General features: G+C 46.7%; 1 protein-coding gene and 1 non-coding gene across 6 annotated transcripts; both read right to left on the bottom strand.

Annotated features, from left to right (window-relative positions):
• Window positions 1-20,730: 20,730 nt before the first annotated feature.
• Window positions 20,731-100,122, bottom strand: ZBTB40 (zinc finger and BTB domain containing 40). Of its 5 annotated transcripts, XR_006549053.1 has the most exons (21): window positions 99,955-100,122; window positions 73,539-73,630; window positions 70,563-70,613; window positions 59,198-59,958; window positions 58,608-58,741; window positions 49,506-49,695; window positions 48,743-48,900; window positions 44,577-44,769; window positions 42,134-42,270; window positions 41,521-41,722; window positions 41,023-41,156; window positions 39,244-39,412; window positions 38,477-38,935; window positions 37,206-37,412; window positions 33,542-33,706; window positions 30,287-30,501; window positions 28,818-28,980; window positions 28,025-28,111; window positions 26,725-26,942; window positions 26,404-26,620; window positions 24,853-24,982 (listed from the first exon to the last, which is right to left on the bottom strand). XR_006549053.1 is itself a non-coding variant. In XM_006063780.4 (20 exons), exons 4-20 carry the CDS (start codon window positions 59,883-59,885, stop codon window positions 24,788-24,790), a joined length of 3,714 nt encoding a protein of 1,237 aa, XP_006063842.3. In that variant the 5' UTR covers window positions 59,886-59,958; window positions 70,563-70,613; window positions 73,539-73,630; window positions 99,955-100,122; the 3' UTR covers window positions 20,731-24,787. The 5 variants fall into 5 exon arrangements, 4 of the variants coding, with proteins under 4 accessions (XP_006063842.3, XP_044794071.1, XP_044794072.1 ...); XM_006063780.4 differs by lacking the exon at window positions 26,404-26,620 and having other exon boundaries at window positions 20,731-24,982; XM_044938138.1 differs by having other exon boundaries at window positions 24,839-26,620.
• On the bottom strand, window positions 50,021-50,092 carry TRNAC-GCA. Its single transcript has one exon. It is a non-coding gene; the product is annotated as a tRNA-Cys (tRNA).
• Window positions 100,123-144,179: the final 44,057 nt, after the last annotated feature.

A 144,179-nucleotide genomic window follows, 5' to 3' on the forward strand; every position in this document is an offset into this window, starting at 1 on the left:
GCCCTCAGCCTGGGCTTCAGGCTTGTTCTGCCAGCCTGTTCCCCCACCAGAGCTTTGAACCCCACCTCCTCTCCGCACCACCGCCGAGGGGCTGGGGGGGCTGGGGATGATGAAGTCGTCTCCGAAGGAGGAAGCTAAAGATGTAAACGAGCCCGTGAAATCTCCGATGACAGCCGTGACCACAGTGGCTCCAGCCATTAAACACGGAGCTTTAACGGCCCCCGAAATACACCTGGGGCACTTGTCAGCAGCTCCTGCTTGTCACACGTGCACATGTGAACCGAGCACACACGTGCACGCACACAGGCGCAGCGAGCAGCACAGAAGGGGAGAATAGGAAACCCTGGCAGATGGTTTCGGCAATTCCCCTGGCCTCGGGGTTGGAAGGGTGGGGTCCAGGGTGGGGGGTCCAGGGTGGGGGGTCCAGGCATCCTTTCATAGTCTGCATCCCTCGTGGCCTCTTCCCCTCTCAGATCACACTTTATCTTTGCACAGCACTCACTTGTCTCCTGTATGCTTCTGAAAGGGCCTTGGTGTGGTTCAGACGCTGTCTGATCCCTGCCCCTCCCCGTCCACAGCACAGCCTCCAAACGTGCAGCACAGTGCCCAGCACACAGCTGGCAGAAGGAGATGTGTGTAGGCTGAATGCGTTAGGTTTCAGCAGCATCAGAAATTCCTAACCGAGACCCTCATGCTTTGAGGCTCACTTGATCGCGTTGAAAGTGCTGGATAAGGGCTCTGAGTTCTGGCCTTGACACTAACTCGGGTGTGACCTTGGTTTCTTGTGTGACCGAGGTGTCCTCCTCTGTAGTATCAGCTTCCTTACCTGAAAGGTCCTCGGGCTGCCCTGGTCGCCAGAGCATCTGTGATGGTCGCCTGAATCACGTGGTGAATGTTGGTTGGCCTGCGGTCCCTGCAGCCTGACCAGGGATGATGGCCTGGCCGCTGTGGACACTCAGAGCCTGTAGGACCAAGGAGGCTCTGTTAGGAGTGTTCCTATGTCGACAGTCATTTTTGTTCACATAGCACTTAGAGCACATAGTAGGTACTCAGGGTAGTCTGGCTAGTCTGAACTCAGCCATCAAATCCTGGAACAGTGAATTTTCAGGCAGCATTTGGAAAACACTTCTTCTGTATCAATTCCCCACCTAGAGAGTTCTGCATCCTGACTCTTGATTACCTCTTCAGTCACGGGTCTCACCACACCTCCTTCCCCATGCTAAGCAATAACCACTCTGAGCTTCAGTGTCCCCAGGCTGCTGCAGTCTCCCCGGCTCCCCTCTGCCAGTCCCTCAGTGGGTACACTCCTCTTCCCCTAGTCCCACCCCTTTGCCTGGTGAACTCAGCTTTAAGCAACTCCAACTTCAGGTGTCCAGAAAGCCTTCCTTGGCTCCCTGCGCCTGGGTTGGGTGCATCCTCAGATTCACAGCATCCTGAACCTCTGCCATCACTCATCACGGTGACGTGTCCACGCGAGCACCTTCTCCAGCCGCCTAGGACTTGGGAGAGCCGGCTGGTGTTCCCTTCAAGGGAAACTCAGGGTTGGTGGGTTCTGGCTGCCCTCCCACCCTCTCACTGGTTCCCACCTCATGATTTGAGCATCCACCTGGTTCTTCAGCACCTACCAAACATGGCTATTTCTGGGGCCAAGGCCCCTGCCCGGGCTGCCTGCCCAGAGGGCTCCAACCCTGTGCCATAGGCAAGCCTAACTGAGGGCCATCCTACAGCACCAGGCACGGGGCTGGTGCACAAAAGCCAGCCATGCCCTCATGAGTATGCCTTTTCCAAACACAGTGGGCCCCCTCTCTCATGCTCCCAAGGTCTTCGGGGCTCCGTCTCCCCATCTCAGCCTCATAACTTTTGCCCTTTCCGGGAGGCATCTTTCAGTGATAACCAGAAGCAGAGTCCAAGGACTTTGAAAGTTCCTGAGCAGAAAACTGCCTGTCCTTGCTTGTGACAAGACCAGATGCAAAGGATTATCTGCAGTGGGAAAGGTCAGATGGGTGGGGGGACAGTAATGGTGGGAAAGCGGGCATACCCAGAGCAGGGAGGGGAGGCCAGGCCGGAGGAGAGAAGGGTGACGGGCCCTCGTCTGCGCAGACATCTGGTCACAGGGGTGGGCCAAAGGCTGCTGGGAAACTAAGCTCTGACCGTGGGTGAAGGGCAGGCTCAAGACCGAGTGCTAGGCCCTGGGGCGGGGACACTGTGGGGCCAGCAGCGGTGGGTGGGGGAGAGCCCTGCGGAGGAGCCTGAGCGAGCTGCTGTGCTCCTCTGGAACGTGGAGGTGATCCCTGCAGCTCTTCCCAGGGTAGTTCTGAGTCCACAGAGGTCCAGGTCTGAGAGGCAGGCCTGGCATATATGTGTTTGCTGTGATCGAGATGCTGCTTGGCTACCCACGTTTTTGCTCTTGCTGTTATCGTGGTGGTGGTTCTTTATCGAGCCGTGAGCTGGCCCTAGTCATGTGATGGCTCATTTAATCCTTGCCACACCGTGTGCGTAAATACTCTCACCCCACCTGGGGGGCCAAAGGAGCAGGGAGTTGGGGAGGAGATGAGGGACCTGGAGGTGGAGTCTGTGCAGAGTCGAGGTCACACCCCCACATTCCCTTGCCTCCGGCTCTCCGTCATCCTCCCTGCACCATGGCGTGGGTGATCAACTGGGGAGGGGTGGGGAGCCTGTGGGGCAGTGGGATCTCAGCCAGCGGAGCCTGGCGGCTGACCCCAGGAGTGTCCGGGGGTCGGGGGGGGACCCATGTGGCAGGGCAGGTCTGGGGTGGCCTGGCTCAAACCCTCCACCCACCCCTTGGTTTCCAACAGAGATTCATTTAAGAGCAATGGCCAGCTTGCTCGGGGACTTCAAAGATAGTATTTGATGAGTTTTAGCAGCTTCAGCAAAACTCTAATTTGAATTTCAGGCACTGGTGTGTGATTTCCTCGGTGACAGCTCCGAGGGAGGCTGGGGCTCGGCTGTCATCTGCTGGGGCCCTCTCGCTGGCTGCCCACCTTCCCAGGGAGGAGGGACAGGAGGAGCCGGGAGCCCGGGCTCCACTGAAGCTCAGGGAGGAGGAGAATAAACAAGTGACAGGGAGAGAGGGGGCTGGGGGGTGATGAGAACAGACACCAAGGAACAGAGAGAGAGGATGGAGAGGCTTGAGGGGCTGAGGGTGAGGTTAGGGACCCCCGGAGGACACCCCAGACATGCGGGGAAAGATGGGGAGGCCCAGAGGAAAAAAGGTGAGCGAAGGGAGAGAGAAAGAGACAGAGAGAGACGGGAAGGAACAGAGAGACAAGCCAAGAGCCAGGCTCAGGGAGTGAGCGAGAGAAAGAGCAGGGAGGTGGAGACTGAACTGCCAGGAGGAGGGCCGAAGAGGGAGCGGGGAGGATGGACAGACAGACAAGAATTACGGGCAGACGCTCTTTCACTGAGCATGTGCAGGGCCAGGCCCGGGGGCCCTGGGGTCCCAGAGATGGAGACAGGGGAAATTGGGGTTGGGGGTGAGACTTGGCTCAGGGCGCTGGGTGCAGCAGGAGAAGAAAGTTCTGTCTCCCATCCTCCCTTCCCCAGCATCCCCCCGCCCCCACCTTAGCTGAGGGTCTTAGGTCCTGTGTCTCTGGGTCCCAGAGTCCAGCTCTGAACCCAACCTCTCTCCACTGTCCTGACCCCCAGCCATGGGGCAGCTCGCGAGCAGGATGATAACGCCTGGTGCCAAGGCTGTGTGTGGGTCCCGTGTGCATTGTAGCCAACCCACCCTCCCCACCGCCCCACGTACCCACACACAGACACGAACAATGGGTGAGAAGGAGCCAGAAAGGGACAGGCAGAATGAAAGAGGAATCGAGGTGCAAGGGAAAGAGTCCCTTCTTCTCTCTGAGCCTCAGTTTCCTCCTCTGGGAAAAACCAGGATCCAAATTCCCACCTCTCACTGGGCTCTTGCCAGGGTAAGTGAGATGAGTCGTGTAATGGGTTTAGCACCTGGCTCAATTGAATCTGAGCTGAAGGGGACCCATGCCCTTGGAAAGAGACCCGGGGTTCTGAGATCTGTCTTCCTTGTGATGTCTCCCCTTCTGGGGGAGAGGAAGGCAGTGCCCCTCTCCCCTGGGTGAACTTCAAGGCCACAAGGACCATCCCCCAGCCTCAGAGCAGAGCTCTGGGTGTCACAGGCCCTGTGTGGCTGTCATCCAACTGGGCTCTGGGGAGTCAGTGAGAGCAGAGGCTGGGGGCAGGATGAGATGAGAACTCCAGCCCAGCATGGGTCGCACAGGCAGCCACTAGCCCCGTGTGGCTACAGAGCCCGTGAAAAGCAGGTAGTTTGAACTGAGATGATTTAGCATGAAGAAAATGTCAACTATTTCGTTAGTATTTTTATATTGATTACACGTTAAAATGAGAATAATTTCGATGTTCTGGGTGAAATAAAATATATGGTTAAATTGAGACTTCCCTGGTGGTCCAGTGGTAAAGAATCTGCCTGCCAATGCAGGGAACATGGGTTTGATCCCTGGCCCAGGAAGATTCCACACGCGACTAAGCCCATGTGTGTGCAGCTACTGAGGATCTTGAGGCTGGAGCTCATCTCTGCAAGAAGAAAAGCCACTGCAGAGGGAGCCCTGCACGCCGCAACTGGAGAGCAGCCCCCAGTCGCCGTAACTAGAGGAGCCAATGCACAGCAATGAAAACTCAGCACATACTCCCCCCACCCCAAAAAATATATATTTTGGAGCTGGGGCTTGCTCCAGGTCATACAGGCTAAAAGGAGTATCCAGAACTCACCAAGGATGGGGGCAGGCCAGTGAATTAAGGACACCATAGCCGCTGAAGGATGTGCTCATTTAAAAAGGAGAAAAAGGCAAAGCTGAACTCTGGACTCAGCCTTCAGTGGTGAAGGCTACAGGCCTTACACGCTTCATAAAAGGCAGAGCAGAAGTATTACAAATAGGCCCAGGTCTGGGCCTCAGGACCTCAGAGACCCACCAGCGGGCTGTGCAGAGGACAAAGGCGAAGCTGGCTGGGGGGTGAGGCCAGTGAGTCAGCCTCTCTGGTGCCCGCTTCCCTGTTAGTGGCCTAGTGTCTAATGGGTCAGTGGTAAAGAGCCTGTCTCTCAGTGTAGGAGACGTGATTTGATCCCTGGTCCAGGATGATCTCCTGGAGAAGGAAATGGCAACCCGCTACAGTATTCCTGCCTGGAGAACCCCATGGAGCCTGGCAGGCTACAGTCCGTGGGGTCGCAGAGTTGGACACGACTTAGCAGCTGAACGACAACAGCAAGTCCGAGAGGGTAGGCTTTGGAACCCAGTGGGCCTGACCCCTGGCTGGCTCTGTCACCTATCAGAGGCCCTGAGCAAATCACTTGACAACTCTGAGGGCCCCCTTCCTCTTTGAAAAAACCTCCTACGTCCAAGGACGGCTGGGAGGGTGGGTGAGTGAGAGATGTGAAGGGCTCGGGCCCTGTGGGCACACAGGCATGGGAAGTGTTCATTCGTTCAGCACCTGCCCTGTCTTAGGTGCCGGGAACCCAACAGTGAACCAGGAAGGCCAGGTGCCCACCCCCCCACGGTGCTTCCCGTGTAGGTGGGGAGACAGACCAGTGAGGAGAGGCTGTATAAACATGTAGATGGTGACAGGTGTGGTGAAGACAGCTGACTTGAGGGTGAAGGGACAGACAGTGACATGGGCACATTGTTTTAGGCCATGTGGACGGGTGGTTCGCTGCACAGTGATACTCAGCTGCTGTGGATATTATTACAATCCGAGAGCCCTGGTGTTGGAAAGCTCTACAAAGGCTCTACAGCTCCGGCCCTCCGCCTCCCCGGGGGCCACTCCTCCTGCAAGGCTGAGACGACAGCTTTGACGTTGGACTTCCGGGTTTCAATCCCAGTTCCACCTCCTAGTAGCCATGTGACCTTGGCTGAGTTCCTATTCTGTCGTCTCTGCCATGAGGATGATAACACAGGACAAGGTTGTGCTGGCCTCCCGGGATGGCCGGTGGGGGGCTTGGTCCACCTGCAGATGACAAGCCCAGGCTTGTCTGGCAAGGCTGACCCCAAGACAGTGGACCCTGGGGTCAGGGCAAGGCAAGGGTGCAACGGAGGCGTGAAGGAGGGTTTCCTGAAAAAGCCAACATCCCGGTCACAGCTCGGAATGCCTTCCAGCGGAAGCAGGAGTCGGGCAGGAAGAAGGGAAGGCCAGGCACCCTGGCCTTTGTGACCATGAGCAGAGGCGCAGGGAGCCATGCTCCCTTCTTGCTGTAGGAGCAGGACAGGCACAGCATTTAGGGGGCTGCTGGCAGTCTGGTAGCCTGGAGAGGGAGGTTGGAGGCCGGGACTTGTGAGTGATGAGTCGTGGAGCGCCCTGTCTGTCGGCTGAGCCGCCAGGACTTCATCTCGGCCACTCTGCGGGTCTGGAGCCAGGGCACAATGTGACCCCATCCCCGTCGTAAGCAGATCCTGCTGACGGTTGAAGGGCTGGGAAGACAGCTCTAGGGCCCCGGGGGGCCTTCCCTTTTCTAGCCTGGGCTCTCCAGCTGCATCCGAGGCCATCTCTTCAGCATGTGCCCTGCTTGCAAACGGGGCCCAGGGGAGTGAGGGAGCGTGGCTCTTAGACGGACAGCTCAGAGCACCCGGTGCGTCTGGCTCCCTAAACCCACCCTGTCTGTGTCTTCTCACCACACGCGTGCCTGCTTTCAGCCAGTGGGTTCAAATCCTGGCTCCCTCACTTACTCTCCGTGTGGACTTGAGCAGGTGACTAGCTTCTCTGTGCCTCGGTCTTCTCATCTGTACAGTGGGGAGGAATCTCCTCCTCAGAGCAGTGGGGGCGTGTGAGTAGAAGAGTTCATGTGTCTGGGGAGTGTGACTCATGGCTCCTGTGTGCCTCCCTTATCCAACACCCTGTGAAGTAGGTGCGGGGAGAGACTGTACTTACCTCCCGTGTTAGAGACAAGGAAGCTGAGACCGAGAGGGAGATGGCCTGTCCAAGGATACTGACTCCATGTACACCAGGGGCACTGCTGGGACCAGGAGTCAGGTATTTTGGTATCTGGTCTGGAATGCTTTCCAGTACCATCAAGAGTAATATTTCAAGTTGCCCTGATGGAGCTCTAATGGGAGGAGTCTGGGCATCTCCCAATGATGTTATTTTTGAGCGGAGGCTCTGAAAGCAGGAAATTCTCAGCCTGCACCTCCATTTCCCCAGAGGAATCAGTCTATGTGGGCATCTGCCCTCTCTGCCACCCGGGACTGGGAGCTGGGGTCAGTAGGCTGCCCCTGCCCAGAGCTGCCTGGTCTCCCATCCAGCCCTGCCTGCTTGGCAACGTCCCTGGAGCCTTCCTGGTGCTAGCCCCACCCCCACCCCTACCCCAGCCCCAGCACAGCGCTTGTCATTGTGTATAACGATTGTCTAGTTTCCTGCCTGTCCCTCACTAGATTGTAGCTGCAGGGAAGAGTCTCTGAGCTTGGTCACCTCTGTCCCCAGCATGAGGACTGAGCCCTATTATTGTTTGCTCCAAACTCTGACCCTCCCTCCCTCTCTTAACCTGGTGCTTCTCACTCCTTCTTCCAGGATTGCTCCCCAAGGAGCCTTTTAAGACATCTTCTCCCCTAATTCTCCATGCTCATGAAATTTTCATACTATAGATACACTGTATATTTGTGTATGTGCTCTATCTATGCACTTTATACATAACAAGAGTAAGATTTTTTTCAGCCTCCAATTGCCAAATATCATCCCCCTTAATTGGGCTTTTCTGTTGTCTCAGCAGTAAAAAAATCTGCCTGCAATATAGGAGATGCAGGAGATGTGGGTTTGATCCCTGGGTTGGGAAGATCCCTTGGAGAAGGAAATGGCAACCCACTCCGATGTTATTGCTGGGAAAATCCTAAGGAAGGAGGAACTTAGCAGGCTACAGTCCATAGGGTCACAAAGAGTCAGACATGACTTAGTGACTGAGCACATCCCCCTTAACCTTAACCCACGTCACTTGTGAGTCCCGTGGCCTGCAAACCACACTTGCTCGATTGACTTAATTGCTTCACCAAGAGTTAATCACTTCTCGGTGGAAGATGAACATGGCAAAACCGAGGTTAGGGCAATTTTGCTAGGTCAGGTGGGTGTAATGGGAGCAGGAAGGCAACATGGACCCCGGCCTTGATCCATCCACCCCAGCTGGGGGGCCCAGCTCAGAGGAGGGCGAGGGCAAGTTGGCCTCATGGGGTTATGGGAGATCTGAGTTGGCAGAGCCCTTCAAGATTGTCTGGCCCAAACTCATTTTACTAATGGAGAGATTGAGGCCAAGGGAAGAGTGGAAGGCCTAGAGAATTTGTAACAAGACTGTGAGCCTGTTGAGGGGAAGACATGTCTTCCTAATTTCTGTATTCCCAGCACCTGACACCATGTCTGACACAGGTTAGATGTACAGGGCATGGTGGATCAACAGATGAACAGATGGATGGGTGGATGAGTGGATGGACAGATGGATGGGCAGATGGATGGATGAGTGGGTGGATGAATGGATGAATGAATGAATGGATGAATGGATGAATGGATGGATGGATGAGTGAGTGGATGGATGAATGAATAGATGGATGAGTGGGTGGATGAATGGATGGATGAGTGGATGGATGAATGGATGGATGGATGGATGGATGAGTGAGTGGATGGATGGATGAATGGATGGATGAGAGGTGGATGAATGGGTGGGTGGATGGATGAGTGGGTGGATGAAGGGATGGATGAGTGGATGGATGAATGGATGGATGGATGGATGGATGAGTGAGTGGATGGATGGATGAATGGATGGATGAATGAATGGATGGATGAGTGGTGGATGAATGGGTGGATGAATGGATGGGTGAATGGATGGATGGATGGATGAGTGAGTGGATGGATGAATGAATGGATGGATGAGTGGGTGGATGAATGGATGAATGAATGAATGGATGAATGGATGGATGGATGAGTGGGTGGATGAATGGATGGGTGAATGGATGGATGAATGAGTGAGTGGATGGATGGATGAATGGATGGATGAATGAATGGATGGATGAGTGGTGGATGAATGGGTGGGTGGATGGATGAGTGGGTGGATGAATGGATGGATGAGCAGATGGATGAATGGATGGATGGATGGATGAGTGGGTGGATGAATGGATGGATGGATGAGTGGTGGATGAATGGATGAATGGATGGATGGATGAGTGGGTGGATGAATGGATGGGTGAATGGATGAATGGATGAATGGATGGATGAGTGGGTGGATGAATGGATGGATGGATGAGTGGGTGGATGAATGGATGGATGGATGAGTGGGTGGATGAATGGATGGATGGATGGATGAGTGGGTGGATGAATGGATGGGTGAATGGATGGATGGATGGATGAGTGAGTGGATGGCTGGATGAATGAATGGATGGATGAGTGGGTGGATGAATGGATGGGTGGATGGATGAGTGGGTGGATGAATGGATGGATGGATGAGTGGGTGGATGAATGGATGGGTGAATGGATGGATGGATGGATGGAAGGATGGATGAGTGGGTGGATGAATGGATGGATGGATGAGTGGGTGGATGAATGGATGGATGAGTGGATGGATGAATGGATGGAAGGATGGATGAGTGGGTGGATGAATGGATGGATGGATGGATGAGTGGGTGGATGAATGGATGGATGGATGGATGAGTGGGTGGATGAATGTATGGATAGATGGACGGGCAGATGGACAGATGTGCAAAGGATGGCAGATTGTGACACCTGGGTTTCTAGAAAGCTCTCTTGATGCCAGGTACCAGCTGGGCCTCAGAAAACAAAATAGGAACGCTGGGCAGGGTGATCATAAGGTCCCTGACTCCAGACTCATGTTTCAGGTGCCTCTTGGGTGTTTAACTGAAACCTCAAGCTTAACACGCCCCCAGCTGTGTTCCTTCTCTTTCCTCCAAAACCTGCCCTCACTCTGCTCCCCTCCCCAGCCTATGGCGACTTCATGCTCCTACTTTCAGACCAAGCTTGGGAATCATTCTCGAGTCTCCTCTTTTTTCCCAGATCCCACATCTAATCCATCAGCAAACCCTGTCTGTCCCGCTGTCAGCATCTGACCGCCCCCCACCAGCGCCCTGGTCCAGGCCCTCACCATTTCCCTGCTCGGCTAACAAATGAGCCACTCAGAAACTTATTTAGGTTGCAGCCTCATTTTAATTTTTAATCTTTATGAAATTCTTCTGTGATGAGATACTGCAATAACCCCTAAGTAATCTCCCAGCACCCACTCTCTCTCCCTATATTTATTCTCTACACAGCAACCGCAGCACTCACTCAAAACCCGCCACTGGCCAAACCCTTACAAGGCCGTGGAAGGTCCTAGGTAATCTGGCCTGACTACTTTTCTTTCTTTTAATAGTTATTTTTATTTTTTATAGGGCTGCGAGGGTCTTAGCTGTGGCACAGGGCATCTTCGATCTTCACTGGGGCACGTGGGATCTAGTTCCCTGACCGGGGATTGAGCCAGGGCCCCCTGCACTGGGAGCGTGGAGTCTCAGACACTGGGCCACCAGGGAGGTCCCCCTGACTACTTCTCTAACTGGATCTCCTCCTAGGCTCTCCCTGGCCCACCCTACTCCAGCCACACTGGCCTCCTCCGTACTCCTCGCACCAGCCACATGCACACGCCTCGGGGTTCTTGCACAAGCTGTTCCCACTGCTGGGGAAGCTCTTCTGTAGACACTGACATTCACATAGCCAGGCCGTGGAAGTCATCAGGTCTTTGCTGGAGTCACTTAATAAGTGAGGCTTTTCCCAGCCTCCTATCCACACCTCTGCAGGCCCCTCTGTCGCCTGTCGATATAATCGTTCTCTCTTTTTTAAAAAATTTTATTTTGTTAATTGTTCTCTCGGACACTCAACATTATCCAGCAGACTATTGACTCATGTATAGTCTCTTCTATTAAAATATAAGCTCCATGAGAGCAGGGATTTTGTTCTGTTCTGTTCACTGCGGTGTCTATAGCACCTAGAACCCTGCCTTGGCCACACTGAGTTTTATAGATGCCCGTCGTTGAATGAATGGATTCTAGGTACGTGGTGTGAGGGGGCGTGGCAGGGGACCAGGCCTGTCTTGGGAGCCTTAGGCATCATCACCTTTGTTCTTTTGCTCCTTCACTTGCCCCTCTTCCCCAGTCACTCAGTAGAGGCACAGGGCTCCATGGAGGGTTAAGCCGTGAACACAGATGCTACATAATTTCACTAATTCCACTTCCAGTTGGTGATGGAGAGGGAAGCCTGGCGTGCTGCAGTCCATGGGGTCATCAAGAGTTTGAACATGACGGAGCGACTGAACTGATGATAAACCTAGACTCGCCAGTCAGAGACAGGGAGTGGAATGGTGGTGTCTAGGAGGAGGGGGACCAAGGGCTGATGCTCACAGGAATGGGGCCGCCTTCAACGGTGATGGAAACATTCAGTGGGAACAGAGTTTCAGTATGAAGAGGCAAGAAAGTTCTGGAGATGGACAGCGGTGATGGCTTTGCAGCAGTGTGAGTACAGCGGTTGTTGCTGCTGAGCTTTCACAAACAGCCACAAGGGTAAATGTTATATTTATTTTGCCACCAAAAAAAAAAAAAAAAAAAAAGTAAAAAGAGACAGCGTGAACACATATTATCAAGTGCTTTAATATTGTGGGTCATATAAGGGATCAGAGAAGGCCAGAGGCCAACACTTTTGGTTGGGGTGACTGGTGGAGACTTTCTAGAGTGGGAGTCACTCAGGCTGGTCCTTGAAGGATGGGGAGAAGCCAAGTGGAAAAGGCCGGCAGAGGACATGGGTGGACCATGGGGCCAGCTTGGGCCTGGAGGTGAGTTTGGCCCAGAGTATCTGTGCTTGGCTGGGGTCCATGGGCCCCATGCTGGGAGCCTTGAGGTCCCCTCTCAGGGCCTGGGCGTGAGCCCCCAAGATGGCCTGTGGGGAAGCCTCTGACCAGGAGACGGGGGCAGTCTGTGGGAGCCAGCGATCCTCTCCTCAGGCTGCCTGATAGCTGGTGTAAGGAAGCCCGTTATAAACCTGGGGTTCTGGTCTCCACTGCCCAGCCCATCAGGCCTCTCCCTATCACTGCAAAAGCCGCAGACTAACCAAGGTCGGGGGTGGAACTCCTAGCAGGCACCTCCTCTGCTCTTACCCTGTGGGCCTCAGAGTCCCGGCTGTGAATCACAGCCTCATCCTGCAACAGCTGACCTTTCGCGGGGTAAGGGGCCAGGGAAGCTAATAACCACTCACTGAGTCCCTGCTCTGCAGGGTATGTCAGGGCCTTCATGGGGGTTATTTTATAATCCTAAGAGGCAGGCAAGGGCTATTATCCTCCCCATTTCATGTGCGGGGAAGTGAAGTGAAGTGAAGTGAAAGTCGCTCAGTTATGTCTGACTCTTTGAGACCCCATGGACTATACAGTCCCTGGAATACTCTAGGCCACAATATTGGAATGGGTAGCCTTCCCTTCTCCAGGGAATCTTCCCAATCCAGGGATTGAACACAGGTCTCCCGCACTGCAGGCAGATTCTTTACCAGCTGAGCCACAAGGGAAGCCCAAGAATACTGGAGTGGGTAGCCTGTCCCTTCTCCAGCAGATCTTCCTGACCCAGGAATCAAACCAGGGTCTCTTGCTTTGCAGGTGGATTCTTTACCAACTGAGCTATCAGGGAAGCCCCCATTTCATAGATGAAGAGAATAAGGCCCAAGAGATTATGTGGTTTGCCCAGAGCCAGAGAACTGGGCAGTGGCAGGGCTGACCTTTGACCACGTGACCCCATAGCCCTGACCACTCAGCCCTGGGGCGACCCCCGGCCCGGGGTTTTCATCAGACCCTGGCTTGCAGGGCTGCTGTGCTAAAATCCCCTCCCCTCCAGGGCAGCTCCTCCCCACAAGCTCCAGGAAGGCCTGCAGGCTGTTGTCACTTGTCCTGCCAGCTCCTCCCAGCTGTGCAGGCGGTGGGTGTGGCCCCCACTGGGGAGGGGGTGGGCGTGGCTGGACCGGATGGAAGGCGCCTTGGGAGGCTCTCTTTGGCACAGCTCTGAGCACCTGTGGCAGCATCTTGGCCAGAAGGGGACCCATTCCCCTCCCCTCTGAGGACTGGGAGTTCCTCCATTGTCTCTTCCTCGAGAGTGGGGCGATGAGGTACTGTTGGGCTTTGTGTGAGCCCCCCGAAGCCCAGCAGCAGCACCCTGGCCCCCTCGCCATGTGGCAGCCCTGTGCCTGGCCCAGGCCTCCGCTCTGCGGGGGCAGCACCAGCCCAGGTGAGGAGCCGGAGGCTCAGAGACAAGTCACACGATGTGGAAGTAGCAGAGTCGGGCCCCGAATCCTGATTTCTCCACCACCTGTGCTCTAAGAGGAGTCACAGAATGTTGGAGAAGGGCCCTTAGCGGTCATCTAACCCGCTCGCTGGGGTGGGGTGGAGGAGACCTGTCCAAGGTCACGCGGCTCGTGAGTGACAATGAGTTTAGTTTTCCCACGACTCTCATTATAAATGTGCTGGCCTGCTGCCACAAATCCTGCCAGTTCCAAGATAAACAAAACTCGCATTTGAGAGGTGGTAGGCTTTAAAAAAAAACACGTGTTTGAGGCAAGTGGCTTCTACTGCAATAGGAGACATGCAAAGGGTATGCACACTGAAGCCCCTGCCGCCCTCTCCGGGGCACAGTGGCTGGTGCCCAGGCGGCAAGCTCAGTGCCATGGTTTCAAGACGGGAAGGGTAGGGGGCTTCTTGGCTGCCTCTGTGGCACCCTCTAAGTTCAGTTCAGCTTTGGTGTGGAGCTGGAGAGAAACAGGAGCAAGAGTTGGGCATTGTGTATTCATACCAGCGTGACTCTTCCAGCAAGAGATCACCCAGCTTGGACGAGTTTCTCCACCCTTTGGAGCATCCACGTACTTGCTGCTGCTGCTGCTGCTAAGTCGCTTCAGTCGTGTCCGACTCTGTGTGACCCCATACATGGCAGCCCACCAGGCTCCCCTGTCCCTGGGATTCTCCAGGCAAGAACACTGGAGTGGGTTGCCATTTCCTTCTCCAATGCATGAAAGTGAAAAGTGAAAGTGAAGTCGCTCAGTCATGTCCGACTCCTAGCTACCCCATGGACTGCAGCCCACCAGGCTCCTCTGTCCATGGGATTTTCCAGGCAAGAGGACTGGAGTGGGGTGCCATTGCCTTCTCCATCCATGTACTTACTCGTCGGTAAAATGGGATGGCAGGACCGTCACTGTAGAGGATGCATCAGGGTCAGTCTGCAGGGAGGTAGAGCCCCTGGTACAAAGGGTGCCGACTAGGATGAGGATGAAGACGGGGCGGGCCCAGAGCAGGGGAGACACCGAGCGTGTAAGCATGAAGGCTGCAGGGAACGAGGTGTTCCGAACCTCGAGGCCAATGCTCACCACTCTCTTACTGCACATCCCTCCTGACAGGAGGGGAAAGGTGGTGGGTTTTGGAGCCTGACGGACCTGGGTTTGAATACAGGCTCAGCCACTTCCTGTGCAGTGATCACCTCTGAGCCTCCACCCCTTTCTCTGCCATCTAGACGACAGCCACTAGCCACACACGACCATTTAAAATTTAAAATCTGGCTTCTTGGCCACGCTGGCCACGTTTCAAGTGCTGAAAGCCGTATCTGACGGTGGCCCCACATGGGGCGGTGCAGGATAGACCACCTTTGTCATCAGAGAGAGTCCTGTTGGAGGGGGCTCCCTGTGACCGGCACCGGGTGGGGGGCGCACACCTGGCCCGGCCAGGGCAGAGGGCGGTAACAGACGCTCAGCCTGTCCCTCCTGCGGGCCTCCGGCTGAGCCCCGAGTCCCCGCCCTCACCTGGGCTCAGGTGTGCTCTTCCTGACAAAGTGAAGGTAATGCCGGGTCCAGCTGCTCTGACCGCACCTCTGCTACTGACTTCCCACGGGACCGAGTGATGTCACCTCCTGGAACCTCAGTTTCTTCATCTGCAAAATAACCATTCAAGCCCTTCCAGCCTCAGGGCGATGCTGCCCAGAGTCAAGCAAGCAAATGACTCCAAGTCATGATGTCACTGGGGGGACCAGAGCGTCACAGGGCAGTGTGGCGAGGTGGGGAAAGACTCCATCTGGTATCCAAACCATCTCACTAGCTGAGGACCCTTAGGTCCTCAGAGGAGGCTGCATCTGAATTCCTTCACTGGAAAAGGGTAACCGTGAAGATACTAACTCTACACTTTGACGTTACCGTGAGGATGGGTGATGCAAATGGAAGTGATCTGAGAACAGCAGAGTGCTCCTCAAGTGTAAGGCGTTACGGACCCGCTGCTCCTGCACAATACGAGGGCGGCCCAGTCTCTGGGCCAAGGACCTGCCACCTCCTCTCCTTTCTGTGCTCCATGCCCCCTCCCCTCTACCCACGTCCCCACCCCAGGGCTCTCCTGCTCCAAGCCGAGAGACCAGGTTGGCACAGAAATGGGTCGAGACGACTTATTCTGCTGATGCCAGGACCAGACAGCGAGCCCACTGGGGCCTCAGGGCCAGGTTCTATCCAGGAAGTCTGCTTGCCCCTGTGACCTGTCCCTTGGGCTGTAGGATCTCGCTCCAGGTGGCCCCAAGGTGCAGCAAGGAGGAGCATCAGGAGTGCGGTTCCAGGCATCCAGACCCCAGCCCTGGGCTTGCTGCTCTCCAGTCTTACATAAGGTGCTCCCTGGATGCCAGACATCAAGGAAACGGGGGACGGAGAGATGCCAAGGCCGGGCCCTGACCTCCAGGGACTCTGTCCGGCTGGCCCTCTTTTTCACCTTCCACTCCCCTACAGAAGTCTACCCTGCTTGAGCTTTGGAAGCACCCCCGTGGGCTCTCTGCACTGGGACAAGGACTGCCCGAGGCTTTGGGTCCCTTGATGAATGGTATCACTTTTATGGAGCTCTTCCTACATACCGTGACCTATGCGTGCACGCAGAGCTGCTCCAGTCGTATCTGCCTCTTCTCGACCATGTGGAATGGAGCCCACCAGGCTCCTCTGTCCATGGGATTCTCCAGGCAAGAATACTGGAGTGGATTGCCACACCCTCCTCCAGGGGATCTTATCAAACGCAGGGATAGAACCGGTGTCTCTTGGGTCTCCTGCATTGGCGGGCAGGTTCTTTACCACTAGTGACGCCCGGATGACCTATACCAGAATCTCAAAGGTGTTCCTTTTAATCTCCACGATTACCTTGAGATTTTCATTACTTCCAGTTTACAGAGAAGAAAAACAATCAGGAAAAGACATGCAAACATGCCCAAAGCACACACCTATCAAGGGACACAGCAGGGATCTGAACTCAGATTTGAGTAACTCTACAACAGGCTCTGAACCACTGCATTCTCTATTGTCTCCTGATCCTGAGTTCTCCAAAAAAATGATTGCTGTTCTAGGAAACACTGCTTCCTTCAGGAGCCCAGGATAAGAGGAGAGATGGGGAAGGCAGAGAGGCTGTGATACTTCCCTGAGCTGTCTGGGGGGGAAGCACCCTCACACACTCGTGCCCGACCCCAGGCTGGGCTCAGCGGGAGCTCACACAGGGCCTGAATGGTCCTCTGATTTGAAGGAAGAGCCCCGGCTGAGCCATCAAGGGTCCACTGAGGACTGGTGACTCTGTGAGAGGCAGCAGGGGCCCCTCAAAGTGACAGCTCCTAGACCACAAACGATCTAGTCCCCACACAAGGCAAAGGGCGTGACTCCTGTTGCTACTGGACACATTTCCAGCTGATAAAAGCAGAGTTTCCGGCCTGGTTGTCTGTCTCAGGCAGGAGAGATGGAGGTGGAGGTCAAGGAGAAAGCAGATCAGGGGATGCGGTAGGTCTATGACCGTCCAGGTGGCCCTGACCAGTGGCCCAAGGACTCAGAAGTTGGTGGCTCAGGTATCTTCTGCTAAGTGGGTATCAAGCAAGAAATGCCCGGATGTAGCCTGGTGTTTAAGAGTGAACTCTGGGCGGCCTGGGTGGGAGCAGGGTTTGGGGGAGAATGGACACGTGTGTATGCATGGCTGAGTCCGTTGGCTCTTCACCTGGACCGTCACAACACTGTTAATCGGCTATACCCCAGTACAAAATAAAAAGATAAAAAAAAGATCGAGCTCTGGAGTCAGGTGGCCTGGATCATGTCCCAGCTGAGCTGCTCGCTGGCCATGTACCCGTCAGGTGGCCTTCCTGGTGTAGGTGTCCTTGCCTGAAATGTGGGGCAACAACAGCCCCTACATCATGGTGCTGGGGAGGTAAAAATTACATAAAGCTCTCCATCCAGTGTCCATCACGTGCTAACCACTTACTAACACCAATTATTAATTATGACAGCATTTCTGGAAAATATTAATCCCCCCGCCACCAGTAAAAAAGACAAAACTAAAAAAAAAAAAAGACAAAGGAACATAGCATTTATAGGCATTTAGGTTGCGCATCCGGAGAAGGCAATGGCACCCCACTCCAGTACTCTTGCCTGGAAAATCCCATGGACAGAGGAGCCTGGTGGGCTGCAGTCCATGCGGTTGCTAGAAGTCGGACACGACTGAGCGACGTCACTTTCACTTTTCACTTTCATGCACTGGAGAAGGAAACGGCAACCCACTCCAGTGTTCCTGCCTGGAGAATCCCAGGGACGGGGGAGCCTGGTGGGCTGTCGTCTACGGGGTTGCACAGAGTCGGACACGACTGAAGCGACTCAGCAGCAGCAGGTTGCGCATCTGCACTGGCTTGCTGTTGTTCATACTTGTTTCTCATACGCAGCCCTTGCTGACCAGGTTAGCAGTCCCATTGGAGCAGGCATCGCACACTGTCTTAGCCTGTTGTTGCTGTTGTCCAGTTGTGTTGACTAAGTCATGCCTGACTCTTTGCGACCCCAAGGGCTGCAGCACACCAGGCTCCCCTGTCCTTCACTACCCCTGGAGTTTGCTCAAACTCAAGGTCCACTGAGTCAGTGATGTTATTTAACCATCTCATCCTCTGCCACCCTCCTTTTCCTCCTGCCCTCAATCTTTCCCAGCATCGAGGTCTGGGTCCTGGTTCTTCACATCAGGTGGCCAAAGTATTGGAGCTTCAGCTTCAGCATCAGTCTTTCCAATGAATATTCAGGGTTAATTTCCTTTAGGATGGACTGGTTTGATCTCCTTGCTGTATTAGCCTGATCCATCCTCAACCTCCACAGCGTCGGGCATGGGACCGTGTACACAGTAGGACCCCACGGGCTCCAGAACCTCAGCTCGAAAGGACTCCTGCTGTGCCAGCCTGTGTGTGTGAACAAAAAGGATAAAGCAGTTCTTGCCCTTGAAAGGGTCACAGTTTAGCAAGGGAGGATCTCAAGTCATCCTGTGACAATCTAACCGTCCCACGCTCCCAAGCCCACGCGCTCCTACCTGACATCTCTCTCACCCCCACAGTCCTGTGTGCACACACACGTCCCCTTGGCTCCCTGGGCTCACAGGCAGCTCTGGCCCTGGCCTGTCTGGAAATGTGGGCTTTGGCCTGAACTCTGCGTGGAGCACAGAGGTTTCAAAATGGAGTGAGCAGCTCTTTGGTCCTGGGCCGGCCCCGTGGGTCTGCTTCCCCACCCCCTGTCCGTTTTTATCAGACCCTCCTGATGGCAGGTCTGTGAAATCTCTCCTGGAGGGGGACTGTGGGTCCCTGGACTGACCTTGTCCTGATGTGTTTGATCAGCTGTTTCCGGCCTGCGCTGGGGGAACCGGTGCACGCAGAGCCGGCAGGAGTGGTGTTTGATCAGAGCAGCTGGGGAGCTCTGGGCTGGGCGAGCTGCTGTCAGCCTTCTGCCCAGCTCTTCTCGGAGGACAGAGAGAGGAGGATGTCCTGATGGACCCGCCCATAGGTAACTGGGTGGGGGCCCAGTCGCTGGCGGTGGGGAGAGGCGGAAGGTGGGTCCTGCCTGAGGGTGTGAGGCCAACTGGAGGAGCTCTGCGTGTCCCTGGCTGGGCAGGAGGGGCACCCGCCAAACTCCCAAAGCTTGCTGTCTGGTGCCAGGCGTGTGGGAAATACAAGTGTCCAGTGGACGTGGGACCAACGCTCTGGTAGCACCGGGTGGCAGAGCAGAAGGCAAGACAGACGCACAAGAAAGGCCTGGCGAGCATTCACAGGAAGCTGGGCTCGCCCCCCGCACCAACCCCCCCAACCGTGTCCTAGATCCTCTCTTCTCAGTAAAACCATGAGTCCTGGAGTGCTTCCCAACAAAGGTCTAGGACAAAGCACGTGGAGCTGTAAGTTCTTTCTTTTTTACCCAAACACGTGCCTGAGTACCAGCTCGTGCAAGGGAAGATGAACAATGACTCGGAGAGCTCCAGAGGCAAGGCGGGACGGCCGGACACCATCGCATCCTCGGTGTTTCCGCTTCCTGCCCTCTCACTGGACGCGTGACCACCAGAGCTCCAATCTGTGCCCTTCCTCGGATGGGACCCCTAGGCTGCGGGGCCAAGGAGCTCCGAGAATCCCGGTTCCTTCCTGGGAGCTCCTGTCCCCCCCTTATCGCTGTCCACCCTGGCCTGAGACAGAGGCTCTGGATTGTTGTATATAGTGTGGCCTGGGGAGCTCCATGGGGTCTTCTGGGTCTGGGTCTGGGGTCTGGGTCCAGATCGGGGTCGGGGTCTGGGTCTGGGGTCTGGGGGGTCTGGGTCCGGGTCCGGGTCTGGGGTCTCGGGTCTGGGTCTGGGTCTGGATCTGGGGTCTCGGGTCTGGATCTGGATCTGGGGTCTCGGGTCTGGGGACTGGGGTCTGGGGTCTCGGGGTCTGGATCCAGGTCTGGGGTCTGGGGTCTGGGTCTCGGGTCTGGGGTCTGGTTCTGGGTCTCCCCTGCTCTCTGCTCCAGGCCCTCCATCTTAGGGCATTTCCTGCCCTTCTCTGCCTTCTTCCCTCAGGTTCAAGTACTAGAATCAGGAACAGACATCATCTATGAAGCATCTGTACCATTTGGGCATTTTACAGGTGTTGACTCTCCTCCTCACAGCCGTCAGGAATGACTCACCCAAGGTCACGGTCAGTTGGGAGCTGGGGATGGGAAGCTGCACCATGGCTCTGCCTCCAGCAGCCGACCCCCTGGCCCAGACTGAAGGTAACACCACCTCCGGGGAATCGCTGGGCCCCTCTCCTACCTCTGCTCAGCCACTCCTGATCCAGAGCAGCACTTCATCTCTGTACAGACCTCCACAGCCAGAGCCCAGCTCCCAGGGACACCCCAGGACCTCAGCTCCAGATACGACTGATGACTCCAGCCCCTCTCCCCAAACACACCACTCAGGCAGAAGGGCCTACGTCCTAGAGGCCTCGTGGGCTCTGGGCAAGGGTCAGGACTGCCCCAGACTTGAGCACAGCCACCCCCACCCCTGCCTTGGGGCAGACCTGAGCTTAGGTGGGTACAGGGTACGACGCCCCCGCCTTCCCCGCAGGACTCTCACTGCAGAAATTATGAACATCCTGTCCGCGTGTCTACCTCTCGTTCCCACGTTGGCTGCCAGCAACATGACATCTTCAGCTGTTCACCACGAAAGGTTTCTGCTTATTTCACAGTTATCTGCTCAGCACTTCGCGCTTTGGGGGCAGTTGAGGTTCAAGAGATAAATGGAAAGTGGTGGGTGTTCTCAAGATCTCCAAGGGTGCAGAGAGAGAGAGGGAGAGGTGAGACGGCAGGAATGAACGCTCTCCCCAGTGCTGGAAAATGTAGGGAATGGCTGACCTGTATGTGAAGGACTTATTAATAACAACTACAATTTTCGACACCAAATTCATTAAATCCAGGCTTTTAATTAGAACTACAATTCTGTGGGGTGAATACAATAATTTCCTCTATTTGTGAATGAGCACTGGGAGGAGGGAGCTTAGAAGAGGACAAGGATCTCACCAAGGTCACAGTCAGAGCAAGCGCCGGGATGCACCGAGGCGAGGCTGGTCTCTGAAAGCAACACCACGCCTGCTCCCTGGGAGCGAGGGCTCAGGAAAAGCAGGCTCCACCCGACAGGCGAGCTCCTGGCCACCCCTAGGCCGTGCTCATACGTCCGCGGGTTCAAGAGCCCCTAGGAAAGCAGGCCTGTCCAGCCTGGTCCCATCTGACAGCTGCCCAAAACCACAGAGAACACGGGTCTATTATCACAGTCCATTTGAAACTCACACAGCATAATTCTTTCCAAAGTACGTATTTTATTTATATAGAGTAGTGCAAGTTGAATGCGAATTAATGGTCTGTAATCCAGTTTCAACAGCATCCTGTGCTGGCTAGCTGCCCTCACCACGGGTGGTAGCCGGTGTGGCTGGCCTTTGTAAGGGACATGATCAAACATATCCCTGATTGGGAAGAAATCTAAATTAGCCCAGGGGATAATTTTTTTTTTTTTTTTTTCTTTTTTCCAACAATGTCATCTCCAAAGCACAACGTCTTCTCCTTTCCTCCCAGGCCGAGTCAGAGGGGAGCAACTTTCCGACTTCTTTCTGGCTGTGCTGCTGAGCTTTGGGCCCAAGTCCTACCAGCCCCCATGTTTCCCATGGCCACAAGACACTCCCTTCGACCCTAGATCTCATTCTTTCATGCCCACTTTCTCCCTGACTCCTCAGAACCCTGGAACACGCTGGGCCCAGTGGAGCTGGGCAGAGGCTGCTCAAGCCTTTCTGTGATGAAAGCACCCCAGGATTTTCTCCACTGCTGCCCAACTATCTACCCCAATTTCACAGAGATACCACTTGTCCCCTGGAACCATTCTGTGTAAGGCTGGCAGTTCCTCCAACCCTTGGTCCATCTGTAGATCTCCCACCCACACTAATATCCAGTTAGCCTACGGCATGGTGGCTGCAGCATCGCCTGGGATAGAGAAGCTCTGGGCCCGTGCTTCCTCCTTGGTGCTCGTTATACCACGGGCAGAGGACGGGCTCCTGGCCTCCCTGTGCCCTTGTTTGACTGGGTCTCCTTCACCCTCGACCCGCGGCCCTCAGGGCTCTTCCGCGGGGGATGAAGCTGAAAGAACACACCGTGGTTGGGCCGGCGGGGCAGGGAGAGTCAGACAGCTTCCTCAGAGAGGACTTGAACCTCCAGGGGAATCTGCTTTCACACCGTACATTGTGGTACTTTCTGAGCTCAGAGTTTCCCAAACATCCAGCTTCTGAGACGGAAGAGACCGGCTTTATCAAATAAACAAGTATAGACCATTGTCTGTGCTTCACTCCCTTTCAGGCTCTGTTCACACACTTGCCTGGGCCCATCTTCCCAGGGCGGGCCTCGCTCCTGAGCGTCTCTTGCTTTCTGCCTCACTCGCCTGTGATGAGCAAATGCCTTTCCATCACGGATCCCCCACTGTTCCCATGGAGTCAGACTCCAGTCTGGAATCTGCCTGCCCTTTCTTCCTCACCAGGTGTTTCACGAGCTCTGGGATTAGAGAAGGGGCGGTGGGGGGTCTCATGAATAAATCCAAGTGTTCCAAGAAAGCCCACAGACTCCTGCGTATCATAGCCAGTGCCCCAAGGTTCAGCCCCGAGACTGTCCGGGCAGCAACCCAGCAGCAAAGGCCACATGAGAGCCAGTGACGTGGACAAAGGAACCCGGGTAACAGCGTCCTTTCTGGCAGCAATCCAGAGAGTCTCTTGGGCAGACAGAACTAGGAAAGTCTTCCTACAATGAAATCCATGCTTGGGGGTCTCCAGGGAGCAACGGTGTAAAAATCACTGTTGATGCAGCATCTCCCAGAGATCCACTCGGAGCAGAAATGAGACTCTGGCTGCACCTTCCCCTCACGCTGACCAGAACCAGCACAGGCCTGGTGCTCCCGCTGGCCGGCCGTGCCGGGGCTCAGAGTGCGGCTGGCGGCAAGGTCCACTTCCCTGCCTGCTCTCGGCACAGCGAGCTGCCGGTCCAGTGATTCTGAGGCGAAGGAGCGTCCTGCCTCCACCCAGGTCTCCATCCGAAACCTGAGAAAAGGCTGTCTCGGTACTCGAAAAGGATCGGAAAGTTGGGTTGAAAGTTTACAGCTTTCTTTATTCAGAGGACTTTTTTAAAAAGAAAAAAATCACTTTCCCCTACAGGTCCCCGGTCATTAATTTTTAAATTTTTTCTTTTTTTGGCTGAAGAAGTTTTGATGATGCTGCGATTCCCAAGTACCCGTGCCTTCTTATCTGCCAGGCTCGGCCTCCATGCCCTGCGGGTTGGGCAGCTCCGTAATCTCAGTGGGGTTTTATCTGGTGCCAAGCAGAGGTTCGGTGTCATCTCGTCACTTGCTGATCAAGAGCAGTCCTGGTCTGACAGCTCACGGGGCTGAGCAACCTTAAGAAGACAGAGACAGCCCTGGCGGAAGCAGTGAGGGCCTCACAGGGAGGCCAAGTCTTAAAGGTTTGAGCACCATCTTCTGGTCAGTCATTGGCCTTTGAAAACTTCATTTACTTCATAACGGGAAGATCCCTGAACTGACAAGCTCAAGCGATTTGCACAGAAAATGAGCACGGGGCTGGAGGGGGGAGCGAGCTGCTGAGCTGCCTGCAGAGAGCGGGCCGGTGGCAAGGGCCAAACCGCGGCCCTTCCGGCAAAGTGTGATGGCGAATAAAGGACTGACCATGGCCCGAATCGACCCCCTCCCCTGCTGGTGCCTGGTGCTGTAAAATGTGCTGAGAGAGAAGGGGTGGCCTTGTCTCTGGGCGGCCTGTACCGTGAGGGTGAGGGATCAGACAGGGGGTCAGCCGCACAAGCTGGCAGGGAGCCGTGCTGGGCGTGGACACGCTGCCCTCGCAGACATCAACCTTCTGGCATCAAGGAAAGGAAGATAAATGCTAGCCATTCCCTCTGAACGGCGGGAACCTATATCCATCTAATTGCACTTCATAATGGATTCCATAAACCATTAATTATCGGATTATATTTTGGGAACTGAAGACAAAAAAAAGCTCTGTGAAATTCAGACTCCAGAGTCCCGCTGGCCAGCACTCCCCGTGGCGGCCGGGAAGGGCACTGCCAGTGGGGCTACACACAGGGCAGGGGAGACCGGGGCAGCAGGAGGAGTCGGGGGCCACGGGCACCAGGGGGAGGGGCCAAGGCCTCCAGGCTGGGTGGAAGCGTGAGGCTTTGATTAAGGACAGGGGATAAGGACACCACGGAAACACTGTGGGAACCAGCCTCCAGTGCAGAACACCATGAGGAGTTTCCGGGAGGGCAGGTGTGGTTTGCAGCTACGTGGCCTCACACCAGACACCCGCACGGCTATGGGAAGGGCCGATGGAGCCGACAGGGTGGGCCTTGGCCTGGAAACGAGGGCTTCCTGATGGGCACGCTGCTACCAGGCCTACCGCTGCCATGCAGGGGGCTGGGAGGATGCCAGACACGAGGAAAGGGATCCTGCACGGCCTGACGGTGTGGTTCTCTTGCTTTTCAATGGCCAGAAGGCCCTGGCAGCATGTGCTGGCCCACTCCGCGGGCCACAGTCCCGCCTAGAACTGCCCCTCCGCATACTGAGGGCTGCCAGCTCGTCACATCTGTCCCTCTGATCACCGGCCCTTGCCCCACTGCTCCTTCAGCCTCTGTTTCAGAAGCCACACTCCGCTTGCGGATGGACAGGGTCAGAGGCCGCCGCAGGAGGCCTGTGGGAAACAGGCCTGCCGGCCACGGGGGGCGGTCGTGATGGCTGCCAATGACTCAGAAGCTGGTTTTATGAGAACAGCCATGCTTCTGCCCCTTCCCAAGGGAGACCATTTAGGTTGGTGTGAAGCTAAGATGCTCAATACTGTGCCAGGGAGGAGGGGCAACAGGCAAGTGTGGAGCTTTTCCTCCACTGCACACGCAGGATCCCCCTCCCCCAGCCATGAGCAGCCACTCATTTGGCCTCCCCACAGATTAGGGTCACGGTCCCGTCCAGCAAGTCCTCCACGGTTACGGCCACGAGCTCAGAGCTGGTCTGGGCTGTCTGTGAATCCGGCAACGTCACGAACACCTGTGAGCCAGTAAGCTGGGTCTCCTCCAGCGTGACTACCTGCTCCGTCGGGGCCACCGGCTCTGGGGTCTGGATCACCTGCAAGGGAAAGACCGCGAGGCAGGGCTGGGCAGTGTCCACAGCTGGCTCCCCAGAACTTACATGGTTTTCCTCTCACGCTGTAATGATGGTATTTATGTTTTCACCTGAGGAGAGCAATTACATGTGCCTAATGGGAAGAGGCAAGTCTAACACACCCGTGATGCAAAAGAGAAGGCAGGCAAACAATTTAAATAACTCTGTGTGCTAAATTGCTATAATTTAGCTCAGTACGCCATCTCAGGGCGCCCGGACTCTATGATTACACACCAGCGAACGTGGGCTCAGTTTCTCGCACTGGTTTTCCTGTCTCAAGGATTACACCACAGAGCTAAGTGCCATGTGAAAGATGCTACGGAATGAAGGTGGTTCGTGTCATGCTTGGACCAGGGAAACGGGGATGGCTGACCAGAAGCCTCAGCTTGCCGTAGGCGGCGTGTCTGGGCCTTGATCAGGCGGAGGGCCTCACTTGGGAGGCTGGGTGGCTACAGGAGGAAGAACAGGCGGGCAAAATGTGGCTTCTGTAGCTCCCCCGCGCAGCTCACCCGGCTGAGGCACAGGCTTCTACAGGCCACACGCACCCCTTTCAAATGGGCATCAGCTCTTAGAGATGACGCCCCCATCACCGGGAGAACCAGTCTGCTTAAGAACACCTGCTTCCTGCCTGAACCTCAACCTTCTGAGCTATAGAGCTCGGAATAGCTGACGCTGTCAATGCGGAGCGCCCGCAGAGGGCTCAGCCATCCTGATTGCTGAGGGGTGGCCGAGAGCGGAGAGTGTCCTCCTCTAGACAGGAGTGGAGAGACAGGGACGCCAAGCTCCGCCACGTCTCTGCTGTGAGAGGGGAGAGGCTGACTGTGACGTTCAATAAAAAATCATCTAGGACAGCAGCTTTCAAACTGCCATTTTCTTTTAGCAACGGACTCTTTTCTGTTTCCCCCTGCAAAGGACATCTTACCAAGAATCCTAATACGTATATATATTAAAAAACAAATAAAAGCAGAGCCGTTCTTGAAATGGCAGCAGGAGCAGCACCTGGAGGCCTGGCACCTACCTGCCTTGCCCTCTGCTCTGCACAGGGGCCTGCAGGAACTCGGAAAAAGGGACTGCTCAACAGGACAGGACGGGGCGCAGCCCGGCCAGCTCACAGTCCCTCTCTGGTCCATCTGCAATTTACTGTCAATTAACAGAATGGAGCTTCATTTCCTCTTCTGCCCACCCTCTCTGGAGAAGATGGGACGAGCAGTAAGAGTTCCAGAGACACAAAGAGGGGCGGGAGCAAACACAGCCTTGAGACCTGAGAAGAGGCGGGGCTTCCCCCAGAAAAGCCCAGACATTCAAACATGCTCTGAGCCCAGCTCACAGGGGCTATCAAGCTTAGGGCTTTCAACCGAAGGTGGTCCCAACAAAGAGCTCCCCACCTCCTCCGAGGGTTCCTGCAACCCTGACCACACCCCATGGTGGTCGCAGAGGGTGAGCGAGGGTGTGAATGGGAAGGAGAGGCCCAGGTCATTCTGCTTTTAGAATTCTTTTTCCAGCTTCTCTAGACCCAGGGGCTGTTTCACAGGTAGCCACCAGGTGGTCGAGAGAGACTTCCGCAAGATCCTCCTGGCCATGAAGTCATCACTCACGGGGCCCCTTGAGAGTCCCAGGGAGAAAGGTTAGTTGTCTGAAGGGGCTGCCTCCGGAGAAGCCTCAAGACCCCTGGGTCCGCAACCCCGAATCCAAGGCCCCACAATCACCTGCACCATCTGCGACTGGGTTTCAGCGCCTAGAACCTTCGGGTGTTCAGACTCCAGGTGACAGTCCAGCTGGGCCTGGGAGGTGAAGAGCTCCCCGCAGAGCTCACAGGGGAAGGTGCTCTCCGACTGCTTGAAGTGCTCGGTGGTGACGTGGTGCTGAAGGGCCCCCGGGAAGCGGAAGGTGGCCGCACAGTACAGGCAGCGGAAGGGCTGTGACCCTGCGGGAGGGGGATGGAGGTGTGGTTGGGGCAGCCAGAGTGGGGCGGGGCCGGGAAGGGGCGGGGCAGCCAGAGGCAGCTCTTCAGCTTGTGTGGGGCCTGGAGCTTGAACAACTTGGGGAGCCCTCTTTAGGAAAATGAGTACAAATTTACACACACAGGATTGGGGGCAGAACTTTGGAAAAGTCCCGCCAGCGAGAGGCCCCAAGTCCAGCTTCATTAGCATCCGATTCAGGCTAAATCTGCCTCTGCCAAAGCCCATTATTCATTGATTCAATGGTAAGGACGCTACTTGTCACTTTTGACACCTCTCAAACGGGATCAACAACAGCTGCGCTGCTGCAAGCCGTGGAGGTCGGGTGTGTCAACCGGTGCCGTGCGCGCAGGCCTAAAGGGGTAGCATGGAGACCCGCGGGATGCTTGTCCACTGCCTCCAAGGAAAGCCCTGAGACGGGAGCGGTGCGCGTTTCTAACTCTCAGGAACCAAATGTGAGTTACATGAGAGGTCAGGGTTGGACGGTCAGCTGCATTCCCAAAGAGGAATCAGAAGAGACTAGCTCTACGTTAATGCTCAGGAGACCAAAACCGCAGGCGTTACCACACGCCCCCTGACCGGCGCCCTTGATGGCAGAGGACAACCCCGTGTGGAATAACACGCATGTCAACAATCTCACCTGAGCACTACTCTGGGAAGCTGAGTTCTTATGTTAATCAACTTACTTAATGGCAGATGAGAGTACATAAACATCTACGTCAAATTGAGCCCAGAGCAGGACTTAGGATAACAAGTTTTTCTAATGGTTCATTAAAAATGGTGCCTCTTAAATAACTGGCATTTAGGTTTGATGGGACATAGCAGGAACAAGGCTAATCACAGGTGATGCGTGAGATGCCTCCCTGCGCGGGGCCTGCACTAGCGTGTTTGGCTCTCACAGTTACCCTGTGAGGTAGGCAGTAGTCGGCCCCGTGTTGTGGATGAGGCACAACTCGGCTGTCACTTGGCCTGGGCTGCGCAGCTGTGAGGGGACGGGGAGGGGAACACCCCGGGCCGCCCTGCCCTGGGGCGCCTCGCGGGCACCGACCTGAATGCTGGCACTTGATGTGCACCTGCAGCAGCGCTGGCGTGGGGAAGAGCTCCTTGCACTGGTCACACTCGTGGAACTTCACATCTGCGTGGCGCACGAGCAGAGGCATGGCGGAAAGAACGAAAGGAAGACTCTCGCAGTCGGGAGTAATGGGGCTGGGGCGAGGGCGCACAGCAGCAGGCGTCTGCCAACTGCTAGGAGCCCGACACCTATGCTAGGGGCTGGCCCAAAAGTTTGTTCAGTTTTTCTGCCCAATGTTGGCTGCTGGCCAACCCAAAACACCAGCGAAATGTGTGGTAAAGAGCGCCAGAATGCCTGGATGTAAAGGGGATTACTGCAGAATCAAAGGAGGAAACACCGGTGCTTGGCGACACGCCATGTGCTCAGGAAACCCTCCCTGAGTGCGAGCTGCTGTCATTCTGCCCCCATTTACCAGCCACACAGGTGTGAATAATCGACCTTCTGAAGAGCAGGAAACGGGTTCAGAGCGAGGGGTCACTTTCCAAGGTCATACACCAGAGTCAGGATTCCTACCCCAGCCTGTGTGCCACCCGGGGACGGCGGGACTCACGCTGCTCGAGGTTCCACAACCTCTGCCACTCAAGCCAGTGTCATGGGTGGACTGACTGACGTGGCGCCCGTGGGTATGCCGGGGCACGACGGGGAGTCACCGAAGCACCCCGCGCTCCAGCACAGGGAGGAGCGATTCGGGGCTGGAGCCCAGGGCGCTAAGCCACAAGCCCCTCCCACTCGCCAGCCCCCACTCCCCGCCCGGGCACCGCAGCTCCACCTGCATGCTCCGTTTTGATGTGCTTCTTGTGTTCCAGCGTGGTGGAGAAGGTTTTGTCACAGGAGCTGCACTGGAGGGACGAGAACTTGGAAGATCGATGGTTCTGAGCAGCGAATACATCCGGGTGGTGGGTCCGATTGTGGTACCACAAGCCCGACAGTTGCTGAAAGGAATGTGGCAAGCGTCAGGTCTTAAACGTTCCGGCAAGCCGGAGGGTTCACAAGACTCGGGAGAGACAAGTGCTCCCAGGCAAGCTTATGATCTGGAGTCCCACTCTTTTTTTTAAGGCGTCTACCTGAGCAAAAATTGATTTGAATAAGGCAGCAGCCAATCTTAGCAGACAGAAAGGAGCTCCGAGGAGTGGGGAGCTCAGTTAGTCGACCTGGAGTCTCACTCTTACCCATCACCGTGAGCGCTGACAGGCGAGGGAAGGCTTGTTCATGGGAACAAGGCGCCCGTGTATGTACTGAGGCCACTACAGGGCAGGGCTGGGCCCTTCAGAAACGCAGCCTCAGAGTAAGCCTAGGAGGGAGGTGCTAGGCTCTCTGCAGTGCCCAAGGTCACACGATGAGCAAACAGAAACACCAGGAGTCACACCCTGGCCTGCCGACTGGAGAAACTGTCCTTCACCATCCACCTGTCTCTCAGAGGCCCAGGGGGCAGCAGGGAAGCCTTATGGAGAGAGGCTGCTGTGCCAGCTCCGAAAGCCGGTGCCCTCTTCCCGGTGCCGGAGCGGCACTGTGCCACTCTCCCCACAGCTCCAGGCTTTCCTAGAGACAGCCCAGGTCTCACCCGGCTCTGCAAACCCAACGTCTCAGCACAAGGCTCACAACAAAGCTAGCTGTCCATTTCAGTTGAGCTGAAATGAGCTGCTGGGCATCTCTCTGTACCCAAATGTTACAGACGCCAGCAAGGGCCATCCTCTGCTCTGTGGTCTCAGAGAGCTTTTCATAGATGTCGTTTCTTTTTAGATCCATATGGGGTTTCACTTAATTACACAGCGAACTCTAAGGTAAAAAAAAAACTAAAAAAAACAAAAAAAAAACAGAGCTCTTCCCTAGGAGTTAAGGAAAAAAAAAAAGAAACCCACAAAACACCAGTAATTCTGCTAAACAAGATAATCCAGCTATTGTCATCCTCACATCCCATGACACATGGATCAATAGGTTCCAAAGAATGTTGAGTATCCAGGGGAAAAGCAGCATTCAGTTCAGGACAAGGCTGAACTCTAAGAGGAGGGCAAGGACTCTTGGCTCCAATTAAGCTCCCCGCCAACCCCACTCTGACCAGTCACGGCAGAGGAGCTGAGTAAGCTATGAGCTGCATGCTTTGTGAGAACCAGCTGCCCGGTCATATCCTGGAGACAAGGGGTGTCCCACAAGCCTCCATCCCTGGGGGGCCGAGGGAGACCAGAGGGAGGGCCGGGATGGGGGGCGGGCTGGGCAGGCTCCCGTGGGGGCCAGGCTCACCTGGTAGGCCTTGTTGCAGATCCCGCAGCTGAAGGGCTTCCCCCCGACGTGGGTCACCATGTGCCGCTCCAGCATGGATGGGGCGCTGAAGATCTTGCCGCACGTCGGGCAGGGGTGGTACTCCTTGGAGTGCACCTCGTGGATGTGCTTGCGGTGGTCTTGCAGGGTGGGGAAGCTCATCCTGCACTTCTTGCAGTCGTATGGGTCTTCGATGTCTGGTGGGCGGGGGAGACACCACAGGCAACAGTCAGTGAGAAGCGGCTGACTGTGTGCAGTTCCAGAGGCAAGACTGCTCAGAGGTCACGCGGGGCCACAGATCCAAGGGCCGGGAATCACTGCATCTACCACCCAACCACCTTCCACCTTCGTCCCAGGGTCGGGAGTGAGGCTCCTCTGAGGCTTCTGGATTAAGCACCATTTAAAGACTGAGCATTTAAGGACTGGTGCTGAAGCTGAAGCTCCAATACTCTGGGCACCTGATGCGAAGAACTGACTCATCTGAAAAGACCCTGATGCTGGGAAAGATTGAAGGCGGGAGGAGTAGGGGACAACAGAGGATGAGATGGTTGGATGGCATCACTGACCAATGCACACGAGTTTGAGTAACCTCCGGGAGTTGGTGATGGACAAGGAGGCCTGGCGTGTTGCAGTCCATGGGGTCGCAAAGACTTGGACACCACTGAGCGACTGAACTGAACGGAGCATTAAGCCGTTTAACCTCGATTCCTCACTTCGCATCTTACAAGTCAAACTTCGTTTTACTATTTTCCAGAAAGTATGGCTCTTCCCTTCCCCTGACGGTGGCGGGTGTTGTGAAGTTTTCTAATTCTCTACAGAGACTACCCGCACATCACTCCTGAAGTATCACTACTTCCTTTGCGGTCAGTAGGACGACTCAAGAGGAGGAATGCGTCTTTGATCCCCACTTTAGATTCAACGACAGAAACATTTTCCTAAGCCATGTCTGCTAAGTGCCAAATGACGGGCGAGTTTTAAGTGCCCTCCATGCCCTCATTCACTCAACCCTTCCAGTAACCCTATGTGCAGATGCTATGACCAGTCCTACTTTACTGATTAGGAAAATCGAGCTTTAGAGAATGGTGTGAGTAGGGTGCCGCGGAGCTGGCTAACAAGGCCACCCTCTGCACTGCATGCTTAACTGGACAAGGCAACTCCTCGGGGGAACCTCAAGAATAAGAACTGGCACTGACGAAGGCTACATTTGCCAGCCCTGTGGCAGGAGACTTCAGTCCACTCTCTGAATAGAAAGTAAGATATTTTAACAATAAAATCCTTTGCCCACAAGAAAGGCCCAGCCCACAAGCCAATCTCCTGTGTGCGCTGCTGATTCAGATTAGCTTGGGAATTCCGACATGCAGCAGCACTCAGGATCGTTAACTAGTTTCCCTGCGGACAGGAGCTCGTGAGATCTCAGATTCACACTGTCTTCTAAGACACCTGATGGAATGCTCCAGAAGCAGCGAGGAGACCATGAAACAGGCAAGAACAGTCGATGAGAGAGGGGCCTGGATGCTGGACCGGCTGCAGGTGACGCACGCCAAGTCATGGCAGAGTGTTCAGGGTCTGCTCTATTCTGGAAATTGATGAAGTCTGCCCCTCTCCTGACCCCACGTAACGCTGCTGGGACACTGTGACTGAAGCAGAATGCCACTGAGAGAGGCTGAGAGGACTTCCAAGTTGCGGCACTGGCTCCAAGCCAGATCTCACCCATCTGCAAGTCTACGGTAACTGGATCTGCTGGGCAACCTTGTAAACTCCTTGGGGGGAATGGGGGGTTGGGGCAGGAGGCACTTTACGTTTTCCTGCACTGCCCAGTGTCCAGCCACATGCTGGGTACATGCAGGCTCTGGCCAAGTGCCTTGCTGGCCGGCTGACAACAGGCCTGAACGTGTTGACAGAAAGCACATGTTTGTGAGATACTGTATTTGCCAACAGCTAGACACTGGTGAGTGGGGACCACAGGCAGGGAGGGGAGAAGGGAAGAGGGAACGCAAGGTGCAGGGCGTGAGAAAGGAGACGGCTCTGACGGTGACAGGCGGCACCGGAGGCGGCTGCTCCGTCACCAGCGCGTCCTGGCGTTCACTGCGCGCTTCCTGTGTGGCAGGCGTGCAGCGTCACGCTTTGTGTGTGAGACCTCTTCTGCTCTCACAGCAACCCGGCGTGGCAGCATGACCATTTCCTCCAACTTACAGACGGGGCAGAGCTTAGCGAGATAAGGAAATCTGTTTAAGGCCTCGAGGAAGTAAATGGCAGAGTAGTCAAGATTCAAAGTGTGATTTGAGACCTGGGCTCTTAAGCCCCTGCCAGACTGTGCTGATCATGCGCCTGCTACAACTAGAGCAGCTGGAGACGGGGTGACCGCGGGTGTGTCCTGATGGTTTCTTGACGATGCGTGCGTGCCTGCTCAGTTGCTTCAGTTACGTCCGACTCTTGGTGACCCCATGGGCTGTAGCCCGCCAGGCTCTCTGTCCATGGGATTCTCCAGGTAAGAGTACTGGAGTGGGTTGCCCTGCCCATCTGCAGGGGATCTTCCCAACCTGGGGACTGAACCTGCATCTCCTGTGTCTCCTGCATTGCAGGCAGATTCTTTACCCACTGAGCACAGGGGAAGCAGCCCTTTCTTGATGATGGGGGATCACAAAATCTCCCCCTCCCTGCCGCGTGTGTAGAACGGACGTGCGTCTCCACCTGTAGCAGTTCTAGTCAAAGGGGACAAAGACGGGGCAGACCCCACTAACTGAGCGAAGAGCATGCTGGGCAGCAGGCTTTTAGGGAGCACAGCGAGGGGCCACACGTTACACAGTACTTCACAAAGTGTCTGGGCTGCTCCTGGGGGAAAGGCAGGTTATGAACAGGAGGAGAGTGGGAGAGGCGGGGTGGGAGGAGAAGAAAGCAGCTCAGTGGACAAATGGGAAATATTCTGAGGCCCTGTGAGCCTGTCTGTCATAGAGGCTCTTTCCTTCAAACATAATTGGCCTCTGTCAGCCAAGCAGAGCCAGGTGGGCTAAACCAGAAGACGAGGAAATAGCCTGGACAGGGAAATGAGGCATCACACAGAGACACGTTAAAATGGGATTCTTCTGGAAATAGCAAAGAGGGACTCCAGCTTTTTGCAGGAGGACAGGGGAGGGGAAGCGCTGAGCGGGGGCCCAGGAGGGTGGAGAGACAGGCGCTGTGAGGACCGCTGCGTGCCTTCCCAGGGCCTGGCCTGACATCCGCAGCCTCAGTACGTACTGTGAAAGGTGTGCAGGTGGATGGAAAGGCCGTTGGCCTGCCGGAAGCCCTTGCCGCAGTCTCTGCAGACATACGGCTTGTCGCCGGTGTGGGTCCTCACGTGGCGGGACAGCTCGATGGACTGGGCGAACACAGCATCACAGTACTGGCAGGCGTACATCTTCCCTGGAAACACACGGGGTCCATCAGAGCCAACAGTGGACGTGCAGGCATTCATAAAACACGATCACGCTCTAAGGCACACGGCGGGGAAAGACAGCCTGGGAGGTGACAGGGAAACACCAGGGATGCGTAAGGCACTGGGCGCGAGGTCTGGGCCATCCGATCAGATGGCACCTCACCAACGCAGCTGATTGCAGAGAGGGCAGCAGTGTGGTCTCCCTGCCCTGAGGGGAAGGACAGAGTTCTCCCCACACAACTAGCCGTCTGTTAATCGGGCCACCGCAAGTGTGGAAGAGCTTATTCCATTCCCAGGAAACGGATACATTCTTGAGCCCAGGGAACGCCTGGACCCCTTCGCAAACACGTAGGGCAGAAACGCATATAGAAATGACAGACACGGAAAGATTCTCCTGTCTTCTCTATTTTCTCATGCATGGGATGAAAATACAATGACCAGACTAGACTGCCAAAGAGTATTAGAAAACACTGGTAAAGAGCGTGTCTGGAAACCTGGTACTTGTTAAAAAAAAAAAAACAAAGCTAGAACAACGGTACCTCCAATCTCCCTCAGGGGCCAACAGCAAAGGGGGAAAACCTGTAAGGTTAGGGTCCAGACCCCCCAGATCATAGGGTCGACCTTAACTAGGGGGATCAACCTCATTTTCATTTTTTGTATGTTTACCCTTTGGAATAAAATTTTGTTAGGGAAAAAAAGGGTTTCTAGAACCAAGAGCTGAAATAATTGAGAAGCCCAGGACTCAGCCTTTGGCCTTCTTCTCCACCTCCACCTTCTGGATGATCTCATCTCAGAGCCTTGCATTCCATCTGTATACTCACAGCTCCCACATTTAGAGCATCAGCTCCAGACTTACAGTCACTGCCTACCAGTCTCCTTCTCCACTTGGAGGTCTAAGAGGTATCTCAAATTATCATGTACCAAGACAGAGCTCCAGATTCTCTACCACACACACACACACACACACTCTCTCTCTCTCTCTCTCTCTCCCTCTCTCTCCAGTTTCCCCCATTTCCTTAAAGGGCAGCATCACTTGCCTGGTTGCTCCTGTCCAAACCCCTAACCATCCTTAATGCCTCTCGTTCCCTCACATCCCACATCTAATCCATTCTCCATGCTGTCGCTTCCACTTTCAACAATACAGCTCCCAACTTGAACTTTTTTTACACCTCCCCCAACACAGCTCTCATCAAAAAGCCCATCACCTCCACAATGGACTAACCATCTCTTTAAAGCCCAGCACCTCCACAACGGATTAACTGTCTCTTTGTTTATACTATACGCCTGCCTTGTTAAGCCTTATTGTCCAGAGTGGTCAGAGTTAACCTGAAAAACTGTGCGTCAGATCCTATCCCTCCTTGTGGTGGACAGAACAAAGGTCCCAAAGAGGTCCACACCCTCGCCCCTAAGGCTTGTGCACATCACCTTACAAGGCAAAAGGGACTCGGTAGATGCGACTAAGGATCTTGAGATGAGGGCACCCTGGGTTACCCCAGTAGGCCCAGCTGGAATCTCAAAGGTCCTTCGAAGAGGCAGGGAGGACAGGCAAGGTGGGGCACAATGACGCGGCAGAGACTGCAGCTACGGAAGCCCCTCCGGCAGCTGTGAGAAGCAGGAACAAACTCCCCGAGATCCTCCAGGAGGAACGCACTCCGCTGAAACTTTGGTGCTAAGCTTCCTAAGGCCCGTTTTGGATTTTTAACCTTCAAAATGGTAAAAGATAATACACTGATGCTGTTTCAAGCCACTGTTTCTGGAAATTTTTTACAGCAGCAATAGAAACTAACACTCCTCACATTAAAAGCCAAGTCCTCACCTTGGCTCCTAAGATCCTGTAAGAGCCGGCCTTTGGTGACCTCTCTGACCTTATTTCTCAACACTGGACCCTCGTGGACTGTGCTTCAGCCCCTTCTAGTTCTCTCGGGCCCCTCTTTCACGCCCGTGTGGGATGTGGGGGGTGTGGTCCGCATCGTGATGTTCTCCCAGATCTTCCACTGGTTCCATCTTCACTGCATTCAGGTTTCTACTCAGATCTCATCTGCCCTCACTGTTGACACAAACACACAGGCCCCACCCCCACCGCTACTGCTTGCTTGGCTTTGTTTTCCCTCACTGCAATGGCTACTATCTGACTTTATATTATGCATTGATATACAGTCGGTTTTACCCACTGGAAGGTAAGTTCCACGAGGGTGTGTATAGTTGAACTATCTCTAGTGCCTGGAATGATGCTCAAGAAACTCATTCACTCTGTAAATGTTTATTGAGGGCCTCCTCTAGCTGAGCACTATTCTAAGTTCCACAGATACAGCGGAAGGAGGGGAAAAAAAAGACTGAGTGCTCTACCCTCATGCAGCTTGCATTCTAACACGGGGAAAATCAACTATAAACAAAATAAATTAAGACGGGAGATGACAGACTGACCCTATGGTAAGCTCGATGGAGAAAACCAACGCAGGGGGGCTGGAGTGCTGAGATTTCACACGGGGGGGCAGGAAAGGCCTCACAGGAAAGGCGAGGCATGCATGAGGAGCTGCAGGTGGGGACGAAGTGAAGCCTGGAGGCGTCTGAAGGGAAGGCCTTCCAAGCAGAGGAACAGCCAGAGCACAGGTCAGCAGGAGGTGCCCCGCCGGTCAGAAGCCTCGGAGGGAGGCTGCAACAGGTGGAACAGGGCGAGCCAGGGAGAGCAGTGAGGGATAAGGTCGGAGGGGCATCAGGGGGCTTGATCAGGAGACTAGCAGGCTACCTTCAGAGTTCACACTAACTGAGGTGATAAACCTTTGTGGGGCTTTGAGCAGAGAAGTGACCTGCTACAGTTTAGCTTTCAGAGGCTCACTTGAGCCTGCGCGTTGAGCACGCTGCCCAGAGAAAGGGGGCAAGAGGCGGAGACCAGTTAGGACGCAACAACAGCGATCCAGGGGAGATGATGGCGGCATCCGTGCTCACATGTATCTGCTCCAAAAGATGCGCAGCCTCCTCCGGGAAGCCTTTCCTGACCACACACCTCCTCCCCTCCCACTGGGCTAGAAACCCTTACGCCCACCTTCCGTGTGTCCCTGTAATGGTTTTATTCCACCTCACACCTCTGAGGTCTCTGTCGCTAGAGACACTCAAGACCATCAGCTCCGTGCTCACAGGGATTCCAGGTAAGACACGTAGCACCTGCCACTGCCTGATCCACAGTGCATGCTCAACCACGGTTTTCTTATGCTTGACCTCCCCCTCGAAGCCCATGGGATTCCTGGCTTATGTAAATTCTGTAACCGTAAGTCACCATATTATGTCAGCTGGCCACTCTTTAGAGACTCTCACCATAGCAGCTTACATGTCTGTGCTCAAAGGTTTTCCCATCATCTGTGGGCCTGGAGACTCTGTTTCTGCTTTTGATCTACCTGAGACTTTTTATCACGCCTAATGTCCAGTGGGTTTCCAGGCAGCTCACACTTAACGCTTGCAGGAAGAATGAAGATGCCCTCCACGCCTTACCTTCTGAGTGCTTCTTCTTGGTGTGGTAGGCCAGGGCAGAGGCCTGGGTGAAGGTCATCAGGCAGTGCTTGCACATGAACGGCCGGTCCCCCGTGTGAAGGCGAAGGTGGTTCTTCAGGGTGGAATTGGCCGCAAACTTTGCCCCACACTCTTCACAGGAGAATGGCTTCTCGTCAAAATGCTCTGTCAGTTTGTGGTACTGCATGCCTAGGGAAGCCGTGCCAGGGACCGGAGATACAAGTGATCAGAGCTATGAATCCAGCAGGAAGACACACCTGAGCACTGCCAGGCCAGGCCTCGAGAGAGAGCATGGCGTGAACTCACTTTTCTGTTTCATTAGGTCTCAGGCAAGGGAAAACAATCTACTTCTGCTGGTTTCTAGGACACTTGTTTACTCTCCAGAAACCAGCGATACTTGGAAACCAGAGTATCAGGTAAGAAAGAGCTGGCTATCGTTATGAATAACAGCCACAGTTTACTGAGCACTAACTCTGCTGAAGGCACTGCACCAGGTGTCTCAGCTACACTGTCTCAAATCTTCATGAAAGTGAAATGTCGCTCAGTCATGTCTGACTCTTTGCGACCCCATGGACTCTACAGTCCATGGGATTCTCCAGGCCAGAATACTGGAGTTGGGAGCCTTTCCCTTTTCCAGGGGATCTTCCCAACGCAGGGAACAAACCCAGGTCTCCCGCATTGCAGGCGGATTCTTTACCAGCTGAGCCACCAGGGAAGCCCTAAATCTTCATAACGTCCAAAACAGTGGGTGTTAATCAGGGTACCTATTTGACAGAGGGGGAAATGAAAGCTCAGGATGCCGATTCCCAAGCTCCTGCTCTTCTCAAAACAGTCCCCTGCCTCTGCTTTATTTTCTAAGCACTTACATAGTCCTTCTCGTATCCTGGAGGCAAGGCCTGGAATCCAAACTACAACACAGTAAGTGCCTTACATACGAATATTTGGGTTGTGAACTTTCAAAGATGCGAACGTGCCCCTGTATGCCAGCTGCTGAACTGGACCACTGTATTTTTCAAGGTACTATACTGTAAGATTTAAAATGTTTTCTGTGTTTGTTTTTTATGTACTGTTTGTGTGAAAAGTATTATAAACCCATTATAATACAGTACTACACAGCTGAGCCTGTTAGTGGGGCACCTAGGCTAACTGTGCTGGACTTCATGCACACGCTCTCAGAACGGGAGTCGTTCGTATGTAGGGGACTCACTGTGTTTGAAGTATCACCCTCCGTGACCACGCCTTCCTGAACGTACCTGAGGCATGAGCAAATTCCCGTCCGCAGAGGTCACAGGTCACCGGGAGCCTCTTCTTCTTCTTCTTGGGGACGCTGGGCTCTCCACCCGCGCCATGGGCCTCCAGCTGATGCTTCTCCAGCTCCTCCTTGGAGTCCTTGGTCTCGTTACACTCCTTACACTGCGCCTGCCTGCTCTTGGCCGCGCGGCAGCGCTTCACGTGCACCTTGAGGCGGCAGTAGAAGTGGAAGCTCTTGTCGCAGGCCTCGCAGACGAAGCTCTTCTGGGCCGAGTCTGGGGAGGCGGACGCGTCTTTCTCCCGTCGTTCGGGCAAGGCAGCCATCTCGCCTTGACCAGCCTGGTTTCCAGGCTGGCAGTCTTCTCCAGCTGGCGTTTCACCTGCTTTGTCCTTGCCTTCAGACTGAAATTTACCACTCACTGTCCACCTTTCCTTCTCTCCCTTTTCCTGAGCAAGGAAACCTGTGCAGGAGAGAGAGATCGCATGGCTCTGGGAATTCTCCTGGCTTCTACTTTGCTTTCTAACTTTCCTTCTTTGGGGAAGACTGGAAACTACTTAGGACCCTCATCAAACTCTAATGAAATATCATTGTCATCTCTTCTCTCTGACAAACACAAATCACATCTGTGGTCTATGACATCTCTAAGTATTCGCGAGCACACAAAATAAATAAGGTAGTGATGGATGAACTCTTCTATGAACTGCTGCCTCTTCTGTCCAACAAGGAGACAAGCTGGGGCCTAACAGGACCCCACCTGCCGTTTCTTACCAGCGCACGCTAACTCCCGTATGACGGGCTGCAGGCCTGGGGAGGATCTGTGGATGCTGCACAGAAGCTGACATATTTCAGTGGCTGAGATGGATTTTTCCGCGGCTCTGCTCAGCAGTGCTCCCAGGGAAGCTTCGGGGCTGGCTGTCTCAGAGGAGCTGCTCAGAATCTAAATGAATACCACGAGACCAAGGTTTGTGGTTAACATCAGCAGATTTTTTTCTATGGTTTTCAACTTAGAAAACAAAGCTAATTTCAGAGATGCATTGCCCTATCTATAATAAATAACACATTTCTCACTATACATATAGCAGAGAGTCCCCCCTTTTCTCCAAGCACAGGGAAATTCACAAAATTTAAACGAGGAGACACATATGAAGACCACTGTGCAAATACAAAGGTGCAAGCAAAGAATCGTTGAGGATTTTCTATGAGAAATATCTTCTCAGAAACCAGGAGTCTCCTAAAGAACTTTTCTAGATCTCAGTATCAAATGCTTGGGGAGAGCTATAGGACGTGGCTGTTGGCATTTCTGTCTCGAAGACTGAGATAATTTTTCATTGTCTATAACGGTCTCAGTGTCGGGAAGCAATTCTGCATGATCAGTGCAGGCTTCACATTTTTAGATACTTAGATGTACCCTTTTAAACATCATTTTCTTTCATAAAGAAACTCAGCTTTTTAAAGAAGGTTCAAATAGGGGCTTTAAAGAGGCCAAGAATATTATTTCAAAGCCACCCTCTCAGAACGTTAGAGCTATCAGCAGAAAGAATCAGTATGCTGAGAAATAAAACTAAACCATCCGCAGATGGCCAAATGGAATTTTCATTTTGGGGGATATTTTATTTCTGCTCTTTTCAAGTCTATCTAAATAAACCTGATGTCCCTGGAGGCAGGCATGAGACCAATTAGTGAGGCTAAAACTGATCAACGGCAGAAGCCCCATCTCTGAAGTGCGAGGCATGCTGGAGAGAGTCTAGCAGATGCATCTCTCCTCTGAAGCCCCACAGAAACATGTGCCATCTTCTGCCCATCTGAGAGCCAGACTGAGGTGGGGCTGTCACCTGTGTGCAGGGTTAGAAACCGCCCTTCTACACACCACAGCCACACCCATCTGGATCAGAAAGCACCATAGGTGAATCTGTAGCTAAATTTCATGTTCCTTTATGATTCTTTTGCACTCAAGATGCACATGATCCTGAGATGAACATCCCTGAATTCCCCCCACCATCCCCACCTGGTTCTTCTGGGATGCTGGCCACATTGCGAGAAGCCTTACAGAAAATGAGTTGGCACTATTTGCTACCCCATATGGGCAAAAGCTTTGTTCTTTCTATGTTTATTTTGGCTCTTTCTAGAAGCCAGAATAGAGCGTGTAATAAGACCAATTTTACTTTTCTTCCTCTGAAAAAAGTTGCTTCTTAGAACATGTGACAGGACAGTATCATGGTTCCCTCTGAGTTTTCCTAGGTTCAGACAAACAGACTCTGCATCTGAGTCACTTGAACCCGCGTTCCAATCCTCGCTGCTTCTCTGACCGGCTGGCACATCCTCAATCTGCCACTGACCCCTCGGAGCCCCAGGTCCCTTATCTGTAAAATGCCGGTGACAGCACCCACCGTGCAGAGTGGGGAGGATTAAAAGAGCGAAAGCGTGACAAATGCCGTTTGGCCCTGGGCCCGCCCACAGCAGTCGCTGAACAGGAGCTGGTTCCTCCCCTAGGAGAGGACACGCCGCTGTAGAGCTCCCCCAGACGCCGCATTGTCATCCCCAGCGCACCTCTTTCACGGTCTCTGCCAGCTGCTCCTCCTCTGAGGCCAGGCACTTGAGTTGAGCCGTTTGCTGGATGGCCTCTAGGATCGACCTGTGATGCCTCAGGATGGTCTCGAAGGCAGCACTTTCTGGGGTCATCACTGAACAAAGAAGGATTGAAAACTCATGAACAGAACTCTGAGCTCCATTTTTCCCTTTCACCTTTTCTCAACTCAATTCTTCAGCATGAGAATCTATTTTATCTGGCTCCCACCTTGGCGGGGGCCGGGGGGGAATGCCAAACAGCACTGAAGTTGGAGAAATAATATTATTAATAGAAGTGTAGAATAACTGCCCATATTTTACTTTCAAAGGTTTACAAACTCCCATTTCCTTGAACAAAACTGCCGGTCCTTACTTCTATGGGTTGGGATGCGGAAGAGTGAAAGAGAGCTCTATTTTCTGGCAAGACTGACAATAACCTCTGGAGGGGGCAAAGCAAGCACAGAGTCCCTGGCACCGTACCTGCCCGGAAGAAAGCATGAGCACCGGGCTCCCTTCGTATCTCCTCCATGAGCAGACTCAATGGGCAGGGCTTCGTCTCCTGAGCCAACAGGAGCAGTTGCCAGATGGCCGCTGCAGACACCGTGTGCTTCTCTAGAACTGCTGACATCAGAGCATGGGCACCACCAGAACCAGCGCCACGTCTCACAAGCTTCTCCATGACCTTCAGGACGCAGCACAAACACACATGTAAGGCTCTTTCTAGCCGGCAGTCCCGCTACAGAACTGCGAGTCTGGGCGTTGCGTCACAGTGAACGTATTTCTGGGGAGTTTTTCAACATCCTTCACCTCCTTCAACCTGAGAGATGATGATGCATGAGAAGGGTTTCCATTCCTCCTTTGGAAAGCCCTTCCTTACATCATTGCAGACATTACAACTACCCTACTTCTCACTCTGCCTTAGAAATGGAATCGCCTTCTATTTCTCCTTCTCTGCTGATTTCCTAGCCTATCATTTCTCAACATGGCTGTGGTGCTTATATAGAATATATATTAAACAAAAAAAAATATATATATATATGTTCATCTTTTCCCTTCTCTCTCATTATGCCCACCCTTCCTCCTTCTCTCTTACCTCTTTTTCTCCAGGGACTATACTCTTCACGTGTGGGATCATTCTTAGTAACACCTGGTTGTCTGTGAAAATCTCAGAGAGGTTCTCATGATACCGTCTCAATAGTTCAATCCCATAATCATCAGGGTTTGCTTGGGCTGTAAAGATATTAGCAAAACAACAACGTTTGATGCGACAAAGCCTCCTTAAGGGCTTCTTCCAGGTGACGTGAGGGGAGTTACAAATGCGGGTGGAGGAGCAGATCGGTGTGGGAGCCTGGTCTCCTTTGGAGCACAACTGCAGCTCCTGGCATGGGGCCTCACACACATGTGCTCATGTCTCCTCTGGGCTACACTTAATCACTCACTGCTGCAGGGCCACAAAACCCACCAGCACTTTGAAAGTTAGCGCCCAGTGGGAGAAGCTAGTGATTGCTCAACAGGGGGGTAATTAGAAGGCTGCACTTGTAAGAGATTCAGATGTACAGATTCAAGGGATATTATCCATCAAGCCCGAGGTAAAGCATCCACGTGGTGATCCCAAGTACAGGCAGGCACGAGTCGCGAGTGCAGTAGCGAAGCTGACCCATCCTTCTGTTTAGATGCCCTCGGAGCCAATCTGTTAGCGGCTCTCTTTCAAGAGGTCATACTTATTTGAAAGCAAAGAAAAATCAAAACTATCAGGCATTCCCTTTAGCTCTGCAGATATTTAAAAATTTATTCTCCTCTCTGGCCCAGTAACTCCACTTCTGGGAATCTAGCCTTAAGAAATGATCTGAAGGCAAAAAAAAAAAAAATCTGTGTACAAAGATTTCTGCCACTATGTATACCTATGGCTGATTCACGTTGATGTATGGCAAAAACCAGGACAACACTGTAAAGCAACTACCTTCCAATTAAAAAAAAGATATTTGCCACTAAGAAACTTGAGATGATGATGATGAAGAAGATAACTAACACTAACTGAGTGCCTATCATGTGTATAGTGAAGCCTATGGTTTTTCCAGTAGCCATGTACAGATATGAGAACTGGACCATAAAGAAGGTAGAGCACTGATGAATTGACGCTTTCAAACTGTGGTGTTGGAGAAGACTCTTGAGAGTCCTTTGGAAAGCAAGGAGATCCAATCAGTCAACCTTAAAGGAAATCAACCCTGAATACTCTTTGGAAGGATTGATGCTGAAGCTGAAGCTCCAATACTTTGGCCACCTGATAGCAAACAGCTAACTCATTGGAAAAGACCCTGATGCTGGCAGGAGAAGAGGGCAACAGAGGATGAGATGGTTGGATGGCATCACCGACTCAATGGACATGAACTTGGGCAAACTCCGGGACATGGTGAGGGACAGGGAAGCCTGGCAAGCTGCAGTCCACAGGGTTGCAAAGAGTCTCACATGACTTGGTGACTAGACAAGGACAAAATCATGTGCTGAGCTCTGTGCTCAATGTTTACATACTATCTCATAGTGGCCATGAAAACGAAGGAGCAGGTACCATTCTTACCCCTGTCTCATGGAGGAAAGAATGAGGTTCAGAAGGGTTAAGTCACTCAGGGTCACACAGCTATCAAAGAAAGCAGGATGCAAACCCTGGGAATCTTGAGAGACTTCACTGTTAGGTTACACGTGCCCCTGGATACGGGCACAAGTAAAACAGCCTATGTATCCTGATGGTGGAAACCATACAGCCTTAAAAAAAAAAAATCTAGAACTCTAGGGAGTGTTCTGAAATCTGGAGAATGTTTAGGTTACACTGTTAAGTGGGGGAAATGATAAAATGTAGTAGAGTATCTCAACACTGTAAAACTAATGTGACAGAATGTGTTAATACTGACATAATCAAGTGGGATTTGAGGTTCTTGCCTTTATTTTTTGAACAGTTCAGGTTTGTAGAAGGATATGTTATTTCTATCAGCTAGTAAAAAAGTTGTCTCACTTCCCAAATACCTTTTTCTGAAACCCACCTCAGTCTCAAATGGTCTGGGATGGGGTGGGGGATGGGGGGGGGTGGGAGTGGGATTGGCTAGAGCTGGGCTGTTTTTCTAAGGGATGGGATGTGGACCCATTAACCCAAACTGGCTGGACACGAGGGGTGGTCCACTCTGGGCACTGCTGGAAGCAGACGGCACTCCAGTAGGCGTAAGGGTGTCGGGAAGTGAGCTCCTGCTGCTCATGTTTGTGAGCCCATCTGCTCCACAGGCATTCAGCCCCGGGAAAGCCGTACTTTCGTAAACCCTGAACCAGGGGAACATCACAGGGGAGTTTAATGGAGGAGAAATTCTCGGATTTCCAATCCTAACTCCAGAAACGCTGAGAATCACTGATGGGAGACAGCAAGTTTCTGTTTCACAGTGGCCTTTCCTAACACTGTCTTATCTGCCCAGTGAGAAGCCAAATGGGGAGTTTTTAGCTATGGCTTTCTGTAACAGTGATCCCAGCCCAGAGAGTCAATAATTAACTTATACCTGTGGTGCTCGGCAAAGCGGCTAATTTCTGCAAATTCTCCAGCAGAAGGCCCAAGCCTGGGAACGCCGCCTTCACAGCCTGCAGCAGTTTTAGCAGACTCTCAGCACTCAGGGTCTCCTCTTCAGACGTCCTGTGCAACAACTTTTCTATCGTCTCCTTGGGCGTGCTGCCCTCACAGCAACTCAGCATCACCTGCAGTGGCGAGCAACCGACCCACAGCAGTTACCGGCGATTCCGAGCGTGCCTGACACACCCCTGGGAAGCCCAGCAAGACCGCATTACCGGCTGCCCCGTCTCCAAGGCCGCTCCGGCTCACCTCCAGAGCTAGCTGTCACAGTCTCTTCCTTATTCTGTTTCAATAAAACCCAAAGCATTCTCCAAACAAACAGCTCTATGAAAATCTTTCTCTTTCAACTGCAGGTCTGTGCATATTCTTTACCTCAGTGCATTTTGCAAAAATATTCTTACGCTAGGCCTATGTGACAGAGCGAGCCGTTTACATCAAAGCTTTAGATTGAGTCTGTTCAGACACTAAGATTGAGAAATCGACTAGCAATTAATAAATACGGTTACAGTGTTTTCCCATTTTATCCAATAAAGTGGCCAGAAGTTGCAAGTTCAGAGCAATGCTATTCTTTTCTTTCCTTTATTGATACAGCAATTTGAATATACAGATACTTCATTTGTCTGTGGTCTCCAAAACAGATAGATTCAAAGTGCACTTTCGGATTATTTTCCTTGTGGGTTCCTCATTACCCCTCTCCTCCCCAGTGGCCACAGATACCAGTTCCAGGTATCAGCCCACGGTTCTACCCACTGGTTCTTCCCTGCATGCTAGAGGGTTCTCTGAGTCAACAGGGCACAGGGCTCCAGCAAAAGGTTGAAAAGTCAAATCCCTGACAGTTAGTTACTTTATAGCTATTTTCCTATTACAGTAGAACTAATTCTTCATGGGCTGCAACTCACTCTATATAACTTGGTTCTTGTGGATGACTTTGGGGATTATTTCAGTACATGCAGTCTACAGGTTCACTGTAACTGAATCCTGAGGCTTCCCTTGGGAAAAAGCCAGCTCTCAGGGGAAAGAGTTAGGCAGATCAGTCATTGTTGCATGTCAGAGGATGCCACTATCAAATTACTCCCATTTAAAAAATAATAAATTCAGGTATAAAACCAAATTGGTTTTATATATGTAAAAGGAGTATTATATCTATTAAAGGCATGTATATATATTAATAAATTAAGTGGTCATATTTCTTGTCCGTACAGAACACAGTCATTCTCTTTAAGGTCTCATACATATCAGATTTCTATCTATTAAATGAGACATAATTTAAAATAAGGGCTTGTACCTAAAAGCTATTCTGATTTCCATGTTACCTCTTAGATCCTAACTGATAACCTGATCCAAAATGAGGCAGGTGGATACTGTTAAGAGTGAGAAGGAACTGCTAAGCCAGACAGGCCTAGTTTGAAACCAAGTTCTAAAATGTATGGCCTCTGTGACCTTGGGCAAGTTATTTAAGTCTTTAAACCTTAATTTCCTCATCTGCAAAGGAAAATAACAATACCAACTCTTGCACAGTTGTTATGCGGATTCTCTAACATGAAGTTCCCATTTGTAGAGCCAAGCCAAAGTCCTAGGACAAACGATTGCTAGTAAATGACACTGGTTACCAATATTAATAGGAACCAAGATGCACAGGGGTTGAGATGTGCTTTGTTCACTTATTCATTAAAAGATCTTTTTTTTAAATGTGGACCATTTTTAAAGTCTTTATTGAATTTGCTACAATCTTGTTTCTGTTTTATGTTTTGGTTTCTTGGCCACGGGGCATGTAGGATCTTAGCTCCCCAAGCAGGTATCGAACCAGCACCCCTTCACTGGAAGGTGAAATGCTAACCCCTGGACCTCCAGGGAAGTCCCAGATGTGCTTTGTTTAGAAGTCTGGGTTCCAGTGCTGGCCCAGGCAACCGTGCCTTTGGGTGCACTGCTCACACTTCTAAAGCTTCTGTTTCTTCATCTTTAAATTAGGGTAAGAGAGGAAATGGCACCCCACTCCAGTTCTCTCGCCTGGAAAATCCTATGGATGGAGGAGCCTGGTAGGCTATAGTCCCATGGGGTCGCAAAGAGTCGGACACAACTGAGCAACTTCACTTTCACTTTTTCCCCCCCATAAAGTTACTACAAGGGTAGAATTTAGTAAGGCTTAAAAGGTCCTCAGCACACTGCTTGGCACACAGAAAACAATAAATAAGTGGCAGCTATAGTAATTACTGTTTCTGTATCTGTTTCCAATCCTGAAGTAAAGAAATGCCTATTTACCACTTCTTATAGCACCCAAGGTATGTTTACAGACTGTGGTACTTGTGATTAGCATCATTCCAGAGGAGAGAAAGTTCCGAAGGCCCAAGATGGCACACTCCAGATGGTACGAAAACACCGTGCCTATGTGGTCGACATCCCTCTCTGCACTCCTGCCTTATTATGCTCCTCCAATTTTCGCGAGAAACAGTAGCTTAATGAAGCTCTGGCGGAACCCCAGTCCTAAGAAGTGCTTTTGTGATTTACAACTAATTTAAGTTCTTCTGCTTCAGCCCTTTCTGTCAAGCAAACCGAAAGTGACAGAGGAAAATGACGGTGGGGTCTGCCGGGCTGCGGGGAACGAGGCTGAGTCTGGGCTCTTCCTATAAGGGCTATTTTACCAAGATAATGAAGCAGTTCAGAGGACACATTCAACCTAGCTAACAAGGAAAAGGTCTGAATGAGTAATTGAATGAAATCACTAAACAAGGACGGGGTACCTCTAGAGCTAGAAGCAACTCACTTAAACTGCGTGCCTAAAATTACACTTAATCTCAAGTCTAAGGAGAAAATAGGGGTTTAATCTTATCCTGTGAGTATATCATCTTTCTCAAGAAGTTCAAAGGAGTTAAATTTTTAAAAATATAATTTTCAAAATACAATTTTGAGATGAAAAGTTTTCCCATTTTATATGAAAAAAAATGGCAACACAATATCATCGAGAATAAGAAAATCTAGGATCCATTCTCTCACTGTGAATCCAATACTCAGCCATCACACCCATGGTTCGTAAACATTTTCTCTCCTGAACAGTTAAACCACTTCCCACAGTTTGATGGCACGAAAGTTCTATCTCCGTATTTCTTCCTTCCCAATATCAAAATATTTTTAGCACAAAGTTGAAATCGATAACACCAACAAATACAGTTATCTAGTTGGCTTGAGAAGTCATGCTAGCAGTTTTATGAGGACTTTAGCAGCTGGCTGGAGGGAGAGTAAATTGGTACAACCTTCCTGAAGGGCAATTTGGCAATATATATCAAACACTTGAAAAACTTGACATTCTCTCTTCCAAATTCTTACTTCTTAGAAATTCCTCTGAGAAAATAACCTGAGATGTATGCAAAGATCTATGTGCAAAATGATCCCTACAGCATCATTTATGATAGCAAAATACTGGAATAAGCAAAAAATAAGAAAAGAATGCCCAATAGGCAAGCATTAAAGAATCATGGTACAGCCATTAGAACAGAATACAGCTACCATAATCCATACTGCAGGTATGGAAATACATTCACAATATATTCAATTAAAAAATAAACTCACAAAACTATATGATACTCCCGTCCCAGGGTGATTTAGACGAGGAAAGTGGGAGCACAGGCTCCAAAATGTTAGCAGTGACGATCTCTGAGTGCTGAGATGCTGGGAGGTTTAGATTTTTTCCTTTCTGCTTACTTTCCCAATTGTGACTTCTTTACTTTAGTACTTACTTACTTACTTTAGGAAGTGACTACTTACTTCCTAAGTGACTTCATCACTAAAGATGAACAGTGTTATCATTTCTATAAAAAGTGTCATAATAATTAGAAATGTGCCTAAACACACACACACCTAACTCTTTTGGGGGCAAGAGTTACAGAGTCAGAATCTTACAGAGTCAGAGCAGGGAGAGCCATCCGTCCGTGCATCTAAGGACGCAGGGGATACAGGAGGCATGAAGTAAGAACCGAGCTTCAGGGCGCTTTCCGTGTAGCATGTGAAGAAACACTGCGAGGGGACAGGTGCTCTGAGCCACAAGAGGCTTAAAAGTAAGTGTCGCCTGAGTTCAGGAGGGAGCAAGAGACACTGGACAGTTACCCTTTTCTCAGAGCCAGGCAGGAATTCCTCCTCCACTGTTTCCAGGAACTCCAAAATGGGTCTCAGCTGTGTTACACACCGGATCAGGTCCTCTTTGTGTTCCAGTAACAGAACAGACAAGGTCTTTCCCTCCTCTGTGCTCCCTGGGGGAGAAAGAGCTGGAGACGGACAAGAGAAGCTAGTCAATTTGAAGAAAATGACAGTGTGGTTTGTCAAGAGAGATCTAACAGAATAGTAAAGTGATTCTCAGCCTATTCTGAGCACCCGAACGCAGAATCTCTTTTTGGAGAGGAAAATACTTTATTATTCCGTTTAAACTCTTCTATGAAAGGGAAAATGTTTCATTTATCTGTCGAAACACAAAGCGGCAGAGCCAGCCAGAGGTTAGCGTCCGGTTGGCAAGGCCACCGCTTTGCACGTAACCCAAACGAGAGGAGCCTCAGCCTTTACGTGCTGTCAGCAAGCAGTGCACCCCGGGCGCGCCAAACGCTGATCTGGACGTGTGGCTTTTGAAGGGCAGGAGAACACGGATGATATTCTGCAACTTCAAGGTGTCAGATTTAGCTAACTAGGGGGCAGAAATGAAGACTCAAATTCAGTTTGTATATGTTAACACGCAGCCTCTGGAACTACAGGTAGAAATTTATGTGCCAATCACTTAATAATAACTAGGCCACTGAAAAAAATGGGATCACTTGAGCAAGCTTTGTAGCATCTTCCCAGAACAAAACGCAGTCACTCAGGTGGATGGGGTTGCTCCTACCTTTCGGCTGCACTGCTTCTACAGCCTCCGGCTTCCTGCCCGCCAGTGCTGTCCTCACTGCAGGACTGGAATCCTGGTACAGCCGCAACAGGGACACAACGGTCTGAACATCCAGGCTCTCACTTCTTACTTTATCCAGGATTCTCTGAAATGCTGATTGTCCTTCACCCTCAAGGCATCCCATTATGGTCTGCGGAACACAAGTGCCCAGAAAGAGATGAGTCAGGAATCCTATGCTCCCTGGATTGGGCAAGCAGGCTCTCAACAGTATGGTCCCCGCTGATGTGACCTTTCTACGACACTTGATGGTACTATCGCTTCTGCAACACAATTCTCTGACTTCCTGACACGGAAGTGTTTTGGTAAGAACTTGCCTTTCTGAACTGAAGTGAAGTCACTCAGTTGTGTCCGACTCTTTGCGACCCCGTGGACTGTAGCCTACCAGGTTCCTCTGTCCATGGGGTTTTCCAGGCAAGAATACCGGAATGGGTTGCCATTTCCTTCTCCAGAGGATTTTCCCAACCCAGGGATCGAACCCGGGTCTCCTGCATTGCAGGCAGACGCTTTACCATCTGAGCCACCAGGGAAGTCCAAAGTCCAGTGCCTTTCTGCCACTCTTTCTCTGCCTTCCTCGATGGCTCTTCTTTCAAATCGGTAACCAAAAGCAGTACCTGAGACTGGTCTCAACTCTGTTTTTTCTCCCTTATACACTCTCCTTTTGAAAAGCTCTCACACACGTCTCTTTATGAAGACAACCCTGAAAACCAGCGTGCTCATCCTGAACTCTGTTTCAGTCAAGAGTCACAGTGTCTGTGGGATGTACCTGATCCTCCAGGGGTCTCAGCACCACATGCCTAACACCCAACTCACCTCCATGACTGTTTAAACCTAGAGCACTAAAATGCCAACAACTCCAGGGGTAAGATAAACAATGTTAGCACTCAACTGGGCGTCTCATGCAGATGGGAGGAAGGCCAACCGGAAGGCAGAATTAATATTTCTGTCTCAGCAGTAATGAAAAATCTGGTAATCAAAACTTAATTTCATGTGGATAGCATTATGTATAATCTTTACATTCCTACTTGGCAAAACTACAACCTACCTCTGATGCTTTTTAGTATTGATACTACAAAAGAAAATAGTTTTCTAAGGAGAGTCTTTAGAGAACAAAAATCTAAGGTTTTCTAGACACACACACACACTCACAGCAATATACACAACACAAAAGGATCTCATGAATATGTACACTGGCAAAGTTCACCCAGTTATTACATATTCTGACAGTAATTACATGTTTAAAATTATTGTTTAGAGAGACTTGATCTCCTTGCCTCCCAAATAAACAGGATTATAAATGAGTCAGACTCTGTGTTTCTTGAGTTTGCTCGAGCTTGTTTCCTGATCAGAAAGGACTGTATAAAGCTAACTTAAAAAAAAAAAAAAAAAAAAGGTTCCTATGTTTTTCGGCCATCTCCAAAAGTAAACAGAGATAAAATACATAATCCACACTAAGCTTTTACTGGAATAAGTAACTTTCATGAACAAAAGATAAATCGTTTTGTCTCTATTTTAAAAATAATAAATAAGATAAAGATACCAGTTGAATGCCTAATTCTCTTTGGTCTCATTTATTCGGGCTTTCTGGCTTTCAGCAGTTGGCCTATAGTCTCCTTAGAATGCCTCTTCTTTGACAGCAGTAGGGACCTGCGGCAGGCAGCCTCTGAAACGGCTCCTAGCATGCCCGCCTCCAGGTTTTCACACCCTTGGGCTGAGCCTCGTGACTCGCTTCTAAGAAAAAGAATAGGGGACAGGTAGCGGGCCGGCAAGTGTGAGGCTGGGTCACCGTGGCTGCCATCTCACCCCTGTGTGGACGCTCTCAGCATCTTTGCTCTAGGGGATGCAAGCTGCCATGCTAGGAGGTGCTCAAGAGAGAGGCCCTCGTGGCAAGGAAGTCAGTCCCTGGCCAACAAACAGATGAGTGAGCTTAGGAAGAGACGGCCCCAGCTGAGCCTCGGCGTGTCTGCAGCCCAGGCTCACAGCCTGAGTGCAGCTCCGTGAGGGACACTGAGCCAGGGACTCAGCTGAGCTGTGCCTGGATTTCTGACCCCCAGAAACCGTGAGGGCATAGATGCCTGTTCTTTAAAGCTGCTAAAATTTAAGAGAAATCCGTTCAACGTAGGACCATGGGAATAGGTATCTCCTAAAGACCCATGATTGCTCATACCCTTAGTTTTAAACCTGCTTCTTCCTCTTTATTTTCCATTTCCTCCCTCCCTCCCTCCGACCGTCTTGTGCACTTAGTTGATAACAGCCTAGCTATCTCATTGTATCCTAGGCCACTTTTCGTTCACCGAAGCTCTCCGGATATCCCAGGTCCGCCTCTCTCAGTATCCAATTTGTCTGCATTATCATTTGAGCCGGTGGGGAGGGGGAGCTTTCATCAACGGTGGGATCTGACGTGCTGCTCATTATCCTCACCGCTGTCTCCTCCTCTGCCGAACTGCTCAGCAGTGAAATTAAAACATTTGTTAACTTCATTGCTCAGCAGTGACACCAGGGTGGCCATCTGGGAAGAGAAGCGGGGCTGGGCTGATGAAAGGGCCGGGAGTGGGAAGTCAGCTGCCGGGACGGCCCTGCGCCCTGCTCTTTCTTCCAGAACCTCCTGCGGACCTGCATCAGAGCCAGTGCAGTTGACTGTCAGCTCCATCAGCGCCCTAGGCCGCCTGGGGCTCCACAGCGGAGTAAGCGCTTTTCTGGAAATAGGGAATCTGCCTAAACAGAAGGGTGTCACATATTGCAACAGGCTGGAACTCCCTGATTGCTATCACGGAACAGAACTCTAGGAAAATGAACCAAAACAGACTTTTATTCTTCAACCAGACATTTAGAACCCCTTTGATTCTTAGAGTTAAAAGTACTTCAATAAATTCGTACCAATTCATGGTCACACAAGTACTCAAAGTACTTTTATCTATGAGTGAAATACGGGTCAATATATTTCAAGACGGAACAGTTTTCTTTCCCTCTGTTGTCTGTGAAAAAAATGACTCAATCTTCCCCTTACACTCAGATATTTTAATGGCATTTACTTGTTTCCCCACTGCCTGCCTACGGCCTCTGGACTTGTCTGGGTCACACCATACTCTTGTTTGCTCATGCCTTCCCTGGATGCTGAGGGCCAGACAAGGGTAACAACGAGACAGACCATGACAGCTCAGCGCCACCCCAGATGCTGTGCAATACGTGCCACCTATTCACTCCCCACGCCAGATCCTGCAGGCGCTACCACGACTACCTAAAGGAGAGTCAGAGAGGCGCAGTAACTGGCCCAAGGATGCATGGCTGGTGAGCAGAACACCAGGATGAAACGCCAGCTCACTCCACTGACCTGGCACCTCTTTCGCGAGGTTCATCTTCCAGACTTTGAGTGTAACCAAATCCATTTCACTGGATTTTATTGGACTTCTTAGAATCAACATCAGATGGAACACTGGTTAGCCTCCAGACAATCTATACCATGCCTCCTGATCGCAATGATTAGTGCGGAGACCGGTATACAATAGGTGCTTAATAAATGTTTGTTCAACTGAATGAAATTCCCTTCCCATAAGACCACCAGCCCTTTGAGCTATAGCTGCATATCTTAGACTTGATAATTAGAAGAGACTTGAAAAACCAACTTGTTTCTCTCTCATAGATCTGTAAAGTGAATCCTACCCCGTCACTTCTCAAGAAAGTTACCCTACTTTGTCAGTGAGCACAGCCCACCAAACACAGACCTGCACTTCTTAACAAACCCTTGAGGTCATGACACAGTTGAAAACATCAGGTTCACATAAGAGCCTTCAATGTTATTTGCCTTTGAAACAAAGGTGAAGGAAAAAAGGATGCTACCAGGCCTTTGGTTTGGGAAGTCTTTCTAGAACTTTAGGTGAAAAGTAGATCAAACAGCAAGGAAATCAATAGTGGAAAGAGATATCTCCTTATTCTAGTCAGACTCACTTTGCTATATACACAATGATTTAAAAAGCAGGGCCATGGCTAGGAATAAATTAAAAGTTTTAGCATAAAAGCTGAAAAAAAGTATAAGTTTCTGGTGGTTCCAGGCGGTAAAGAATCTGTCTGCCTTGCAGGAGACGGAGGTTTGATCCCTTGTTTGGGAAGATCCCCTGGAGAAGGAAATGGCTACCCACTCCAATATTCTTGCCTGGGAAATCCCATAGACAGAGGAGCCTGGGGGGCTACAGTCCCTGAGGTCACAAAGCATCAGACACAACTGAGCAACTAACAGTTTCACACTTTTCTTTTACCCAGTTCAGCCAGAAAGCCCTTTAGGTCAGTACCTGCTTTTTCTAATGGGTCAGAGATACTACACTGAGATGAAGACAAGCGGAAGACACTGTCCCATCCCAACACCCTAGAGATTTCTCCTTAATCAGTTCTGGCTTTGGTTTCACACAATTCAAGCCGCCCAGCCTCTTCTCATGTTGCTGCAATCGCTGCTCAGGCGATGGCTTTGCCACCTTTCGTCACTCATCTTAGGAAATAAAACAGTCAGGACACTGGCTCATGTGTCCTCCTTAACTCAATCCAGGCCAACTGCCTATCTCATATCTGTTTTTTAGGGGAAAAAAAAGGAACCGACTGGTCCATCTCAATCAGAATAGCACTATAAGCCTTAAGAGGCCTCAAAATTACACATCTAAGTGTAAATTATTTTTAACACTGAGCTATCTCTTTTTACATAATTTTATTAATTTATTTTTGGCTGTGTCGGCTCTTTGTTGCTGAGAGGGCTTTTCTCTAGTTGCGACGAGCAGGGGCCACTCTCCAGCTGTGGTGCGTGGGCTTCTCATTACAGTGGCTTCTCTTGTGGAACATGGGCTCTAGGGTGCACAGGCTTCAGGAGTTGCAACTCCTGGGCTCTGGAGCACACACTACCGAGTGTGCAGCGAACGGGGTTACATGCTCTGCAGCATGTGGGATCTTCCCGGACCAAGGATCGAACCTGTGTCCCCCGAACTGGCAGGCCAGATTCTTTACCACTGAGCCACCAGGGAAGCCCAAGCTAATTTTTTTTTTTAATGTGATGATGATTAACCAAATAACCACCACCACCACTACCAAAAACAGTCAAAGCTATCTGGGAGCTAGAAATGTATAAACAAAACACCACCACCAAACAAACTCCCCAAACAACGTTTAAAACTGTAGATGAAATGTAGAGTGCCTATGTGCCAGGGTTTCTTTGCTGTCAAGACATTCTATAAGGATAGGGATCCAGCCTTATTTATGTTTTTTTTTTTTTTTTTTTTCCCAGCAACCAGCTCAATGCCTGGCACACACCAGTTGCTCAGTAAACATTTGCTGAATCAAGAGGAAAGCAAAGAATAACACTTGGGAAAATGGGCATTCAGCAACTCCTCAAAACACTGACAGCTGTCAGCATAGATGCGGTGACATCTGCCAGCACACATTAAGAATTTTGTAGGCCGTTCACTTCTCCAGCAATGCTTCTCAAAATGTAGTCTAGAGGTACCAAAAAAGCCATCCACGGGGAACTCGTTCAAGATGGAGATTCCCAAGCCCTACCAGAATGTAAGATTCAGACTCTGGAAATGTGGTCTGGAGGCGTACATTTTAACAAGAGCATTTTTATATACACCGAGTTGTCACTCTAGAGACTGATGGCTTCGTGTGAGACGCTGCACTGGCGGTTCAGAAAACTACTTTCAAGGGTAATGGCGCCCATTTGAAAGCACGACTTGCAAATTAAGCTTACACATCAACAGGAAACCATCTCGTGTCAAAGGAAGTGACCACAGTACTAGGATATTATAAGACATTAAGTGAAAAAGGAGTTTCAAGGCTGACTGAGTCCAAAAACACCGAGTTAATGTATCAGCAAACAGCAGCCGTCATCTCCTGTTGGGCTCCTTCTATATGCCTGGCATCTTGGTATGAGTTTTACATAAATCTTAATTAATTCACAATGACCCTATGATGTAGGTGATAACACTCCCAAATTTTACAAATTAGGAAATTAAGACTTACAGAAATTAAGCCGATGAAGGGCACAAGGCTAGTAAATGGGGGGGGGGGGGGGGCGGTGTGTGCGCGTGCTCAGTCACTCAGTCCTGTCTGACTCTTTGCGGCCCCACGGACTATAGTCCCACCAGGCTCCTCTGCCCACGGAAATTTCCAGCCAAGAATACTGGAGTGGGGTGCCATTTTCTACTCCAGAGCTAGTAAATAGTAGAGCTGGATAAATAAATGGTATACACATACAATGGAACGCTGCTCAGCAATAAAAAGGAGTGAATATGCAACAATCTGGGTGAACCTCAAAATAGTTATGCTGAATGCAAGAAGCCAGACCAGAAGGAACACAGACTGTAGGACTCCATCTATGTAATACTCGAGAAGATGCACATTCATCGAGGCAGAAAGCAGACCAGCGTCACCTGGGGAAGGGCGAGTGGAAAGGGGGAGGATGGATGGATTGCCAAGGGATGTGAAAATATTTTTAGGGGGGGGTGGACATGGTCACTATCTTGACTGTGATGATGATTTCAGGTTTTGAAACTTAGCAAACTGCAACCTTTAAATATGTGTAGTTTGCTATATGTCAATCATACCTCAAGCTGTCTAAAAGAAAGTGAGAGCGTGAGACAAAGTGAGAGAAAGAAGTATACAGGGCCTATGCACAAAGCAGGGACTCCTAACTCTCTCCTGCTTGCTCGCTCTACATATATACACATATTTTTTTGGCCCTGCCAAATGGTTTGCCAGATCTTAGCTCCCCAACCAAGGACTGAACCTGGGACCCCTGCAGTGGAAGCGGCAAGTCCACCAAGGAATTCCTCCTCCAACTCTATGTTTAATTTAATCTTATGTTCTTACAGTATTTTTGCCTTTTTCTTTCTGTAGCTGAACAATTTATTATAGAATAAAACAGAATCAGTGTTAAATGTAGCCACCAAGTGCTTTGTAGAGCTCTTACTCTGACCTCTAAAACCGAGGAAGAAATAACATAATCCTATAAAGATCACCCATGGAGAATCAGTGTTATTGCAAAGTACTCTTAATGTTGTTGCCATCAAAGGATTAGGGCAAGGAGAAGGGGGGAAATACTGAATGAATCCTTATACAGCAAATATTTTTTGAGCACCTGTTATGTGCCAGACACTTTTAGGTACTGGTGTTAAGAAAAGAAAAATGCATAAGACACAGTTTGAGTGAGCGCACAGGTGACACTGATCGTGTGAGGACTGCTGGTCCAAGGAGTGCCGATGCCCCTGCAACCCAAGTTAAGTGGGCAGGAAGTCATGAGAGAGAAAGCGAAGAGCTGTGCCTGTAAGCTATCGAGGTAACAAACTAGTGACAAAAATGATGGACTGGACCGTTAAGAGAACATCCAAGTGCAAAAATATAAACCATCATGTCCTTCTGCATAATCAGTGCAAAGAGTACCAGGATTTACAGCCTGAAACCTCCCCTAAGAGAGTCATCAGGGTCCACGCAGTCTTGTAAACAGTTTATCTCTCAAGAAAACAATTTACAGCCAATTGTCAGTAAACTATGGTTGCGGTGAACACTTGACCTTGAATTTGTTTTTTCAAAAAAGTAACTTGTTGTGGGGCAGAGCGAGAGAGGCTCAAGATGAAGGGGATACACACACACACACACACACACACACTTACGGCCGATTTGGGTTCTTCAGTAGAAATCAACGCAACACTGTAAAGCAACTATCCTCCAATTAAAAATTAAACAATAAAATAAAAAGTAACTTGCTATGAATTAGGGAACTATTTAAATAGTAGAAGGCATGCATTCCTTGGATGAATAGTAACTGGTGATTTAGTCACTAAGTCCTGTTCGACTCTTGTGACCTCATGGACTGTAGCCCACCAAGTTCCTCTGTCCATGGGATTTTCCAGGCAAGAATACTGGGGTGGGTTGCCATTTCCTTCTCCAGGGGATCCTCCCGATCCAGGGATCGAAGCGGGGTCTCCTGCACGGCAGGCGGATTCTTTGCCAACTCAGTCACCAGCAGTAAGTAACGGCCACTAAACTGCCTACGGCACCAGAGGAGGCCTCCCCACCGGACCCGCCAGATGAGCAAGCCTGCAGGCAGCCCCGCTCACTCTGCCAGCAGCCCTAGAATAAGAGGCGAGGCCACGAGAAAGGGGAAGCGAGGGAGCCCTAGAGTGGCCGTGTGGTCAGCCCTGCACCATCAGGCGTGAGAAGCTGGGTAGTGAGGGAGTCCACTGTGGGGACGCATCTCACTGAGATGACGAAAAAACAGAAAACATCAACCGAGTAACAGAGATGATAAGCATTTGCCAGTTTTATGTAGACAACACTCAACAGTTATACACATGTGACATACACGTATCATTTTTACCCCGTTGGGAGGCAATAACTCAGTGCAAGAGAAGAGCCCTAACATCAGAACGCTCAGGTTTGACTTCTTGCTCAGAGTTTAGTTTCATGACCTCTGCAACCTTGGCCAAGCTAAATCACTTCTTTGAGATACTTCTTCTCATCCGTAAAACAGGGATATATAATAATAAAATAGTATCCACTTCAATGATTTTTGTGAGGATTAAATGAGATAACTAACATATGTACCAAGCATAGCACAGGTAAAGTATTTAATACAAGTTCCCCATTATTGTCTGAAATAGCAACTGTATTCCAAAAAACTGGATGCAATTTACTATGTAAGTTTATATTAAATCCTTTTTGTATCATATTTTCAGTATTTATGGTTATTTTGTTTTTTGTTTCTATTATTTGATCTATGATTTGGGGTTATCTGTGACTGCCTTCTGCCTCATTTTATTCCTGATTAATCAGGAGGAAATGGTAACCTCAGTTAAGTATCCTGGTTCAAAACTGGGGATTCACCTAGCGATCAAAACGTGTTTTTGTTTTGAAAATACCTTGCCTAGCACTTTTGCAAGATTGTCCTTTTAGGGGGTAAATGTCCCCCCACCCAAAAAAAGCTTAAGGTTTGAAAAAAATTGAGACCCTGATACCTGATCTATCCTGAGAACATGAAACCAGCAAACAAATAAAACTCATGGTACCTACCTGCTTCTGCACATCTTTAATTTCTGAACACTCTTCTAGTCTTTTTAAAACATCCTGGGTAATCAAGAGTGCGTCTGAAAAGATTTTTTCATTTTCTAGAAGAAAATTCAGCTGGTAATGTTTCCCCTCATACTCTGAATGTAAAACAAAACAAAATTTAAAAAATCAGTGGCTGATTACTTGAAATGATTTTTACAAGTGTAAGCTGAGAACTTTTAGGTCATGCACTGCATTTATAAATGGTATCTAACATATCAATTATGAGCAGCAGAAACACCATTTCTCACAGCTTCCTCCTTTGTGTCATCTTCATCCTTGTTAAGATAATGGGTAAAAATAAAAAACGGTACATGGTTATTTCAATACAATACTGCTTTTCTGCTTTGTGGTTCACTTTCAGGCTTCCAACACTTAAAACCACAGACGTGCTTAAAAGACGAATGCCCTAGTACGATTACTGCATTGGATCTTGGTTTCCAATCTAACAGTGGTCTTTGACAAGTTTATCAATGAAACAAAAAAACTCATAAAGGTCACTGAGTCCAGTAATAGAAGGATAGGTTACAAAACAACGATTAAGTGAATATTACCTTGTTCTGTGCTTGCTTCCTTGGCCTCCCTAAAGGTTTGTACAACAGGGGAGGAGGGACAAACTTCAGCTGAATGAGACACCGGGGTGTCTGTGTTCCCCTGAACCTCCTGGGCAGCAGGAGGATCCACTCTCATCTCTTGCACTGCCGTATGGACCCCGTGCTTCACCTCCGCTTTCACGGGGCCCCCTGGAGGAGTGGAGACCTCCGGGGAAGTGTGATGCTCTCCAGCACCCTCGGAGGAAAGGATTTCCGTTTCAGGCTTCTCCGACTCCTTCCTGGACGGTTCTGATGGTGTGGAAACATCCCTCACCAGCTGACCCTGCACAGAGCAGTTTACGAGGCTGGCCAGAAGGCTTCTACAACTGACGGCCACGTCGAGCATCTGAAGGCTGTCGGCTAAGGAGATGATTTTGGAGAAGTTGTGCTTGCCCACAGGCAGTTTGCCTGTGTACATCATTTCCAACAAGAGGGCAAACTCCTCGGGGCTCACGACAGACGCGTCGATGGAGATGGTGTCTGTGTTGTCCAGCAGGGTTTTGAACAGGAGGCTGGCAGCAGCCAGGACCAGCTTGTGGGCCCTGAAGTAAATGGTCCCGATGGAGATGGTGCAGTCACAGAACTGCTGCTCCTTGCACAGCCTGTAGAGCTGCTGCAGCAGCTGCCGGCTGTAGTTGGGGAGCTCCATCACTTCAGCTCTGCCCGAGGACTCCCCTTCCTCTCTTCTTCCAGAAACGCTTGGTGAGGGTCAGCACGCGATCCTGGAGGAAGCCCCAGAAATGCCACGTTAACGCTTCACAAGCACACAGGGAAATGCCCTGAATGAAATATTAAAATGAACATGCAATTCACTGGTTCATTCAGCAAATGCTGCTGAATAGCAAGGGCTGGGTGCACTGAATTAATCATGAAGATAACTGGCATGGGTCTGACTGCATGAAAGGGAGTCTGCTTGGTGTGCCATCTGGTCGATCTCATTTGATCCTTATGAGATACTCTAACCTTCCCATTTCACAGATGAGACTGAAGCTCAGAGACTGAGAGAACCAGCCTAAGGAAAAATAGCCATTAAATGGCATGCCCATTTCTCACTGATTTCAAAGCTGTAAGTAACAACACTGCTAAATGTGTCTGCTCCCGAGTTCTCAGCCAACTGAAGGAGACAAACACATATGAACAGGTCTACAATACAACCTTGACCTGCCTGGGGCACTGGACCCAGGTCATCATTCCCCGCCCTCTAAGATGCATTTCTCGCTTGCACCTGCACTCTCTGGTTCCTCTGCAGGGTCCTCTGCACCACTTTGGCCTCCAAAGTTTTCTTTGCTCCAAGACTGTCATCTCACATCTTATCTTCTCTCTCATCTGATTCCACACCTTTGAAACATCTAAATGCTCAGAGCTTTCAGATTTATATCTTTTGCTCAGACCCTTCCTCTGAACTCCAGATGCACACTTGGAACTACCTACTGAACACCTCCAACTGGAGGCCCAATCAGCTTCTTAAACTTAAATCCGAACTCCCCTGCCACCTTCCCCTCACTTCACAGCAACGCTGTCCCTTCTTGTTGTTCAGATACAAAACCTGGAAATCATTCTGGACTCCTGCTTTTCTCATGTCCCTTATCCAAGGCTTTATAAATCCTGTTGGCTCTATCTTCAAAATACATCCAACTCCAATCACTAATCACCACTTCCCCTGACTCTACTTCGGTCAGCCCACGCCATCATCACCTTTTATCCGGGTTACTGCAACGATGTCCTAACTGGTCTCCATGCCTCCGCCCCTTCCAAGCCCTACCTCTCTCTACCCTACTCTCTCTATCTTCAACCCAGGAGTCAGAGTCATCTTTTAGCACACAGACAGGTACCGTCCCTTTGCACAAAAGAATCCGTGGTTCCTGGTCTCAGAGTAAAAGCCAAATGCCAGAATTTGACTCTGGCTGTCATTAGCTCTCGAACTCATCTTCCGCCCCGCTCCCCCTCACCCATGTGCTGAAAGCCCCAGGCCTTACGGGCTGCTCATGGAACACACGAAGCACACTCGTGCACAGGTTTCTTCACATGTGTGTGTGGCTCACTCCCGCTCCATTCAGGGCTCTGCTCAAAGCCACATGATCAACGAGGCCTTCCCTGACCATGTTCTTTAAACAGTAGCCTCCTCTCCAACCTCAGAACATTCCGTCCCTCTTATTCTATTTTTCATCATAGCTACTGACACGTTTTTATTCCTTACTTATTATGTACCTCCTTTCACTAGGATATAAACTCCATTAGAAGACGAGCTTTTCCCCCTCATTGTCTGCTGTATCCCAGTGCTTAAAATTCTGCCCAACACGAACACTGTTGGTTAGTTGGTGGAATGAATAAATGAATGGGAGGAAATGTAATGATAGAGATTTGTACCTGGAAGCCCAGCCTGGGGAACAGGGATATCCAAAAGTCAGAGTGAGGTTTCTAAGGAGGAGCTAACAGCTAACCTGCCTTAAGAAATGAGTAGGCACTGATGAGGGGAAAAAGGCATTCTAAGCAGGGAAGCCTGCAGGAAGCACACAGATAAGAACACATCACACAGTGGCAGGAAGGAGTTTAGGAGGGGGGAGCATAAGGAGATCATTGATAGTGGGACATAAAGAAGGGGACAGGGAGTGCCCGGACACGAATCTGGAGAGGCAGGCCCAGGCTCCGCCCGCAGAGAGGCACACAGACCACGCTCAGGGGCTTGGATTTAGCCTAACGGCAGTGAGGAGTCAATGACGGCTTTGAGGGACTTTAACTAGGACATTCACATGGTCAGATACGCATTTGAGAATATACCATCCAAGCAACACTTGTGCAGAATATGAAGAGGATAATGCTAGAGTCAGGCTCTATTACTGCAGAAGTTCAGGGGAAAATCATTGAGGGCTTTGACCAGAAGTGGTAACAGAAGGGAGAGAGAGAGGTAGCAAAAAATATTTAGAAAGTGTAACCGTCATGACTTAGTATCTGAAGAGATGTGAGGGAAGTCAGAGACAATTCCCAGGTTCCTGGTTTGGTGAGTGAGTTATCCGAAATGATCCAGATAACATGAAAGAGTTTAGGGAACAAGACATCTACTTCTGTTTTGGGTCTGAGGATGTTATGATGATAGCAAAACTATATAATCTCACTTGTATAAATTTTTTAAAAACTACAAAAAGGATGGAAAGACATTTATCAAAATAGCAACGGTTGCCTTTGTTAGAAGGATTATGACTACTTTATCACTCTACCACTATTTCCGTATTTTCCCACATTTAAAATTGACAAATAGAAATGAAAATATTTCCAACTTCTGGTTTCCAGGTTTCTCGTCTGGCATGTAAGGAGATTAAAAGTCACCATTCTACCCTGCAAACAAGTGAAAAGGTAAATGGAAAAATCAACAGAGCTTGAGCTCTGTCAGAGAAGTGAAGTCACGGGGCAAAAGCACTGCCCCCAAAATTGGAGAGACAGGCAGAGACTCACAGCTTCTCAGAGAGAAAGCCACCAACACAAGTCCATGGGAAACAGCACCAGAATAGGAAAACTGAGCTTAAGTTGACAAACTGCTAGAGGCTCAGGGTGGACAAGCCTGAGAGTTAAAAACCCCAGAGGGGTGGAGTCATAATTTTGTGAGTTTTAACTCCAAGAGTTCTACTGAGTTCTAACAGCATATCCTGGAGAAAAATTCCCTTCTGTTCTGGCAGGAGGAAGGGGAAAGTAACCATTTTAAAATATAACAAAGCATTCTGTTCTTCTCAACAAGGTGTAGAATCAGAAAATAGTTCACCAGAGTCTAACCTAATTGGAGGAGGGGAAATACCCAATTTCAACTTCAGCCCACTCCAGTCATCCTGAACCACTTAAAGGCACAGCAGGGGTGGGTAAAAGCGCTTGTGAAGGCCGGGGGCGCAGGCGCCAAAAGACTGAGACCGACTGTCTGTAAAACACACTTCCTCCTCCTCACACCTCACCACCTCAATGCTCTAAATACACCGATTAAAAACAGACTGTCAGAGTGGACCAAAAGACAAGACCCATCTCATGTTGTCTACAAGAAACCCACTTAAAGATGCACATAGATTATAGTCAAAGCTTTCTACCCAAGAATGGTCACAAGGCAGGGATGTCTCATTTCACCCTCGCTTTTCATTATTATTCTGGAGACAGTAAAGGTATACATACGGGAAGGAAGGCACAAAACAGCCTGTTCACAGATGATATGACTGTCTGATGAGAGGATATATAGAAAATCTGAAGGAACTGACAAAAAATACTAATAATAGCAAGACTGCAGGATACAAGGTAAATATAAAAGTTAATTGCTTTCCTCATCAGCAACGAATAAGTGGAACTGGAAGCTAAAACATTCCCATTTCAGTTGCACCCCCAAAAAGTAAAATTTAAAAAGTGAAATACTTAAGAATAAGTCTAACAAAATATATATAACATGTATATGAGAAAAACTACAAAACTCTGAGGAAAGATATCAAAGAAAAACTGAGTAAATGGAGAGATATTCCATGTTCACGGACAGGAAGACTCAGTGTCAAGATTTCAGTTCTTCCTAACTTGATCTATAAATTCAAAACAATCCTAATCAAAATCTCAGCAAGTTATCTTGTGGATACTGACAAAAGAATTCTAAAGTTTATATGGAGAGGCAAAAGATCGAGAATAGCCAGCTCAACGTCAGGGCAGAAGGACAAAGTAGGAGGACTAACACCACTCAGTACCAACTTCATTCCTCAGCCACAGCAACCTAAACGGTGTGTGACCAGTGCAAGAGCAGAGAGACCCACGAAAATACAGCCAGCTGATCTGTGACAATGGAGCAAAGACAGCGCAATGGAAAAAAGACAGCATTTGCAACAAATGGGGCTGGAACAACTGGACATCTGTATGTGAAAAAAAAAAAAGAAGAAGAATCTATTAAATAGACACAGACCTCATAGCCTTCACAAATTTAACTCAAAATGGATCACAGACTTAAAAGCAAAAACACAATAGTATAAAACCCCCAGAAAATAGCACAGCAGAAAACCTAGACGAATTCAACTATGGCAATGACTTTTTAGATATACCTCCTAAGCCATGATCCCTGAAAGAAATAACAGATAGGATGAATTTCATTAAACTTAAAGCACTTCTGCTCTGTGAATGATTATGTTAAGAGAATGAAAAGACAAGCCACAGAGCAACAGTCTAGGAAAAAATATCTGCAAAAGACACATCTGTTAAAAGGCTGTTATCCAAAACATACAAGAATTCTTAAAACTCAACAATAACAAAACCCAACCTGATTAAAAAATAGATCAAAGACCTTAACAGACATCCCACCAAGAAAGAGCTACAGATAGCAACTAAGATTATAAAAAGGTGTCTAACTTCATATGTTATAAGGGAATTGCAAAGAAAACCTATTAGAAACACCAAAACCCAGATCACTGACAACACCAAATGCAGATGAGGATGGATGGCAACAGGAAGCGCTATTCACTGCTGGCAAGAATACAAAACGGACAGCACTTTGTAAAACGCTTTAGGAGTTTCTTATAAAATTAAACATACTCTTATCATACGATCCTACAGTTGTGCTCCTTGGTATTTACCCAAACAAACTGAAAACTTACGTCCACACAAACACCTACATGCAGATGTTTACGGCAGCTTTATTCATAATTGCCAAAACTTGGAAGCAATCAAAACATCTTTTATCAGGTAAATGGATAAACAGTGGTACATCGCAACAATGGAATATGATTCCGTGCAAAGAGAAATGAGCTATCAAGCAATGAAAAGACGTGGAGGAGACTTAAAATGCATATGAGTAAGTGAAAGAATCCAACACAAAAAGGCTACTATATGTATACAACCATACGACACTCTGGAAAACATAAAATGATGGAGATCGCAGAAGATCAGTGGTTGCCAGTGGTTAGGAGCAGGGAGGGATAAACAGGTGAAGTACGGAGGGTCTTTAGGGCAGAGAAACTATCCTCTATGAAACTGTGGTGAATTCAAGTATCAGACACATGCCAAAATCCACAGAATGCATGAAACCAAAACTGTACCCTAATGCACAGGAGACAGGGATCAAGACCATCCCCATGGAAAAGAAATGCAAAAAACCAAAATGGCCTTCTGGGGAGGCCTTACAAATAGCTGTCAAAAGAAGAGAAACGAAAAGCAAAGGAGAAAAGGAAAGATATAAGCATCTGAATGCAGACTTCCAAAGAATAGCAAGGAGAGATAAGAAACCCTTCCTCAGCGATCAACGCAAAGAAATAGAGGAAAACAACAGAATGGGAAAGACTAGAGATCTCTTCAAGAAAATTAGAGATACCAAGGAACATTTCATGCAAAGATGGGCTCGATAAAGGACAGAAATGGTATGGACCTAACAGAAGCAGAAGATATTAAGAAGAGGTGGCAAGAATACACAGAAGAACTATACAAAAAGATCTTCATGACCAAGATAATCACAATGGTGTGATCACTCACCTAGAGCCAGACATCCTACAATGTGAAGTCAAGTGGGCCTTAGAAAGCATCACTACGAACAAAGCTAGTGGAGGTGATGGAATTCCAGTTGAGCTATTTCAAATGCTAAAAGATGATGCTGTGAAAGTGCTGCACTCAATATGCCAGCAAATTTGGAAAACTCAGCAGTGGCCACAGGACTGGAAAAGGGCAGTTTTCATTCCAATCCCAAAGAAAGGCAACGCCAAAGAATGCTCAAACTACCACACAGTTGCACTCATCTCACATGCTAGTAAAGTAATGCTCAAAATTCTCCAGGCCAGGCTTCAGCAATACGTGAACCATGAACTTCCAGGTGTTCAAACTGGTTTTAGAAAAGGCAGAGGAACCAGAGATCAAATTGCCAACATCTGCTGGATCATGGAAAAAGCAAGAGAGTTCCAGAAAAACATCTATTTCTGCTTTATTGACTATGCCAAAGCCTTTGACTGTGTGGATCACATCAACTGTGGAAAATTCTGAAAGAGATGGGAATACCACACCACCTGACCTGCCTCTTGAGAAACCTATATGCAGGTCTGGAAGCAACAGTTAGAACTGGACATGGAACAACAGACTGGTTCCAAATAGGAAAAGGAGTACGTCAAGGCTGTATATTGTCACCCTGTTTATTTAGCTTGTATGCAGAGCACATCATGAGAAACGCTGGACTGGAAGAAGCACAAGCTGGAATCAAGATTGCCGGGAGAAATGTCAATAACCTCAGATATGCAGATGACACCACCCTTATGGCAGAAAGTGAGGAGGAACTCAAAAGCCTCTTGATGAAAGTGAAAGAGGAGAGTGAAAAAGTTGGCTTAAAGCTCAACATTCAGAAAACGAAAATCATGGCATCTGGTCCCATCACTTCACGGCAAATAGATGGGGAAACAGTGGAAACAGTATCAGACTTTATTTTTCTGGGCTCCAAAATCACTGCAGATGGTGACTACAGTCATGAAATTAAAAGACGCTTACTCCTTGGAAGGAAAGTTATGAGCAACCCAGAAAGCATATTCAAAAGCAGAGACATTACTTTGCCAACAAAGGTCCGTCTAGTCAAGGCTATGGTTTTTTCAGTGGTCACGTATGGATGTGAAAGTTGGACTATGAAGAAAGCGGAGCACCGAAGAATTGATGCTTTTGAACTGTGGTGTTGGAGAAGACTCTTGAGAGTCCCTTGGACTGCAAGGAGATCCAACCAGTTCATTCTTAAAGAGATCAGTCCTGGGGGTTCTTTGGAAGGAATGATGCTGAGGCTGAAACTCCAGTACTCTGGCCACCTCATGCGAAAAGTTGACTCATTGGAAAAGACCCTGATGCTGGGAGGGAATGGGAGCAGGAGGAGAAGGGGACGACAGAGGATGAGATGGCTGGATGGCATCACTGACTCGATGGATGTGAGCTTGAGTGAACTCCGGGAGTTTGTGATGGACAGGGAGGCCTGGCGTGCTGCGATTCATGGGGTTGCAAAGAGTCAGACACAACTGAGCAACTGAACTGAACTGAATGCAAACTAAGGACTTCTGTTAATAATCATGTATCCATGTAGTTCACTGATTGTAACAAATGCATCACCCTGTTTCAGGATAGTGGGAGAAGTTGTATGGGGACAGGGTTATATGGGAACTCTCTGTACTTTATCTCAATTTTGCTGTGAACCAAAAACTGCTCTAAAAAATAAAGCTCTTTTATTTAAAAAATAATTTCCAGTTAGGAATGTAAATTTTTCAGTATTAATCACCCCAAACTTTATATTGTATCTAACACTGCAGAACATTCATGATTTCATATAATTTTAAAAAAAAAGTTTATTCAAAGAGCATCTTGAGAACATCTAGCCATACTGCTTGTGTACAGCTTGTCTGAACATCTGTATTCTAGGAACACATACTTTGTAAAGACAGATAAACTGTGGCATAGGAGCTAACTGACTTGCTGAAATAGTAGTAGCAGCAGGAATAGGTCCGGAGTATCTCCTGATTCTTGAGGAAAACAGAAAAAAAAAAAAAAAAATTTGTAAGATTTGGAACAGGCAAAAGTAGGAGCTATCTTTAGAGAAAAAAAAAACGGAGCTAATTCTGAAAATCTTTAAATTATTTTAATATCTGAGAAAAAAAGTCAAAACAGAATTTGATTTGCAAATAAAACAAAGTAAAAACTACTAAACATGATGTGGTTTTTCTGAAGAACAAATGATATTAAGAGAATGTGATTTTCTTCCTAAGGCAAGAAATAGGCTCTATGGATTATAATATGTCGAAAGTAATACAGACATAAATCTTTTTAAACAAACATATTAATAAAGAACAAGTTACTAGGATTATGTTTTTAGGATAAACTAAAACTTATTTAAAATGTTGCTTTGGAAGTCATTCTTCTGGTCATTTTTGGTCAGTCTTTCATTAGATTAAAAAATACAGAGAGCCACCAATGATCCAGAGGGAGGTATTTTGAGCATTAACTACAGGATTTTTGTAGTCAGTTATTTCATATTTTTGTAAACAACTAAATTAAATAAGAAAATAATAAAATAACTGTAATAGAAAAAGGAACTGAGCAGGGTTTAAAAAATTGAACCAATTTAAGTCTATTTTAGTAGACACTAAAAACATGGTTATAAACTTGAGCAAGAAAAGGAGAATGGGGATAGTTAAGGTAGAATTAATTCAAGGGTGATCAAAGGTTACTTAATGAATATGAGCTGGTAAAGTTGAAAGTTTACTGAGATTAATAGGAATACTAATTAAGGAAAGACTTTTGGCCAAATGGCACACTGAGCTGATGTAAATGGATCTTTTCCTCCCACTTCACACACAGAAACACTAGATAAAACATAACAAAAATGCTTTTAACATATATAGTCAAACTTTAAAAAAAAAAAAAAAAGGAAATCCCCAGGCACCTGAAATGAAAGTAACATCAAAATCAAAGCTGGAACAGTAAGTGGGATTTGAGACCATGGTGGCCCGTAGGGTTTTAAACTCCAAATCAGAACTCAGGCTTGGAGGAGAAAGCACTAAAGCTCACATGGAGATGGGAAATATAGCTTCAGGCAGGTAGAATTTAGGGGAGTTGGAACTGAGACCCTTGCACAAAGCCCAGAGCCTCAAATACCTATTCCTCCTTGATTTGCAGTCTGAAAAGTCTCACTGGCTCAGGGAAACGGCAATAAAAGTTGCTAATTATCTGGTTCTTGAATAGTGGAAAAGGCACTCACAAGAAATCTAAAACGTAGGCCTATGACAGAAAGGGTGAAGGATCCAAATTTACATTCTGTATCACACAAGAGTCATGAGCTGAGAAATTTATACAAAATCTGGTCTTTGACATGTGGGAGAAAAAAAACCAGAATACTTTCATAACTCAAAGCACAGAGACACACAGGGAAAAAGAAAAACAGACAGAAAAGAGCTCACTATTACAAACCATATGAGGAAGACCTGAATGTGAAAGGTAGATTTATAAAAGCTACAGTAAAAGATATCAAACGGTATCTTTGAAGCAGGAGTAGGGAAACTTCTTAAACACTGCCCCAAAAGCTTTAAAAAAAAGAAATGAATTTGACTATATTGATATTAAAGGTTTTTGTCAAAGAACTCTAGTCTATAGACATGATTAACAGACAAGGGACAAATGATAGAACCAGGAGATATTTGCAAAGCTTAAAGACAACAAGGAATTAATTACTAGAATATATAAGAAATTCCTGGAAACCTTGAGTGAAAAAAATTCAATGGGGAGAAAAATGGGCAAATGATGTAACTGAGCAATTCAGAAGAGAAGCTTACTTAACTGGCTAACAAGTAATAGTAGTTGGTATAATAGCAGTAAAGGCAGTAATATTTATTATACATTCAGGGAGTACTTATATATTCAGGAATATGCTTTACATATATTAACTCATTTTATCCTCTGAACAACCTAATGATGCAGATGCTATTATTATTCCCTCTTACTAATGAGGAGACTAAGGTCCAGAGACGGTAAGTAATTTCTCTAAGGTCTTACAGTAACAAATAGTAGAACACAGAATTGAACTCAGGGTAAAACTGGTGGTATATAAATTCATATAGCTATTCTGGAAAAAACTGCTGCTAATATTTAGTGAAATTTACTGTGCATATATGCCTTGTGCCCTAAGAATCATATTCCTGGATACATTTCCTTCAAAAGTTCTCACATAGGTTCATAAGAAAACATTGCCAGAAAGACCACTGAGCCATTGTTTTTGGTAGCAGGGAAACAGGAGGTAATTTAGATGTCGATCATTAAAAGAATTTAGTGATATGCAGATAGATATGTAGAATATATGGGCTTCCCAGGTGGTGCTAGTGGTAAAAAACCTGCCTGCCAACACAGGAGACGTAAGAGATGTAGATTTGATCCCTGAATTGGGATCCCTGAATTTGATCCCTGAAATGGCAATCCATTCCAGTATGCTTGGCTGGAAAATTCCATGGACAGAGAGGAGCCTGGCAGGCTACAGTCCATGGGGTCACAAAGACTCAGACATGACTGAAGTGACTTAGCATGCATACACATGCAGAATATATACTATGCAATAGACAGCATTAGAAAGAAGCAAACAACTAGCTATTAGACAGAATAAATACCCAGTTGAGTGGAAAAAATTACAAACAGAACAAGACCTAGAGCATAATACCATGTATGTGAGTCAAAAACACATAATCAAAACAATAAATAAGATAAAGTTACACTGCAGCCAAAGACATTATTTCAAATACATTAGAGGGGCTGCTGTAAACGGGAGGGAAATGGGAGTAGGGGTTGGAGGTTAGGGAGGGAAAAAAAAAAAATCAAACATGAAGATCCTTACCAAGACAGACAGATGTAGAGTTTCACAGATGAGGAGGATTTCTGTACACCCCTAAAAGGCAAACAGTAAAAACAAAAAGTCAGATGAGGAAAAATGAACTGCCACATGGAAAGACATCAGATGCAGGAAAGAGCCCAAACGGCACCCCCAAGAACTGAAAACCCTAAAAACTACAGAACACTATGAAAACACTATCAACTGTTTAGTTTTAATAAACAGGCAAAATGAAGGGAAGTCATAAAGAAAGAAAAAGATAATATGAAAAAAGAAAAGGCAGATGTGAAAAAGAACCAAAGAACTTCTAGGAACAGAAGTTAAGTCACTGAAATTCACCCATCAATGAATTAAACAGATTAGATAAAGCTAAACAGAAAATTGCCAACATCTGCTGGATCATGGAAAAAGCACGAGAGTTCCAGAAAAACATCTATTTCTGCTTTATTGACTATGCCAAAGCCTTTGACTGTGTGGATCACAATAAACTGTGGAAAATTCTGAAAGAGACGGGAATACCAGACCACCTGACCTGCCTCTTGAGAAACCTATATGCAGGTCTGGAAGCAACAGTTAGAACTGGACATGGAACAACAGACTGGTTCCAAATAGGAAAAGGAGTACGTCAAGGCTGTATATTGTCACCCTGCTTATTTAACTTCTATGCAGAGTACATCATGAGAAACACTGGGCTGGAAGAAGCACAAGCTGGAATCAAGATTACTAGAAATATCAATAACCTCAGATATGCAGATGACACCACCCTTATGGCAGAAAGTGAGGAGGAACTCAAAAGCCTCTTGATGAAAGTGAAAGAGGAGAGTGAAAAAGTTGGCTTAAAGCTCAACATTCAGAAAACGAAAATCATGGCATCTGGTCCCATCACTTCATGGCAAATAGATGGGGAAACAGTGGAAACAGTGTCAGACTTTATTTTTCTGGGCTCCAAAATCACTGCAGATGGTGACTGCAGCCATGAAATTAAAAGATGCTTACTCCTTGAAAGGAAAGTTATGACCAACTTAGATAGCATATTCAAAAGCAGAGACATTACTTTGCCAACAAAGGTCCATCTAGTCAAGGCTATGGTTTTTCCAGTAGTCATGTATGGATGTGAGAGTTGGACTGTGAAGAAGGCTGAGCACTGAAGAATTGATGCTTCTGAACTGTGCTGTTGGAGAAGACTCTTGAGAGTCCCTTGGACTACAAGGAGATCCAACCAGTCCATCCTAAAGGAGATCAGTCCTGGATGTTTTTTGGAAGGACTGATGTTGAAGCTGAAACTCCAGTACTTTGGCCACCTCATGCGAAGAGTTGACTCATTGGAAAAGACTCTGATGCTGGGGGGGATTGGGGGCAGGAGGAGAAGGGGACGACAGAGGATGAGATGGCTGGATGGCATCACTGACTCCATGGACCTGAGTCTGAGTGAACTCCGGGAGTTGGTGATGGACAGGGAGGCCTGGCGTGCTGCGATTCATGGGGTTGTAAAGAGTCAGACACGACTGAGCGACTGAACTGAACTGAAAGAGAAAATTACTGATTAGGAAAAGAAGTGTGAGAAAATGACTCAGAAGGTAGCAAAGTTAAAAAAAAAATCCAACAACCAAGAAACAGAATGTGAAAGAGGTTAAAGGACATGGAAAACGAATACGAAGGCTTCACACGCATCTAAACAGGTGTTCCTGGTAGGAATACTGAGGAACATATGGGAGAAGCGATCTGAATGTGTAATTTCTGAGACTGTTCAAGAATTAAAGTCAGACATGAGTCTTTAGAATAAAAACTTGAAAATATCAACAACACGGAGAAAAAGAAATTGTAAGCAAACCAAAAGAAAAGATTATTAACAAGAGAGTGACAAGTTGGCTGATACAGACTTCTCATTAATAACAACAGATATCAGAATAAAATGGAGTTAAGTTTCAAATATTAAGGAAAATAACAATTAACCATGTATCTATATACAGATTGAACTAAAATCACCTTCAAAGGTAAGAGGCTCAGAGAAAGAATTACGGTAAGAAGGATACTGTACCGGAAAGAAGGTACCGAATTTAAGACAAAACACCAAGAAGCAAAGAAACTGCGAACAGATTCTTTAGCTGCTAAGTCACTCCAGTCGTGTCCGACTCTGTGCGACCCCACAGACGGCAGCCCACCAGGCTCCTCCGTCCATGGGATTTGCCAGGCAAGAACACTGGAGTGGGTTGCCATTTCCTTCTCCAATTCTTTAGCTGCTAAAAGTTAAAACCAGAAAGACTGATAACACCGAATATGCGAGGATGTGGAATGCCTAGAACTCGTATACATTACAGGTGACGGTACAAAATGTTACAACTGCGTTGAAGAACTGTGTGGAGGTTTCTTATAATAAAGGATTAACCACTGATGCAAGTAACGAAATGGATAAACCCAAAAAACAGTATGTTAAATCAAAGAAGCCAGGCATAAAAGGGTACATATATATGACCCGATCTATAGGAAACAGACACAGAGGCAAAACTGACCGACAGTGACAGAAACCAGAGAGCAGCTGCAGAGGCTGTGGGGCTGGTGTGGGGGAAGGGAATTCAACAGCAAGAGACACGAGGAAACTTTCCCAGGGAATGGAAATGTTCTATGTCTTATTTTGGGTGGTGGCTAAAGAGTAGGTATTGGTCAAAAGCTCTTCAAGTAGAATTCATGATACCGTGTGTTAATTCTATCTCAATAAAAAAGAAATTAAGAAACGTGTTGGCACACCTAAAGTACCCCGGCTATTTACAAACAGATAGGGAAGGGGGCTGAAGATGAAGCAGAATGCTGACAACCACGGCAGCCACCGCTTTCCGCGTGCTTCTCATGCGCCAGGCGCTGTTCTGAACGCTCTGCATCTGTTAATTCATGTAGTCTTTTCAACAACTCTGTAAAGTCGGTACTCTTTATCATCCTCATTTTATATGTAAGAAAACTGAAGCCCAGGGAGGTTATATAACTTACCTAAGGTCACACAACTAGCATGTGGCAGATCTGGGCTCCAAACTCAGGCAGTCTGGCTCCGAGGTCTACATTCATAAAAATCCACAGTCTCTCTGAAATGAAAAATCAATAAGAACATGGAAGATCAGAGAAGAAGAATGAGAGTTAGAACGTTCTAAGGGCCAAGGGGATGACGAAAATAATGATTAACTTTAGCCCTAGGCTTAAGTGAAGGATGGATGTTAACAGGTAAGGAAATAAGGGAATAAAACCTGAACAAATATTTGCAAATAAGAGACGTAAAAATGATTAAGAAAATGGGATTACTACAACAGTAAGCGGCCTCCTCGGTGGCTCAGTGGTAAAGTATCTCCTGCAACGCAGGAGACCCAGTTTTGATCACCGGGTTGGGAAGATTCCCCTGGAGGAGGGAATGGCATCCCACTCCATTATTCTTGCCTGGAGAATCCCATGGACAGAGGAGCCCAGTGGGCTACACTCCATAGGGTCTCGAAGAGTCAGACACGACTGAAACGAATGATTAGACACAACGGCAAGTAGAAAAAGGGGGAAAGAATGGCAAAGCAAGTGTGGTAAATAGACAGCAACTTACGATGGCAGAAATAAGCCCAAATGTATTAGTAATCACAGTGAAGAAGCAGATTAAACTTCCTTCTTAATGGCAGAGATTCTCTGATTGGATTCTTAAAAAAAAAAAAAAAATAGGCATGCGTTGCTTATCAGAGAATTAATGTGTGGGTGTGTTTACACTTAAAACAGTGCCTAGCATACAGTAAAGACTACATGTGTTAGCTGCGTTATTATTAGCAAGACAGACTGAACTTTCCTCATTAAACAGTTTTGAAACTACCCATCTGACATGACAGCTAAAGTACATATCTGTACATAAACAATTAAACCATATAATCTTTGTAGATCACTTTCAAGTACAGAATACTGTTATTAAATAAATGTAATATATAATCATCAGGGATACACTAGGGGCTACTGAAATGTACTATAGAGAGAGGCTAAACTATATTGCCAATCTCACAACTAAAATATAAAAGCCTTTAACATATATTTCACTGTTTCCTCCTGACTCCGCTTGCCAGGAAGTCAAATGGAGGGGAGCGAATATAGCACTAAATATAATGCCATGAAAGTGTGCTTTTCAGAGTTAAGAAACTGCAGTGGAACACAGAACACTGAACTGTGTGAGTGAAGTCTTATAGATCCCTGTATAGAGGCAACCTCGGATATGTTATTAAGCACTTACTGAAATTGCTGGGCTTTGGAAAATTGTCAGAGGTCCCAAGGGAAGAACACTTAAGCAACAAAAAAGCACCAGAGAGATGGATGTTACTCAAAGGAACAATACTAAAGCCTCAAGAAAAGACTCCTGATATAGAAGATACTTAGAAAGAAAACACTTAATTGGCTGAACCAAGTGCTGCATAATGACCCAAAACACAAATGGGAATTCAACACAAAGTAGAAACTAGGCCAGCTTTCTAAAAGAAGCACAAAGAGTATTTATTTATTTATTTCAATTTTTATTCTGTCTACTTCCAAAAAAAGGATTTCAAAGTTTGAGAATTCTTTAAGTTACAAAGAAACAACAGTCACACACACAGGGAAAAAAAAAAAGCACAAGTGAGAGCTAAGTTAGAGCTGGTAAGAAACATGGAACCCCTTCACTGAACAAGAAGGAATACAACACTAAAGGGAGTTCCCTGTCTCCCAGTGCAGGGGCCCATGGGTTCAATCCGTGGTCAGGAAATTAGAGCCCATATGCCGCAACTAAGACCCAGTGCAGCCAACTAAACAGACACTAAAAAAAAAAAATGAAGAATATAATACTAAAGACTTATAGTCTCGATATACATCATTTAATTAAAGTACATGTTCTGAAATCCACAACTGATGGCAACGTCCTTAGTGAGACTCAAACCAAGGCCTCCGCTGCCACTGCTGGAGGGGAAAAGACTCTTCTGTGGGCCTCAGGAACTGGACATGCCATTCCCCAATTCACTGCACTTATTTCTCGGTAGGTCTTCAGCCAGCAATACACGTGTCAACCAACAACTATTTATGGGTCAATTGCCTACCATTTACTCAGCCCACTGTTAGGTGCCGTGTGGAAGCCAAGTGAAATATAAAACAAGGTCCTTGTCCACAGGGAGTTTATAATAAAGTTGACAGCTTATTTCAACTGGAATGACTGAAAACGGAAGCCTTAAAAAGACTCAATCCACCAGACACAGAAGAGGGAAAGAGAGAAGAGGGGAAAAAAAAAAACAGATTGATCTCAGTGAATGAAAAGGAAAAGGGAAGGGCTGGAGTTGGTAAATGCAAGTTAAGTACAATTTCACCAGGCAAGGGTGAGAAGGGACGGAGAATATTCTGGGATCATGTGTGCGTACAGGCAACTGGTACTGCACCCCCAGGAAAGGCCTCCAGGGAGTTGTCGTCATGGACACGAGCTGCAGTGGGTCTCCGTATGTAAGAGGAAATGTGGAGCACCAGACTGCCTAGGCTAGGGAGGCCGGAAAAGGACCAGGCGAACTGCACTAAGGGAGGAGCTTCTGAAAGAGAAACAGCACAATTAAAGCAGAGCTTTTCAGCGACAGACGGCGCGGTCTAAGAGGGAAAAGTGACTAGCAACGGGAAGGAAAAACACGGATCCTATATATATTGTCTAACAGTAAAGAAAGTTCCATGGAACACAAGTTGGACCCATCTCTGCCTGGATTTCTGTATCCCTAATACCCAAGAAAGAAAAGCCATTCTAAGACTTGGTCAAGGTCCTACATTTTGGTTCTCCTAACAATTCTGCACTCTCTTTGGGGAACATCTTTCTCATGGTCTGAGATCTCTCTCTCTGGTCTGGCTCAAAGCAACCTTATCTGCCTAAAGTTCTGACTTTACTGTTGTTATTGATAATCCCATCTCCAGAATAAAATCTTTACTTCTGTCTCGATTTCTGGGCTCTGCTGGAACCAGAGAGCTGGAAAGGGACCTTGGAGAGCCCTATTTATTGCTTTCAGCAAACACAAGTTCATTACTTTATCTATCACGTACTCTTGTTGCACGCCCAAATGACCTTAGTTCAATCCCTCCCCTTTCTAATGGAGGAAACTGAGGTCCTGGGAGGCTGAGCTGCTCTTTGATCCAAGTCAGCTTGAACCCCATGGCTATTTAGTATCTCACAAACAACCAGAGTCAGGTGAAATAACAGGCACTCTCAACATAATTAGAGCAAAGATCACACATTCAGAGACAAGAAATGGGGCATTTGCTACACACAAAAAGACGATTTAAAATGTAAGGTATCTAAGGAATCAGCTAAGTTAAAAGAAAACCACTAGCAATTATTTCTGAGAACGCAAGTAGGATTGGTGAGGTTACAGAAGGGTGACTGTAGCTTTTAGCGGGCCCACATTTCTCGAGTTCAAAAGCAGCTGTCATTTGGTCTCTTCTTACACTGAGGGCCTGAAAGGCAGCAATATATAGTGTAAGGGATGGAGATTTTATATTTGACACTCCTGGGTTCATGACAGTATCTCTTTATACGTATTGTCATTGCTGTTTCTAATATTATCATCACTATCATCATCAATCCATCCCAAATGCGAGTCTACTACTGTTCCAACCTTTCAGCTTTGTGGCAATGCCTGAATGGCCTGTGTGCTTTCCTAAGGCACAATCTGGTTACTGGGAGATCCGGGTGTGGATGTGGAACAGCTCTGAAGAACTGCAGTACAGCAAGTCCCCTACAGTTGAATGAGTTCCATTCCAAGAGCGTGTTCACAAGTCCAATTTGTAAGTCCAACAAAGTTAGCCCAGGTACCCAACTAACACAATTGGCTATAATAGAACTGTACTCTAATAGGTTTATAATACTTCCCATACAAAAAATACACAACAAACACAAAAAATAAAACATTTTAATCATACAGTACAGTATCTTGAAAAGTACAGCAGTACTGTACAACAGCTGGCATACAGGGGCATACGTTTGCATCTTTGAAAGTTTGCACCTTGAAGGTTCGCGTGTAGGGGATTTACTGTACTGAAGATTCTAAAGCAGCTGAATCAGGCCTAAGATTCACCTTCGGGGATTTGGGAGGCTGTCGAGTGAGCTCTATGGTACATACCAAGCAGGGATAGGATCTTGCTGTCTACTGGGATTTATACCTCGGCACTCCATTTATCTTTGTTTTACAGATGCAGACTAAGGCTCAGGGGTGTCAAATGGCTTGTTGAAGGCCACACAGCTAGCAAGGGGCATAAATGAGCCCAGGTCTCTTCAGAAGAACTATTCTCAAGACATAGCTCTTTTCTCTATAATGTGAAGGCCTCTCTGGAGGCCAAGACTTAGCTACCACTTCTGCAGATTATTCTCCCTTCTAAGAGCTCAGTGGCCATTAAGAAGTATAGCTATCAACTCTTGCTTACTTAACAAGGACGCTTGTAGCGCCCTGAAGGGAACTGGTTAATGAGCCCACCACAGCCACTGGCCCGTCAGCCCAGGAGACCGTCTTCTCTAAACTGCCAATGCATGTCTCATGAACAGAGTTAGCTCTGATGGTACCTGCTCTCTCTTTTCATATTTTACCAAATTTCACAAGGATATTATTTATCAAACAACCACAAATAAGAGCTGCTAATAAAGTACCTTACTATGCTTCTAAGCATGTTTTACATGTTACCCTCTTTAATAACTAATAACCCAGCAAGACAGCTAAAGCCAATTTACAATTCAGTTCCAAGAGCTGAGAGGCCAAGCAACAGGGCAAAGTCAGTAGAAGAACTGACATTTTAATCCAGTCTGCCTGAGCCTTAAAGCTCGTGCCCTTCTACCCACTACAACAGTCTCTCAAACTTCAATGTACCTAAGAATCACCTGGGATCTTGCAAAGAAAAAAAAAAGATTCTGATCCAGAAGGCCTAGGATGGGATCTGAATTCTGAATTTCTAATAAGCTCTGAATTGATTCAGATGGTGTTTGCCCAAGGAATCTTCTCGGACTAGCAAAACACTATACTACATTCTTCTCACATCACATTTTTTCACATCTAATTATTATCAAATATGTTAATGCAACCCTTCACCCTTAAAGAATTCTAAGTCATCCTCAAAACCTTCCCTTCTGCACCTGCCCTTTTCTCCAGTCAGGACAGCTCTAAGAATAAAACCTGCAAAACATGGAGGATTCTAATAACCTTAGGAGAATAGCCCTGTGGCCTGGAACCAACCCAAACTCCTTTAGAATGCATTCTAGCAACCTGGACTTTCAGGGATAGACAAGCTTCCTTGGCTGCTGCCAAAGTAAATGGAAGTCAAATTGCTCCTGATCTAGAGTGAAGTGATTAACTGAACCTGGCTAAGCCTTGTCATGTCCTGGGATGGTACAGCCAATCCATAAATGCAGGCTGAACGGGACAGACTGAACAGTTCTGGGCTCATGACACCATGTGTGACCTACTGTGACATTTCCATTCTAACTACTATGCCCATCTGTCTTCCCCCTCTGAACCAGACAACTGTGCTTGTCTTCCACGGCCTTCTACTCAAATCCCCTGAAAGCTGTATCAAACAACATTTCAAGGCCTATATTCTCTTTTATGGTATCAGTCTAAAGATCAAGGCTTAAAAATCTGTGCTGCCTTGACATCTGGTAAAATCAGGAGGGCCTCAAATGTCCTAACCATAAATTCCAATACCCATTTTGCTCCCATGGACACAGTCCCCTAGCCAAACAATCTTCCTTATCAAAGAGGGAAGGTACTGTTTCTGTTTATTCCTGGGCAGTGGGTTTCGGTTCTCTGCCAGCCCCCAAAATTACTCAAACAAGCCAATCATATTCTCTGGCATAACCAAGAAGCGATCACTTTTTTTTTTTTTTTTTTTTTTTTGATACTTACAAGCCTGCCTCCCACAGCCCTTGGTTGCTCACTCTGCTCCTGAGTACACCCGCTGTGTCCTCCCTGGGCTGTTAGTATAAGTGACTTCTACATGCCGTCAGTCTCATCTGCCAGTGTCCACTGCTGTGTGCTCAGCCATCCACACAACCCTAGGGTAGGAATCCCTCCCTCCTCAATGGGGTGAAGAGGAAGTGATTAAACCATTTTATTTATTTATTTATTTTTTGCCCAATCCACTGGTCTCTGCCCTTTTCTCTATCCCTGAACCTCTTAATTGGCAAGGTCATCAACTGCTCTATGACGATAAGGACGCCCAGCATTTGTTCTAAGCTCTGTCCACAGACTTTCCCACTTAATCCCCCTAACATCCCTATGAGGTAGATCTCATTATTATTCCTAATACACAGAGGAAACTAAACTACCCAACAAGGTTATGCAAGACCTTGTCCAAGACCATACAGGTCTGAGCAGAGCTCAAATGCAGATCCACCTGTTCTTAATTACTACCTTAGTGTTGAGAGGATTTCTGGGCTCAATGCCACTGTTGCTCAACCCCTCTTACAGACAGAGATGTGTGGCTGGAAGGTCCAACCGGATCACCCGAATTTGAGACGTCTTGTCTTTTGGTGATATCTGCTAAAAGATGGATGGACATGCGTATCTGGGAAAAAGTGAGGTTGGAACAGACCAACTGGCTTGCCAGGAAGAGACTGGCAAGGGACTTCCCCTCGATGGTTTGAATTTCATTTACCAAAGGTCTAGTTTGATTATCAACCTCACAGATACAAACACCCTAGGTCTCAAAGTTAATCAGACTTGGGGAGTTTGGATCAGTTCAGTTTAGTTCAGTTCAGCCGCTCTGTCATGTCCAACTCTTTGCAACCCCATGGACTGCAGCACGCCAGGCTTCCCTGTCCATCACCAACTCCCAGAGTTTACTCAAACTCATGTCCACTGAGTTGGTGATGCCATTCAACCATCTCATCCTCTATCATCCCCTTCTCCTCCTGCCTTCAGTCCTTCCCAGCATCAGGGTCTTTTCCAATGAGTCAGTTCTTCGCATCAGGTGGCCTAAGTAATGGAGTTTCAGCTTTAGCATCAGTCCTTCCAATGAATATTCAGGACTGATTTCCTTTAGGATGGACTGGTTGGATCTCCTTGCAGTCCAAGGAACTCTCAAGAGTCTTCTCCAATACCACAGTTCAAAGGCATCTGAGAATTTGGATAGCACTGTCTAAACTTACAAGAGAAGAAATATAAATCAGAAAGTCAATTTATTAGTTCACTTATTAGTGAAATATGCCTACTCTTCGCAGTCATCTGTGAAAGAATTACAGCAGTAAGGTCAAGTATAATGAGAAATCCCAGAAGACACTGTATCTCTCAACATCCAGTGGTGGCCTGGTGTATCTGTCTTTGCCATGGAAGTAAATGTGTGACCCCCAGACCAGGCAGATAGAGTCTGGGGGTCAACATCCACTGCATGGCCACTGACATTCTGGCTTGTCCCTTCCACTAGCAAGTTCCTGGTTTCTACTGTGGCTCTAGCCTCTGTTCCGACACAGCTGAGCTCAGCTTTGCCTCTGAGGTAACCCTGTGCAGGCACCTAATAGCACTGACCATGGGCTCATTTTTCAGTCTTGTAGAACACGGGGAGTGCCCTCTGGTTGCTCCCACCCCCAGGCTTCTCTTCCGATGCTCCAAACCTCTATCTGTAGCAGATCAGCACTACTCCTCCTTCAAGGAGGCTATGCCCAAGGAAGTGCTCAACTTCGATCTCATCCACCTTCTAACTTCTATCTGGGTCATCTGCCTTACACCGCTGAACCAGATTCAGTCCTTACTCCCTTTCCCTTGGTCCACTCACCTCCTCCTTCCTCCCATGCACTTCGTTCACCTATTATTCTGCATTCTTTCAGACCACTCTGCCACAAACCACTAAAACTTAAATATATATAAATATATATATATATATAAATATATATATATGTATAACATGAATGATTTCTGATCAGAAGGATAATAAAAAAATCAGAGAATTTTACAATGAGAATTATCTGTAGAGACTATGTAATTCAGCCCTCTCATGTTCCAGGTGAAGAAATGGACAGAAATTCAGTGACCTGCCAAGTCATGTTATCCAGGCAATGGTAGGGTTAGAGCCAGGATCTAGGTTTCTGGGTTTTCAAGCTAGCACGTGAACCAAGTACCAGACTCCTAAGTGTATACAAACAGGCCCTCAGTCGGGTGGAGGCTTTCTGTGTATCTGACAGACTGGCAGCCGCTAGTAGTAGGTATGTTATTTGGTTTACTATTTTTTTCTTCGAATGTTGATTTAAATATCAATCACTGATAGCTCTAACAATGAGAAAATAATTATTTTCAAGCCACAGAACTGCCCAAAAGTATCTCAGGGGATACATAACTGCAAATTTCCCAATCTACTGCCAAAGGGAGAGCAGTAGTAGGGTGGGTTTGTGACTTAACGAAAACAAGAAAAAACAAAAAACAAAAAAATTTTAAGTGACTAAGATATTTAAAAGATATATTAATGAATACTTAACTAAGGTCAGGGTGGAGAAGGCCTTTCTATGCATACAAGAAACAGAATAAATTTACAAATGATCAATAGGTTTGACTACATATAAATGAAAACTTCCAAGAAAATCAGCATTAGCAAAATTAAAACATAAATAAACACTTCATATCACGTGAAGTGAAAACTAAGCAGTTAATATTAGAATAGAAAGATGATACAAAATAAGAAAAATCTCAACATTTATATTTCTTAATGGACAAAGAAAAACAGATAATTCACTAAAGAAATAAACAGTTAACAACCCAACAGAGAAGTTCACCCTGATGAACAAAGAAATGCAAATTAAAACATTAAGACTATTTAGGGGCAATAAATTTGGAAAAGTTTTGCAATGATAGTATTTCAGTGGGAAGCAGTGGTTTTAGACCAAGGACTCTGATTTAGACTTCAGTTTGAAGCCTAACTTGGACACTCAATCAGTGATCCTGGGCAACTCACTTCAATCACTGTGAGCCTCAATGTCTCTACAGTTTTGGTGTGAAGATGAAATGAGACAATGCAGCTGAAATGTTTTAACAAAGTGCCTGTCAACAGTAAATGCTCAATATGTGTTACCTATTATGATAAAAACAATATTTGCACGCGTAACAGAGGGAAGGAGCAATGAGGCAGGTACCCATACAGTGCTGATGGAAGTTTAAACTGGTAAAAATCTTTTAGGGATGTAATCTAGTAAGTAACCTGCTCATCTAAAGCTCTAAAAAATGTCCTTGGAGAGAGACATGAGAATATGGGGAGACTGGGGAGAATATACTTTACATGCATTGTTTGAATGTTTTACCAGGATATATTACAGAATATATCTGTAATATAAATCAGCTATATTAAAAAAAAGAATGAGTCCCATGATATTAGAAGAAAAAAGGTTTTTTTTTTAATGCTTATTCCTTTAGACCTACTTCTAGGAATCTATCTATAACGACATACTTAACAATTGGAGACATAATAAAATATTTATGCAGAGCAATAGATTTAATGGTAAAGAAACTAGAAACTTAGATGTATGAGATTTTTAAAGATACTATGGAATATTATGCAGCCATTAAAAATCAGGCTCTGTATATGATACCTATAGATAGCATAAGTAATCAAAGGAAAAGTAAATTGGACTTCATCAAATTTAAAAACTTCTGTGGATCAAAGGGCATGATCATGAAAGTAAAAAGACAACCCACAAAACAGGCACAAATATTCTCAAATCATATATCTGATAAGGGTCTGGTACCCAGAATATATAAACATAGCATATAGGAACAAAGTATCCAGAAGTCATAACAACTCAACAATAAGAGGACAAATAAGCCAATTTTAAAATGGGCAAAGGATTTGCATAGATCTCTCTCCAAAGAAGACATACAAAATGGCAAATAAGCACATGACAAGATGCCCCACATCAGTAGTCACAGAGGAAATGCCAATCAGACCACAATGAGACATCACTGCGCACCTGCTGGGATGCTGTGATAAAACAGAAAAGCTAAGCATCGCCGAAGACACGAAGCAACTGCAAACCCTGCACGCTGCTGGCAGGAGCGTGCGGTAGTGCTGCCGCTGTGAACAACAGTTTGACAACTCCTCAAAAAGTTAGAGACAGAGTTCCCAAATGACCCAGCAATCCCACTCCTAGGTATATACCCAAGAGAAATGAAAATAGATGTCTACACAAGAACTTGTACACTAATTTTCACTGTAGCAGTATGTATAACAGCCAAAAAGTGGAAACAACTCAAACGTCCACCAACTGATAACCAAATAAAATGGTGTATAGTTATACAGTGGAATATTATTCAGTCATTAAAAGGAATGGAATACTCATAGTGCTACAAACAGGGGAAAACCTTGAAAACATGCTAAGTTAAAGAAGCCAGACACAAGAGGCCAGAGCACGATCCCTTTTCTATAAAATGTCTAGAATAGGCAAATCCACAGAGACAGAAAGTAGTTAAGAGATTGCTGGAGGTTGGGAGGAGGAAGGATTGGGGAGGAAATGCTAATGGGTGTGGGGGTTCTTTTGGAGTGATGAAAATGATCTAGAATTAGAAAGTGGTGATACTTCACAGGCTTTGAATTGTATACTTTAAAACAGTAAATTGTATGGTATGTGAATTATATCTAAATAAATTTTTTAAATTAGGCTCTTGAAGATTTTTAATAACATGGTGAAATGCTTTCAAAGTACTAAAAGAAAAAAAAGCAGCATGCAACTGTATGTATAATTGCAATGTGGTTTTAAAATATATGTAAATGCATATATACATATGCATTTAAAAGACAGAAAATACATTAAAATGCTAACAGCGGTTGTCCCTAGGTAGTGTCACTATGGGGGACTTATTTTCTTCTTCACATAGTTCAAATTTTTCTACAGAAAACATAAACTATTTTTATAATCTGCAAATTAAAAAACCCAGGTATGTTTGCCTGGCTTCAAAGCTAGTGTCATTTCTGACACACTATACACTCATTAGATATTTATTTATCTCCTACCAGGTACCAGGACTTTCCTGGTGGCTCAGTGGTAAAGAATTCCCCTGTGAATGCAGGAGACATGGGTTCAATCCCTGGGTTGGGACGATCCCCCTGGAGAAGGAAATGGCAACCCACTCCAGTATTCTTGCCTGGGAAATCCCATGGCCGGAGGAGCCCGGCAGGCTATAGTCTACGGGGTTGCCAAGAGGCAGACACGACTGAGCAACTAAACAACTACAACCACCACCACCATGCACCAAGCAAAGTTAAATGAGGTAAAATCAGGGCCCACAGGAGTGTACATATGTCTAGTGTGGGGTTTGAGCCCAAGTCCATGGACAAGGAAGGCGAAGACGCATCCATAGGGTCTTTAAATCACCTGACACACGACACCGCTCAGCTGCACACTTTCTGGGAGACGATCACGAGCAGCAGTGTAGCTCACTGCTTACAGGCTGGAGTTAGAGCCAGACTACCTAGGTGTGTAGCCTGAACACCCAGGTACAAGCTGTGTGATCTTGGGAAAATCACCTAAACTCCATGCAGCATAGTTTCCTCATCTACTAAATAGCGGTGATAACAGTACCTCTCTCACTGGGCTGTTGGAAGATCAAAAGAATTAACACAGCTAAAGCACCAGCATTATACGCTCAGGACATAGTAGGTGCTCAGTAAATTAATTAGCGGCTAACTGCCAGCATCAGCCTCCCTGTCCGCATCACTACCACCACCTCACCAGCATACTCTCAAGGAGGCAGAGACACAGAAGACTAAGGACCGCTAGAAAGGCTGTTTTCCACATCTCAAAACTGGCTGCTAGCATCTGCTTCTTAAAGCCTATAATAACTATTACATTCAACTAATTTCTTTTTCCAGATTCTCTCAATCTCTAATGAAACTCTATTTTTGAGATGTTCTATAAAATACAACATCCAACTGTTCGGCATAACAAACTGCTTGTGTCCTCTTATCTTTTGTCTAATTCATAGAAACAAGTGATTTTTTTCAAGCCTATTGTAATGGAAGGCTGCTTTGAGAGGCTTATCTGCCTTTCCCCTGCCTTTCTGGGCCATGCTGCTCTGATCCAGTAGTTCACCCAGGATGACTCTTCACAGGCCAAACTGCAAAATCTCCCGAGCAACATGGCCATCTAATGAGTGGCTGGGGATTGTGACTGCATTACACCTAATGCCGACCCTCCCAGCCTGCAGAGTCTCAACAAGCAATCACCACTTTAGCGCTTTCACAGCCAACCTCTTAGGTGTTACAGAGGACCCTCGGCTTTGTCACTGTGCTTCTACCTTGATCTGAAAATGTGGATGAGTTCTGAGTTTTTTGCCAATCTGATTATGAGAATACACTTTTCTGCAGTAGGGAGTAAGTCTGGACCACTCAGGAACAAATTTCAAATTCAAAGATACCCATCTAATGTAAGAGAGCTCAGGCAGCTAAAGAACACCAAAACAGGCCGTGTGACTCCAGAGGCTATGTGTTTACCAGCAAAGGTTTGATGCACAGGCTGTAAAGACAGACAGCTTGCCCAGGGCATTCATTACAGCCCGGTCTCTCTTACCAGCTATACAAATTTAGGCCAGTTGCTTAACGCTCTGGGCCTCAGTTTCCTCATATGTAAAATGGGGATAATATTAGTCATATCTCATGGGGTAGCTGTAAGCATAGACTATACACCGCCAGGCTCCTCATTTCATGGAATCCTCCAGGCAAGAATACTGGAGTGGGTAGCTATGCCCTTCTCCAGGGGATCTTCCCAACCCAGGAACAGAACCCAGGTCTCCTTGACTACAGGCAGATTCTTGACCATCTGAGCCACCAGGGAAGCCCGAGCATTAATATGTCACTGTTAATGAGTCAACAGACATGAAAGCCTTTCCCGTAACATTGTAAACATTTAGTAAATGTTAAAAGGAAGCATAAAAATATACCTGCCAAATATTCTTTTTACAGTTTTTGGTTGTGTGGTCAGTTCACAGATTTACTTGTTTTTAATCACTTTGCCTCATCACTTACATAAATCACATGTTATCAGTATCTTCTATATGCTATATGTCAAATATTACATAATTTCTAAAAAAGAATTTATAGACAATCACATTGCTAGTTTCACAGCTGAATCAGCTAAGAAAGGGAGAGAGTTGGGCCTCTCATAACAGCATGCTGGACTGATATCCTAGAGATTTCACAGAAAGCCCTTAATTTACTGAAAATTAATAGCAGATACAAAGAACTAAAACCACCTGCTCCAATTCTCTCATCTGTAGATGAAGAAACTGAGGCCCTGAGAAGTGTTTCAAGATCTTCCAGTTCACTAATGTCAGAAATCAGACACTTCTGTTTCCTCTGACTCAGATACGTATTTTTTAAGTGGAAAGCAACGAGGAAGACATGATGGAAAAGGGAAAAGACTGATGTAGTTTGGAAGGGTTAAGGCAGCAACCTAACAACGGGAGCTAACATTTTATGAAGATTATAGCCCAGGCACTGTGACAAGCATTTTGCATGGGTGGCCTTATATAATTTTTGCAAAACCTGCAAGGTAGTTACTATTATTAACTCCCCTTTTAACTGAGAAAGTGGAGGCCTAGAGAGATAAAATGACTGGCCCCAAATCACAAAGCCAGTGAGAGGGAGAGTCAGTAAATGAACCCATGCTGTCTGACTCTGGAGCCAGAACCTTTTCCACTGGATATTGCCCAAGCTTGAGAATTTAAAAAGCATGGAAGCTCTTGATCCTTGAGTCCTTCTCCTACTTTTTTTTAGTAACTTCTCTGTTCAGAGGCAGTGCACAGACAGACAGCAAATGAAGTGGTTTTTAGGGAAGAACAGATGACCTTGATTTAGAGCCTACGTGAAGTGAAAGCTGCTCAGTCGTGTCCGACTCTGTGATCCCATGGTCTATAGCGCCCATGGTATTCTCCAGGCCATAATACTGGAGTGGGTAGCTGTTCCCTTCTCCAGGGGATCTTCCAAACCCAGGTCTCCTGCATTGCAGGCAGATTCTTTACCAGCTGAGCCATGAGGGAAGCCCTTATTCCCTGCTATTTGAAGAAGCACCATACACACATCACTCTAGTCCCCTGACTTGTTCAAGGCCACATAGCTGGTAAAAGTGCCACTGGAGGATGCGAACCCCATGCCGCCCCAGCGAAGCTCCAAGACCCATTTCCTGGACTCGTAAGTGGACAGTGTGTGCTTGTCTGTCCAGTAGATCTTTACTGAGCTCAGCCAAAGGCCCTTAACTGGCTTGGAACTACATGGAGTAAGAAGTTCAGCACACTCCCTGCTCTCAAGGAGTTTATGGCAAAGCTGGGAAGGAGAGACCACTTTCAGCTTAAGATCCTTCTTTTCTTCTACTTTGTAGTTAAGAAGCAGAAACACTGAAGAGACTATGTGCTGGGAGCCAGCACAGGAGATCCCACCCATGACAACGTCATGCGGAGGAGACCTGACAGGCAAGGCGGATCAGGACTCGAGGGACTCCCTGGACCTGCTCGAGCATCTACCCTGAAACCAAAGTCTGTCTACTGTCTACTATATTATGCCTTTCATCAACTCTTCTGACATTAACAGGGGGCTATCCCCAACCACCTTTCCCTGAAGAAAATCAACTTAGCGCTCTAGTTAATAAGTCTCCTCGGCATGAAAGGAGTATTTCAATTCTAACCCCTCTGTTGGCATTCTAGCTTGCTTGGCAGGTTTATTCATACTCTTGCAATTAACGCACACAATTGTTCACAACTTCCCAACCATGAAAGGCACGGGAAGCCTAACCATTCTAAAAGTCCTAATGGGCATAGAGCCCTTCAAGGGGTGAAAAATTATTAGAACAGTACTGGTGAAGGGTTTCATTGTTGAGCCAATGCTTGCTGCCAAGTCTCCATATCCCTTATCCATTGTGTGCCTGGGAGTGCATTAGTTAATATAGTTGGAATGTAGGAAAAACAAGTAGTAGCCTTGGCATTAGCAACATTAAACCTTTGCGTTAATTAAGTTCTTTCTTTGTTGTAACCCACTGCACCTTTGCTCCATAAGAATGTAACTTTAGTACTTTCTGAGGGTGACACAGATTGGAAAAATAAAGAAAAAACACTTTAAGGGAAAACATGTTTTCTGGTTGACCAACCTTTATCAGAAAAGGGTCATAAAATGTCATTAGGCCTCCAGGTCATAAGATAATGTACATAACATAAGACCCTTGTAGATGGAAAGGTATGCAGAAAAAATCCTGGTTTCGATAAAGGTCAAAACTGATGGAATGTTGAGCTGACTCTGCATGACTCTGCATCTTTCACTTCTGGAAATGTGTAACTCAGGGTATAAAAGCTCCTTTTGAAAATAAAGCTGCAGACACCGCTTCACCTAAGCTTGGTCTCCCTGTGTCATCTTTCACCGACGCCATTCATCCTGAGGGTATCCCTGGACTCTGCTGAGGCTGGACCCTGGCAGACTGTGGAGCCCTAACTTCCTGCAAGACTGTCCTATTCCGCTACTCAGGCCACCCTGTGACCTGACACCTCTGTGTCTATTTCATAGATGAACTCCATTTGCCTCTCCTCTCAGTGCTATAAGCCTTTTCTCTTGTCTTTTAAGAAGTGGTGATTATTTTCGTCTCAATCTTTCTCTCACTCATCACCAAGGATTATGACAAGAGGGTTAACTTAAGGAGCTAACCCAAAAAAAAAAAAAAAAAAAAGGTAACTTCTCTCTTGCCTTTAACTTTTGTAAAGAGCCTATGGGATTCCATAATATTTTCTCAAAAATGTTCAAAGAAATACATGGAAAATTTCATCCTCAACATTTTGCTGCCCAGGATAAAAAAAACAAAACCCAGAACTCTAGGGGCCAATTATTCTGCTGTCTTGGACTCTGACCTTAGAAAATTTCCCTCTGGTTTAAATCTGACTGGAACTGAGGGCAGCTGACAGCAGCTATAAGTACCAGCTAGAAGAGCAACTTGTGTCTGGGTGGTCAGATTTAATGACTGCCGGGGCTTCGGAGCATCACTCAAAAGTTACAGCACCGCACCAAACTTCTGGGTATGGGCTAACTGAGTAAGAACAGCAAGTTTCACTGTTATTTAAATTTATAAGTTTTTACTATGTTCCCAACATCATGCTAGCAGCTAGGTACTCAAAACAGTGACAGGTCTTTAAAAATCAACTAGTATCAACTGCACTAATAAGACCAGATAAAGAGAAGGCAGGGCAAAAGCAGAGAACATAAAAGAAGCGGTAAAGAGGGAGGGGGGGCTTACTGTTGGCAAACAGTGGATTGAGTGAAATATTGTGATGTGAATTAGAATGTAAAGTGGTAAAGAACCCACCTCAATATCAGCTCTCAGTGGTAAAGAATCTACCTGCCAGTGCAGGAGACAGGGGTTCAATCTGTGCGTTGGGAAGATCCACTGGAGAAGAAAATGGCAACCCACTCCAGTCCTCTTGCCTGGGAAATCCCATAAACAGAGGAGCCTGGTGGGGCTACAGTCCCTCAGGTCGTAAGAGTCGGACATGATTTAGGGACTAGATGACAACCAGCAGGCGTTTAGAAGCGTGGCTCTTGACCGTCTCCCTTGCTTCTGCTTTTCCCTGGCTGGTTGCAGTTGAAAATGTAAAAAACAATCTTAATAAGGAAATAAATGAGTTGGGTTCTAAGCCTGACCTTAGCTCTGAAACCATGAGTTACTTAACCTTTCACAATCTGTTTTCTCAAGTGCAAAATGAGTGAACATGTATATGGGAGCTCACTTTTATGGTTGAAAGTTCCATCATAATTTTTAAAATTGGGATAACGGTATCTATGGCTTAGTTCCTGTGAGGATTACAAGAAATAATTGGGTGAAACACCTAGCGCAGTGCCTGGTGCTTTCTAGCTGTTCAATAAACGGAAGCTCTTATCACCAACATGGTATTTTGTTGTATTTTTTAAGTTCTGGGATGGGGTTAGAGGAGAACAAAATGAGAACCAGTGAATTAAGACTGGAGTTCAGTCCAGTTGCTCAGTCATGTCCAACTCATAGCGACCCCATGGACTGCAGCACGCCAGGCCTCCCTGTCCATCACCAACTCCCGGAGTTTACTCAAACTCATGTCCATTGAATCAGTGATGCCATCCAACCATCTCATCCTCTGTCATCCTGTTCTCATCCTGCCTTCTATCTTTCCTAGCATCAGAGTCTTTTCTAATGAGTCAGTTCTTCACATCAGGTGGCCAAAATATTGAAGCTTCAGATTCAGCATCAGTCCTTCCAATGAATATTCAGGGTTGATTTCCTTTAGGATAGACTGGTTGGATCTCCTTGCAGTCCAAGGGATTCTCAAGAGTCTTCTCCAACACCACAAGTTCAAAAGCATCAATTCTTTGGCACTCAGCCTTCTTTATGGTCCAATTCTCACATCCATACATGACTAGTGGAAAAACCATAGCTTTGACTAGATGACCTTTGTCAGCAAAGTAATGTCTCTGCTTTTTAATATGCTGTCTAGGATGGTCATAGCTTTTCTTCCAAGGAGCAAGCACCTTTTAATTTCATGGCTGCAGTCACCACCTGCAGTGATTTTGGAGCCCAAGAAAACAAAGTCTGTCACTGTATCCATTATTTTCTCATCTGTTTGCCATGAAGAGATGGGAGCGGATGCCATGATCTTTGTTTTTTGAATGTTAGGGACATCTAGCATCTGTAGAAGGAAAACCTCCCTAGAGTAGGTCTTACAGGCTTCCTTCCCACTCTTTTATTCTCTTTCCTTTCCCCTTACTGCTTTATTCATTCCATTCAACAAACATGCACTGACTGCCTACAGTATGTAGGACACAGAGCTAAGTACTGAGAGTGGGAAAGAGCGAGAAGAGGAGGGATTCTGAGGGGACAATATAATCAGATGGGCTTTTGGAGGAGGGTATCTATGAACCATCAGAAATTATATGCAAAATTTTTTGAGTATGTGGGTGTATACAACTTCTCTGAGAAGTTCTGGAGGGATTCTAAAATGAATTTTTTTTTAAAGAATGAAAAGTATAATAAACTGAGCAAGAAGCAAACAAAATTTATATAAGCAAAAACAAAATACTCTTGAAAAATCACAAAATTAGTCTTGAGGAAATAGAAAGATGGACCATGATCCTTAGATAGAAAATTTCAACCTCATAAAGATGGCAGTATTCCCTAAGCTACTTTATAAATTAAAACATAAACTCAATAAAAATACCACCAAGTATTTCATCTGAAAATTAGACAAACTTATTATGAAGCTCATATGGCAGAATAAACAAGCAAAACAGCCAGGAAAACTCTGAAAAGGAAAAACTAATCCCTCCAGATAGCAAAACAAATTACAAGCCACTAAAATTGAGATAGTCTTGTAATGGCCTATTAATTGACAATCAAACTAATGGAACAAAACAGGAAATCCGGTAGGAAACCCAAATGCACATAAGAGTTTAGTAGTATCTGCTTAAGACAGCATCTCAAACCAGTGAAGAAAGGATAAGAGCCTCTAACAAGTAGTGTTACAATAAATTGGCTGGCCATTGGAAAGAATATAGGACTCGATCCTTCCTCAAACCAAATGCCAAGATAAATTCCAAATGGATCAGACTCTTAGATGTTTTTTTAAAAAAGGTGAAACCATATATTTTTCTAGAAGAAAACATTAATGAATTCCTCATAAATTGAGAGTGGTGCAAACTTCCTAACTCTGACTCAAAATCTTAAGTAATACACTGTAGGGCTGATAATTAGCACTATATAAAGATGTCAAACTTTACAGCAATAACACAACATATGTAAAAGTCAGGCACGTGACAAACCGGAAAAAATATCTTTGTAACTTATACCACAGACACTGGGCAGATATTCCGAACTCCAAAAAGGAGAAAACAAATTAAAAGTATACTGAAATATTATTTCTTACCTATCAGATTGACAGAACCCCAAAAACTCTGGCAGCAAGACTTAAGAGAAAAAGAAAAGAAGGGTCAGGCATGAAATAAAAACTTCAGTTAATGTCCCTTGTTACATAGTTCTGATTTTGGAACCATGTACATGGTTTTCATAGTTAAAAAGACAAAATTAAATTTTAAAAGGCAATTCTTAAATTTTAAAACAAAAATCAGTCTGATTATCAAGTTGGTGGCATAACCACATAGACAAAATAATTATATCAAGGGACTTTGGGATACTGTTTGACTGCTGCTACTGCTGCTAAATCACTTTAGTCATGTCCGACTCTATGTGACCCCATAGACGGCAGCCCACCAGACTCCCCCGTCCCTGGGATTCTCCAGGCAAGAACACTGGAGTGGGTTGCCATTTCCTTCTCCAATGCATGAAAGTGAAAAGTGAAAGTGAAGTTGCTCAGTTGTGTCTGACCCTCAGCGACCCCATGGACTGCAGCCTTCCAGGCTCCTCCATCCATGGGATTTTCCAGGCAAGAGTACTGGAATGGGGTGCCATTGCCTTCTCAAATAGTGTATATTCGAAGGACAAAAGAAACCATATAGAAAACTAAAACATTCAGCAATCTAAGAGTCAGTACAGATAACAGCATTGCTACTTGCCTGGTTAATAATGTGACCAGAGAAATCCGGAGTGAACGAACAGCCCCAAAGCCCCAGAGCATGGCCCACTGAGTGTTAATGACTGATGCTCAAGTAGAAGGGTGAGAGGTGAGTGGAGACAGTGCTAAGAGTTGAGGCTTGAGACAGGCACAGCCAGGGTTTGAGGGCAGCCCAAGCCATGCCAAGGAACCGTGCAGAGGATTAGCCTGGAGAGTAACATGTTCAGATCTGTGCTTTATAAAGATCACGAGCAACAGTGTACAAATAGACTGCAGAGAAACAAAGCTGGGAAGTTGGCCAGCCAGCTAGAAGACTGTTGTGGCAGTAATTCAAGACAAGCGAGTACAGTAGCTTTGGCCAAAAGAGAAAGGGGACTTCAATGGGCTTGTAGTCTAAATAAGTGGGTGCCATTTGTGGATGGGGAGTAGAAGGGGATGGAGAGTTGAAGAGAAGAGGAAGAACACTGGACAACTCGCGGGTTTCTACCTCTGGCAACACTGTGGCGCTATCCATGGAGACGAGGAGCCCAAGAGAAGTGGCAGATGAAAGAAGAATGGCAAGTTCACTGCTGCTGGAAGGAAGTCAAGAAGACAGACCCAACTGTCAGGCCACAGTCCTAGCAAGATGGGAAACAGGTGGAACTGGAGAGTTAGATTACCTGTAGTAAAATTTTCTCAAAGTCAGAAACAGAACCATATACTGTTCACTTATGATTTTATATTTTTTAAAAAGTCAACCAACCAGTATTTGGAGCCTAAAAAGCTATTTAGCCTTGTGTTCCTTTGTTTCTCATCTCCCTCAACATTCCTGGGTCTTTTCCTTCACAAAACATATTCTATGGTATGTCCCAGAATCAGATTCTAGTTACAGCAGAGGTCACTCATGCAAACAGCTTCAGGGGTCACAGACGTAAAATCTCTGATGTTTAAAAGTAAGCAACTAATTGGTAAACGCTACATGGGCCAAACTCTGGTTTAAACTGTTTTCTACTAAGGTCCCATTAAATAAATATATATCCTAACATACAGATGGGCTTTCCCAGGAGGCTCAGTGGTAAAAGAATCCACCTGCCAATGCAGGAGATGCGGGTTTGATCTCCGGGTCGGGAAGATCCCCTGGAGGAGGAAATGGCAACCCACTCCAGCATTCAGGCCTGGAGAACCCCACGGACAGAGGAGCCTGGCCGGCTGCAGTCCATGGGGTCGCAGTCATCACGACTGAGCATGCACACACAGAACATAAAGATGTAAAAGGTCTTCCCTTCTTCCCTGTTCCCCACCCCGCTTTGGGTACTAATAAAACCAGAAAACATGTCTACAAACTGACTTTTTCAGAGGTCCTAACACTAGCTAAAGTCTGAGATGAAAAGTGAAAGATGAAAGTGAAGTCGCTCAGTCGTGTCCGACTGTTTGCGACCCCATGGACTGTAGCCTATCAGGCTCCTCCATCCATGGGATTTTCCAGGCAAGAGTGCTGGAGTGGATTGCCATTTCCTTCTCCAGGGGATCTTCCCAATCCAGGAATCGAACCCAGGTCTCCCATACTGCAGGCAGACGCTTTACCGTCTGAGCCACAAAGTCTGAGATGAGTCTGGTTTCAGAGAGCAGCTCTGCTGTCACAGAGGGGCCCCAGGACAAACGCAGGGCAGCACCCTCTCCCCCGTGCTGCCTCTCTGAATCTACCCTTCTCCTCTCTCCCCTTTATCCCTGCTCTCTAACCCTGAGAAACTGACTCTATCTGCAGAAAGTTGATGCCTAGAGCCAAAGTACTGGGCTTCTATGCTCTTCCCTTCACCTATTGGAAGAAATGACTGTTTTATCTGCTTACCAGGCAGCCGAGACAACATGTCCCCACGCACCAGCCTCGCATGAAACAACAGCAAGGGTCTCTAAAGCATCTCTGAAGCACTTCGCTGGGTAAAGGCTTCTGCACAAACATTCAACTATGCTCAACCGGTTTAGACAGGAAACAAAGCCAGAAAAGATACTTTTCCATCTTTGAGGTCAAGGGCAAAGAAAAACAGAAAGTACTGGTTTTAGGGGGACTCTCCTCGCTGTTTCAGTTCAGTGGTGTATTATATGTTCATTGTCGGCTCTGTACCGTTGGAGGGGTCTAGGACCCACCCCTCTGAGATCTGACTAAAGTACAAGCATACCTCATTTTATTGTGGTTCAAAGACAATGCATTTTTTACAAATTGAAGGTTTGTGGTAATCACGCATTGTCAGATGATGGTTAGCATTTTTTAACAAAGTTTTTTTAAAAATTAAGGTATGTACATTGTTTTTTTAGACATAATGCTATTATACACTTAATAGACTAGTATAGTGTGAACATAGCTTTTACATGTCATGTTTGAGAAATTAAGAAATCAAAATTGAGAAACTGAGAAATCAAACAATATACGTGACTCACTTTATTGCAATGGTCTAGAACTGAACCCGCCGTATCTCCGCGCTATGCCTGTAACGGGCTCTTTTCCCAGAATTAAAAATGGCATTTACACAAGTCTGCAGGCAAATTCAAAGGCTTCATAGGTCCCCTGCAACCTGACCCCAGATTAACAAGTTGATGCGGATCAGCAGTAACATATTTACTTTATCTATGGAAATGAAATACTTGATGTCATGATTTTGAGGATATGCAGTTACATAACACCATCAGGGCAATGTTAGGAAAGATAGTTTTCTTTCCCTACCCTTCTCTCCCTGAGAGCTGTAGGAGTCTTAAAACTGCACTCTGTGTGAATGAAATACCGCACCCACTGCACAACTTAAAGGAAGTGACAACTTCATCTCTGAATTTAAATGCCCTTAATATTTAATTCTTTCCTCTCTGTGGTTATAGCTTGCTTTCTCCACGTTATTAGGATGATGGCTTTAGAAGGCAGGCTATTGGAGATCCAGAAAAACCACATATCCCAATTCAATTTCCTCGTGAAAATCAAAGAGCTCACGCTCTTGAAGAGTTGAAAGAGGCTGAAGGGTCACCGCCTCCCCCAGGGTGCCGGCGCAGGCAGTGCTCCAGAAGGGTAATGTAAATACTCAGAACGAGGCAACGGGGCACACCAATTTGTTTTTCAATCTATTTTATTTCAGTTCAAAGCATCTTTGCAGACAGACAGTCCAAGAAAACAAGCCACACTTCGGTTATACTCAGTCTTCCTCAATCTCCAAAAGCAGGTGAGGAATGCCCAAGTGTGGCGTGGTTCCCTGTACTGCCTGTCTGCAATGATGCTTTGAACTGAAATAAAATAGATTGAAAAACAAACTGGTATGCCCTGGCTTTTCCTGCAGTTTTATATTATCCTTCAAATAGTGTTACCACCTACTCTTTACTGAAACCCAACAGACCCAAATCACAGAGTAAAACTGCAAGAGTTTAAATGCGAAGGTCCCACCCAAACCTAAAATAGCAATTTAATTCAGGGCTTGCTGGTTAACACTGCATTAACATGCCACTCTCTGTTGGGTTCCCTGCTCCATTTGCTGGGCTGGATCACATCTTCTGGTGACTTATGCAGTATGCTTACTGGAGAGAGTAAAAGTAAAAGTAAAACTTGACATTGCTGATCTTCCTATATACTCTGCTTGATTTATTACTGCCTCTGTAAATTTTCCTGTTTATGAGCCCAAACATCATCATGTGTCTTTACCTGTGCAAAAAGTCTACCTGCTTTAAAGCATTCAACATTCTGCTTATAGGATGCAACATTATTTTGAAAACTTTTACAGGAAACCCCAAATCATTTGCAAACAAATTCTAAAATTACTACCAACTAGAAGAAGCCTATCATTTTCTTAGAATGAAGGAATGCAAATATTTTCAAGCTTAAAACACCAAAACGATGAAATACACTCTACAGACACTTGTGCAACTTTATTAAAAAAATTAAATCCCATTTGGAAATGTTCCCCTCTTAACATAAAGAAAAAAATGAGACCTGTCCCCTCCCCCAAAGATAAAACCATACACACATACACCCATGCACAAACACACCCTCAAATTCAACTGTAATGCACTTCTGAATTTTTGTTATTATTTAGCACTTTGAGTGAGCTTCTCTGGTGGCTCAGACTGTAAAGAATCTGCCTGCAATGCAGGAGACCCAGGTTTGATCCCTGGGTCGGGAAGATCCCCTGGAGAAGGGAATGGCTAACCACTCCAGTATTCTTGCCTGGAGAATTCCATGGATAGAAGGGCCAGTGGAGTACAGCCCATGGGGTTACAGAGAGTTGGACAGGACTGAGCCACTAACACTTTCACTTTCCAGCATTTTAAGTAAGTTTCCATTTGGGGCCAAACTTGGCTGCTCTAACTGGAATTCAGCAACATGTGTAACAAAACACACACAAGAGTCCTCTGGTACCATTATCCATTATCCACATGTATCAGATAAGATGATGACTTGTAACTGGCCCAAGAGAGGCCCCTTTTTCAGCAGTAACGCTGGCAACAGGGCCAGGACTCAGAGCACAGGACTGTGAGACACAGCACAGTCACCGGCTTCTTTCAGCCCTGTGCTCTCCAAGTTGGTGCCGTCTCACAGTGCTTGAACTGCTGAAAAGTTCTTCCTCCTCAACTCCTTCCCCTTTCCCTTCTTCTGAACTGGATCCTAGTCACTGCACAAGTTTCAGCCTAAACTACCCAGAAGAGAGACCTCCGGGGACAGGCGGTCTCCCAAGTCAGCACGGCTTCGCTTCCTTTACAGCAGCTGCCGCAACCCGGAACGCCTGGGCTATTCTTTTACTGTGTTAAGACACTGGTTTTAAGTCCATGTTTCATCCTGGTAATCCCAGTCACAGTGCTGTCTGGTAAACAGCAGACACGCAAATATTTGCTCAATGAATGACCTGCGTTTATTTAATATTTACCAAATGCCAGGTTGTGGGCACTGGCTAGCAGCTGATGTAAAAACAAGCAAGGTGTGGTACCTGCCCTTGAAGACCTCCCAAGCAGTAGGAAAGATTTAATAAACAGATGGGTAATGTAGGGTGGTTAGTGTGATCAGTTTAGGTTCAGATCCCAGCTCCCTTAGGCATTAGCTATGTAACCTTGGACATCTCTTCTGACTCTGTTTCCTCATCTTTAAAATAGGACTATCAATACAACCTACGCCATAGTGTTGGTGTGAGGAGTAAATGACAGGCTATGGAAATAAAGCACATAACGCAGTCCTTGGCACACAGGAATCAGTCAATAAAAATTACTAATTTGACTATAAAGACGCTATGACAGCTGTATATGAAATTATCTTTGATTACCTGTATGCCATCTGTCCAAGCCTCTACAGAATTTATTTCCACAGAAGGGCAGAGATGATATTGATCTTGTTCACCATTGTATTTCTATTTCCAGGAGTCTGAATCATTGCTAGTATTTTGTAGGCACTCCACAAATACTGAATGCTTAACTAATGCATGCATACAAATATTGGGTACTCTGAGTCTACTTGTTAGTTAAACTAGTGATGAATAGTTGGGTTTGGGAACAACTCTTATAAAAGAACAAAGTCTAAATTAGAAAGTGGGGGTGCAGCAGTTTGATGATTTAGCCAAGTAAGAGGAAATTTTCATTTTGAGGTTGTAATTAAAATCCACAAACCATACAAAGATTTGGCTTCCATTCCAAGGAAGAACCAACAGTGCCAGGTTGACAGATCTAAAAGAATAAAATCTAAACAGAAGGAGATGGGTCCCCAGGCAGGTGGCATCCGGGAGCAACTTGCCAGACCCGTAATCTATGAGGCTCTAAAACAGCTTAACCTCTCAGAACCTGGGCTTTCAACCCACGCAAAACGGACACATGGAGGGACAAAAGCTGCTGGCGCAAAAGCGCTGTGCATTAATATAAATAAGTACCTGGCTTGCTGCAGGTGCTCAGTAGATGATACTATTATTCAAAGGAGGGGAAACAATTCCATTTTGAATAATAAACCAATAAAACCAGAAGTAATGGGAGCCAGAGTGTGTGGTTAACTACAGACCTCTGGGGTGCACAGGGCAGTTGTAACTCGAGTTTCCCACTCGGGTGGGAAGGGGCCTGAGGAGTCTCTGAAGCCTGAAGGACAACACTAACCCAGCCTACTTGTGTCTACAGCTGGTCCTGCCACACTGCTGCGAAAAGGCCAAAGACAGCGTCGGCTTTGGGGATCAAAGCATCAGAGGCATCAGATTTAAGTCTTGCAACTACTCAAATTCGCTCTTGCACGAAGAAAGCGGCCATGGACAAATATAGAAACCACGAACACGGCTGTGTTCCAAGAAAACTTCACTGATGGACACCGGAATTTGATTTCCTGTTAACTGTCACAAGTTATGCGAAATACTTTCTCCCTCAACCAGTAAAAAAGAAAAAAGTAAAACCTTCTTAGCCCCCGGCAGACAAAAAAATAAAAAGGGAAGGGAGGGGAGCGGCGGCTTTGGGCCAAGGGCACCGTTTGCCGAGGCCCGGAGAAGGGTAGGGATTTTAGGGGGGGCGGGGGGGAAAAGTGCGAGGAGCAGCTGCGAGGAGGCCTCGGATCACGCCGAGCAGTCGGCGATGCGGGGCGAGGGCAAGTCCCCGGCGGAGGCCGGGCCCCAAGCGGGGCCTAGGCCCGGCCGAGCATTCCGGCCGGGAACCCGGGGCAAACCCCTCGGCCGGAGACGAGAGCGGAGCCTGCGCTCAGGAGTGTGGGCCGCTCCGGGGGTGCGGTAGGGGAGTTCCAAGTTCCCCCCGGGGCGGGAACAGGCGGCTGGGACACTCGGCAGGGCGCAGCGGGCTCCGCCAGGCCGAAGGGTCTCTGCGCGCCCCTCGTTTGGGGAGCCTCCCGGCCCTCAGCGGCAAAAGGGGTCTCCAACGCGGAGTCCCGGCCCCGTTTCTATGGTTACCTGTTCAGGACCGATTCAAACTGCCGTTCTTTATTGACAGCGCCATAGAGGACACGAACACTCCTACCCGAAGGGAACAATAAAGCTTTCTCCATTCAACAGCGCCAGAGACGCCAGAGGGCGGCCATCTTGAGGCCGGCGCTGAAGGCGTATGAAGAGGGGGAGGGGGCGGCCCGGCCTGCCTCGCGCGCCACAGTCACGTGCTGGGGGAGGGGCGGGCCTTACGGGGGGCGTGGCCTGCGTCGCGCGCGCGCGGGCTCTCTACCAATACAAACACGCTCGGACCCGCCGGTTGCTAACTACTTCTCCGACCTCCGACCCTTGACCCCTCGCCCCCCTCTCCACACTCTCTGAGGAAATTCTAACAGGTTTCCACCAGCCTGGGTGAGGCCGCGCTAAGGTTCTCTCATTTCAAAGCACAGAGAGAATTAGGCACCAAAGGTTTCTTTCCACTTTTCCAAGGACGACAGGTTCACTTGCAAGACAGAGACGTGACCCGAGCCGCGTCCCCAAACGCCTCGTCGTTGGTGGAGAAGCTTGGCTCGGACGTTAAGAGGCCATTTTAGGATGCATGGGTTTGGGGGTGAAGTGATAACTTTGCTTTTGTTCTCTTTTTCTGTTAGCATGCTGTCGCACCCTATGCATTCCAGTTGGGGGCTCCTCTTGCCACCTTTACACAACCGGACAGATGAAATCATACCCAAACTGCTGCTGCTAAGTCGCTTCAGTCGTGTCCGACTCTGTGCGACCCCATAGGCGGCAGCCCACCAGGCTCCCCCGTCCCTGGGATTCTCCAGGCAAGAACACTGGAGTGCGTTGCCATTGCCTTCTCCAATGCATGAAAGTGAAAAGTGAAAGGGAAGTCGCTCAGTCGTGTTCGACTCTAGCGACCCCATGGACTGCAGCCCACCAGGCTCCTCCGTCCATGGGATTCTCCAGGCGAGAGTACTGGAGTGGGGTGCCAGCTGGACAGATGAAATCATATCCAAACAGTGTCAGATAAATTAAGTCACATCGATGCCGGCCCACTGAACCCCACAATGTCATTCTGTCACTGACAGGCAGCAGATTTTTCTTTCTGCCAGTCATGCTGCTCGAATCTAGTTGTCTCAGTACAAGGCCGAGTTCCCTCTTCGGTTACAGCTGTTCTATCCCCAGTGTCAAAATTCAGTCGTTCTGAAGGATGTCATTGTTGGACCCACTCCCATCACCTTTTTAATCATAAATTCAATCTACTGGGCAAAACTGTCGTTTGCATTGTTGCTACCATCCAGTTCATCATCTTCTACAGTCACTGTGCAGTATGCGGCCTCCCCTCTCTGTGCCCACAAACTTCTAACAGTTCCTGTGCAGTGTAGCAATTGGAATGTGTGCTCAGCTGTCACCCTTTCAGTTGTTTTCAGCATCATTATCACTCAGCTACTTTCACTGCCACACAGTCAACAATTACAGACCCCAGCTGGATAGGTGGGCTTCCCTGGTGGCTCAGACAGTAAGGAATCTGCTTGCAGTGCAGGAGACCTCGGTTAGATCCCTGGGTTGGGAAGATCCCCCCTGGAGAAGGGAATGGCTACCCATTCCAGTATTCTTCCTGGAGAATTCCATAGACAGAGGAGCCTGGGTGGCTACAGTCCATGGGGTTGCAAAGTGTTGGACCCAACGGAGAGACTAACACACACAACTGGGTGTACAGGGTTCTCGTTACTGCCCACTTAGTCACTTTCACTATCACAATAAGAGTCAAATTTACTGGAGATGACAGTCACTTTTGTAGTCACTAGACTCACACCTATAGCTATTGTGTCTCCTAATCACTTATTTTCATGATCTCTGCATTCTCCTTTGGTGGGAGCACTCAATACCACATTGTCAGATTTAACAAACACGTAGAGTGCTGCTTGGCACATAGTAGGTGCTGTCAAAATATTTATCCAATCAGTCAAATTGTTAAAGAGCAGTGTTATTGCCGAGTTACTGTATGGAAATGTGGATGGCTTGAGGTTTATTATTCTCAAGCAACAGGAATAAGTGCAGACACAATCTATGTTCCCTATTTAAGATTGAATCCTACAGAGACAAGAAGGAGAAAGCAAGAGAAATGTGGATATGTTGAATTCCTGGGATTATGGTTATACAGAATAGGATGAGATTTTAAATAAGTTTTTGTTTCTTATTTTAAGGAGTATACGTTTGTTGTAAAGTATAGAAAATATAGAAAGAACTCTTTCCACCTAAAGGTTTGTTTATTTTTTTAAATTTTATTGAAGAATAGTTGATTTACAACGTGGTCTTAATTTCTGCTGTGCAGCAAAGAGATTCAGTTATAAATATTGATGTATATTCTTTTTCATGTTCTTTTCCATTATGGTTTATTATAGGATAATGAGTACAGTTTCCTATGCGTTACAGTAGGACCTTGTTGTTTATCCACTCTATATGTAATTGTTTGCATCTGCTAATCCCAAACTCCCAATGCCTACCCCTACCCCCACTCCACTGCTTGGCAACCACGAGTCTGTTCTCTATGTCCATGAGTCTGTGAGTCTCTTTCTGCTTCTGTTTCATAGAAAGTTCATTCGTGTCATATTTTAGATTTCACATGCAACTGTTAGCATATAGCATTTGTCTTTCTCTTTCTGACTTACTCTGCTTAGTATAATAATCTCTAGATCCATCCATGTTGCTGCAAAAGGCATTATTTCATTCTTACTTATAGTGAAGTAGTATTCAATTTGGAGAAGGCGATGGCACCCGACTCCAGTACTCTTGCCTGGAAAATCCCATGGACCGAGGAGCCTAGTGGGCTACAGTCCATGGGGTTGCTAAGAGTCAGACACGACTGAGCAACTTCAGTTTCACTTTTCACTTTCATGTATTGGAGAAGGAAATGGCAACCCACTCCAGTGTTCTTGCCTGGAGAATCCAAGGGACAGGGGAGCCTGGTGGGCTGCTGTCTATGGGGTCGCACAGAGTCGGACATGACTGAGGCAACTTAGCAAGCAAGCAAGTATTCAATTGGATATAGAAGGACGTGGGAACCTGCTCCAGTATTCTTGCCTGGAGAATTCTATTGATAGAGGAGCGTGGTAGGCTACAGTCCATGGAGTGGCAAAGAGCTGGACATGACTGAGTGAATAACACTTTCACTTTCTTTCAGTATTCCATTGGTACGTGTGTGTGTGTGTGTGTGTGTGTGTGTGGTGTGTATACACACATACACCACATCTTTATCCATCCATCTGTCAATGGACATTTAGATTGTTTCCATGTTTGGTTATTGTAAATGCTGCTCCTGTGAACATAGGAGTGCATGAATGTGTGCTTAGTTGCTCAGTCATGTCTGATTCTTTGTGACCCCATCAGAGGATGAGATGGCTGGGTGGCATCACCAACTTGATGGACATGAGTTTGAGTCAGCTCCAGGAGTTGGTGATGGACAGGGAAGCCTGGCATGCTGCAGTCCATGGGGTCACAAAGAGTTAGACACAACTGAGCAACTGAGCATTCTTTGGCATTGCCTTTCTTTGGGATTGGAATGAAAACTAACCTTTTCCAGTCCTGTGGCCACTGCTGAGTCTTCCAAATTTGCTGGCATATTGAGTACAGCACATTCACAGCATCATCTTTCAGGATTTGAAATAGCTCAGCTGGAATTCCATCACCTCCACTAACTTTGTTTGTAGTGATGCTTTCTAAGGCCCACTTGACTTCACATTCCAGGATGTCTGGCTCTAGGTGAGTGATCACACCATCGTGATTATCTGGGTTGTGAAGATCTTTTTTGTACAGTTCTTCTTGCCACCTCTTCTTAATATCTTCTCCTTCTGTTAGGTCCATAACATTTCTGTCCTTTATTGAGCCCATCTTTGCATGAAATATTCCCTTGGTATCTCTAATTTTCTTGAAGAGATCTCTAGTTTTTCCCATTCTATTGTTTTCCTCTATTTCTTTGCATTGATTGCTGAGGAAGGCTTTCTTATCTCTTCTTGCTATTCTTTGGAACTCTGCATTCAGATGCTTATATCTTTCCTTTTCTCCTTTGCTTTTCGCTTCTCTTCTTTTGACAGCTATTTGTAAGGCCTCCCCAGAAGGCCATTTTGGTTTTTTGCATTTCTTTTCCATGGGGATGGTCTTGATCCCTGTCGCCTGTACAATGTCATGAACCTCAGTCCATAGTTCAGCAATATGTGAACCGTGAACTTCCAGATGTTCAAGCTGGTTTTAGAAAAGGCAGAGGAACCAGAGATCAAATTGCCAACATCCGCTGGGTCATGCAAAAAGCAAGAGAGTTCCAGAAAAACATCTATTTCTGCTTTATTGACTATGCCAAAGCCTTTGACTGGGTGGATCACAATAAACTGTGGAAAATTCTGAAAGAGATGGGAATACCACACCACCTGACCTGCCTCTTGAGAAATTTGTATGCAGGTCAGGAAGCAACAGTTAGAACTGGACATGGAACAACAGACTGGTTCCAAATAGGAAAAGGAGTACGTCAAGGCTGTATATTGTCACCCTGCTTATTTGACTTCTATGCAGAGTACATCATGAGAAACGCTGGGCTGAAAGAAGCACAAGCTGGAATCAAGATTGCCGGGAGAAATATCAATAACTTCAGATATGCAGATGACACCACCCTTATGGCAGAGAGTGAAGAGGAAGTAAAAAGCCTCTTGATGAAGGTGAAAGAGGAGAGTGAAAAAGTTGGCTTAAAACTCAACATTCAGAAAACGAAGATCATGGCATCTGCTCCCATCACTTCATGGGAAATAAATGGGGAAACAGTGTCAGAGTTTATTTTTTGGGGCTCCAAAATCACTGCAGATGGTGACTGCAGCCATGAAATTAAGACGCTTACTCCTTGGAAGAAAAGTTATGACCAACCTAGATAGCATATTCAAAAGCAGAGACATTACTTTGCCAACAAAGGTCTATCTAGTCAGGGCTATGGTTTTTCCAGTGGTCATGTATGGATTGAGAGTTGGACTGTGAAGAAGGCTGAGCGCCGAAGAATTGATGCTTTTGAACTGTGGTGTTGGAGAAGACTCTTGAGAGTCCCTTGGACTGCAAGGAGATCCAACCAGTCCATTCTGAAGGAGATCAGCCCTGGAATTTCTTTGGAAGGACTGATGCTAAAGCTGAAACTCCAGTACTTTGGCCACCTCATGCAAAGAGTTGACTCATTGGAAAAGACTCTGATGCTGGGAGGGATTGGGGGCAGGAGGAGAAGGGGATGACAGAGGATGAGATGGCTGGATGGCATCACCGACTCGATGGATGTGAGCTTGAGTGAACTCCGGGAGTTTGTGATGGACAGGGAGGTCTGGCGTTCTGCGATTCATGGGGTCGCAAAGAATTGGACACGACTGAGTGACTGAACTGAACTAAACTGATCGACTGAACTGATAACTGATACTAATGCCATCCAACCATCTTATTCTCTGTTGCCCCCTTCTCCTCCTGCCTTCCATTTTTCCTGGCATCAGGATCTTTTCCAATGAGTCAGCACTTTACATCAGGTGGCCAGAGTATTGGAGCTTCAACATCAGTCCTTCCAATGAATATTCAGGGTTGATTTCCTTTAGTAATGACTGGTTTGATATCTTTGCAGTCCAAGGGACTCTCAAGAGTTTTCTCCAGCACCATAGTTCGAAAGCATCAATTCTTCAGTACTCAGCCTTCTTTATGGTCCAACTCTCACATCTCGACTCTTTGTGACCCCACTACTGGAGTGGGTAGCCTTTCCCTTCTCCAAGGGATCTTCCCAACCCAGGAATCAAACTCAGGTCTCCCGTATTGCAGGCAAATTCTTTACCAGCTGAGCCACAAGGGATGCCCACAGGAAAAGTGTAAAAAAATGGGGAAGAAAAAGTTTTGATGATATGGACCTTTGTCTGCTAAGTGATGTCTAGGTTGGTCATGGCTTTTCTTCCAAGAAGTAAGTGCCTTTTAATTTTGTGGCTGCAGTCACCATCCACAGCGATTTTGGAGCCCAAGAAAGTAAAATCTGTCCCTGTTTCCACTTTTTTCTTGTCTGTTTGCCATGAAGTGATGGGACCAGATGCCATGATCATGGTTTTTTGAATGTTGAGTTTTAAGCCAGCGTTTTCACTCTCCTCTTTCACTTTCATCAAGAGGCTCTTTAGTTCCTCCTCACTTTGTGTCATTGGAGTGGTATTATCTGCATATCTGAGGTTGTTGATATTTCTCCCAGCAATCTTGATTCCAGCTTGTATTCATCCAGCCCAGCATTTTGCATAATGTACTCTGCATATATGTTAAATAAGGGAGGTGACAATATACAGCCTTGACAGACTCTTTTCCCAATTTTGAACCAGTCTGTTGTTCCATGTCCAGTTCTAACTGATGGTTCTTGTCCTGCATGCAGGTTTCTCGGGAGGCAGGTGAGGTGGTCTGGTGTTCCCATCTCTTTAAGAATTTTCCACAGTTTGCCATGATCCACCAATTTAAAGGATTTTGAGTATTCAATGAAGCAAAAGTAGATGTTTTTCTGGAATTCCGTTGCTTTTGCTATGATCCAATAGATCCTGGCAATTTGCTCTGTGGTTCTTCTACCTTTTTTAAATCCAGTTTGTACATCTGGAAGTTCTCAGTTCACATATTGTTGAAGCCTGGCTTGAAGGATTTTGAGCATGACCCTGCTAGCATGTGTAATGAACACAATTGTATGACAGTTTGAACATTCTTTGGCACTGCCTTTCTTTGGGATTGAAATGGAAACTGAGATTTTTAGTCCTGTGGCCATTGCTAAGTTTTCCAAATTTGCTGACATATTGAGTGCAGCACTTCAACAGCATCATCATTTAGGATTTTAAATAGATCAGCTGGAATTCATGTGCCCATTGGTCATCTGTATATTGAAGGATTGCTTTAGACATAACAATGAATGCAATTCCCCAACATACTCACACATGGTCAATGGAAAATGGCAGCAGTTCCCCCATAATTGTTCCCTTGATGTTTTGTATTATTAGAAATTCTCATGAAAATGACTTGCCTACAGCCCATGCAGAATAGCATAAAGGGATGGAGAGCAGTGTTCCTGGCTTCTGGCCAGCCATCATATGGGAGAATAAGAAGCCAAAGGTGGATTTTCTAAGGACCTCCTCTCTTGGGAGAGTCTCAAGAGTTTTGGAGAAATAACTTTGAGAAATTGTACTTCTCAATCACTAAAAAGGACCTAGCTCTTGACCATCAGGGGAAAGGTGCTTGAGGTTTCTTCCCTCTCTTTTCTACCTTGACAGAAAATGTTCCCAGGCTGATGCCTGAGGTGGCCCTAGTTAAACTGCCAACTGTCTCCAGAATGACTACTTCAGGCCAAGAACACTGAGGTAAGTAGAACATCAGCCTTGCCCTGGTAGGAAATAACACAGCCAGGACCACTTCTACCACTAGTGATAACAGTCATTATTTATCTCCCTCTTTTTTGCTGCCAGGTACCATGCCAAGTTCTACCTAGATTATCTCATTTCATTCCCATAGCCACCAAATGAGGTAAGTAATATCATTACCTCCTTTAAAGAGGAGAAACCAGACTCAGAGGAGGTAAATAATTTGCTCAAGGTTACGCAGCGATTAATCAATGGAGTTGAGGTTAAAACCTAGGAAGTCTGACTCAAGAGCCTTCACTTCCCTCAGCCCCCAGAATAATGACATGTGGGTTTTACAAAATATATGTGTTTGTTATAAAGAGTTCAAGGATTAGAGAAACATATAAAGAAGAGAGTTAGAAACAGAATCACTCTAAATCCTACCACTTAGCAGTAACATATCATTATAGATGAGTATTTCTCCATCTCTGAGCAAATATATGTAGGTACGTAGATGGGGAGATAATCATGGTAATAAGAACAGTTTCCTTTCAATAAGCACCATGAGCTGGACACTGTTCCGAGTGCTTTCTGTGAATTAACACATTTAATTTACTCAGAAAGAGATGGATAGACATAATTTTATTAAAATGAGCTCATTTAACATATTCAGAGTTCATATCAGCAGCCAACCACCTGGTGATGTTTTTCCCAAAATCTGGTTCTTTCCTCAGTCTTCTCTCCGCCTTCCAATCAAATCTTAAGCCCAGAGTCCTTGGGCTGCAAAAGCTGTGTCTTTAAATAGCACTCTCTGCACAGCTGCCGCCTGGTCAAATGTCTCTGCTGTTCCCCAAGGCGGTGGTGTTATTTGTAGAAGTGAAGTTTGCTAGCGGCTCAGCATATGCTTTTTATCTGCTAGAGTAGGTATCTGGGCCTTAGCCTTCTTTTCCCTGGCTTTCTAAGTGTTAGAATTCCACTACCCTTTTCTTCAATCCAAACGAAGCTTGTCTTCAGATCTTGCCCAGTGGAGGCCAGAGAGTCTCAGATGAGGATGCTGTTGGAATTTGCCAAATGACTCAGAAAGGTCAGCTTGCTCATCCATCCAAGATGACAAAAAAAAACAAGAGAAGGGAGAGACTACCTCGCTCCAAAGGGGCTCCCAGCCAATAAGAGTCGAGGGTACTTCTGTGGGGTCTGGTCTGCTTATGTCTTATATCATGAATCTCAATTTCTCCTGAGACAAGAGGCTGTATTGCATTCAGCCTCACGGAATCAACATTTTTGGAGATGGCTCACAGGCCCATCGTATCCATCTAATCCAAAACAGAAGCTGTAATTTTCCAGCCCAGTCTGCTTCTCCCCTGCAGCTCCTGAGCTCAGCGAGAACAGCCTACCCACCACTCTCTACCTGATCTCTTGGGTTAGACAGCTGGGAGTTGTCCTTGACACATTTGTCATTCACCCTCAACTAGTCACCAAGTCTTGTTGATTTTACCTCTAAATATACTCTGTTTCCATGGCCAGAGTTTGAATGAATTTTATCTCTCACCTATCCTCCTCCTGCAGTTTTATTAAAATAAAATTATCCTTTGTTCTGCAGACAGAGGCCAGTGTAATCTGTCATCTCATCGAGAATGGACTTTATTAAATATAATTTACATAAAAGAAAAAGTGTACTCACTTAAAGTGCCTGTATGTGTGCCTGTTGCTTCAGTTGTGTCCAACTCTTTGCGACCCCATGGACTATACCCTGCATGGGATTCTCCAGGCGAGAATACTGGAGTGGGTTGCCATTTCCTTCTCCACATTTAAAGAGGCATTTTGGCAAGTACATACACTCATGTAACCATCACTATATCAAGATATAGAATATTTTTATTTTTAAGAGCAGTTTTAGGTTCACAGCAAAATTGAGAGGAAAATATATAAATTTCTGGTGTTCCCCTATCCCCACGCATGCATAGCCTCTCCTACCATTAGCATCTCCCACCAGAAGAGCGCATCTGTGACACTTGATATACCTACAGTCACAGACCCTTATCACCCAAAGTTTATATTAGGGTTCACTCTTGGTGTTGTACATTCTGTGGGTTTGGTCAAATGCATAACATGTATCCTACTCCAGGGGATCTTCCTGACCCAGGGATTGACTACCCCAGTACTCTTGCCTGGAAAATCCCATGAACAGAGGAGCCTGGCAAGCTATAATCCATGAGGTCCCAAAGAGTCAGACATGACTTAGGGCTGAACGACAATAACAACATAACATGTATTCACCACTATAGCATTATGCAGAGTAGTTTCACTGCTCTAAAACCCCTTTGCTGTACTCTTGAAACTAACACAGTATTGTTAATTACCTATACTTCAATATAAAATAAAAAGTGTTAAAAAAAACACAAATGTTGCTTAGTCGATAAGTCGTACCCAACTCTTGAAACCCCGTGGACTGCAACCAGCCAGGCTCCTCTGTCCATGGGATTTCCCGGACAAGAATACTGGAGTGGGTTGCCATTCCCTCCTCCAGGGGATCTTTCCTCCTCCACTGGATCTTTCCTCCTCCACTGGATCTCAGTGACCCAGGGATTGAATCTGGATCTCCTACATTGGTAGGCAGGCGGGTTCTTTACCACGGAGCCACCAGGGATCACTATGCTGCTGCTGCGTCACTTCAGTCTCTGTGCAACCCCATACATGGCAGCCCACCAGGCTCCCCCATCCCTGGGATTTTCCAGGCAAGAGTACTGGAGTGGGGTGCCATTGCCTTCTCCAGGGATCACTATACCCCATTATAAAATAAAAAGTTAAAAAAAAGCCCACAAATATATATACTGTTAATAGGATTTTCTTCAAGGAAGGGAATTTAATTGCTGAAAACAGGGAGAGACAATTTTTCCTATAAACTACTTGGTAACTTTTGAATTTTGAACTATTAGCATGTATTTCCTATTCAAAAATTATTGTAAAAATGAAAATTTGTAAACCCACCTAACTGCTTGACATCTGTATATAAGGCAGAGCCTGAGATTTGCAGATGGCTTTTCACTTTTCTGCTATGTATTTGGTAATGATTGAGTTTTTCTAATAAATGTGTTCATATGCTATGTTTATAATTTAAAAACTAAAGCTAAAAAAAATCACTTGAAAAATAAATAAGTCCTCTGTGTTCTCCCTATTCATCCTCCCTGCCCCCAGACCCCTGAAGGTCACTGGCCTTTTGAGTCTCCATAGTTGTTCCTTCTCCAGAGTGTTGCATAGTTGGAATCATACAGTATATAACCTCTTAAGATTGGCTTCTTTCACTTAGGGCTTCCGTTGTGGCTCAGCTGGTAAAGAATCTACCCACAATGCGGGAGACCTGGGTTCAATCCCTGGGTTGGGAAGATCCCCTGGAGAAGAAGGGAAAGGCTACCCACTCCAGTATTCTGCCCTGGAGAATTCCATGGACCGTATAGTCCAAGGAGTCGCAAAAAGGCAGACACGACTGAGCAACTTTCACTTTTACTTTCTTTCACTTGGTAATATACATTTAAGTTTCTTTTATGTCTTTTCATGGCTCGGTATCTTATTTTTTTTTAGCACTGAGTAATATTCCATCCTCTGAACGTACCACAGTTTACTTATCCATTCACCCGTTGAAAGACGTCTTGGTTGCTTCCAAGTTTTGACAATTATGAGTAGAGGTATTATACACATCTGTGTGCAGGCTCTTGTGTGGCCATAGCTTTTCAGTTTGTTTGGGTTAATACCAAGGAGCACAATTATTGAATCATAAAAGAAAAATATGTTTAGTTTTGTAAGAAACTGCCAAATTATTTTCCGAAGTAGCTGTACCATTTTGAATTCCACCAGCAGGGCTTGAGAGTTCCCACAGCTCCACATTCTTACCAGCATTTAGTGTTGTCAGTGTTCTGAATTTTGTCCTTTCTAGGAGGTATATAGCAGTATCTCGTTGTTTTAATGTGCATTTCCCTGATGATACATGTTGTGGAGTATCTTTTGATATGCTTACTTGCCATCTGTTTATCCTCTTTGGAGAGGGATCTATTAAGGTCTTTGGTCTATTTTAAAATCAGGTTGTTTGTTTTCTTATTGTTGAGTTTTAAGAGTTCTTTGTATAATTTGAATAATAGTTCTTTTCAGGTATGTCTTGTGCAAATATTTTCTCCCAGTCTGTGGCTTGTCTTCTCATTCTCTTAACATAGTGTTTTGCAGAGCCAGAGCCCAGTTTGATTCTTTCTTTCATGGATTCTGCCTTTGGTTTGTATCCAAAAAAGTCATCACTATAGCCAAGATTATCTAGATTTTCTCCTATGTTATTGTCTAGGAGCTTTGCATTTTACATTTCTGTCTGTGATCCATTTTGAATTAATTTTTTGAAAAGTAAAGTCTGTGTCCAGCTTCATTCATTTGCATGTGGGTGTCCAGTTGTTCCAGTGTCATTTGTTGAAACCATCTTCACTCCGTTGTATTACCTTTGCTACTTTTGTCAAGTATTAGTTGACTTTATATGGGTTTATTTCTGGGCTCTTTATTCGTTCTATTGATTTATTTTTTTGCTTATACCACAGTCTTGATTTCCATGGTTTTATAGTAAGTATTGAAGTTGGGTAGTGTCAGTCCTCCAACTTTGTCCTTCTCCTTCAATATTGGGTTGGCCATTGGGTCTCTTGTCTCTCCATAAAAACTTCAGAATCAGTTTGTCAAAATCCACAAAATTATTTACTGAGATTTTCCTAGAGATTGCATAGAGTACATAGATCTAGTTTGAAAGAACTGATATCTTGACAGTATTAGGTCTTCATATCCATGAACATGGGATGAAAGTGAAAGTGTTAGTCGCTGAGTCATGTCCTACTCTTTGCCACCCCGTGGACTGTAGCCCACCAGGTTCCTCTGTTCTTGGAATTCTCCAAGCAAGAATATTGGAGTGGATTGCCATTCCCTTCTCTAGGGTATCTTCACAACCCAGGGATCGAACCTGGGTCTCCTGCATTGCAGGCAGATTCTTTACCATCTGAGCCATCCAGGAAGCCCCATAGTCCTCCATTTATTTAGTTTTATGTTTTACCAGAATATTGTAGTTTTCTTCATAAAGATCTTAAACATATTCTGTTTGGTCTATACTTAAGTATTTAATCTTGTGGGGTGTTAAGTAGTATTGTATTTTTAATTTCAAAATTTACTTTTCATTGATGGCATGTTGTAAAGTATTGACATTTTAATGTTAACTTTGTATCTTTCAACCTTAATATAATTATTAGTTCTAGGAAGTTTTTATTGATTTATACTTTCAGAGTTTTTCCGGAGAAGGCAATGGCACCCCACTCCAGTACTCTTGCCTGGCCAATCCCATGGACGGAGGAGCCGGGTGGGCTGCAGTTCATGGGGTTGCTACGAGTCAGACATGACTGAGTGACTTCACTTTCACTTTTCACTTTCATGCATTGGAGAAGGAAATGGCAACCCACTCCAATGTTCTTGCTTGGGGAATCCCAGGGTTGGAGGAGCCTGGTGGGCTGCCGTCTATGGGGTCGCACAGAGTCGGACGTGACTGAAGCGACTTAGCAGCAGCAGCAGTAGTATCTCTTTCTTTGACAAAATTCTTGCATCTCACTTTAACATCAGGTAGTTGTTATTATTATTTTGCTATTAAGTTGTATGGGCTTCCCTGATAGCTCAGTTATTAACCCTTTATTAGATATATAGTCTGCAAATGTTTTCTCCCGTTCTGTAGAATTGGTTGTCTTTCACTGTTAATTTTTCTTGTGCTCTTCAGAGCTTTTTAGTTTGGTATAATCCCACATATGTACTTTCACTTTTGTTGTCTGTGCTTTTGGTGTCATATCCAAGAAATCATCACTAAGATCAATTTCAAGAAAAGAATTTTCCTATGTTTTTCTTTTTTTCTAGGAGTTTCATGGTTTGAGGTCTTGTATTTAAGTCTTGAATTCATTTTTAGTTGGATTTTGTATATGGTATAAGACAGGATTCAGTTTCATTTTTTTGCATGTGAATATCCAGTTTGTCCAACATCACTTATTAGAAGAGATTATCATTTCTGGACTCTCAATTCTGTTTCATTTGTCTATATGTCTTTCTTAATGCCACTACCATACTGCTTGATTACTGTAGCTTTGTAATATATTGATATTTTGAAATCAAGAAGTGTAAGGCCTCCAGTTTTGTTCTTCTTGCTCAAAATTGCTTTGGGTCTTTGAGGACTTTTGTGGTTCTATATGAATTTTAGGATTTTTTCTCTATTCCTGAAAAAAACCTGCCATTGAAATTTTGAAAAAGGTTGCATTGAACCTGTAGATTATCTTGAATAATATGGACATTTTAAAAACATGAATTCTTCCAAACCATGTACACAAGATGTGTTTCCATTTATTTGTGTCTGCTTTCTTTCATTAATGTTTTATAGTTTTCAGTGTACAAGTCTTTCATCTTCTTGGTTAAATTTATTCCTATGCATTTTATTTTTTTGATGCCATTGTAAATAAGATTGTTTTCTTAATTATCTTTTTTTAATAGTTTCTTGTTAGTGTTTAGAAGCATACTGATTTTTGTATGTTATTATGATCTCTTTTAATTAGTGTATCGTGTGACTTCCCTGGTGGCTCAGATGGTAAAAGCAGCTGCCTACAATGCGGGAGACCTGGGTTCGATCCCAGGGTTGTGAAGATCCCCTGGAGAAGGAAATGGCAACCCACTCCAGTACTCTTGCCTGGAAAATCTCATGGACGGAGGAGCCTTGTAGCCTACAGTCCATGGGGTCACAGTCAGGACATGACTGAGCGACTTCACCACACTTCAGTTCAGTTCAGTTCAGTTCACTCGCTCAGTCGTGTCCGACTCTTTGCGACCCATGAATCGCAGCACGCCAGACCTCCCTGTCCATCACCAACTCTTGGTGTTCACCCAGACTCACATCCATCAAGTCAGTGATGCCATCCAGCTGTCTCATCCTCTGTCATCCCCTTCTCCTCCTGCCCCCAATCCCTCCCAGCATCAGAGTCTTTTCCAATGAGTCAACTCTTTGCATGAGGTGGCCGAAGTACTGGAGTTTCAGCTTTAGCATCATTCCTTCCAAAGAAATCCCAGGGCTGATCTCCTTCAGAATGGACTGGTTGGATCTCCTTGCAGTCCAAGGGACTCTCAAGAGTCTTCTCCAACACCACAGTTCAAAAGCATCAATTCTTTGGCGCTCAGCCTTCCTCACAGTCCAACTCTCACATCCATACATGATCACAGGAAAAACCATAGCCTTGACTAGACGAACCTTTGTTGGCAAAGTAATGTCTCTGCTTTTGAATATGCTATCCAGGTTGGTCATAACTTTTCTTCCAAGGAGTAAGCATCTTTTAATTTCATGGCTGCAGTCACCACCTGCAGTGATTTTGGAGCCCACCCCCCACAATAGAATCTCTCACTGTTTCCACAAACTGCAGAACAATTACACCAAATAAATTCTCGCACTGGTAAGAAAGTTCTGTGACCCACAACAGATTTCCCAACCAAGGGATCTGACAAAGGGATTGAGAACCCCCAGGGAATTTGACTTTGGAGGCCAGTGGGATTTGATTACAGAACTTACACAGGACTGGGGAAACAGACTCTTGGAGGGCACAAAGAAAACTTCATGTGCACCAGGACCCAGGAGAAAGGAGCAGTGATCCCACAAGAAACTGACCCAGACTGGCCTGTGAGTGTCCAGGAGTCTGCAGCAGAGGTGTGGGTACAGGGTGCAGAGGCGGTGGCCTGCTGCAGGGCCTGGGAACTGAGTGCAGCAGTGCGTGCACAGGGCCTTTTGAAGGAGGTCACCACTATCTTCATTAACTTCACCACAGCTTGGCCTCAGGTCAAACAACAGGGAGGGAACACAGCCCCGCCCATCAACTGAAAACTGAATTAAAGATTTGCTGAGCATGGCCCCACCCATCAAAACAAGACCCAGTTTGTCCCACAGTCAGTCTCTCCCATCAGGAAGCTTCCATAAACTTCTTATCCTTATCAGTCAGAGGGCAGACAGAATGAAAACCACAATCACAGAAAACTAATCAAACTGATCACATGGACCACAGCCTTGTCTAACTGAATGAAACTATGAACCATGCCGTGCAGGGCCACCAAAGATGGACAGGTCCTGGTGAAGACTTATGACAATACATGGTCCACTGGAGAAGGGAATAGCAAACCACTTCAGTGTTCTTGCCTTGAGAACCCCATGAACAGTATAAAAAGGCAGAAAGATAGAACACTGAAAGATGAATGCCCTAGGTCGGTAGGTGCCCAATTATGCTACTGGAGAAGAGTGGAGAAATAACTCCAGAAAGAATCAAGAGAAAGAGCCAAAGTGAAAACAACACCCATTTGTGGATATGCCTGGTGATGGTAGTAAAGTCCGATGCTGTAAAGAACAATATTACATAGAAACATGGAATGCTAGGTCCGTGAATCAAGGTAAATTGGAAGTGGTCAAGCAAGAGATGGCAAGAGTGAACATTGACATTTTAGGAATCAGAAAACTAAAATAGACTGGAATTGGCAAATTTAATTCAGATGACCATTGTATCTACTACTGTGGGGAAGAATACCTTAGAAGAAATGTAATAGCTTTCATAGTCAACAAAAGAGTCCAAAGTACAGTACTTGGGGGGCAATCTCAAAAATGACAGAATGATATCTGTTTGCTTCCAAGGCAAACCAAATATCACAGTAATCCAAGTCTATGCCCCAACCAGTAATGCTGAAGAAGCTGAAGTTGAATGTGTCTGTGAAGACCTATAAGACCTTCTAGAACTAACACCCAAAAAAGATGTCCTTTTCATCATAGGAGACTGGAATGCAAAAGTAGGAAGTTAAGAGATACTTGGAGTAACAGGCAAATTTGGCCTTGGAGTACAGAATGAAACAGGGCAAAGGCTAATAGAGTTTTGCCAAGAGAATGCACTGGTCATAGCAAACACCCTCTTTCAACAACACAAGAGAAGACTCTACACATGGACATCACCAAATGGCCAGCACCGAAATCAGATTGATTATATTTTATGCAGCCAAAGAATGAGAAGCTCTATATAGTCAGCAAAAACAAGACCAGGAGCTGACTGTGGCTCAGATCATGAACTCCTTATTGCCAAATTCAGACTTAAATTGAAGAAAGTAGGGAAAACCACTAGACCACTCAGTTATGACCTAAATCAAATCCCTTACGATTATAGGGTGGAAGTGACAAATAGATTTAAGGGATTAGATCTGATAGAGTGCCTGAAGAACCATGGATGGAGGTTTGTGACATTGTACAGGAGGCAGTGATCAAGACCATCCCCAAGAAAAGAAATGCAAAAAGACAAAATGGTTGTTTGAGGAGGCCTTACAAATAGCTGAGGAAAGAAGAGAAGCAAAAAGCAGAGGAGAAAAGGAAAGATATACCCATTTGAATGCAGAGTTCCAAAGAATAGCAAGGAGAGATAAGAAAGCCTTCCTCAGTGATCAATGCAAAGAAATAGAGGGAAACAATAGAATGGGAAAGATTAGAGATCTCCTCAAGAAAATTCGAGATACCAAGGGAATACTTCTTGCAAAGATGGGCACAATAAAGGGCAGAAATGGTATGGACCTATCAGAAGCAAAAGATATTAAGAAGAGGTGGCAAGAATACACAAAAGAACTATACAAGAAAGATCTTCACGACCCAGATAACCATGATGGTGTGATCATTCATCTACAGCCAGACATCCTGGAATGGAAGTCAAATGGGCCTTAGGAAGCATCACTATGGGAACAAAGCTAATGGAGGTGATGGAATTCCAGTTGAGCTATGTGAAAGCTGACTGATTAGAAAAGACCCTGATGCTGGGAAAGATTGAAGGCAGGAGGAGAAGAGGACTACAGAGGATAAGATGGTTGGATGGCATCGTTGACTCAATGGACATGAGTTTGAGCAAGCTCCAGCAGTTGGTGATGAACAGGAAGCCTGGCATGCTGCAGTCCATGGGGTCGCAAAGAGTCGGACATGACTGAGCGACTGAGCTGAGCTGAACTCAATTCCCAAAATAAAACTCTTTCATGTCTATATGTATCCTTTTGATTCTGTTTCTCTGAAGAACTCTGACTGATATACCAATGAATAAACTTTATACAGAAACTACTTAGAGGAGATAATAGAAGAAAAGACCATACATACAATAGTAACAAAAAATAAATTATCAATTAATTTTAAGTATAAACTTCAAATATTGATGCAGAATACAACAGAAAACTTGAGAGGAAAGATACATCATTTCTTAAATATCAAGAAGACTAAATATAAAAATGTTAATTCTCAGCAAACACAACAACATATTTTTTTTTCTGCAAGTGGACAAGGTGATTTTAAATTACTTATGGAAAAAATAAACAACAAAGAATATGAAGAACCAGATCTATCATATTAAATTGCATTGTAAAGCTTCAACAATTAAAACAGTGAATAATTAGCACATAAACAGGCAGACCGATGGAATAAAATAGAAAGTCCAAGATTAGACCAAAATTCATATAGAAGTTTAATATATTCTAAAGGTATAAGAGTAAGGTTAAACTTTATAATTAATGGTTTGAGGATAACTGGATAATCATTTGAAAAAAGAGTTTTATCTATACCTCACATGTTATGCTGGGATAAACTAAAAATAGATCAAAGAACTAAAGCTACGTAATTGTAGACATTAAAGTACTAGAGGAAAAAATGAGCAAATTTCCTTATAACCTTGAGGTACTGCAGGACTTTCTAATTGATTCAAAATCTAAAAACTGAAAAAGAAAAGATTGATCAATTTAGCCAGAGTTTTTAAAAGGCTCATAAATAAAGTTTAAACAAAAATGGCAACCTGGGAGGATTTATTTGCCACAGATAGTATAGATGAAGATCTAATTTCCCTAAAAGAGCTTCTAGAAATTAATAAGAACAAGACTGAAAGTCTTCTGAAAATCAAAGAAAAAAAAAAAGACATCAAGAGGTAGTTCAGACAAAAAGACATGAAGATGGCCTATAAACACACAAAAATGTGCTCAGCCCATTCATGATATGAACAATGCAAAGTAAAACTACTCTGAAATATCTTTTTTTTTTAAAACCTATCAAATTTCAAAAAATTCTGGAAATTTGATGAGATGGGAATCTCCCATCTCCCAATGAGATGGGAAACAGGCACTCCATCACTGATTGGAATGTAGATTAATACCATTCCTGTGTAGACTAAGACTTTTATTTATTTACTTATCTGGGCTGTCCCGGGCCCTCGCCGCTGCTCACAGGCTTTTTCCAGCTGTGGCAGGTGGGGGCTGCTCTCTAGTTGCCGTGTGCAGGCTTCTCACTGTGGTGGCTTCTCCTGCTGTGGATCACAGCCCTCGAGGGCATTCGAGTTTCAGTAGCTGAGGCTTGTGGGCTCTGGCACACGGGCTTAGTCACTATGTAGCTAATGTGGAATCTTCCCGGACCAGGGGGCAAATCCACGTCCCCTGCATTGGCAGGTGGACTCAATCCCTGGGCCACCAGACAAGTCCCAAGACTAACAAATTTTATCAAACTTTACAAATGCATTTTCCTTTTGATCAATAATTTCGCTTCCAGGTGCTTATTTTGTCTATGTACCTACAGATGTACAAAATGATGCATATACAAAGTTATTCACTGAAATAACCCTTGAAATAGGAAAAAAAGATGGGATTTAAACCAAAGGAACAAATTTAAGTATGTTGTGATGTGTCCACTCAGTTGAATAGTATACAGCTTCAAAAAGAGTGAGGAAGCACTAACATTCTCACAGAGAAAGAACTCCTATATATATTACTAAATTTAAAAAGCAAGACGAAGAACAGAGATCAACAAACTTTTTTTTTTTTTGGTAAAAGACCAGACAGTAAATATTTTTGACTTTGCGAGCCATGCAATCTCTGTTGCAGCTGCTTGACTTTCAACTTGCCATTTGTAGCCTGGAAGCAATCAGATAATACATATGGGTGTGGACAGATTTAGCTAGATTTGGCCTGCTGGCAGTCGTTTGTCAGACTTCTGCTCTATATACATAGTTTGCTATCTTTGTGTAAATAAGTGTATGTGTTGGAGTAGATAGAGATAGGAATATATATTTGTTAATACAGATGAACTTACAAAACAGAAAAAGACTCACAGTCTTAGAGAATGGACTTATGGTTGCCGGGTTGGGGGAAGGATGAGGGGAAGGATTACTTAGGGACTTTGGGATGGACATGTACACACTGCTATATTTAAAATGGATAACCAACAAGGACCTACTCTATAGCACATGGAACTCTGCTCAATGTTATGTAACACCTGGATGGCAGGGGAGTTTGGGGAAGAAAGGATATATGTATATGTATGGCTGAATCCCTTTGCTGTTCACCTGAAACTATCACAATGTTAATCGGCTATGTGTATGTATTAGTTGCTCAGTCGTGTCTGACTCTTTGCGACCCCATGGACCGTAACCCACCAGGCTCCTCTGTCCATGGAGTTCTCCAGGCAAGAATACTGGAATGGGTAGCCATTCCCTTCTCCAGGGGGTCTTCCCACCACAGGGACCAAAACCAGGTCTACTGCATTGCAGGCAGATTCTTTACCCTCTGAGCCACCAGGGAAACCCATAATTGGCTATACCTCAATACAAAATAAAAAGCTTAAAAAAGGAATATATATTTGTATTTGCTCATATTTGCATAAACATATTGGTAAGTTACATATGAAAAATAGAATGTGTATCATTCATGGGCCAACCAGCAGCCAGAAACCAGGGAAATCAGAACAGGAAATAATAAAAAGTATTATTAGTTAGTAATGCAACTAGTGGACTTCCCTGGTAGCTCAGCTAATATGAATCTGCCTGCAATGCAGGAGATACCAGTTTAATTCCTAGGTCAGGAAGATCCCCTGGAGAAGGGATAGGCTACCACTCCAGTATTCTTGGGCTTTGTTGGTGGCTCAGATGGTGAAAAGTTGGCCTGCAATGCGGGAGACCTGGGTTCAATCCCTGGGTTGGGAAGATCCCCTGGAGGAGGGCATGACAACCCACTCCAGTATTCTTGCCTGGAGAATCCCCATGGACAGAGGAGCCTGGCCAGCTACAGTCCATGGGGTTGCAAAGAGTCACTCAGACGACTGAGTGACTAAGCACAGCACAACAATGTAACTAGTATAAAATTAATTTGAACAATGTAAAGAATTATTAGCTAATAAAGGAAACTAACTCCTAAGAGAAAGAGAGAGGCTGCTAAAGCATCACCAACCAGTTGAACATGCTGCAACGATGGACATATTCTGTATCTGCACTGTCCAGTGCAATAGTCAACTAGCCACTTGCAGCTGTGAAAGACTTGAAATGTAGCTAGTGAGGCTGAAGAACTGAATTTTAAAATCGATTTCATTTAAATTATATTTGAATCTAAGTTCCCACATTTGGAAAGTGGCTACCACATAGGACACAGGTGTAGAGAGTAAGCTGCTGCCTCTAAGGGCCATGGGATGCTGGAGCATGTGCACCACTGTTTCCCGCACATCTCTGACAGAGAAGCCACTGGCTAGCAAGGAAGCCATCTGCTGGCAGCCACCCTATAAAAGCCAGAAAGAAAAGCATCAGAGTCAGAAGATAAGCCCTTTCCTCTTGCAGTTTCCCTCGGCACTCTCTGCTTGACAAGGTGTAGCATGGTACCATCTGCCAAAGGAGAAATGTTTACAGAGTCTACTTCTAGTATCACAAAGCAACACAAAGAAGAATGCATTTAGAGCTGAGAGACACTGAATTGATGACTGGCATACGGTGGATGGAAACTGGGTACGAGCAAAACTATTCACTGTATGCCTTTAAACATCATTTCATGTAAACATGCTCCTTACTCAGCAAATTAAAACCCAGACGATGAAAAGTATATACCAAGCAAATACAAGTTAGAAGAAAGCTAGACCAGCAAAACATCCACACGGACTAAAAGGGGCCACAAATATCAGTAAAAAGAATGTTATACTGAGGAAACATAACAAGTATAGCCATATATGTGCCTAATAATATAACTTAGAAATATTTTTAACTGATAGACTTACAAGGCAAAGTGGGTGAATTTCCAACAGTAGCTGGTGATTTTAACATATACTTCACAGAAACTGATAAGGAAGGCAGAATTTTTTAAAAAGTTCAAAGAATTTTTGAACAATTATGAGTTTAAATTTTTAAATATACCCACACAGCCAGAATACAAATTATTTTCAAAATCACATGAAATGTGTAAAAAGGGATCATATATTAAGCTACAAAGGAATGATTAATAAATTTTAAGAAGTGACATCATTTTGAACAACTATCTAAATCAAATGCAATAGAAGCAGAAATCACTAACAAAGGGAAAATGGACATGTGTCTGAAAATTAAAAATCATCTCTCTAAATAATCCATGGGATAAAGATGATATGACAAGAGAAACTAAGATCTAATGTTAGAGATGTTGTTCTGTCGCTAAGTTCTGTCTGACTCTTTGCAACCCCATGGACTGTAGCCAACCAGGCTCCTCAGTCCGTGGGATTTCCCAAGCAAGAATACTGAAGTGGGTTGCCATTTCCTTCTCAAGGGGATCTTCCCAACCCAGGGATTGAATCCACATCTCCTACATTGGAAGGCAAATTCTTTACCACTGAGCCAGCAGACACTATATTTAAAAAAAAAAAAAAAAAAAAGGCCCATAGATATCCACTTAACATGGAAACCACACATATACCTCTGTATACCACATGTATGCCACGTATACTTCCCAATACCACTGTTGTTCAATGTAGAGCTGAGAACCAGTGATAATGCTTATCACTGTACACTGAAAATCCTGTCTTGGTATACAGTGGAGATGTTATCACAACTCAGCGAGGAAAACTGTTTAATAAGTGGAGGTGGGAGAATTGGCTCATAATGTAAAGAAAATGAAGGTAGCCTCCTGAAACAAATCAGAATATGTCCAGATGGATTAAGAACCGTGTGAAAAAGCAAAGCTACAAAAACTATTAGAAGAAAAGCGTAGGCAAATATCACCGTGACTTTGAAATCGGCTAGAATATCTTGAAGAAGGAAACAGATGGATTTGACGAAGGAGACTTTGCTTGTATCAGTTAGATTTAGGTTTAGCTCTGAGATGTGTGAGCAGTCCAGGGCCCGGCATCATGAATCTGGTCCTTCCATCACAGTTTTTCCATCCTTAGCGGGTGGCTCCCAACTCATGACCCAGTACTCCAACTGGTGAGAAGGAGAAAAGGAAAGAATGGAGCTCTTCTTCTTTAAGAATATTTCCTGCATATTTCCCATAATACCTTCTCTTACATCGAGGTATGCTGGAAAGTGTAGTCTTTATGCCAGGAGGCCTGGTGTCCAATTAAAATCGGAGTTTGTTTATTTGAATTAAGAATCGAAAAAACTGAGCACCAGAGACAGAGTTAACTGGCAATTAACAGACTGGGAGAATATGTTTTCAACTTATATGACTGACTGTAATATCCTAAATGTACAACATAGGGAAAAAGAAGGAGGAGGAGAATTTTATATAAAAATGTGAAAAGAAGAAAGTATGGGCAAGCAATTCATAGAAGAGGAAACCAGAGACTAGAATGGCTAATAAACAGATACAGATGTTTAACCTTATTAATGATCAAAGAAAGCCAAAAAGAAATGGATGCCACTTTACAGCCAAAGGGAAAATATGGGATAATATCAAAGTGCCAAAGATGTGGGGAAAATGCAACCTTTATGCACTGTTCAGGGAGTGAACATTGGTACAGTCTTTAGGAGAGAAATTTGGGGGATATTTAGTGATATGGACACAATGCATATCACTGTACACTGAAAATCCTGTCTTGAGTGTAAACGCCAGAGAAATTCTTGATTAAGTACATTAAGAGATATAAATATTCAAGGATGTTTATTGCAGCACTAGTTTATACTAACAGAATTAGAAATAACTTAAATGTTCTTTTTTGTCTTTTAAAAATGTTGTATTATGTTGGCGTATCATTGAATAACAAAGTTGTGGTTTCAAGTGTACAGCAAAGTGATTCAGTTATACATATACATGTATCTCTTCTTTTTCAAATTCTTTTCCCATTTAGGTTATTGCAGAATTTTAGCAGAGTTCTCTGTTAAATCTCTGTTAAAACCTGCCTATGCAGTAGGTCCTTGATGGTTATCTATTTTCAATATGGCAGTGTGTATGTGTTAAACTCCCAAGTATGTGTTCGTCACTCAGTTGTGTCCAACTCTTGGCAACCTCATGGACTGTAGCCTGCCAAGCTCCTATGTTCATGGAGTTGTCCAGGCAAGAATACTGGAATGGGTAGCCATTCCCTTCTCCAGGGGATCTTCTCGACCCAGGGACTGAACGCAGGTCTCCTGCGCTGCAGGCAGACTCTTTGCCTTCTGGGCCACCAGGGAAGCCCTGGTAAGGGATAACTAAATAAAACACGTGTCAATGATGGAATATAAGGCTATCATCAAAAAGAAGACTAGCTCTACATTAATCAACATGAATAGATCTCAAAGAAGCAGAGTCAGATATGTAGCAATATATCACTTATGTACATTAATATGCTCACAGAGCAATATCACATCTTGTTTATGTGAATGAATTTATACATATAAATAAAATGGACCGAGAACCTGAGAACAGGGCCTACGAGGGAAAGATGAATGGACTGGAAATAAAAGCAAAAATTAAATTGGAAAATAAAATAATAGTAAATAAAATAAAAATAATAAATATGTGCCTACGTGGGGCAAGATGAAAGCTCTATAAACTAAATCTGGGTTCAAGTAATCTTTCAAGCCATGAAGCACAATAATTGGAAGTTCTATAATGTTTCTTGAGTAAGTGGATGACTATTCCCCAAACAGAAAATTGCTGAGTTTGATGTGCTCCAGCACGGGATTTGTGAAATGATTCATAGGAATATTTTCCTTTTTGGGGCTTGCATCATTTGCCTCCAACTGTTTAATCTCATCAAGCAGCGCACTCACAATTTGAAGTTATTTCTTGTGAGGCCATTATCATTGCTGGGTTCTTTTGTTTTTCATTTGAAATTGTGTTTCTAAAGCATCTCTTTCCCTGCAGGTTTTGAGCCATCTGCGATAAAGGAGGTACTTAAGATTTCAATAACAACAAAAACAGATTAACTAAAGGTTTACCTTTCATGTGGAGTAGATTTCTGTTCAACTTTTAGGCAGTGCACTACAAAGAGTCTTTATTTTGTTTCAGTCGATTGAAAATGAGGCCTAGGTACTGGATAAAACGCATGTGTTCTCTTTTCAACTGTTTTCAAGTGTGGAAAGCTCTTCCCTCAGATATCCACATGGCTTCACTCATGTGTCTGCTCAAATGTCATTTCTTGGAGAGATTTTCACTATTTATAACAGCATCTCCATTACTCCCTAGATCCTTTCTTTCGCTTTATTTTTCTTCATGGCCCCAATTATTAAATCACGTTTATTCATTTATTAGCTATCTCCGCACACTTAAATGTGAGCTCCATAAGAACAGAGACCCCAAAGGAACAAAACAGCCCGCTTTGTTCATGGTTCAGTCCCCACACGGGGAACAGTGCCTGGAACAGAGAATGCGCTCACTAAATGTGCACTGACTGCGTGGAAGAAATTTTCTCAAGAGTTTTGTAAAGATGTCTCCATTATGCTTCTATATTTTTTATAATGACACCCAACAAGCATTTTTCCATTTTGCTGTTCATCCTTCCACCCAGTCTATAGTCATTCTTCCCAAATTTATTGAGCACCTACTGTGTTCCAGGACTGTGCCAAGTCTGAGGGATTCTGTGATAAATGACACAGACCACACCCCATCATTTTTGGTTCTTGCTTTCAACAGTGACAGTGACCTCACGTTTCTAAAATCAGCACATGCTCATCAAAAGTTTACTCCATGCCAAGCACAGAGTGAGCCTTGTTACATCCATTGTCTTTTTCAAATGTCACAACAATTCTATGAAGTTGGTATTATTAGTGTGTCTCAAAATTTCTTTCCCCTAAGCATGCAGTTGAGGAGCAATAAATGCAACAACAGAACCATCTTGTCCCAGGTAGAATTTTCCAGAGAGTAGCATACAGGGCACAGCTACATGTCGTAGCTCAGACAGTAAAGAATCTGCTGCAATGCAGGAGACCTGGGTTTGATCCCTGGGTCGGGAAGATCGCCTGGAGAATGAAACGGTAACCCACTCCAGTATCATTGCCTGGAGACTTTCATAGACAGAGGAGCCTGGCGGGCTACCGTCCACGGGGTCACAGAGTTGGCCACCACTGAGGACTGTGCTTGGAACAGGTGCTGAGCCCCGTGGAGAGCCTCTCCAGTCCCCCAACCCGCACCCAGGCCTGGTGGTCTCTGCACGGCAAAGGCTCATTCCTTTCCACCTCACAGATTCTTTTAGTGACTATCTTATCACTTTTATCCAGAATAAATGCAGGCATGCATGGTCAGAAGGACTTTGAGACATATCTGAACCTGATGTCAAACATGTTTACATCAACTGCTTTTCCATCCCACACTCAGCACTACCCCTTCACAATAAAAGACTTTTGAGTATTTTTTTATATCATTTTAGGACAAACTGATGGTCAGAGAGGTTAAGAACCTTACTCAAGGTGAGTAAGTGGCCAGTTCAGGATTCATACCCAGGCCTGTCTTCCAAACCCATGCTCTCGTCCACTAAGCTATGCCCAGTTCAGTGGGAGCATTTTTACCCAGTGACGCCTCTGCCAATTTCCCTTTCATATTTCCCACTAACTTGGAAGACAAGAGATCTAGATTCTCGTTCTGACTCTGCCTCTAATTTACTCTGTGACTTTGGGTTGTGTTTCTACCCATAACTGGCCTTCAGTTTCCTCATCTGCAAAATGAGATGGAAAAGAGCCCTTTTCATATTTTTCTTCCAATGAAATCACATGTAGAAACACAATATGCATATATGTAAAACGTGTTAACATGGAGCTTCTCTGGTTGAATCTGGAATTGGAGTTCTGCGTTCTGTCCATGTGGTCCTCCCCCACCACTGGGGAGAGTTGTGGATGGACCTCAGGGAATCTGTGAACATCCAAAATGGTAGGTTGAATTGTGTGTGTATACGTGTGCATTTTCATAATCTCAAAGGGATCCTGATCCCCATTAAAAAGTGATGACATGACAATCCGAATCATAGCTGACAAGTACCAGGAGCCATGCTAAAGCACGTCATATGCATTAACTCATTTCATCTTTAGAACAACCTGATGAGTGGGTATTAATGATAGAATCTCCATTTTATAGATGAAAAACAGAAATGGCATGGTAAGTCCGTTGTGTGAAAGCCGCTCAGTCATGTCTGACTCTTTGCGACCCCATGGACTGTAGCCTGCCAGGCTCCTCTGTCCATGGAATTCTTCAGGCCAGAATACTGAGCTGTTCCTTCTCCAGGGGATCTTCCCAACCCAGCAATTGAACCCAGGTCTTGCACATTGCAGGCTGATTTTTTAACCATCTGAGCCACGAGAGAAGCCTGGTAAGTCAGTTACTGAAGGTTATAGAGCTAATGAAAGTCAGTTACTGAAGGTTATATAGCTAATGAAAGCTTTGATAAACATCTGCTAGGTTTTTGCAAAGATGACCAACCAATTCTCTTTGGCTAAGTTTTATGCACTCAGAAAATATGATACTGTTTGCTATGGGATATTGTTTTTTATGGAATGAAGTATCCTGTTATTGCCCAGGACAGATCTCATGTAGCTCTGGGCCCCTACTGCGTTCAGGCTTCTATTCAAACAATCCTCAGAGGGGCCTTCCTGACCACCCTAGAGAGCGTGGCGTTTTCCTCCATCAATAAATCTCCTCTGGTTTATTTTTATTCCCAGTGCTTACCACTACTTGACAACTTTCACCTGTTTCCGTGTATGTTTCTCAATACACACGCACTAGACAGTAAATCTATGAAGGCAGGGCTTTCGTCCGTCTCGACGTATTCCTAACCGTATAATAAATAATGTTTGGCATGTGGTAGACCAAAATATTTATTGAAGAGGTGAATAACTGGCTGACTGAATGAATGAGTGACTGGAAGGGTTTTAAGCAGGAAGATCCAATTCTAATTTTAGAATTGTCACTCTAGCAGCAGAACAGCAAATAGATCACCTAGGACCATAGGCTGCCGGACAGGCTACTAGGTGGCTAAGACACTGCCCAGGCTTGCGATCATGGTGGCTTTGACCAGAGTGGTCATGAGGGGTGGTGGAGAAAGTGGGCAGGGAGAGGCTTGGGAGGGAAGGAGCTGCAGGACTTGATGGCCAAGGGGGTGCTGAGGGACAGGCAAGAGTCAGAGATGGTCCCCCATCGTTTTGACTTGGACAGCTGGCCGATTGTGGCCATTTAAGGCTTGTGGCTGTGACCTGCCTTCAGCCAGAGACGAAACCTCAAGCCTGTGAGAATGATGTTGGGGTTGCCCTGGTGAGGCCAGGAGACGCTGACTAAAGACTTGTGCCCAGTAGCAGAGCGGTGAGCACCTGCAGAAGAGGGAGCTCCTGGGCATAGATGATGTCAACTGTTTTAGCAATGCAGGATTTCAGACTTCCTGGCATTCACACAATGGAGGCTCCCTTAGGACCCAGGAAGAAATATCATCCAATAACCAGCAAATACCCCTGGCCCCTCAGAGATGCAGTGCTGCCAATGACCTTGGTGTCGATGACATTCAGAGGAAGGTCCAAGTGAGCACAAGGCCATCTGGGGGTAAAGTCTGGAACCCAGGGGCTGTAGCCACACCAACTGCAAAGGACAAAGCTGCCTGCTTCTCCGATCTGGTAGCAATCAAAACGGTGCTTCTGCATCGGTCGAACAAGTCAAGATGAGACAGATGGAGATTTGCTGAAGCTCTGCCTTCCGCCGACACCCAGCTTTGATTCTGGTGACTCTCAGGATGTGCTGTGATACCTGGCCTCCATTCCATGGTCAATGAAAACAGCACCAAGGGCAAACCCAAGCCTGTCTCCAAGGCAGAGTCCCTCCTTAAGTGTATTGATTCGGGTCCTGCTTGGCAGTTTGGGCGAGCAGGGGTTTCCTTATGACATGAAAGCTTTTTTGGCCTTTTTTTTTCTTAACCATGGGGCAGCCATCCCACTGGAGGGAGCTTGCTAACCTGCCCGCTCAGGGCACTGTGGGGAGCATTTGGTTCACTTGCATATAACCCCAGTCTCTTTGTCATGGGCCCGGCAGAGGATGGCATGTTTTGGGGTTTGCCTCTAGGCTTTCACCAGGGCCTCCCTGATAGCTCACTTGGTAAAGAATCCTCCTGCAATGCAGGAGGCCCCGGTTCAATTCCTGGGTCAGGAAGATCCGCTGGAGAAGGGATAGGCTATCCACTCCAGTAGTCTTGGGCTTCCCTTGTGGCTCAGCTGGTAAAGAATCTGCCTGCAACGTGGGAGACCTGGGTTCGATCGCTGGATTGAGAAGATCCCCTGGAGAAGGGAATGGCAACCCACTCCAGTATTCCGGCCTAGAGAATTCCATGGACTGTATACTGCATGGGGTGGCCAAGAGTCAGACACGACTGAGCGAATTTCACTTTCACTTCACTAGGCTTTCACCTGTGCTGTCCCTTCAACCTAGAAGGTCTTTCCTGCCCCTTCTTTACCTGGCCAACCACCTTTGTCCTGAGGGGCTCAGATCAGCTCTCACTTGCCTCTCCATCACTCTCATCTGCTGGCCACGTGGCCCTCCTCTGGCTTCCACAGGCCCTGGAGTCCCCACTCCTGCTACTAATCACACCAGGGTCTCTTAGTATATACTTGCTTTTCTGTCCTGTGTGCCTAACCCAGTGTCTGGCATGTGGCAGCGCAGCGCACCCCCCCCCCCCTCCGCCCCCTCTCCAGTAAATGTTCGTGGAGGGAATAAAGTGAATTTACGCTACTGTATTGGAGAAAAAGAACCAGAAGATTTCAGCTGTGTCAATGATCTCAGAGTAGTAGGATTCCATTGTACCAGCTGTCATGGGAGAAACCAGGGTTGGAAGGTCGAGAAATGGACTCTTCAGTGCTGTGCGATATTGATTCCTCTCCTTCCTTTGAGACGGACATCCTCACCTTCCGTGTGGAGACCTGGGACTGAGGGTCGGCTTCGCCACTTACCTGCTGTGTGGCCCTAGCAAGACTGCCCCCTCTCTGGGCTCCAGTGATCCCCTTTGTGAAGTAAAGTGGGTGGGCTACATACATGCAGAACTTATATTCATAAAAGTGTGTGTATAAGGGTGTTTGCAAGTGCCTGGCAGTGTTCTAAGAGCAAATAGATAGCTGGGCTTCCCTGGTGGCTCAGCTGGTAAAGAATCCCCCTGCAATGCGGGAGATCTGGGTTCGATCCCTGGGTTGAAAAGATCTCTTGAAGAAGGGAAAGGCTAACCCACTCCAGTGTCCTGGCCTGGAGAATCCCATGGACTGTATAGTCCATAGGGTCACAAAAGGCTGGACGTGACTGAGCGACTTTCACAAGCACAAGGCACTGTTCTAAGTGCAGATACACGGCTGGTGGGAGGCTGCTGTGCAGCACAGGGAGCACAGCCCGGTGCTCTGCGATGACCTGGGGGGGATGGGAGTAGGGCGGGAGGCTCGGGAGGGAGCAGATATATGTACACATATGCCTGATTTGCCTTGTTGAGCAGCAGAAACCAACACCCCATTGTAAAGCAATTATACTCCAATTTTAAAAAATGAAAACAAAAAATAAGTGCTGTATATGTATTAGCTCATTTAATCCTTACAACAACCCTACCATGATAGCATTTCCTCATATTCTTAACAGTGAAAGCAAAGCAAAGCAAGGTCATTTGCTCAAAGTCTCCCAGCAGATGACGAATAGAGTTTGGCTTTTACCAAACAGTCTGTTTCCAGAGCCCACGTTGTAGCCCCAGATCTCAACCGCCTCTCAGCGGGATGCTTTCTAAGACCCCTTCTCGTTTTACAATGGAACCTCTATTATTATCACATGGAGAATATTTCCATTTGGCGCCTTCAAAGACCATGTTAACTGGTCCCTTCCTGGACAGAACAGAGGAATGCAGTCTTTTTTTCCCCCTTTGCCCCTTGTGTTGATCAGAGAGGAAACTGGTGCAGATTTGGGCATCGGGCAGAGCTGGAACCGCAGCCCCACACTTCACCTGCTGCACAGCAACCTGGGCAAGTCAAAAGTGACTTGGAACCTTGGTTACGATGCAGGCTGAGGTGAAGATGGTTCCAGAATCTTCCTCCTCAGTGGCTGTAAGGATGAAATAATACAGATTTGGCAAAGAGAAATACAGGATGCTCAGTGAAATCTGAATTCCAGATAAGCAGGGAATATTTTTTTTTTTTTTAGTACAAATATGCCCTGTGCAATAAATGGGAAATACTTATCCTAATAAATGATTCCTTGTTTATCTGGAATTCAAATTTAAGTGCGGGCCCTGAATTTTATCTGACAACCTTACATACAGAGGAAGCCCTTAGCATCATGCCTGTCCCATTGGAAGTGCACAATAAACGTTAGAAAGATTTCTTTGCTGAAACCCGCTGGACGGTCCTTAAAATCTGCATCTGCCCATGTTTGGATGCACCGGGCTAGCCGTAACTGTGCACCACCCCTGATTAAGCATGTGGCTGGGTTATCTGTGGATTCGAGAGGACTGACCTAGGATTTTAGTAGAGGAGGCTTGGAAGAGCCTTTTTAATGGAAAGCTGGCTCATCAGAGGCTGGGCGGAAACACGGGCTGCCTTGTCTGCAGGCCTCGGCTCACTCCAGTCAGCTCCCTGGCCAAGGGTGCCACCTTGCGTCAGTCTCTGGGTTGTCAGGCTGGCGTGCAGGGCAGAGCGGAGGCTGAGACCCGAGGAGGGGCCCCGGGAGGCCCGGATTGTCTTGTCCTGTTCTGTCTTGTCCAGTTGCCGCAGTGCAGGGCAGAGCTGCCCTCCTGAGATCCCTAATGGTCCTGCTTTCTCTCCTCCCATCCTCCTCTGCTGACACGCCATCAACTTTCTAAACAAGACCTGTGCCATACCACGTAGGGTCTCAGAGAGGCTGCAGGTACGTGAGAAACCACACAGATGAGTTAGAACACCATAGGTCTGGATCCATATGACTACCTCCTCGCTGCATGACCTTAAGGTATTCGCCTTACTCCTCTGAAAGTGAAAGTCACTCAGTCGTGTCTGTCTTTGTGACCCCATGGACTATACAGTCCATGGAATTCTCCAGGCCAGAATACTGGAGTGGGTAGCCTTTCCCTTCTCCAGGGGAACTTCCCAACCCAGGGATCGAACCCAGGTCTCCCACATTGCGGGCGGACTCTTTACCAGAAGCTATTTGCTTTGTAAGATTGTGATACTATCCCCTGCCTTGTATATCTTGAAGGACTTTGGTGAGGAAAATTGCTTGTGCATGCGAAAGGGCTCTGAAGACTGTAACATGCCAGGACAGTGTAAGTAATTCGATAGTATATTCCTATATAGCATCTGTAATAACAGAGTATGTTACTAATACCAGTAATAACAGCAGCATCTCCTGGGCATCCTAATACCCTGGTCCTGAATGCCTGGAGACATTTGTGCGTCCTTGTCTATACTGCTTCTGACTTTCAGACCCGAGACTCCCCTTCCAGGTCTGTCCTTCTGTGCTGCAATAGGTACCCCGAGCATCTGGGGGACAGAATGGCTTATGTAGCAGTAAAGAGTCGGGCATCTGCTGGCAGTTACCCAAACTCTCTGTGCCTCAGTTTCCTCATCTGTATAATGGGGATGATAGATAGCAGCCTCCCTTTTTGTGAGGATTAAATGAGATAATAAGTGAAGCACCTAAAAGCTTTCTTTTTCATTAATTTCTAAAAAATTGATTCATATTTTGGGCACACTCTATGGAACTTACTTGACCAAGGATAGCACCCGTGCCCCCTGCATTGGAAGGATGGAGACTTAACTACCTGACTGCCAGTAATTTTATAGTCCCCTGACAACTTTAACAAGCTCTAAATAAATGCAGTTATTATTTCCTTCGGGTGCTGGCTGCTCTTCTGACTTGCCCCCCTCTTAGGAAGCAGTGTGGAGAAGTGGATATCACGTGGGGTTTGCAGCCAGAGAGGAGTGACCCTGGATCTGGGCTGTGTCACCAACATCATCACCATGGTTTCTGGCAGGTGTCTTCACCTCTCTGAGCCAGTTTCCTCTCCTATAAACTAGGGAGACAGAAATTGTTTCTGTGGTTTGGGTGAGAATTCAAAGACATCACTTTGTAAAGTGCCCTGCATGTTTCTGTCACTGCCTCATTATCAGATAAATGGCAGTTCTTACATATTTTTTCTCTTCTTTCAGTCACATCCATTCATCCTTCCGTTAAAAAAGTCTATTAACTTCTGCTATGGCCAGAGCCCATGCTCTTGGTTGGGGATACAAAGATAAATAAGATATGTACGTATTAAGTTGCTTCAGTCATGTCTGACTCTTTGAGACCCTATGGATCATAGCCTTCCAGGCTCCTCTGTCCATGGGATTCTCTGGGCAACAATACTGGGGTGGGTTGCCATGCCCTCCTCCAGGCGATCTTCCCGACCCAGGGGTCGAACCCATGTCTGTTATGTCTCCTGCATTGGCATGCAGGCTCTGTACCATCCGCACCACCTGAGAAGCCCAAATAAGATATATCTTGCCTTCTGAGAATTTGCATCTTGTGCGGGGGGGGGGGGGTGGTGATAAAAAGAATCACTTCCATCTGTTGAGTAGCTACTGTTCATGCTATGTGGAAGGAGGAACCGTCAGAACCTAATTCTGGATCAAGAGCAGTGGCTGAAGAGGCTGAACAGGGTCAGCCGGCAAGGAAGGCGTGATGAACTGACCTCCTCACTCACCGAGCTGACACAAGGTGGGCGGACAAGAGTCTCGTGTCCTTGGGTCACTGGGTAGATGCTGCCACCTGCCAGGACGGGGACTCCCAGAGAAAGATGAGACTTTGGGGGCAAAATGCTGACTTTATCCTGAGTTGCTATTCAAAAGCCAGTTGAAGGGCCACACTTCATGTACTGCACTGTCCACCTTCTTCCAGATCCAACAGCTCTGTGCAATCCTGTCATCACCCCACTTTACAGATAAGGAAACTGAGGCTTAGAGGTGTCAAGTCTCTTCCCAACATCGCACAGCTCTGTGACCAGTAGGGCCAGGATTTGACCCTACATCTGCCTGCCTCCAAGCCTGCTAGGAAGCAAAAAAAAAAAAAAAACAAGGAGGGATTTTCAAGGCTCCATCATGAAAGCGGAGCCTGGTGACGTCCGACTGATAGAGCTGGGCCCTTTAGAATCATTCCAGAAGCCCTGGAAGGTATTGCTCGTGCTCGTGTCCTCTTGGCCCCAGAGGAACCCTGAGGGGTTTCAGCCCATCTCTGAAATTCAGCCCAGCTCACCGTGGCCTGATGACCCGCAAGGGAGCAGTGTCCACGCTTCAGTTCCCACCCAGGCCACCTCGTCTGCAGCACCCCACATGGGAGAGATGTGAAATTCAGGGGCTGGGGACTCCTTTGCCACTTTAAGGTTTGAGGAGAAGAAATGAGCGAGAGAAGGGAGGAGGAGAGATGTACTTGGGAGACCTTTTAGCCCCCTGGAAGTGAGCCAGTGAATTAAGGGCACCAACGATATAAAATAAAAATTGTGGCAGGGGTTACATGTTTGGGGGCTGGTCACTACCTACCAGGAACGTGCCGCTGGTCTTTTCTACTTGACATCTTATTTGGTCTTCACAGCAACCCTGTGACGTGGGTGCTATTATTTCTTCATTTCACCGAGGAGGAAACTGGGGCGCAGAGAGGTCAAGTAACCTGCACAAGGTCACACAGTCATCAAGAGTGTGAGTGCCTGTGGCTGGCGCTTTGCCTCTTCGACCTGCCCCACTCTGCCTGGTGTGTCTGGCAACCCCGGGGGCAGAGGGGAGAAAGGAAGCAGGTGGGAGGCAGGCGCAGGGTTGGTGAGCCCAGCTTCTCTGAACTTCTGGCCGGGTCTGAATGAAAAGACGGGCAATCTGGGCTCTGGTCTCCACTCACTTCCTGTGTGACCTTGGATGTGCCATCTCCACTCTGTGTTCAATAATTTCCTCTGTGTTGGCATCTTCCCTGAAGGTCCAGGGGTTAAGACTTCTCTCATTGCTCCTAACCCAGGGGGCGCTGGTTTGAGCCCTGGCCAGGGAACTAAATCAAGGCTGTGGTCTTCCCAGTGGTCATGCACGGTTGTGAGAGCTGGACCGTAAAGAAGGCAGAACACCAAAGAACTGATGCCTTCGAACTGTGGTGCTGGAGAAGACTCCTGAAAGTCCCTTGGACAGCAAGGAGATCAAACCAGTCAATCTTAAGGGAGGCCAACCCTGAATATTCACTGGAAGGACTGATGCGGAAGCTGACGCTCAAGTATTATGGTCATTTGATGCGAACCGCCTACTCATTGGAGAAGACCCTGGTGCTGGGAAAGAGTGAGGGCAGAAGGAGAAGAGGGTGTCAGAGGATGAGACAGCTGGATGGCATCACTGATGCAGTGAACATGAACTTGGGCAAACTCCGGGAGATGGTGAGGGACAGGGAGGCCTGGCATGCTGCAGTCCATGGGGTCGCAAAGAGTCAGACACGATTGGGCGACTGAACAACAGGGAACCAAGATCCTATGTGCCTCATGGCAAGGCCTAAAAAGCAAAATAAAATGTTTAAAATGAAATAAATATATATAAAAAAAGAATTTCCTCTGTGCAAAGAAATAGTTCGTTTAGGTGGTGTTTAAGTTTCTTCCCAGGTTAAAATAGTGAAATTCTAAGAGCCTTGGGATAGAGGGACTACTGGGTGTCAAGGAGCCAGTGACCCAGGGACTCAGCTGGGACAGGTGCGGGGCAGTCAGGGGACTGTGCGCCTGATCTGGGCTGTAGCCCTTGTGAAACAGGTTTTTCTGAAAGCGTCAGACTCCTGAGTGCACAGGCACGCACTTGCGACCTCAGCTTCTCTCATTGCTGCACAGCAGCCACTTGAGGGCGCTGTGTCCTCACAGTTCTCCATGAGCTTCCCGCCGGTGGCCCAGAACGTCCACTTGAGGCCGGAGAGGATCTGGGAGGCCGGGGGCTAGTGCCTGGGGGTGGGCCCCTGAGCACACCACACAGGCCCTGCCCTGTGAGAGGACATGCCAGAGCCCTGACCGGAGGCCAGGCCACGGCCCCAGCCTGCTGCTGAATCACAGTGAGCTCTCGAAACTTGGCTTCGCCTCTTTGAGCCTCCGCTTCAGCAGCTGTAAAATGGGAACAATGGTGTCTGCCTTGTGGGCCGGTGGTAAGCGACGCTGTAACGAGAGCGCTTGTGTGAGTGCTTCTCAGAACTCGGACGTTCTGTATGCCTGAATAAGGTATCATTATTACCCTCAATGGAGAAGGAAATGGCAACCCACTCCAGTATTCTTGCCTGGAGAATCCCATGGGCAGAGGAACATGGCAGACTAGTCTGTGGGGTTGCAAGAGCTGGACACAACTTAGCAACTAAACTACTACTACTAAAACTCACATTGGAGAAAGAAATGGCAACCCACTCCAGTCTTATTGCCTGGAGAATTCCAGGGACAGAGGAGCCTGGTGGGCTGCAGTCCATGGGGTCACAGAGCGTCAGACACGACTGAGCGACTAACACACACACACAATACCCTCAAAACATCATTCAGCAACACTTCTTAAGGCAGGAGAAGAACGTTTGATAAAGCCCTACGTGAACTTAGAACTGGCTTGGGCCCTTCCCCTGACTACCTTCCTGAAATTCCAATGGCCCCACGAGGGATGACTCCTAAGCAATTTCCATTTCACAGTTGGCAGAGCCCATGCCGGCAGGATGACACAGCTTGCACGGGGTCTGTCTGACTTGACGGAGCTCCTTCGACCACTGCCCGATCCCACCTGCCTCGTGCCCGGCCGGGTGGGGTTCCATGCGTCTTTCTACAGTGTTTCAGGCTGAGGTTTCAGGTGAAGATTTGTTTAGTCCTTTGGAGGTGTGGGCTCCCCTCCTCACTGCACTCTCACTGCATACTTGATATGGACGGACGTGTCATTGGGATCAGGAACTCCCTGACTTGACTTTGGCAATTTTCTCTTCTCTTGAACCTGTGTGTAACCCTTCCTCCTCCCTGGGAAACAGAGCTGGCCCTGGGGAGTAGTTGGCTTCACCTGCGACTTAAGCAAGCATGAATAAGTGGCAGATGGGTGGGAGAAGCTCAACTTATGGTCCCTCCCCAGTCTCCCCAAGATATTTGGGGGTGCGAAGTATTTGCTGTAATGGAGGAACATGCCTCCAGGAGATGATCTAATAGGAGAGCTTGTAGTTTTTCTGTTTTTCTTTTCTATCTTGATGAGAGAAAGATTGTGCTGTTTGCAAGGTTGAAGATAAAGAGAAGTGTGGCTTTGTTTTCACAATTGCTGTTCTCTTTTCTTCCTATCCTTCCATCAGCTTGGGAGGGAAGAGCCAGGTAAACTCTGAAATCTTCCCACCTAGAAGGATCTTAGGGTCCCCGAGTCACAGAACCGTGGTGCGAGGAGGCTCCTGAGAGACCAAATAAGCCAGACCTCTCAGGGCAGAGATGACGCACCAAAGCTCAGGGAAAGAACCAGACTTGCCCAAGATTGCCAAAGTCAGTGATAGGCAGGGATCAGAATGTACCTGTTCTCTTGGTCTCATGTCAACACATTTTGCTAAGTTACTCGTTGCCCGGAGGGTGGTTAGTTTAGGAAACGGAGAGAAGGGATGGGACAGTGAAGGGGGGATAGGGAGGTGCTGACCTTGCTTTCTGAAAGCCCTCGTGGGGAGTTGATCATTTTCATCTGACGTCAGGCAAATAATGGCCACGGAAAGCAAATATTATGAGAGTAAATGTGTAAACACACAGCTGGCAGCAGTTTCAGTGTCAGAAACAGGCCGAGAGCTCCAGGCTCTAGCAGACCGGCCCCCTGATGCTGCCTCTTACAAAATGCTGGGGGAGTAGGATCCCTCAGCGAAGCTGCAGCAGGGCTGGGGGGCGGGCCCTAGGAGAGTTCTGGGAGAACTGAGAAGAAGCTTGCCCAGGGGTTAAAAGAGAAGGTATCGGGACGCAGGAAGGAAAGAAAACTGTCGGGACCTCCCCAGCAGTCCAGGGGTTAAGACTTCCACTTCCAATGCAGAGGCTACAGGTTCGATCCCTGTTTGGAGGCTAAGATCCCACAAGCCTTGGGGCCAAAAAAGCAAAACATAAAACAGAAGCAAGGTTGTAACAAATTCAATAAACACTTTGAAAGTTGTCCCCAGCAAAGAAAAAGAACACTGGCAATTACTGAAGACCCAGACCCAACTGAGCACGTCATAGAGATTTATTTTTAACTTTCCCAGGAGCCCGAAGGGACAGGCATTGTCATCCCCATTTTGTAGATGAGAATGCCGACTCAGAGAAGTTATTTAACTTGTGCCCCGTCATACAGACAGGACCCAGAGAAGTAGGGTTTTGATCTCAGCTCTGTCTATCCCAGTCTGTTTCAAAATCTGGACTGGGAACCTCCCTTTATCAGAATCACTAGAAACACTTGTCAAAAAGGAGTTACGCAGGCCGCTCCCGAGAGCTACTGAATGGCAGCCTTGAGGCGGGTCTGAGAGTATGCTTCTAACAAGTTTCCAAGAATGGGGGAGAAATCTGTGCAGCTGAGACCTGGGAATCCCTGCTCAGTGGCAGGAGCTGGCCACCTTTTTTTGGTAAATGGATAGATGATAAATGTCTTAGACTTTGCAGGCCTTACAGTCTCTGTTGTAACTACTCAACTCTGCTGTTGTAGCGTAAAAGAAGCCACAGACAACACACATGTGAAGGAGTGTGACTGTGTTCCTGTAAAACTTTATTTACCAAAGCAGGTGGTGGGCCAGATTTGACCCTTGGTGTTTTGCTACCCACTCCAGTGTTCTTGCCTGGAGAATCCCAAGGACGGGGGAGCCTGGTGGGCTGCCGTCTATGGGGTCGCACAGAGTCAGACACAACTGAAGTGACTTAGCAGCAGCAGCAGCAGCTTAGTATACCACATGCAAAGGACCACATGCAAAGGACCCTCTCCTGCTGTTTCCCTAGCAGCCCTGAGAGGAGGGTATGATTATCTCCATGCTGCAGACGGAAAAACTGAGGCCCAGGGAGGTTAGACAGCCATGGTCACACTGAGAGTGTGTTGCAGGGCTGGGGTTAGAACCAGACCTCCTGACTCCCAGTCCAATGCTGCTGAAAACTGTGAAGCCTGATAAGGAAGCCTGGGCCCCAGGGAGTGTTATTATTTAATGAAGGCAGCCAGCATTCGTTAAGCACTTACTGTGTGCCCGGCGGAGTCGTTGGCTCACATAAGCTGCTACCCAGATGCTGAATGTCAGTGTCCCTGTCACAAGGGGCCGTCACAACCTCCCTGGGAGGTGGGAAGGCATCTGTGATGTGTCAAAGCCAGCTTATCTCGAGAGCTCCATACACCTGATATGCTGCAGCTGGACAACGAGAAGATGGACGCTCCTGACAAGAGGTATTTGCCTTCTCATTCTTGAGTGTGTGCACACTACCGCTCTTAAACAAACATCAAATAGACATGTGGTCACTTCAGTGACCTCCTTGTCACAAGCACGAGAACACAAACTCCAAGGCATGGAACGTCTTGTCCGGTTTGTATGAGATGTCCTCGCTGAGATCAGGGACTAGGAAATGCCAGGTATGGGGGAAAGAATGCTGGGCTTCTAGTTGGCCTGGATTCCACACCACTCTCTGCCCCTGGTCTGCTGGATGACCTTAGGTGTCACTTTACTAGTTTATAAGTGAGTGTCACTCTCTGGATGCATACAATTGGGGGAGAAGAGAGGTGCTCAGTTGTTTAAGCCATTGGCTCATTCATTCATTTGCTTACCACGTATTAAGTACCTACTATGTGCCAAGCATAACCAAGATCATTTTGATTTAAACTTCCAAAGATTTGACATTCAGTCCTTCCTGAATAAGAGTTAGTCCATGAATAATAGATAGGTCCTTTAGGTCAAGAATGTCTTGGGCTAGGATTTCTCTCTCGGTAAAGCGTGTCTCTCTCCTCTGCGTAAGGTCGGTCTTGGCAAGAATGCAGTGCCAGCGCTACCCACCAGTCCACTTAGCAATCCAGCCTTCCATCCATCCATCTTTCTACCCACACATCTTTCTGCCTATTCACCTCTATTTGCAACCTCCCACACAGTCATCCATATATCTCGATCCATCCATTTATCCATCCAAGAACATGTTGAGTACTGACCTCATGCCTGGTCCAGGACTGTGTCTGCCACCTCATCCCCAGCAAGTCCCCACTGTAGTGCACACAATAGCCTGGGGTTTGAGGCAGAGGTGCTAGAAATCTCAGAGCCTGGGTAGCAAGAAGTCTTTATGCTCAGAATCCAGGGGATTTCTGGAATGACTTCAGGTACTTGAAGAGTGTATAGGGCCAGAGACTGATCTGCTCAGACTGCCGCACACCTTTTCATCCAGACAAGGTCACTCCTCCTGGTTTGCACTGGCCTCTCTCACTCTGAGAACACTGGAAGCCCCAAACCTGGGCCTGTGCGTGCTAAAACGGTCCTGCATGAATGGGCAAACAGAACACAATACATCCATTCAATGGAATATTGTCCAGCCATGAAAAAGGAATGAGATATCTATGCATCCTGCAACACAGATGAACCTTGAAAACAGATTTAAAAGACCACGTATCTCATGATTCCCATTTATGTGAAATGCCCGGAACGGGCAAATCCACAGAGACAGCAGACAGATTCGTGGTTTTCAGGGGCTGAGCCAGAGGAATGAAGAGTGGCTGCTAATGGGTACAGGGTTTCTTTCAGGGGGAGGGGGTGATGAAATGTTCTGGAATTAGTGGTGATGGTTGCACAACCCTGAAACTATAATAAAAACGATAGGATTGTATACTTTAAGAGGGTAAATTTTATGGGATGTGAATCATTTTTAAAAGATTTTAGATTTATTAGAAAACATGAAACATTTCAAAACAATACTCCCCTGTGTTAGCTCCTATGCTCCTCCCAACTTCCGGTCACACAGCCACCAGGGTCAGCCGCGGTGATGCTGCTTTTTTCAGCTGAGAACCTGGGAGCTCAGGGCTGGTGAGGGGCCTGTCAGGACTGTGTTGCTAATTGGTGCCAGGGGAGCGATGAGAAGCAGAGTCGGACTCCTGGCCGAGGGCCTGTTTCTTCCTCCCTTCCTCTCCTTCTGGCTCTGCGGGGTCTTCACGGCTGCCGGTGGGCCTTCTCTAGTTGCAGCAGGCGGGCTCCTCTCTAATTGCACGTGGGCTTCTCATTGTGGTGGCTTCTCTTGTGGAGCAGCGGCTCGAGGATGTGTGAGCTTCAGTAGCTGTGGCTCATCGGCTTAGTTGCCTCGCTCATGTGAGGCCTTCTTGGACCCGGGATCGAACCTGTGTCCCCTGCATTGGCTGGTGGATTTTTAACCCACTGAACCACCAGGGAAGTCCCTCAAGGGCTCGTTTCTTCACATCAGGCTGCCTGATAAGTAGACAGTTTCCTGGCGAGCACCACTGCCCGCTCTGTGGTGTCTGCCGCTGTTAATACTGTCCAGGGGTCTCTGCAGGCAGGGACCACCACAGCTAATGGTTGGCATTCTAGGAGGGCTCCTTGGTGCCAGGCATCAGGGAACCATGAGTATTGTCTTACTTTGTCCTCGAAGACCCCAGTCGTGAACCTTTGCTGTTAGCTCCAACCTCCCTTCTCATGAGTACCTGATGATCCCTGGGGAATCCCTGGTGAGCCTACAGTGGTAGGAAGTCACGTTCCTCCACTATGGAAACGGAAGAAATGGGCAGGGTGTTGTCACATCGCTTAGGCGGGGCGATGAGCACTGAGAATGAGCGATGGGAGGGTCCAGGGACGGCCGGGGTCGTCACTGCACCTGGGCTGCTCAGGCCTCTGCCCTGTCCTGAGTCTTTCCTTGCTCTCTGGCTCTCTAGGCCTAGTCTTTCAGCTTCCTGTGGATTCTGTGGGCCCCCACGGTCCTTCTGATAAATCCCCTTTGCACTCGGGAGAGAAAGAGTCAGCTTCTGTTGCTCGCAACTGTTTCCTCTGACCAATGTGTTCCTATGAGATAGATACTCTTATTTTGTCCATTTTACAGATGAGGAAACAGAGCCCCTGAAAGGCAAAGTGACTTGCTCAGATTCCCCCAGATAATGAGCAGCAAAGCTGAGATTTAAACCTAACCTCTCTGAGCCCAGAGTTACAGGTTCTAGAGCTAAGACTAAAACGGAGGTTTGCAGAATTGAAAGAGACACATGTACCCCAATGTTTATCACAGCACTGTTTATAATAGCCAGGACATGGATGCAGCCTAGATGTCTATCAGCAGATGAATGGATAATAAAGCTGTGGTACATATACACAATGGAATATTACTCAGCCATTAAAGAGAATGCATTTGAATCAGTTCTAATGAGGTGGATGAAACCGGAGCCTATTACACAGAGTGAAGTAAGTCAGAAAGAAAAACACCAATACAGTTTATTAACGCATATATATGGAATTTAGAAACATGGTAACGATAACCCTGTATGCGAGAGAGCAAAAGAGACACAGATGTATAGAATGGTCTTTTGGACTCTGTGGGAGAAGGCGAGGGTGGGATGATTTGAGAGAATAGCACTGAAACATGGATATTACCATATGTGAACTAGATTGCCAGTCCAGGTTCGATGCATGAGACAGGGCGCTCAGGGCCGGTAGACTGGGACAACCCTGAGGGATGGGATGGGGAGGGAGGTGGGAGGAGGGTTCAGGATGTGGGACACATGTACACCCGTAGCTGATTCATGTCAATGTATGGCACTACAATATTGTAAAGTAATTAGCCTCCAATTAGAATAAATAAATTAATAATAATAATTATTATTATTTAAAAAAAATAAAATGGAAGTTTGCCTGACAGCAGATCCTATGCTGTTTTACAGAGGTGGGAACAGAGACTCAGAGGGTGGATCTCAGCTCTTCCCAGTTACAGAGTTCTGATCTCTGCTCTCTGCTCCATCAATACCTCCCTGCCAAGCCTTGTGCAGCAGAAACCAGGCTCCCATTAACCTTATGAGCTCAGGGGTTGGGGCAACTTCTGGGAAGAATCCTGCTCTGCAGTGCAGGTTCCCTAAAATTCAGGGACTGAAGAAGCTGCAACACTGATGCATATTCACGGTCGCCTCAGAGTAAGTCTCACTCGGTGTGTTTCACTTGTGAACAGGCAGTCAGTGGCAGGGCCTTGCTCCTTTTGGGCCGGTCCAGCAGAGCTGTTAGGATGCTCCATCTCAATGGGAGCTGGTTCCCCTCCTACCTCCCTACCCTGGGGCACCTCCATGTCTCAGGCTCCAACCCTGATTCTCAGAATGGAACCTAGGCTCCAGGGGGCCTCAGGCAGGACTCTGGGGAGAACCCACTGGGCACACCTTGGTGGAGAGAGGCGTGGGACCAGGGCAAGGGAAGGAAGGGGCCCCAGGTCCTATCCCTCCAATAGCCTCAGAACCAGCCTTAGCCCAAATCTCCAGGTCATTCCCGCACCAACTCAATTCAGGCTGGACCTCAGCACCCACCTCGAAATCCCGTTCAGCACCAGCCCGGGCTCTGAGTATCTCCACACACCCCTGCCCTGACTCCGGCCCTGTCCATGGTTCAACCCGGTGTCAGTTTTCTCCTAGGCCAGGCCTCAACTCCGCTCCCAGCTCCGCCACACCCTGCTACTAACCTCAGCTCCAGCTCATCCCAGTCCTAAGGGTGGCCACGGTAGACTCTGGCCGAGGGCAGGAGTGTCACCAGAAGGCGTTCCTCTGCCTCAGGGTCTGAAGCAAATGTTTATCAAATGCCTGCAAGTGCCAGGCCTTCTGGGCGCTGGGGACCCTCTGCGAATGTGAACGCCGGCTCGGGCACAAGGGACTGGCGCCCCTCCCCCATTTCCTCCTTGCCCTCTGCACCCCCTGCCCCTGCTTCCCCATCCTCTATCCTCTCACCCGCCTGCTTCCTCTTCCGAGCCTCCCTCTTGCCCCTCATTCTCCACCCCCACCCATTCTGTGTACTTCTCCAAAGCCAGGAGGCTCAGGCAATTCTTCTGGGCAGCTTCTATCTCCCTTTGTGATTTAAACAGGTCTCCTCCCCTCTGAGCCTTGAATAAATTTCACAGCGGACAGGGAGAGCGGTAGGGTTGGACAAGCAGACCTCAAATTTCCACGCTCCTGTGACCTTCTAGCCATCCTTGATCTAACGTACAAAGGTTAATATCTGAGTGGTCAGCAGACACTGGTCTTCTGGACTGGACTTTGGGGGTTGAGAGGAGGCTCTGGCATCAGGAACCAAACAAGATGGGCTTTTCTCTGGAGGGGTCTGGGGAGCGCATATTGTCTCGTCAACCCGACTCAGAGCCATGCAGTTGAGTAATCACGCAGCCCTGGTCCTGTGACCACTCACTCGCTGATTCTTGCCCATCCATCACTCATGTCTCGGGGCCCTTGTGGCCCAGCCCTGGGCGGTGTCGGGTCTACTGCCCCCTGCCCTGCGCCCGCCTTCCCCAGCTGCAGCCTCTCCGGTCCTCACCTCTGGCCCCGCACAGTCCTCACTCTCCGTCCTGGCACCCTTCACTCTTTCTGCATTGGTTTTTCAGTCCCTTTAATTATCACAGGCACCTCTCTGTTCCCCATCTCCCTCCGGTCTCATCATTTTGCCCAAAGCATTTTTCTTTTTGTTAGGATTTGTCGATCTCTGTCTGTCTCTCTTCCTTTCAGTCCTCATCATCTGTCACTTACAATCAAAAGAATG

Source organism: Bubalus bubalis, chromosome 2 (genome assembly GCF_019923935.1).
Source record: "Bubalus bubalis isolate 160015118507 breed Murrah chromosome 2, NDDB_SH_1, whole genome shotgun sequence".
NCBI classification, from domain to species: domain Eukaryota; kingdom Metazoa; phylum Chordata; class Mammalia; order Artiodactyla; family Bovidae; genus Bubalus; species Bubalus bubalis.

Coding starts and splice junctions, on each gene's coding strand:
- ZBTB40 (XM_044938137.2), bottom strand. CDS start 59,885: ATGGAGCTCCCCAACTACAGCCGGCAGCTGCTGCAGCAGCTCTACAGG. Junction 28,981..30,286: donor TCTGCAACAAGGCCTACCAG/GTGAGCCTGGCC, acceptor CATTCCTTTCAG/CAACTGTCGGGCTTGTGGTA. Junction 24,983..26,724: donor CCCAGTCGCAGATGGTGCAG/GTGATTGTGGGG, acceptor TTTCCCTTGCAG/GTGATCCAGACCCCAGAGCC.